Source organism: Phytophthora cinnamomi (genome assembly GCF_018691715.1).
Source record: "Phytophthora cinnamomi strain GKB4 chromosome Unknown Contig11, whole genome shotgun sequence".
NCBI classification, from domain to species: Eukaryota; Oomycota; class Peronosporomycetes; order Peronosporales; family Peronosporaceae; genus Phytophthora; species Phytophthora cinnamomi.
In genome coordinates, this window is record NW_027150944.1 from 322,150 (window position 1) to 462,059 (window position 139,910).

General features: G+C 54.0%; 22 protein-coding genes across 23 annotated transcripts; 11 read left to right on the forward strand and 11 right to left on the reverse strand.

The window, feature by feature from the left end:
* Positions 1–3,312: 3,312 nt before the first annotated feature.
* IUM83_18903 (uncharacterized protein) lies at positions 3,313–3,963 on the reverse strand (the record flags this gene model as incomplete). Its single annotated transcript, XM_067943927.1, has 1 exon — positions 3,313–3,963. The coding sequence occupies one exon, from the start codon at positions 3,961–3,963 to the stop codon at positions 3,313–3,315; it is 651 nt and encodes a 216-aa protein (XP_067798020.1).
* A 44,460-nt stretch (positions 3,964–48,423) lies between these two features.
* On the reverse strand, positions 48,424–49,674 carry IUM83_18904 (SnRNA-activating protein complex subunit 3; the record flags this gene model as incomplete). The annotated part of the gene is made up of 1 exon (XM_067943928.1): positions 48,424–49,674. One exon carries the CDS (start codon positions 49,672–49,674, stop codon positions 48,424–48,426), a length of 1,251 nt encoding a protein of 416 aa, XP_067798025.1.
* Positions 49,675–51,050: 1,376 nt separating this feature from the next.
* On the forward strand, positions 51,051–58,760 carry IUM83_18905 (Phospholipid-transporting ATPase; the record flags this gene model as incomplete). Its single annotated transcript, XM_067943929.1, has 2 exons — positions 51,051–51,384; positions 55,045–58,760. 2 exons carry the CDS (start codon positions 51,051–51,053, stop codon positions 58,758–58,760), a joined length of 4,050 nt encoding a protein of 1,349 aa, XP_067798026.1.
* A 180-nt stretch (positions 58,761–58,940) lies between these two features.
* IUM83_18906 (ATP-dependent dethiobiotin synthetase BioD) lies at positions 58,941–59,888 on the forward strand (the record flags this gene model as incomplete). Its single annotated transcript, XM_067943930.1, has 1 exon — positions 58,941–59,888. One exon carries the CDS (start codon positions 58,941–58,943, stop codon positions 59,886–59,888), a length of 948 nt encoding a protein of 315 aa, XP_067798017.1.
* Positions 59,889–60,585: 697 nt separating this feature from the next.
* IUM83_18907 (Ankyrin repeat protein) lies at positions 60,586–61,831 on the reverse strand (the record flags this gene model as incomplete). Its single annotated transcript, XM_067943931.1, has 2 exons — positions 60,586–60,624; positions 60,692–61,831. 2 exons carry the CDS (start codon positions 61,829–61,831, stop codon positions 60,586–60,588), a joined length of 1,179 nt encoding a protein of 392 aa, XP_067798024.1.
* An 861-nt stretch (positions 61,832–62,692) lies between these two features.
* On the forward strand, positions 62,693–65,356 carry IUM83_18908 (uncharacterized protein; the record flags this gene model as incomplete). 2 transcript variants are annotated; one of them, XM_067943933.1, is made up of 6 exons in its annotated part: positions 62,693–62,829; positions 62,911–63,056; positions 63,123–64,223; positions 64,310–64,476; positions 64,556–65,149; positions 65,228–65,356. In XM_067943933.1, the coding sequence occupies 6 exons, from the start codon at positions 62,693–62,695 to the stop codon at positions 65,354–65,356; spliced, it is 2,274 nt and encodes a 757-aa protein (XP_067798015.1). The 2 variants fall into 2 exon arrangements, with proteins under 2 accessions (XP_067798015.1, XP_067798016.1); XM_067943932.1 differs by lacking the exon at positions 65,228–65,356 and having other exon boundaries at positions 64,310–64,480; positions 64,556–64,638.
* A 342-nt stretch (positions 65,357–65,698) lies between these two features.
* IUM83_18909 (WD repeat-containing protein 7) lies at positions 65,699–66,693 on the forward strand (the record flags this gene model as incomplete). Its single annotated transcript, XM_067943934.1, has 2 exons — positions 65,699–66,561; positions 66,633–66,693. 2 exons carry the CDS (start codon positions 65,699–65,701, stop codon positions 66,691–66,693), a joined length of 924 nt encoding a protein of 307 aa, XP_067798018.1.
* A 3,292-nt stretch (positions 66,694–69,985) lies between these two features.
* IUM83_18910 (WD repeat-containing protein 7) lies at positions 69,986–71,110 on the forward strand (the record flags this gene model as incomplete). Its single annotated transcript, XM_067943935.1, has 1 exon — positions 69,986–71,110. One exon carries the CDS (start codon positions 69,986–69,988, stop codon positions 71,108–71,110), a length of 1,125 nt encoding a protein of 374 aa, XP_067797987.1.
* Positions 71,111–71,377: 267 nt separating this feature from the next.
* On the forward strand, positions 71,378–72,490 carry IUM83_18911 (F-box protein; the record flags this gene model as incomplete). Its single annotated transcript, XM_067943936.1, has 2 exons — positions 71,378–71,475; positions 71,545–72,490. 2 exons carry the CDS (start codon positions 71,378–71,380, stop codon positions 72,488–72,490), a joined length of 1,044 nt encoding a protein of 347 aa, XP_067797986.1.
* Positions 72,491–73,101: 611 nt separating this feature from the next.
* On the forward strand, positions 73,102–73,801 carry IUM83_18912 (PACRG protein; the record flags this gene model as incomplete). The annotated part of the gene is made up of 3 exons (XM_067943937.1): positions 73,102–73,160; positions 73,230–73,324; positions 73,386–73,801. 3 exons carry the CDS (start codon positions 73,102–73,104, stop codon positions 73,799–73,801), a joined length of 570 nt encoding a protein of 189 aa, XP_067797989.1.
* A 2,557-nt stretch (positions 73,802–76,358) lies between these two features.
* Positions 76,359–77,163, reverse strand: IUM83_18913 (uncharacterized protein; the record flags this gene model as incomplete). Its single annotated transcript, XM_067943938.1, has 2 exons — positions 76,359–76,622; positions 76,714–77,163. 2 exons carry the CDS (start codon positions 77,161–77,163, stop codon positions 76,359–76,361), a joined length of 714 nt encoding a protein of 237 aa, XP_067797988.1.
* Positions 77,164–79,537: 2,374 nt separating this feature from the next.
* On the forward strand, positions 79,538–80,273 carry IUM83_18914 (uncharacterized protein; the record flags this gene model as incomplete). The annotated part of the gene is made up of 2 exons (XM_067943939.1): positions 79,538–79,987; positions 80,079–80,273. The coding sequence occupies 2 exons, from the start codon at positions 79,538–79,540 to the stop codon at positions 80,271–80,273; spliced, it is 645 nt and encodes a 214-aa protein (XP_067797983.1).
* A 6,510-nt stretch (positions 80,274–86,783) lies between these two features.
* IUM83_18915 (Glycoprotein-N-acetylgalactosamine 3-beta-galactosyltransferase) lies at positions 86,784–87,920 on the reverse strand (the record flags this gene model as incomplete). The annotated part of the gene is made up of 1 exon (XM_067943940.1): positions 86,784–87,920. One exon carries the CDS (start codon positions 87,918–87,920, stop codon positions 86,784–86,786), a length of 1,137 nt encoding a protein of 378 aa, XP_067798010.1.
* A 1,249-nt stretch (positions 87,921–89,169) lies between these two features.
* IUM83_18916 (putative secreted RxLR effector protein) lies at positions 89,170–89,634 on the reverse strand (the record flags this gene model as incomplete). Its single annotated transcript, XM_067943941.1, has 1 exon — positions 89,170–89,634. The coding sequence occupies one exon, from the start codon at positions 89,632–89,634 to the stop codon at positions 89,170–89,172; it is 465 nt and encodes a 154-aa protein (XP_067797985.1).
* A 4,905-nt stretch (positions 89,635–94,539) lies between these two features.
* On the forward strand, positions 94,540–97,306 carry IUM83_18917 (Histone H4; the record flags this gene model as incomplete). Its single annotated transcript, XM_067943942.1, has 6 exons — positions 94,540–94,581; positions 94,662–94,795; positions 96,171–96,282; positions 96,362–96,481; positions 96,564–96,612; positions 96,834–97,306. The coding sequence occupies 6 exons, from the start codon at positions 94,540–94,542 to the stop codon at positions 97,304–97,306; spliced, it is 930 nt and encodes a 309-aa protein (XP_067797984.1).
* A 934-nt stretch (positions 97,307–98,240) lies between these two features.
* On the forward strand, positions 98,241–101,121 carry IUM83_18918 (uncharacterized protein; the record flags this gene model as incomplete). Its single annotated transcript, XM_067943943.1, has 2 exons — positions 98,241–99,270; positions 99,350–101,121. The coding sequence occupies 2 exons, from the start codon at positions 98,241–98,243 to the stop codon at positions 101,119–101,121; spliced, it is 2,802 nt and encodes a 933-aa protein (XP_067797991.1).
* Positions 101,122–107,693: 6,572 nt separating this feature from the next.
* Positions 107,694–109,148, reverse strand: IUM83_18919 (reverse transcriptase; the record flags this gene model as incomplete). The annotated part of the gene is made up of 1 exon (XM_067943944.1): positions 107,694–109,148. One exon carries the CDS (start codon positions 109,146–109,148, stop codon positions 107,694–107,696), a length of 1,455 nt encoding a protein of 484 aa, XP_067797990.1.
* A 1,579-nt stretch (positions 109,149–110,727) lies between these two features.
* Positions 110,728–111,636, reverse strand: IUM83_18920 (reverse transcriptase; the record flags this gene model as incomplete). Its single annotated transcript, XM_067943945.1, has 1 exon — positions 110,728–111,636. One exon carries the CDS (start codon positions 111,634–111,636, stop codon positions 110,728–110,730), a length of 909 nt encoding a protein of 302 aa, XP_067798011.1.
* Positions 111,637–113,221: 1,585 nt separating this feature from the next.
* On the reverse strand, positions 113,222–114,697 carry IUM83_18921 (reverse transcriptase; the record flags this gene model as incomplete). The annotated part of the gene is made up of 1 exon (XM_067943946.1): positions 113,222–114,697. One exon carries the CDS (start codon positions 114,695–114,697, stop codon positions 113,222–113,224), a length of 1,476 nt encoding a protein of 491 aa, XP_067798027.1.
* A 147-nt stretch (positions 114,698–114,844) lies between these two features.
* IUM83_18922 (Eukaryotic/viral aspartic protease) lies at positions 114,845–116,234 on the reverse strand (the record flags this gene model as incomplete). The annotated part of the gene is made up of 3 exons (XM_067943947.1): positions 114,845–115,068; positions 115,151–115,217; positions 115,428–116,234. 3 exons carry the CDS (start codon positions 116,232–116,234, stop codon positions 114,845–114,847), a joined length of 1,098 nt encoding a protein of 365 aa, XP_067798028.1.
* A 2,451-nt stretch (positions 116,235–118,685) lies between these two features.
* On the forward strand, positions 118,686–121,685 carry IUM83_18923 (uncharacterized protein; the record flags this gene model as incomplete). The annotated part of the gene is made up of 2 exons (XM_067943948.1): positions 118,686–119,086; positions 119,153–121,685. The coding sequence occupies 2 exons, from the start codon at positions 118,686–118,688 to the stop codon at positions 121,683–121,685; spliced, it is 2,934 nt and encodes a 977-aa protein (XP_067798012.1).
* A 275-nt stretch (positions 121,686–121,960) lies between these two features.
* Positions 121,961–125,572, reverse strand: IUM83_18924 (reverse transcriptase; the record flags this gene model as incomplete). The annotated part of the gene is made up of 1 exon (XM_067943949.1): positions 121,961–125,572. The coding sequence occupies one exon, from the start codon at positions 125,570–125,572 to the stop codon at positions 121,961–121,963; it is 3,612 nt and encodes a 1,203-aa protein (XP_067798007.1).
* Positions 125,573–139,910: the final 14,338 nt, after the last annotated feature.

Below are 139,910 nucleotides of genomic sequence, written 5' to 3' on the forward strand. Positions count from 1 at the left end.
ACGAGGTTGTCGTGTGACCTTGGCAATCCTTGTAGATGTCGCTTACCTCCGGTGGGACGGAATGCACCGGTTGAGTCGTTTTCAATATTAAGAGGCCTTGAGTGTAGAGCGCTTACGTTACTTCAAACAGTAAGTCTCCACGACTGGGGGGCGAAACCACAGATAAGCCGTCCGAAATAACCTTCAAATACAGAGAGTTAATATGTAAATATACAGCCGCTACTTATTCTTTTGGACCCTTGAGCGGGGGGGGGGGGGGGGGGGGGGGGTCCGTACACCAATCTACTAGAGTTTCATCCGGATCACTGGTCAAACCCGAAATCGCCCTTCACTCACGCGCACCAGCTTCTACAAGGAGATAATTAACTGCAAGCAGAAGCCTTTGAGCCAGTTCAACTCCAAAAGGAGGCCAGCCTCAGTCAAACAATATACAGTCCTATCGCCCAGTATTCAATCGATTGGATCCTGGGGTGGCTACAAGCAACCTCCTAGAAACGCAGTTAATATGAAATACGGGGTCACCAACAGGAGAAACAACAACTGGAATATGAAATAGGACAGGTCACTTCAAGGCGCGCGCCGCCCTACCACCACCTAACTTGGTCTTAGCCTTTAGGAGAGTTCCACGGCGGTAATCACGGTCACGACGCGTCCAAACGCAGGCCTCACAGCTTAGGGCCGCCGGCAGGGTTAGTTCCTCCGGGCAAGGCTTATTCCTCTCAAAGCTTGACAGCACCACTCCGCCCCTGAGGACTCCGCAGCACTTGCGATCTTCTTGGCAAATTGAACGCTGATTATCTAGTCTGTTAGGCGTTTGTACCTACAATCTCTCTAGAAGCAGTCTTTTTATCTTGAATTCACTATGGCCGGGCGCGGCGTAATCACGTCGCACGTCGGGCAGGCCATGGATCGGGCAGGAAACTGGTCGGTGCTAACATATCATGGTCGGTACATCTGGCTGGACTATACTTGAAACGTGGAAGGACTTTTTTGGTACAAATCAGGCGGCGACTGATCTCGACTGGTTGCTCTGACGGGCGATCGGCATTCGGAGCCTGGCGTTCGGAGTTTCTTCGTTTGGAGTGAGGAGACTAGGGATTCTGGAGATTACTTGTGTTCAGTATACTTCATCAGCAAGCGTTCTCGGGCAGTCCTTCCGCACTCCACCTCCACTTGCTTGGGCTCCCAGCTTGTTCGTATCCCTGCCCTCCGCCATGGTTGAGGATCTCACGGGTCGCATGCCTTTTTCTGGACCCATCGCAGGCATGGTTACCGGATAGGCGCTTGGGAAAATTCTGTGGAGCTGCTTCGTGTCATGTGATTCCTGCTCTTGAAATAATGCCGTTTCCAGTGTGTGTCGATTCGTATTGCATCGAATCATCACCGATAGTCGTGGCAGCAGCCGCATTCGTCAGTAAATCCTGGTGGCTCAGCGTCGGCGCCGAGCAACCGGCTTGAAGATCGGTGACACAACAGCAGTTGGGTATCTGCGTCAGATGCGCCAACACAGCATCCTTCTACCGCTGGAAATCGCTGGCCTTCCGGTCAAACTTCAACACCAAGAAATGCGATTTGCAATCGTAGTCTATACTCCTTGTCAGCTCTCCTCCCCAGCGCAGCCACTGTTCAAAAAGTGGGTTCAACGATTTTTGGGTTATGGGGTTCTCAAAAGACCAGCATACACATCAAATAAAAAATACGGAGTTTCAGGATTTCAAATAGATCGCGCTGTCAGCTTTTATTCAGAGGGTTCAATGAATTGAGGACATACCTCACCGGGGACCTACATCTAACTGATAAAGGGAAGTTCCGCAATGGAGCTCATTTGGGCATCGTGTACAACCCCTTTCCGTCATTCTGCGTCCCTTAGATGCCACATGCAGACTCCAATTTGCTTCACTCGTCAGTCCCGAACCTTGTCGCCGCCATACATCGGGGCCTCTGGAAGCAGCATAGACGGGAATGAAGGGTGGAGTGACAGCATCACCAGCAGCGTCTCGCACGATCAGACGCTCAGAACACAACACAGAACACAACACGAGGCGCGGTGCCTTACCAGATGGTGCGCACCAGCAAGTCCAGGCGAACTTACAGTAGATCACCCCATCACTCCCTGGTTATTTTGCCGCGTCATTCCTGGATCAGGTGGCCCCGGCCAAGGTAACCATCGCACTGCCCAATCAAGAGGTGGCCCGGCTAAGGTAACCATGGCACTGCCCAATCAAGAGGTGACCCGGCTAAGGTAACCATGGCACTGCCCAACCAAGAGACCCAGCAGGTGAGTGAACAACCACAAAATATGTTAAATACCTAAAAATCCCTGACGAGCACCATAAAAGCCTGCTCACCACAATGACAGAAACAGGCTCGCTCACAGTTGTGTAATGGAGACATGCAATCACCTAACCCTCCCTGAGTGAGAGTCCTCACCCTTCACTCATTCTTTGGTGGCGCACGATGGTGAGGACTCGCCGATGGCGGCGGCGCGCGGCTCGGACTCGGCGGTGGCAGTGGCGTGCGATGTTACGGCAGCTCTCTGCGCGGCCGCAGGTGGAGCTATTGGCAACGCCCAGCTACCCTCGGTGTCGGCGGGGTTGTCGGTCGCGTGGATACTGGTATGTATTGCTGTGTTGAGCGTACAGCTTCGTTGACGTACCAACGTTGTTATGGTCTAACGTGTGCAGACAATAAGGAAATGAAGTTTGTGCTGCAATGCTTACCCGTTGTTGTAGTTTTCAGCAAGTTGCACTACATCACAGCGCTCTATGATGGAGGGCTGCTGCTTGGTCACGTATTACAGACGATGGAGGGTACGGCCGACACTCTTCGGCCGGCCATCCCTCGATTGACAAGGATTTCGTCGCCGGTTTCGTTCACTTCGCTGCGAGACTGGTGGGCGAAGAGCAAGTGGCAGTGGTAGCCCATTTTCAAATGGTAGCGACAAGGGCAGTACCCGGTGCGCAAGTTGACTGGCCATCCAGTACGTGGCTGTCCTGCAACCTCCATACGCCCGTAGTGCACCCCAAACTGGGCTGACACCTCCATCTCCTCGCAGCGACCGGTTGAGTTCAGGGATGAAGGATCGGGCACGGGCGACGGCACGAACGTGGACAAGCTCTGGGTCAGCATCGCCGAGAAGGAAGTCGATTCTACTGCGCGTGACCACGTTCTCGTGCAGTAGACCTCGGCGGCGAAGCCCAATCGTGCGAGTTTGCAGCGTCGTCGTACATGCAGGTCTCAGCAAGAACTTCGTCAGCGCCATAGAGCGGTTGCCACAACAAACAAGAAGCTGCAGGAGGAGAAGTCCCGTGTTTAGCTGGTGTTGTCGCACTTCAGTGTCCGGTTGAACTGCTCAACCGGGTTGTTCGTCGTTGCGAACCCTGTTGGCGTGTGGTGGCACTGCCAGTTAGTAAACTTTCCTTGCAGCCACTGCGCTTCCACATACGCGCTAAACGTCGCATAATCGTCGTGCCCAGCCCACTCCCGCAGTGTTTTCCCCTTGCGATCCTTATGTTCCGCTTCACTTCCAGAAAAGTGCAGATCATAAATTCCGCGAAAGACCAGCACTGTGCGCTCCGAGCTCAAGAGGCATGACTTCTCGCGAAGCTTCGCAATCACGTGATAGAAGAACATTAGATACCTAAACTCACAGTCAGGAAAACCTTCAGCAAACGCATTGTGCTGTACCTTGTCGGCGTCGCCTAGAACGCACTTCACAATCATCTCCTTGCCATTCACGCGCGCATATATCCGTCTCAGCGCTACCAGCGCTGCCGTGAAGTGACATTGCTGTAGTTGCGACGATGTGAACAGCGCAATCAGATGAAACGCTCGTGAGGCATCCGTAATGCCGCACACGAGCACCGGGTACCCGACGCAGTTCAACGTGTATCTTGCGTCCAGGTGCAAAACGAAGGTACCCGGGCCGCGAATAGCATTGCGGAGGAGTCGTTTGGTGGACATTCCCACCAAGAATGGACGAGCATCCGAGCCGTTAACTTCCTTGGACAAACCAGTCTCGTCGTAGTCGTTAGTGAACGTGACCGCGTCATGTTCACCTTCACGTGGACTAAATGCTGAACACTGAATGGCCTCTACGATCAACTAGTGTTTGTACTTGCCGCCAAATGCGTGCACCGGTAGTGATGCACGATGTTCTGCACTGTGCGGAGAGGGGGGAGCGCAGAGGGTCGAAGCTCAAGCTTGCGTGTTAGCGCGTGCAAGATGCACTGAGGCATTAGGCTTTCGCGTGCTTGCTCTTGAATGAAGTCGCGCTGTAGCGGGGTGTCCGTGGCGTTCTTGCTCGGGAGAGGAGCTTGCCGAGCTCGAACATGTCGGAGGCACCAGCCTCTTTGTACACCAGCACTTTTAGTCGCCAAGGGCATTTCATGTACGGTACTTCCTCCGCGCAGTGCTTGCAAGCACAGCGCAAGATCTTGTAGCACATCGAATGCGGCGCGCGACCGCTGGAGGAAGTGCAGGACGTGAGTTGGCTTCTCACAATCTTCCATCGCTTCATTCTTTGCAGCAACAGCGCTGCATCTTAGCGTGAAATTCCACTGCACGGCGGGTTCCAACAGCGAGAGCTTGGAATTGCGGTGAGAGTAGGTTGGGCACGAGGTGGAGTGAGGAGTGGGGCTTCTCCAAAGTGAGCGTCTCGCAAAAGCGGCGACCCCTGCCAGTCGATGAGTTTATCCAACGCCAATATGATTGGCCGAAAAACAGGAAAAGGGGTCCTACGATTGGATGCTATTACTACTATGGTGCTAGCGCCACGGTCTCGTGTGGTCCCTTGCCGTTTCAGGTGGTCATTTTATGTATCTAAACGTCTGGCCGTGTTTTTTTGTGGCGATACCAGACGGCTTTGTGTTTGTCAGCTGCCTTGGTACTTTTCAGAGATTTTGTGTGGTTTGCATATCTTGTCGTGAACTACTGCGAGTAAAATGTCGGTGCCCCATATGCTGGGGTGCAATAGTGGAGATGACACGTTGCACACAGTGTAGGAATACGTTCTGTTGTGTGTGCGTAAACACACACATCTGCACCCGTGGTATCTACGCTACCAGCTGAACGTGTAAGCACCCTGTTTGTTTTGCAACACCACACAACCTGACAGAGGACTGACAGCACCAGCCACCAGTCCCGACTTGTACCCGATCTGCAGACGAAGACTGGTGGCTGAGACAGCTTTGACCAGTTCTTGGTGATTGTTGGCGACGATTGAAGTCGCATAATCACATGTTGTATTTGTTTTTTTTTCTGAGCCACAACATATTTTTAAAAATATTGAACATTTGAGTTTCTATGCCCAGCCCAGGTAAGAAAGCACAAGTTGTGTTTGACTGTTTTTCATCGCCAACCTCAAATTTAACAATTGCAATTCATGCCGAGCTTAGGTAATAAGGCTACAGAGTAATAACTTCAGACGATTTGTTGTGCCTATCACTGTTGTTGCACTAATGTGTAGAACAGATGTGGCCCCATTTCGGTTGAGGGCAAGGGCGGTGGGCGTTTTGGCTATCCTAAATATTCTCGATAAAAACGTGATACCAAAACTATGTAGTCGAAATTAGTTTTTTTACATTAGAGTTTAGTAATACTCAGACTCGCTATCCTGGTTGTTGTTGTTGCTGTCTCCTTCATTGCCGGTCGCAACCAGATCATCAAGTACTTTGAGTGTCTCTAGTTGGATATTCTTCAGGGTAAAGAATATAAACGCCAGATTTTCGACGTTCGCTTCTTTCAGCTATTGGTTTAATGGTAATGAATATTGTTGTTGATAAGTAATGCGGAGTGAGTAATTTAATTGGTGCTTGTCATCTCCGAAAACAAGTATACAATCCCATTAATCCAGAGATAAGGCGTTCCTGTTCTTTTCAGTGAAGATGGGCAGCTCTTATTTGCAGCGGTAAAAAAAGACGGTATATCGCTGAAGTACACCAGTAAAAAAAGTTACATACAAAACCAGAAAATATATTTAACCCCTTGAACGTGTATAGCTTTCTGCACCCCCATCGACGCAAAAGAACTGGTATGTCCGGATACGCGTTACAGTACAAAACTTAATATATTTTAGTACGGTGTATGTTGAATAGGCACATCACAAACCTACAAGATTTTTTCCGGATCTACATGTATCGTGTATTACTAACTAAACCGTTTTGCTACTGCTGGAGTATAAGTTAAGTAAGATAGGATTCCAAGTGACTTAGATTAGGTAAAATGAGAACTGTATTGTTTGTAAATTGATCTTCCTCCTAAATCTGCTAAAAACTGTTTATCATCTATGAAAGGGTTGACAGCGGCTGGCTGTCAGAGCCCCGCTAATATGCATGACTCTGATTGGTAGAAAGATGCTGCTTTCTACCAATAGGATCTTTGGGTATGTGTGGACCACTCATTGTGGTGGTCCACTTCAATGTATCCATTGGTGTGTCTTACACCAAGGTGAGGAAGTATCCAAAACTTTTAACAGATAACCTATCTGTTAAATTCACAAGTGGCTTGCAGCCACTTGTGCGTGTAACCCCGTTACACCATCCCCCCCCTCAAGGTTAGACGCGCGGGGTCTCCGCATGTCAATCTTCGGAATTGACCAGTCGTCAATTCTCCGCGTTTGGAGAAGAAATCCGCGCTCATTCAACGATGAGCGCGCCTCAGAAGAAGTCCACAAAGTCGGTGGGGAGTCATCTCTCCATCGACGACTACTTCGAACGCCAGAAGGCGAAGTACGGCGACGTCGTCGACTTCGACGACGACGATGAAGATATGGAGGGCGAGGAGGACTCGCCCCCAAAGCGCAAAGACTCAGTGTCGAGCGAGTCGTTCGACCCCCACGCTAAGAACGTTCGCCCGCGTAAAGGGGCCGAATCGGACGCTTCGACTTCGAAGCGTTCGCGAACTGAGAGTGATACCCCACTCGCTTCCGCTGGGGCTCTCAGTTCTCCGCCCGCTGCAACTGCAGCGCGTGATTCCAAAGCTCAAGGCTCTCCGCGCGCTGCAGGCGCAGCGCGCGATCCGTGGATGCCGTCCGCGTCCGAGATATCGGGCCGGTATGGGACTCGGTATCTCCGAATGAGGTGCCGCTATACATATGCAGCGCCATCAAAGATGACGCCGTGGTTGCCGAGCTGCACTTTGACGCATCAAAGGCGCGATTATTGCATCGGACTCTTCCATGAGCTCCGATGGTTTCAAAGCAAGAAGACATCTTCTTGCAGCAAAGTGCCCGAATGGCAGGCACTTTTTCAAAGTTGGAATGCTTTGTTGAGAACTTCAACAAGAAGCTGAATGCTTACCGTGATCGGATTAAGCAAGCGCGTGATCGCTTCGAGACGTACTCGAAGCGTGGAAAGTTGGAGCAACTCCACGTTGCTGCGGAGGAGGCTAATGTGCCGTGCGCTGCGCCCGAGGGCTTTCAGTGCACGAAGTGCTTTCCAGGCGCGGTCCGCTTGAGCGACCGCGACCAGAACGGGTACACGTCGTTCCGTGTGCCCGAGAGTCTCAAAGAGCTCCGTGCTAAGTTCTTAGCACGTGAGGGTTCGGGCGCTAGCGATGATCGCAGCGCTCGCACTACTTCCGCTGCGCCAGCGCGTACTGCTCCTCGTACGCCCTCACCATTTCCGGAACGTCTTGCTGGAGGACGTTCCGCGGCTCCCATGTATCTCGATGGGGAGGAAATCCTCTCCAACGAATACGAAAACGAGCCCCTTGAGGGTTCGTTTTCGGGATACTATGGTCAACAATCCGCTCAACAATCCAGCGGGTTGAGCCGCGGGCGTCACGGATCGGCGGTGGCGGGGGTGGGAACACGCCCCGGGTATGGTCAGCCCCGGGCTGATCAGTATGCGCCTCTCCACGACCTGGTGACCGCCGTGGAGCGTCTGCAGGGCGCTGAGTTCGCCGCCCTGAAACAGGAGCTGGCGAACCAGAAGGCTCACGTCGCGGCGGTCTCGCAGACCGCCTCGAATATCCAGGTCGAGCTGGGGACCCAGATGAAGGGGTTGCTCCAGCGCGTCCGCGCGCTGGAGGAGAGGCTGCTCGTTGCCGAGGCCAAGGATTCCGCTTCTGCCTCGGCCCCTGCCGAGGCTTCGGGTCAGCCTTGCTAGATGGCTCGTGCTGCAGGTATGGCTTCAGCCGTCCGACGTAAAAGGTCGGATGGAGGCGTATGCTAGACGGTATGTCTAGCGTGTAAGCGTTGCCGTGCCAACACGGTGAACGGCCCGATGAAGTGCGGAGCAAGCAAGCTTGCTCCGAAATCCGATACTGCATTGTTTACGCAGGTTTTGAGTAGCTAACAAAACCAATGAACTACTTTGAATTCATTTGTGTTGCCTCTGCCCACATTGTCTGCGTTCAGCTTCTGTTGATCAACAGAAGCTGCTATTGCATCTTGGACAAACCGAATCACGGCTTGTCTTTTGGTAAGGAAGTTGATTGCATCCGAGCTGAAGTCATTCAGCTCGCTCTCCGCTAGAGGCCCGGCCTCTGCGTGGTTCTTTGCGGTGTTTGCGCCCTGCGCAGACCCGTGGTCTTTTGCCCTTGTTGTTGGAGGAGTCTGCGTCCTGCGCAGACTCATGTGGTTTGTTCGATGTTGCAGCTGACACTGTGCAAGTGTCAGCGGTTTTCTGCGGCTGCTGTATTGCAGTCGTAGATCCTCCCCCACTTAAAGTGGGAGCCATCACTCCGAGTAAACTCGGTAGACGTGGATGCCGCATGGCATTCACGTAGAACGGTGTATGCCCGGTCGAGGCATGCACTGAGTTGTTGATGGCAAACTATGCCATCGATAAGCACTCGCTCCAGTATTGGAACGAGTGAGCGTAGCTCTTCAACATATCGACGAGCACGCGATTCACGCGCTCGGTGTGGCCGTCTGTCTGCGGATGGTCCGCAGTCGACATTGAAAGCTTGCTCCCAAGAAGTGTAAACACTTCTTGCCATAGGTGCGCTGTGAAGCGCGGGTCTCTGTCCGACACGATGTCGGTCGGCATTGCCATGGTGTTTGAACACCATGTCGACGAACAGACGGGCCGTCTGCTTCGCGGTCACCTCTGCCGGCACCGCAGCAAGATACGCCATCTTGCTGAAGCGGTCGACGAAGACCACAACACCGGTATTCCCTCCGCTGTCCGGGGGAAGACCAAAGATGAAGTCCAAAGACATGGACTTCCAACACTCCGACGGAGTCGGTAGTGATTGTAACGGAGCCTGCGCGAATGGCGCAGGCTTTACGCGTTGGCATACCTCGCAAGCACGGATGTACTTGCGCACCCACTTATACTGGTGGTGCCAGTAGAAGTCGCGCGTGAGAAGGACGTATGTCTTCTCACGTCCGAGATGTCCCGCAGTCGGGGCATCATGATATTCGTACATGATCCTGAGTCGCAGGTCATGATCGTTTGGCACGACAACGTCTGGAATAGCTATGGACTGGCCGTATTTCATTTAATGATTTAGGCAACTACGCAGCCTGCGAGATGCCACCATTTTTATTGTCGATTCAGCATATTAGTCAATCTTATCCCTGCAGATCTCACTCAAGTACGCGCTTTTTGGGGGTTGCGATAGTCACTTGATCAATTGGAAACTATTATAATGCCGGATTCTTCGGGGGAATTTGACGAGTTTGATCACGCAGACCAGCCTCATCACTTCAAGATCACCAGCCAATCACGATGCCGCGTTGTCGTCGACTGCATTGTAAAGCAGTAGTCCGTCGTGCACACGAAAGCGGTGTGCTCGCGCACGAAGGTGCTTGGGCAGCTTCTGACGGGACTTGTCAGAAGGCGCTGTGCCATAGGCCAGCAAGAGCTTCGCGTCCGCGTCGTGCGCGTACGCGGCCTTCACATCATCCAACAGAGATGATGTGGGTTTGCTCGATCGCATGGCGTCAATGGCATTGACGTCAACAGCTTCTGCATAGTCCGGCCGACGTGATAACGCGTCGGCCACCACATTCAATCTTCAGGGTTTGTATTCGACCCGGAAGTTATACTCCGCAAAGAATGAGAGCCATCTCGCCATTCTTTGTGATATGTGTGGCGACTTCACTGCGGTGCGCAGTGAAGCATGGTCGGTGTAGACCACAAATGGTCTACTCCCAAGCAAGTACACTCGGAACTTTGCGAGTGCATACTTCATGGCAAGGAGTTCCTTGTCATGCACCGGATAGTTGCGCTCAGCTGGCTTCAGCTGACGCGATTGGTAGTAGACGACACGATCACGGCCCTCGTGATCGTGCTGCATTAACGCGCATCCGATCGCGAAATCGGATGCGTCACATACGACGTGGAATGGACGATCTTGGTCAGCCACTGCCAAGATCGGCGCCTCAGTCAAGCCCCGCTTGACTGCATCGAATGCCTTCTGGCAATCGGTTGTCCAATTCCACACAGCTTCCTTCTTAAGAAGCTGTGACAGCGTAATCCTCCACGTACTTGCACAACTACGTGGTCAAGCCAAGGAACTGCCTCAGTTCCTTGCCACTTGAAGGCGTTGGCCATTCATTAATCACTCTGACCTTTTCCGGGTCAGGACGAACACCATTTTTCCCTACGAGACACCCGAGGATGGGCATCTCGCTCGCCCTGAAGATACACTTTTTCAGGTCCGCGTAGAGCTTATGCTTTCGCATAAGCTCAAGTAGTTTCTGGAGATGCACCCGGTGCATCTCAATGTCGGTCTTCCCGTCCACAGCCCGCTGTGGATGAATACATCATCGAAGTAGCTCGGTGCGAAGTCGCGGACCGAGCGCAACAAGTGCGCCGCGCACCTGTTGAAGGTCACAGGGGCGTTCTTAAGCACCTGCGGCATTACTAGCCATTCCCAGAGCATGCCGCTTGGCGTGCTCACTGCCGTGAGAGGGATATCGCTCTCACGCATTAGGATCTGATAGAATCCGTCTCGCAAGTCGAGAGCACTGTAAACGGTGCTCCCGGCCATCGAATCGATGATAACATCTTTTCGCGGTATCGGTGTCTGCACTGAGAGTGTCTTCACTCTCAGTGGTACTTCCCATGAAGAGCTGCCTCAGCTCTTCGCTCTCGCTCTCCGTTCTTTCGCTGTTCGAAAGAACGCAGACCTGCTCGATGTGTCCATCGTGCAAGTCGCGCGTGAAGCGCTTCCAGCTCATGGCTGGAAGCGAAGTCAACTCCGACGCTGTCGTCGGAGGATTAGCGAGTTCCATCTCACGATACTGGAATCCAGCATCGGTGCGTGTCAAGACGCTTAGCGTCTCGACATCCGGCGTCACCGCCTCAGTCTGCCCAGCAGACTGCTCTTGATGCGTCTCGGTCCCGGACCGAGACTTGCGCAGCGTTCTCCGCTTGCGCCATCTTCTTGTTGTGCGAAGCCCGGCTCCGCACAGTTGTTCTTCTGGTCCAGGCCCGGTCGTGGACAGTTGTTCGCCGGCGGACCCTGTCCGCGGGCGCGCGGTATCAAGCCCGGCTTGATCGCATGGCGCTTCGTCGTGCAGCCCGGCTGCACGACAGCATGCAAATTGCGTCAGTGCGGTACGTTTGCAACCGTCCGCACTGTTTACAGCGTCAACTCCCGGAGTTGACACGCCGTCGTCACCTCGAAGCCATTCATTGGCGGAGCCCCTCATGACCGAGCGTGCGTCGGCTCCCGGAGCTGATGCGTCGTTGTCGACCTGACCTCTTCGGGTCAGGGACTGTCCCTTACACGCTTGAACGTGGGTGTTGGTTCCCGGAACCAGCACATCTTTTTCTTCCGACGTCGGCAGCATTGCCGACGTTGGTCTCACTTGTGCGCGCCCTCGCGCACTTCTTGGGCACTCCGGGACAGCAGCGTTAAGCGCTGTCTCGACTGGTGAGCCGCGCGCACCTGCTGGTGCGTGCGCTGCGGTAACAGGGTCATCGCTCTCTGTTCCGCTGCCGCGGCCGAAGCGCACGAGCGTGTGCTTCTTCCAGTCTATCACCGGATCTTGCCGTGCAAGCCACGGTATGCCCATTACCACGTCGAACTTATCGTCCAGGTCCAGGACGATAAAGTGTTCGACAGACACTCGTTATTTGTACGAGAAGCGCACGTCCACGACGCGTTTCTCAGTCTTCACGATGGCACCTGTTGCCAGTCGTACCTCCAGAAGACTTCGAGGTACATTTACCTCCTCGAAGTCAAGTCTCGGCAGGCTCCGTAGTCTATCAACGTTGTTCGACGCGCCTGAATCTACCAATGCTCGAAGAGAGTCACTCGCTCTCTTCGAGTAAACCTTCAAGATGACTAGGTTTGGCCTGTCATCTTGTTTCTTGCAGTGAGAGCTGGTCTCACTGGGGGCTGCAGTCCTCAGTGTCGCGTGCCCGATGTCGGCACGCGCGACTGCATTACCAGTAGGGCGCCCGCACCTACCGGATGTTCGCGTTTTTTGTTGGTCCGCGGCGATGCCTAGCATCGCCACGACGGCCGCCTCCAGGGGGCATGGGAGCTATGCACTCCCGTGCAAAGTGACCGATCCTTCCGCAACGGAAGCATCGCACGTTACCTCCCTGCTACTGATAGCCAGCAGTCGTTGCGTTCGAGAGGTCCATTGGTTCTGGACCTCCCGTCCTCACTACCTGGCGCGGTTGCGGCCTCGGCACATTTGCATGGAGTTTAGCCTGCCGCAGGCTAAACTCTTCTTGCATGACAAGGGTGATTGCAGCTTCGAGAGTACTCGGGTACTCTCGGAAGAGATAGGTCTTCACGGGCCCATCTCTAAGTCCCTTCATGAACGTGACGACCTTGATCGCCTCGTCAATTGGATTAGTCACGATATTTGAGACCAAGTATCGCGCGCTGCGCGTAAGCATGAACGTCATGTTTACCCTGCTGAAGGTCGAGGAACTCCGCCCTCGACCGGAACTCGTTTTGCGGGGACTCAAACGCTTGTCTGAGCTCCTCTTTGAACACTTCGTACGTGCTGAAGCACGTAGGATCGGAGAGTCGGCGTCCATACGCCCAACGCCTTGCGCGTCCGCCAAGGCAGGACATGGCGAACGCCACCTTTGACAACGGGTCGACGATGCGTCGAGCCGCTATGGCTGTGTCGAGCTCGACAAGCCACCGGAGGAGAGGCTCGCCCTCTCTTCCCACGTAATTGCTTAGGCTCAATTTCAATGATTGAGCTCGCGGTGTCGCCCGTGGCGACGTCGTCACTGCGGAAGCAGCATCATGCTGCTCCTTCACGATGAATCCTAGAGCAACACCATATTGCTCCATCGGCGATAGCGCACGCAGCATCGTAGCTATCGCCACCGCCCCAATGACTGTTGACAGTCGTTGGAGGGCCTCCCACTCTGGGTCAGACAGGTGGGGGCGGTCAGCACGTGCAACATGCGTAGTAGGCGTATTGGAGCTCTCCATTGGCACCTCCGTGCTCATGTGGTTCTCGGCTCCGCGTTCGTACACCTCGTACGAACGTCAAGCCGTCGGTCGTTAGACGGATTACATATTGCTACCAGGTGTAGTGGGTCTAACTTGACTCACTACTTTTGCTTACACGTTGCGATACGTGTATGAGGAAGTGTAGGAGTTTATTAATAATTTGAATTAATTATACTTGAGTCCACAAGTATAATATAAATCAAATAAAACACCAAGTAGTTAGTTTAAGGTAAAATGAGAACTGTATTGTTTGTAAATTGATCTTCCTCCTAAATCTGCTAAAAACTGTTTATCATCTATGAAAGGGTTGACAGCGGCTGGCTGTCAGAGCCCCGCTAATATGCATGACTCTGATTGGTAGAAATATGCTGCTTTCTACCAATAGGATCTTTGGGTATGTGTGGACCACTCATTGTGGTGGCCCACTTCAATGTATCCATTGGTGTGACTTACACCAAGGTGAGGAAGTATCCAAAACTTTTAACAGATAACCTATCTGTTAAAATCACAAGTGGCTTGTAGCCACTTGTGCATGTAACCCCGTTACACCCAGAGTAGAGCTACGTGCATGACGGTGGTGATTGTCAAGGGCACGACAGCTACGCCTTCTAAGACCAGTGGGGTGGACTGCAGGACGCGGACCAACTCGATGTGGTGGCCGCCGCATCGCCGGCCCAAACGCCATCGACATTGGCGGCCGGGCTCGGAGAAAGCAAACGCCGACAACGTGGACAAGATGGCACCGACGTGCACGCGCACGGAGACGCCGAGCCGTTGACGATGGTGGAGATTGAGACGACGGTGGTGATCGCCACGGACACTACAGTGACGCTTCGCTGTCCTGAGGTGTATTGAATAACACTACGTCTCTATATCACTGTCAACGGGCTGTACTCTGGTGATCTAGCGGTCGATGTCGTCAGCACATGGCCGTGTCAGGTCCTCCTAACCAGCCTTGTCGGCCGCGGACTGAGAAAGTAGCGCAATGATCCGCGTAAAAAGGATATCACACTCCGCACACGAATACTCACCTACGTGAGCGTGAAAGCTTTCTTCTAATGCGCGGGGGTAGTCGATTTGTTGGATTGGCGTCAAGTCGGTCAAACTTCAGATAGAAGCAGAGCTTGTAACATGTTTGCGTGAGGGGCCTGGGGGGCGGGACTCTGCATCTTCTGCTCTGGTACAGCTCGCTTCCGTAGCGCTCCCAGTCACAGGGGCCTTCGTAGCATTCGTCGCAAATCATGACCAGACAGTAGCACCGTAAACCACACCGAGAAGCTAGGGACTAACGATGGACTACTGCCAGAACGGTTTATACAAACGCAGTTACGAACGACTACGACTATAACCACACAAGGTACGCACTACCTCCACGATAAATAAGCAATCCAATTGGCTAAACATTTTGAATTATATAGAGATCAGAACCGATTTCCGTAAGAGAGGAGGGTAGTCGAAGAGGTAACAACGGCTCGAAATACGTATTTAGCATCAAGCATATATGTGCAAGGACAGAGTCGGTTTAAAATGTCGTTGACGTTACAAACAAAACCTGTCCACCAAGCACAAAGTCGTGAAAAGTAAATAAGATGCTGGTAGGATTAACGATGCGACAATGTAAGTATATCAAAAGCAACGGATCCCATCGATGCAGCATTCACTTAGTCCTAATGGTCTACTACGTGCGGTCGCGCTCGCCTTTACGCTCGAGGCGCTTCTTTCTCTGCCCCACTCATGTCATCATCTCCGCTTGATTCTTTGCTTGACGATGCAGTCTCCTACTCACCAGTTTCTTCTATGCGGTTGTGCGGGCGTGCAACTTGCGCTCGCGCTCCAGCGTCGGCGGCAAGGTGCCATTCCTCCATACAAGGTGATGCATTTCAAAGCGGGTCATCGGCACGCTGTTGTACCTCTGCCTAGTGTTGTCGCAGAGCAACACTTGCCAGGCTTTTGGTAGTATCGATGTCGTCGTGAGCTTGCATTTATTGCAGTAGATCGACGCGCCCCCACCCCTTACGTTATCAGACCCCTTCAGGAACGAACACACCTTACACACGCGGGTCCACCGCTTGGGTTTTACCTGACCGCCACTCATCATTCTGAATGTTGCGAAGCCCTGTCGGCGGCGGCTTTGAGCGCGTTTCTAATGGTCGGACCTCGTCAAGATCGAGCAGTGGCACCCATGCTGTCAAACCACCATCGCGGGGTTACGCTTCCGTACTGCTGTAAACATCAACTTGAATGGTACTTGTGAGCGATACGTAGAGTATGTGTGGTCCACGAAACGAGAACTTTGTTCAAAACATAGGCACACAAAAAACCTCGAGTGGCCCTAAGGGATCTCTTGAGACTTGCCGAATGCAGTGCGCAACAGTATAACCGGAGACAACAACACACACAATAGAAGAAAACACATGATGTTGTAACAGCAGCTTCTAACGCACGTGCTTCATATTCACCGTTATATTTTCTAGGATAGTCAGTCTCCATTGCCGTCGCAGGCCACGGCTCATGGGGATCCATCCAATACCAATAAAATCTAATTATTCATAGGTCATTTCTAATGCGGGATAAACACACCCGATTAAGTAGATGAAACATTTGAGTGCACCACAAACATGGAAAATGCTGAATTAGAAGAGGAGGGCGTTTGTAATTCGCAGAACACAGAACGAGTATGGGAGATAATATATCTGATATTGACGTAATACATCAAATGTTAGTCAACACAGCGCACCTTCAACAGTTGGAGTATATAATCCACGGATCTCGGCTGAACTTGAGGAGAACACATTAGATGCAGACGCCCTTACAAAGGCGCTACCACAACAAGAATATTGCAAGCTACGTGAGCTTATAAGTGTGAAAAACGTAGAAGTTGAAAGAAGCAACGAGAGTGCACAGTAAGATAAAAAAAGCTATGTATGGGCAAGCAATAATGACTACATCATTTCTGAGTTAACAATCACGTTTGATTTGCATCCGGTTACCGATCACAAGATAAGTAAGACCGGTAAACCGTCAGACTAGGATATACGAGATGTGAATCTACAAGTACATCCTCTCGAGACGCCTGCTTAAAGGACCTATAGAGCGCTTTTTCGAGTTAATGTGCTCCTAGTGGCTGCATTTCGTTTTTGCGGAAGTATTGTAGCTGGATATAAGTTCCTACCTTTGACATTCAGATTGGAATTTCTATTCGAGTTAGAAACAGATGTATGATGGACAGGAACGTATATTTGTAAAGTGTAACAAGAATAAGAAAGTTTGCTGAGCGCCTGCGGCAACTAGGGCTAAAGAGAACACAAACGGATGAAGAACAGGAGTCGGTCTCACTATCCAATAGTCCCTCCCCCTGACGGTCAACTACACCTATAATTACGGCACCATAGCTCAGCACATCCAACACCATAATTCAGTGTAGACGAATGGAATATGCAGTACCACCAATCGACAACAACATAGAGGTCTGTCTTTACCGTAGCAGTTACCAAATTAGCGTTAGTCGATCAAATACTCGGCTTCCAGGGCTAGTACACCAGGAACAAGGTCAAGTTCGTAAATAACAAAATCCAGTGCATAGAACGTCAAATCAAATGCATAAAGTACAAGATCAGGTGCACAACCTTCCTACATAGAATTTATTGCATTTTATTCTGCTTAGCAGGTGATACAGCCGCGAGAAATCCCGTCAGCTTGACGGCGCTCCTTCAATTCCACCAATCCTGCATGCCCTATATTCCGCAGATAACTGAGCTGTTCCTTTCCCCTCGGATTCGCTCGCCTCGTGGCCTCCCACACTCGGGCCTGTGCTCACCTTACAACTTTCTTCGAGATCACCGTGCAGTATTTCTACAACCGCTACACGCTCGTTATCAAGCTCAGCATGCTAGGAGGTGGTTGGGAAGATGTGGCTGAAGCTACCTGCGTCAACACCATCCCCACTCGCTCCAAGCTACATCGTTACCCTACCAGGTCTGCGGCTTTGTGAGCTCCATCGTGTCTTGGAAAGCCTTGTCTCTATCATGTCCAAACTGTTGGTCGACCCGATGTCATGCTTCGTTAGCTCACAGACAGGATAGAACGGGCTTGCCCAATCTTGATCTGTGCGCAAACCGTGAAGAACCACCTGGACGCAAGTCTCATCACTATGAATCGGTTCCACAAAGCGTCCCAGTACGCAGAGACTGATCAAAACGAAATCAATCACAGGGACTTCCTGCAGCAACTACCGGCTAATTGAAAATCCATTATCTATACACGATACCGGTTTTAATATTTGGTTGTCCTGTGCCCCTGATTGCAGCATCCGTGGTACCCGCGCCGTCAAGAACGTACTGGCCGATGGTGACAAAACTCCGCAGATGATTGCCTGTATCGACAACGGTGGGGTCGTTCCATACGAGACGAAGCTGGGCAGCAACAAGTGCTAGCGCCCCAACGAGTTCATTCGTAACACATTCCGAAAGTTCGAGGACGTGAGCAATGTGGTGGTGTTGCCGGACAATACATCATGGCCTTCCCGCACAGATGTCGCCTTGGAGGAGACGGGTTTTGGAGGCCGAATTTCTCATAATATTTGGCCCCTACCAACCTGCGGTTAACCGAATCGAGAGTGTGTTCTCAACGCTCATATCGGCTCTGAAACGCTTCATGACAGAACGCCGGGCGAAAATCCTGGTTGTTCCGTCTGGCACAACGATGAAATCGCACAGCCAACTTTTTCGGATCGAGGATGCCGACGCTGCTTACCTCTGCCATCCGAGCGCAGGACATGCGCTCCTTGTTGCGCTTGTTCTGCGTTGTTAACTGGACCCTGTCTGCGCTGGTTCCTGGTTAGGCTGCACCCATATCGAGCGGCACAAGGCGATAACCGCTCGGGACGATTGAATCCCACTGACTGAGCTCACCAACAGCCGAGTTCTCCCTTGGAACCATTGGCTGGCCTACCGTACCATACCTGAGAGTTGGTCCGAACACGAGGCTGTCATATCCAATCCCGATAGACCCCAAGACATCTCCTCCTGCAAGCTGCACTCCACTTGTTGCTAGTGTTGGCATTCCCGGCACCAGCCCGGGCGTGGTGGCTGCTAACCCTCTCGGCTGTCCTGCGTCCGTATCGCCATGACCAGCCCAACACCATAGCCTTCCCCGTATTCACCGACCGTAGCAAGCGTCAAGTTCACGGCGTCGTTCAGCGCCGTTGACCGTTGCCCCCGAAGCAACGTCGCGCTCCAAAAATTGTCCGTACCGTCCAAGAACGCTTTGACCAACCACTCTTCGCCGACCGGGTTGATGGCCGCGATCTCACGTATCTTCTGCGCATACTCCACAAGTGGCTCACCACGTTGCTGCCGCCGCGTCCGCAGACGCGCAACGACTTCTGGTATTGAGCGCTTGACCATCTATCGATCTTTCGTTAAGCGACTTATTCACGAACGTCTCGTCCAACCTGCTAGCAAACGAATCAGCCACAGTATCGATGCAAGGCATGCTGCTGCTAACACATGAGGTCTACCCGCCATCCACTTAGTAGCGTTTATTTAGGTTCGCATACTTGCTACTTGAGGTTCGCCCTTCACTCGAGATATACCAACAATGCCCACGGAACCCCGCGCGGAGCCCGGTAGGCCACGCCAGCACAAGCTGCGCACGCGCTCGAAGTGTGCAAAAGTGTTCCGAAGCCCTGCTACGTTGCGGCGTCATCATGACAAGAAAAAGAAATGCGACAATATGTCTAAGAGGACGCAGCAGGAGGCGCGGAAGGCAGCGAGCCACCTTAGCAGTCGAGTTCACTGACTGAAGAAGAAGCTCGAGCGCGCAGGCGGGCTCACCGTTGCTTGGCAAGATCCCACCGCAGACTTGGCGTCTGCCAAATAGCTTGCGGGTCTCCTTGACCTTCCTTAATCAGTGATTAATAAATTGATGCTCCCACTGTTACACGATCATTCCATTTTGTACCTATAAGTGATACCGAGAGTTGACATTCAATCGTGTCCAATTTCCGTCTGAGTATTCACTTCCCAGCACCAGTGGGGTATCCGCCAGCTGTAATGGTCACTGTCACTTCGCTTCAAATTCACCACAATGTTTACGTAAATGTGCAATGTTAGAAATAATAAGATCAGATAACATTTCCTACTGAAAATTGAATTTCTAAATGAAGTGATGCGGATTTCCACCAGCTAAAACGAATAATATGCACTCAGACGTTGCCTTTTAATCGCTGTTTTTCGCTCTTTTGCGCTTATGTTTTTTGTTTTGGGTCAGCCGTTTTGCAGGGATATCCTATTTTCTCTGGTTCAACCAAGGCAGTCGGCACTCGTATAGTCTCATTTTGGGTGAAAAGAACGTCGGTTGGACATGGATTAAACGGAAAATTGTATGTATCGTTGTAGTGACCCAGAGCCAGTCGTTCCTTGTCGTATAGAGTGTCCAGTACGGAGCCTTCAACGATTGTTGGTTTACTGCGTGCACACACGGAAATTTGAGGTCTTCCCAGTATCCACAAGTGCACGCTCTGTCGGGTAAGTCGATGGACGTCCGGAATTGACGTGGCAACTTGGTTATGAAGCTAGAGCAGATTACCCCAGGGTGGGATATATCCGCCTCGGCTTGAAACAGTCGAGAAGCCACTCGCCCAACACTCGCAACGTCGGGGAGGATCGTCGTCTTGGGCCCTCGGGCAATTTTTCGGGAAGCTTGTCCTCCACGCGGCGCTAGAGTCGTCTCCGGGTCCGCCGAGCTGGGGAGGACGTGTCTTTTTCTCGGCAAATTGATTTCTTGTTTGTGGTTACGTTTGACTAGCTATCTTCTCCGGATCCCAGAACTGAACGGCGATGTGGTGAGCTTGCGCGTGAGCGTTATAGGCATGCTGTTGTGATGCGGTGACGTTCTGGAAGCCGACATAGTGTGCGGAGTCTGTGAGTACAAACTTGGATCCCAAAGTTTGATGGCTACACAGAGTACGATAGTGTGATGAACGCCTTGTACTCTGGGAAAACCAGCGAGGTTGCGGTGGGGGCACGGCGTCCTGGGGGAGTGTATGGTGTGCTGAAGTGTCTGCAAGTGCTTTCGGATCCCAGGGTTGCATGACGATCCCAGGGTTGTATTGGCGTGATCGCCCGGATCTCGGATTCCAGTATAGGCATGACTGCACTTCGATGGATTTCAGATCAGCTTGGTCGATTCCGGAGTTACGCGGTGATTCCAGTATTGTCGCACACATCCCAGCGTGGACCCTCGGATCCTGGAGGGCGGTGTGGGTCTGAACATGGCTTGGCGGATCTCAGATCAGCGTGGTTGATCCCAGCACCGGATGGTTGATCCCACCTGTGAGTGCCCGTCTCAGATCGCCATGCACCTATGCGACATGAATTGGGTCGTTGTTGCGGATCCCAGTGTCGATGGGCGATCCCAGGAAGCGATTTCCGAGCTCCAGGTCTCGCGGTGTGGGCCACTCTAACTTGGTGGAGATTTCGTGTGAATGGTGTCTTTGCCGAAGGAACTGTCGGTGCAGTCACTCCCAGTGAAAAGGCCAATGTGGGTACAACTCAAGTGAGGCGCACCCGGCACGATTCGATGACCTCACTACGGTCAGCCTATCAGGTCGCCGGATCTGGGTGACAGCGCTTAGCGCCAAACTCAGGTCCTGGCATTTGACCAATCCTGGGATGATGAGACGCTCGTCAGGATGAGGCGCCTAGGCTGCCCCGGCTTTCGGCCAATCCCGGGATGGGTTGAATATTGCTTTTGACCAATCCCGGGATTGATGGGAAGAGCCGGGATAGGATGCGCAGTCATTCACTTCATTTTGTAGCCATTTGATGCGGAGCGGCGCCCTGGCGCCGGTAGGTCTCCGTTTGCATGTGTTGATTATAATCAGAGTTCGATTTGCCCCCAAGGATGTAAGAGAGTGCTGCGGATTCGCAATGGTTTTAAGCGGCACAAGGACCAAGCGCGCGCCGGTGTAAATACCTACTCCGAATTAATTCAAGTTCGTCAATTAAGTTATTTTCGAGTTTATTTCGTTATTGCCTTGGTTGACATGCACCCCCATTCATCGGTTGACTAGCTTCGGTTGGGTTGCTGGTGGTGCTTCGTGTTTCGGGTCGAAGGTAATAAGCTCTGAGGTTTCGGCTGAGCCGTGCCTCGTGATAGTGGTTCGCGAGCGTTACTGGGAAATCCGTGTAGCTCGGATCCCAGGATAGTGGTTTCTGGGTCCACTTTTGTTTCGTCCAAGTCGGCGTGGTGCGCGGTTGTCCCCAGAGTGCAGACGCAGAGCTCTGGGATCGGTAGACCCGTCCCGGGTCAACCTTCTCTGGCTCCTTCGGATCAAGGAGCGAGTGGAGATCCCGTCCGCGATTCCCAGTCTGAACCGCCTGGAGGAAGTGGAGTGACTGAATCGACTCGAAGCCGGAGTCGCGGGGAAAGTGGAGGCTGTTAAGATCCGAGTCTAGGGTCTGAGAAGAAGTGGGCAAGAGTTTGTGTGAAGAGTGAAGTTTGTGTATATTAAAGGGAAAACCCCGGGGGAATTTCGGGTTCGAGCGGACACGTGCAAACTGGGATCTACGGGACCAGGGCCAAGCTTCGCTCAAGTGGATTTGGAGACTTCTGGGATCAGGCAGAATCTGGTGTGGTCGACCCACGTCTGGGCCCACAGCGTAGCTCCCGTCAAGAACCACCCAAGGGATTACAAGCGAGGGAACACACACGCCCTCCTGACGCAGTCCGAGCGTCGAGTGATTCTGGGATCGCGCACTCTGGTTCTGGAATTCCTGGGGTTTTAACCTGGGATTCTAGGTTCCTAGTTTGCGATTTCTGGAAGGCGCGTCACCACATACGCCTTAGGCTTTTCCTGCGGTGAGGGTGTCGGCGGACGGACTGGATGTGTTACTCCACGCTGAATGAGCGCTCATCCAGGGGCACATCTCAGATCCTGTGAGCCCATACTAATTGCCAGCACTGGTAGTACCAAATCTCTACACAAGCAATCACTCTCCACGTGTCACACAGCACGCCACTGGATTCCAATCCAGGGCGACCAATCGTTCTCCATCGTATTCATCCAGTTCGGCAGTCGGATGTGGCCACGGAAAAATTTCCGAGTCACACCGTGTCACGCGGAAGCCGACCAAAATGCCTTGTTGAGGTCGACGGGTATCAGCTCAGTTTGATCGCGGCGGTGGGGTTCGTAGTGACGTCCAAGAGCAGCAGCGATCCTCGCATCAAACATGGTTGTGTTCACACCGGTCTACAACGCAAACTGTACGAATTTCACCGCCTGGGTGCCCAGGAGCGTCTTGCTGCCCCCAAAAAAAAAAAAAAAAGAAAAAAAGAAAGAAAAAGAAAAAAGTATAGCCCTGTTCAGGTATACGACGATTCAGTTTTCTTAGGCTGAAACTCAAGCATGACTTGGTTATGTCGGCGCTAGCCGCTATTATTTACCAGCCATAATTCATGGGCCCAATTTTTAGGTGCCCATCCCGTATAGATAAGTTCGACTTTGCTGATACGATAGTTAGATATAGGGTACAAATCACGTGTTAGATTCCGATAATGAGGTCAGATTTGCTCAATTCGCAGCCGTTTTGTCGTTATTCAAGCTCAAACACAGAATTCCGATCACTTCGGGAGGCCCGGAAAAATCATATACTAGGGTTATCGCGGTTTTTGCATTTAAAAGGCTAATCCGACTTTTCATATGCTTTTTGTAATAGTCGCGGTGCGTAGGGTAAAATTCGGTCCGATTTCTATCTAACCTAAACAAATGCTCCCTGACGGATAAAATGTACTTATACAGGCCTTGCACGTGTCTTCATCTGAGATCTGCAACTTTAACTGCCGAATTTATCAGTTTATAAAGGTTAACCAAGATATTGCAGTTAACAAGAAAATCAGCCGTACTGGATAAACACTGCATCTCCCTTAGTGTTGTACGTTGCCCAGATCTCTGGTCACGAGCGAGCTTTGTATCCTGCAGTTTGTCGAAGTATTTTTATGCACTCACAATCATCTGCTGCTCATGCACACTGAGTTCGTGCTTTGGAGCTGGTTCCATCGAGTTGGTTGTGCTGGATAGTTGTTTTGTCCGTCTTCTTTGCTAAATGGAGAATCGTTTCTGAGGCCGTTCGTTGAAATCGGCGTAGTAGAAGTCGAGCCATAGCTGACAATAGCAAGGTGTTAATATTTTGGGGCCCATCAATTTTGGCCGGTACAATACCTCGCATCCACAAAATGCAGTAGGAGGCTTATGGTCGGGCATGACCAAGACCCAGACCTGCTCACTTCAGTATCTACTCACCGTACCTTGCAACTAGTCTCGCGTCTCCCACGCAGTAAAGGGACCCAGCCGCAGAACGACACGCTCGGCACATGTCTCTGTTGGGTGAAGCCGGGCTGACCCCGCAGTACCTCACGCGTAGTATTAGCTTCATGAGTTAGACCCTTCCCGTCTAAATGGCAACTGAGAGGTAGGCGCGCCGGACCGCATCTCCTAGCTACTTCCCCGTCGCATGCATACTAAATCCTAGACTACTGCTTGTACTTCAAGCGTTCTAATCGCCTCTGACCTGCTGCGCATCCTCCTTAGCTTTCGCAGCTGCTGGCTCCATTTGTCTCACCAGGTTTCTGTGATACTCTGCCCATCGACCCACCTGCGCCACTCCGCTCCCCTCAGTAGCTCATTCGGCGCGCGCAAGCGTTGACCCATCATCAACTCATGGGTCGTGTAGCCCGTCGTACCGTGGCGTGAGCCGTTGTGCGCATACGCCGCACACGGGACCCACTGGTCCCAGTCGTCTTGATGCTTATTAACGTACATTGCCTCCATGGTTTTCATATTCTATGAAAGCGCTCATCTTGTCCGAGAAGCATCGGTCGATACGGCACAGGGGTGGCTTGTCGAGCCTGTAGTGCCAGCACCACCCTCTTTACTAACTTGCCGTTCAACCCGGGCGCCTAATCTATGGCCAATTCACGCGGAGGCCCAAAAACCATCACCACGTGTTCTAGCAAGAACTTAGCGATTTCTCCTGTCGTACGCGCAGGCGCCGCCACTGCTACTGTATATCGACACGCACAATCGACCACCGCGATCACATACCTGTTGCCACCAGCTGTCCGTGGCAACAGTCCCGCAACATCAAAGGCCCAGTGATCCCCGATATCACCGATACCTTGACCTTGACTTCGTAAGGGCGGAATCACTGCTTTCGGCCGTGTCTTACGTGTGCCACAATCGCTGCATCTTCTTACCCAATATTTGACCTGTTCTCATATGTCTGGACACCAATACGTAGTGCTAACGTCTGGGGCGTCCGCAGATGGCCAGAGTAGATTGAATCGTGAGCTTCCCTCAATTCCGTAGCCCATGGCGGCGACGGTAGGACCCCTCGTCGGGCTACATCATCACCAAGCAGGTAGATCAGACCTTTGGCTTCGACCACCCCTGCCATGATACTTCTTGTTTTTATAGCCTTTGTACGAACTTATCCGTTTGCTGATGCTCCTGGATTCGTCTGTCAATTGCCCACTCTCGGGATCCCCAACACAAGTACTAGCTTCACTATTCTTGCTGTTGGTCGCGGCGCTGGCGGCTCGTCACCAACCGCCAATTTGTTATACACCTCGCTTCCCGGCGTCGATCGCTGTCTGTCGTTTGGGGCTGTAGCCGTTGGCTGCCGACTAGCTACTAGAACACGCACTGGTACCAAGACAACCGCTACTACATTCGTAGATCCTGCTCTGTAATGAAACACAAAATCGTATTCCTGAAGCTGTAATGGCCATCTGTGTAGTCGCCCCGTCAAATCTTTGGATCGCATCGAATAGGTTCAGGCCGAGTGGTCTGTCATCAACTCGAACCGTCGCCCGTGGAGGTAAGGTCGAAAGAGTCGTACCTCCCAGATCACCGAGGCACACTAGAGATCGGTAATTCCATACTTCGCCACAGCCGGCGAATTCGCCTTCGATGCATAGGCTACCGGCTGATCGCCGTTCCCATGGTCCTGGATGAGCGTTGCACCCAGCCCCACAGCTGATGCACCAGTCACTAACGTAAATGGCTTCGTGAAGTCTGGGTATATAAGCAGCTACCGCTCCGTCAGCTCTGCCTTCAGCTGTTCGAATGCCGCCTTATGTTTGTCTCCCCAACACCATTCCGTCTTCTTTCTGAGCAGCATAGTAATTGGTGCGGCATTCGTGCCAAAGTGCGGTACAACGCGCCGATAGTACCCTGCTAAATGAGCAAATTGTCTCACCTCGTCAGAGTCCAGAGGCACCGGAAACCTCCTGACGCTATCCACCAATTTTTCTAACGGTCTAATACACTCGAGCTGATGCCCGATGTACGCTAGCCGTTCCATCGCAAAACTTCACTTTAACGAAAGTCCGGCAGCACCCAGCCGATCCATCACTACGGCCAACACCACATGGCGCGACACCTCGCCTCCCGAGAAAATGATCACATCGTCCAGGTAGCCTAGACAACTTTTCCAAGTCAGGTCCCGGATCGCAGCATCCATCATGCACTGGAATGTGCCCGGGGCATTTGCCAGGCCAAAGGACATGCGCGCAAATCTAAATAGACATTGACGCGTAAGAAAGCCCGTATTATCTTTGTCGTCGTCAGCCACTTACACTTGCCAATAGACCGCATGCAGATCTAAACTAGTGAATCGCCGTGACAGGTGTATGCTCTCCAGCACATCGTTAATGTTCGGAAGAGGGTACTATGGTGAAGTGATTTCTCGCCCGTCGTCCAGGCTGCCTACAGTCGAAGGTCAAGTATTTCGCCGATGTTCCAACGTCGGCGAGCTCAGCTTGTGCGGTGAAGCGATCTCTGAGTCTACATCAAGGCACTTAATTCGGTGACCAGAACCAGCCCGACCCAAGTTTGTACACATGACACCGACCCGAGGAGTTTCGCCGAGGAGATCGGCGAGCTAAGGGGCCGGTCAGCGAATGGACTTGGTTTTAGTATGGGAGAGACCGTAACAGCCCATTTTCATTAGATATTCTTAGGGAGGGTCGTTGAGCCCAGCAAAGCAAACATAAATAAAGAGTGGAATTTTCGGGGTCCAACAATAGCGGCACGCGGTGACTCTTCGAGGTACGACCGTCCCCGTAGGACTAGATCATGCCCACCGCTGAGATCGGCTTACCGAAGTGACGGAAGTGATCTCGGCCACTCGGCAAGTCCAAGAAGCGTGTGTGAGTGTGTGGTGGTTTCTGGACATCTGTCCCCAGGGTAAGGAACTCGTCGAACGTACGAGCGCGGGTTTTCGGCCCGCCAGCGAATTAAGGTCGGTGCGGCTTTGCACCGACGGCCCGCCAAGGCGCCGTCCATCCTTTGGTGGAGGGAACGGGTTCAAGGAGGAGAAGGAGACGAAGGAGAAGAAGGAGAAGAAGGAGAAGAAGAGGTGGCCGAAGTAAGGGGGGCGTGCTGTGTGCTCGTGGCACGGCTCCTGGAAGGGCTTGGCAGGTGTCTGGGAAGGAGCCACTACACCGCTGTAAACGGACTGGGTGATTTTCGGATCACCCGACAAGCCTACGCTCGACGATCGTAGGTGTTGTTGGTGTGGGAGTGGGAAGCTAACGATTTTGGCACGGCTACTACACCACAGTACACTTCCTTCTTCGTGATGTTAGTCAACATTCGTAGTCAATCCAAGATCTGACAGAGCCATCTTTCTTTCTGACGAGCACCACGGGGAACCCCCAGGCGCCGGTGCCTTCTTCGATAACTCCGTTATGCGACACCTGCTTCACCTCGGCATCGTTGGTATCGTTCTCTGACAGCAAATGACGCCTCGGTCCCACTTGGATCGGTGGCTCCGATAAGACGTTGATATGATGAACCACTCCCCCTCTTCGGCTCCAACAGCGACGGATAGATTCTTAACACCCTCAACAATAACAATTTGTGGTCCGCGTTCATATCACCGATCGCCAACTCCTCTTTGTTGCTCAACGGACGCGCTCCTGGTTCAATCTCGTCTAACCACGCGCTTAGTCTGTTCCTGTCGAGCTCACCACTAAGCTCTAGAACTTTTATCCCGTCCTCTAGAGGCGTCCACGTGTCAAGTGCCTCGCGACTTGGTAACTTAGCTGTGCTACCAACCAAATCAGAATAGGTACTGTAGTCTTGCCCCCACAAACAGTACGTGGTGTCGGGGCCACTATCACATGCGCCTCCTGACGATGGTTTGAGACGAACAGCCCGACTGAACCATCCGGGCCGGGACTATCCCTTCTGCATAGCGCACAGTCTGAGTATGTACATTGACTTTGCTCAGCAGTCGTACTTTGGTGGTACGAGCCGCTCGCTGCTGGTGAGTACCCAGGCCTCTGAACCGCGCCACCATCTTGATGTCATCGGAGTACCACTTCATTTCACCACTAACGAAGTCGATCTTTTCACCGTCATCATACATCCAGTCCTCGCCGATCAAGAAGTCATCGGTATCCATCCAAGTATGGCGGGACTGGTAAGATGGTGGTGGGGAAAGTGCAGGGTTTATCGTCATCTTCTAGCAGTTCCACCACCCAGTCGGTGCGCTTTTGCTGCCCCTTCTCCATCTTTCGGAGCTATAAACACCTCGATCTCCGAAATGATGTTAGAATATAGAAAGCAGAATCGAAAGTGCCGCTAAAGTTTTCGGACTCCCAGCCGCTTCTAAATTGAGATTTCCTGCTAGACCGCTTCTGTATTTAGGATAGACATGGGATTACCGTTGGTTTTGCTCTAAGTTACGAGTTAATACCAAAAGGTGCGCAATTTTTCATACCAAAACAAAGTTATGGTTACATGGTAATACGAACATGTACGTGTTCATACGAAAATGTACGAAAATATACCTAAAGGTACGCCGAGAACGGAGGAATTTATTTCGCTGGACACAACGCATTAGAGCGTTGTCAACGATTTTGTCTGATGAATGCAGCTAGCATCGAGATGGTTAGGGTGTGTCCACCTTCATCACCACTTCGGTGATGCTTGGCGTAGTAACTGCGCATCAAACGCAATACAAGCCTTTCCAGCGCGATTTCTCGTATTCCCTCATCAAGTTTGCAAAGATTTCGAGGTCTTCGCCGAGATGCTCGGAAATGCTGTACCAGCTTCGCTTGATTCCGGCTTGATTAGGATCTGACTTCGTCCACTCAGATAGCGGCTTGAATAGATGTAATGAAGTGTCTGGAAGCGACAACATTAGGTAAAGTTGGGGCCAATCCTTAACCGCAGGGTCATAGAAAAAGCGCGTTCGTCGTTTCCTTCAGTCGTATTGGATACCAATGTAGTGAATTCATTGCGTCCAGTACCTTGCAATCTCCCCGTGTGTAAGTCCTTTAACTCCGTGATCTGGATCTCAAGCTGTCGTAGTCGTTTCAGAATGGGACCTTCTTTGACATTTTTCCTGGCTTCATACGGAGCACTCGCACACCCATGAAGATATTAGTTTTCCGGCGCCAGACAGTCCGCCAGCCCGCGTTTCTCGCTCTGAACTGTGATATCAAGTACAGACAACGACGCAGAAATCCGGTCGACAAAAAAATCCGGCATTGTACAGTGGTACTCATCTGATCTGATAGTAAAGCAAAATATGTCATTATCCAATCAAATGTCACAGCAACGAGATATTGGGCCAATCGCTAGCAAAAAATAACGACTGGTTGGGACCCAAAATCACACTACGTGCCCGCTAAATCCGCACACTATTCTGCGTCATGAGGCGCATCGAGCGGAGCTACTCCATCAAGAAGAAGCGCGAGGCGATGGCAGTGATTGACCAAGTCGGCATAAAGGCTGCCTCACGTAGCCTAAATATCGCCGGAGGCACCCTCCACGACTGGTCTAAACAAGCCGATGCGATTCGTGGCTTTACGGGTAACGCTACGTCGAAGACGCTAAAAGGTCAGGGGCGCAAGGAAATATATCCTTGCGTCTCCGAGGTTTTGATGTACATGAAGGACGTGCGGCGGCTTGAACAAGTAAGTCATCAATGGTGTTAATTGCTACGGACTGTATATTTTAAAGGTGATGTCTATTATGCAGATTCTGTCTACCGCTGGAATCATAGCGTTCACGTGAAAGATTCAGCCGGAGTGGATGACCTCCTACTCGAATGAGAAGGAGACGGGTACGCTCGCGCTCGAGCGCATGGTCCAGCGACTGGCTAATCGGTAATATACTATGATATTTGTTATATTGTTCTGTGTATTGATGTATTTAATTTTGTCTTGTAATTTATGGCTTGACAGCAACGGATTCTCGTCACAGAAGCCCCAATCTGCTAAAAAAACAAATCTTACGAGGAGCTTGAAGAAACACGTGCTGAAGTCGCTCTCTCGTTTTGGGCAAAATACGAGGCCTTCGGAGGCGGCGGTGTGCTCAACGTGGACGTAACGGCGATTCTATTCGACATGCCACCGATAAAGTCGCGAGCTCGCAAAGGAAGGAGAGATTCGGCGCGTATTTTGGGCGCTAACAAACACGCAGGCCGTATGACGGCAGTTTTGACCGTGCGGGATGACGGTAAGCTTTTCTCTATCTGTTATCATATATGCTAGTGTGTATTAATGTTATATATTCACTGTTAATTTGTATTGTTAGGAATAAAGTTGCCAATTCTGTTCATTATCCGTGGGGTTCCCGGTGGACGGCTCGCACAGGGCGAGCTCGAAGAATACCAGAGGGACACTTCTACACCGTTCAAGAAAAAGCTTGGATGGACAGCTCCGTGTGGAGATTCTATGTAGGAAAACTATTAAAGTTTGAAATATATGCACCCGCTGTCCTTCTACTTGACAACTTTGAATGCCACGTCTCGGAAGAAGGACAGCGGATCGTGGCCGAGGAAGCCAACGCTACGGTGGTCCCATTACCACCCAATAGCACCGCACTGTGTCAGCAAGCTTTTTTTTGTTTTTTTTTGTTTTTAACTCTTTTCAGACAGGTTGTGTAACGGGGTTACACACACAAGTGATAATAGTCACTTGTGCATGACAACGGTCACAAGTGACAACTGTCACTTGTGCGTGACAATAATCACTAGTGGTTCTAACAGACAGATATCTGTTAGAAGATAGATACTTCCTCACCTTGGTGTAAGTCACACCAATGGATACATTGAAGTGGACCACCACAATGAGTGGTCCACACATACCCAAAGATCCTATTGGTAGAAAGCAGCATCTTTCTACCAATCAGAGTCATGCATATTAGCGGGGCTCTGACAGCCAGCCACTGTCAACCCTTTCATAGATGATAAACAGTTTTTAGCAGATTTTAGAGGAAGATCAATTTACAAGCAATACAGTTCTCATTTTACCTAATCTAAGTCACTTGGAATCCTATCTTACTTAACTTATATTTGTGTATTTAGGTATAATTAACCTAAGTAATTACTAAGTACTTACGCTTCCTCATACACGTATCGCAACGTGTAAGCAAAAGTAGTGAGTCAAGTTAGACCCACTACACCTGGTAGCAATATGTAATCCGTCTAACGACCGACGGTTTGACGTTCGTACGAGGTGTACGAACGCGGAGCCGAGAACCACATGAGCACGGAGGTGCCCATGGAGAGCTCCAATACGCCTGCTACGCATGTTGCACGTACTGACCGCCCCCACCTGTCTGACCCAGAGTGGGAGGCCCTCCAACGACTGTCAACAGTCATTGGGGCGGCGGCGATAGCTACGATGCTGCGTGCGCTATCGTCGACGGAGCAATATGGTGTTGCTCTAGGATTCACCATGAAGGACCAGCATGATGCTGCTTCCTCAGTGACGACGTCGTCACGGGCGACACCGCGAGCTCAATCATTGAAATTGAGCCTAAGCAATTACGTGGGAAGAGAGGGCGAGCCTCTCCTCCGGTGGCTTGTCGAGCTCGACACAGCCATAGCGGCTCGACGCATCGTCGACCCGCTGTCGAAGGTCGCGTTCGCCATGTCCTGCCTTGGCGGACGCGCAAGGCGTTGGGCGTATGGACGCCGACTCTCCGATCCTACGTGCTTCAGCACGTACGAAGTGTTCAAAGAGGAGCTCAAACAAGCGTTTGAGTCCCCGCAAAACGAGTTCCGGTCGAGGGCGGAGTTCCTCGACCTTCAGCAGGGTAAGCATGACGTTCATGCTTATGCGCAGCGCGCACGATATTTGGTATCAAATATCGTGACTAATCCAATTGACGAGGCGACCAAGGTCGTCACGTTCATGAAGGGTCATAGAGATGGGCCTGTGAAGACCTATCTCTTCCGAGAGTACCCGAGTACTCTCGAAGCTGCGATTACTCTTGCCATGCAAGAAGAGTTTAGCCTGCGGCAGGCTAAACTGCATGTGAACGTGCCGAGGCCGCAACCGCGCCCGGTAGCGAGGCCGGGAGGTCCGGAACCAATGGACCTCTCGAACGCAACAACTGCTGGTTACCAGCAGCAGGGAGGTAACGTGCGATGCTTCCGTTGCGGAAGGATCGGTCACTTTGCACGGGAGTGTACAGCTCCCATGCCCCCTAGAGGTGGCCGTCGTGGCGATGCTAGGCATCGCCGCGGACCAACCAAAAAACGAACGTCCAGTAGGCGCGGGGCGCCCTACTGGTAATGCAGTCACGCGTGCCGACATCGGGCACGCGACACTGAGGACTGCAGCCCCCAGTGAGACTAGCTCTCGCTACAAGAAACAAGATGACAGGCCGAACCTAGTCATCTTGAAGGTTTACTCGAAGAGAGCGAGTGACTCTCTTCGAGTTTTGGTAGATTCAGGCGCGTCGAACAACTTTGTTCGACTACGGAGCCTGCCGAGTCTTGACATCGAGGAGGTAAATGTACCTCGAAGTCTTCTGGAAGTGCGACTGGGAACAGGTGCCATCGTGAAGACAGAGAAGCGCGTCGTGAACATGCGCTTCTCGTACAAACAACGAGTGTTTGTCGAACACTTTATCGTCCTGGACCTGGACGATAAGTTCGACGTGGTAACGGGCATGCCGTGGCTTGCACGGCATGATCCGGTAATAGACTGGAAGAAGCGCACGCTCGTGTGCTTCGGCCGCGACAGCGGAACAGAGAGCGATGGCCCTGTTACCGCAGCGCACGCACCAACAGGTGCGCGCGGCTCACCAGTCGAGACAGCGCTTAACGCTGCTGTCCCGGAGTGCCCAAGGAGTGCGCGAGGGCGCGCACAAGTGAAACCCACGTCGGCAAAATGCTGCCGACGTCGGAAGAAAAAGATGTGCTGGTTCCGGGAACCAACACCCACGTTCAAGCGTGTAAGGGACAGTCCCTGACCCGAAGAGGTCAGGTCGACAACGACGCATCAGCTCCGGGAGCCGACGCACCCTCGGTCATGAGGGGCTCCGCCAATGAATGGCTTCGAGGTGACGACGGCGTGTCAACTCCGGGAGTTGACGCTGCAAACCGTGCGGACGGTTGCAAGCGTACCGCACTTACGCAATTTGCATGCTGTCGTGCAGCCGGGCTGCACGACGAAGCGCAATGCGATCAAGCCGGGCTTGATATCGCGCGCCCGCAGACAGGGTCCGCCGGCGAACAACTGTCCACGGCCGGGCCTGGACCAGAAGAACAACTGTGCGGAGCCGGGCTCCGCACAACAAGAAGACGGCGCAAGCGGAGAACGCTGCGCAAGTCTCGGTCCGGGACCGAGACGCAACAAGAACAGTCTGCTGGGCAGACTGAGGCGGTGACGCCGGACGTCGAGACGCTAAGCGTCTTGACGCGCACCGATACTGGATTCCAGTATCGCGAGATGGAACTCGCTAGTCCTCCGACGACTACGTCGGAGTTGACTTCGCTTCCAGCCATGAGCTGGAAGCGCTTCACACGCGACTTGCACGATGGACGCATCGAGCAGGTCTGCGTTCTTTCGAACAGCGAAAGAACGGAGAGCGAGAGCGAAGAGCTGAGGCAGCTCTTCATGGGAAGTACCACTGAGAGTGAAGACACTCTCAGTGCGAAGACGAAGCGAGAGCGCTTCGAAGAACAAGGTTGGGACTCGCTGAAGTCGAGTCCCTATTACGAATTGTTGAGGGAGTACAAAGACGTACTCCCGGAAGAGATTCCTGCGGAGCTTCCGCAGGATAAGGGCATTCAGCACGAGATTGATCTCGTGCCGGGCACGAAGTACTGTGTCACGCGGCAGTGGCCACTGCCGCGAGAGCAAGTAAAAGCAATCGAGGACTTCTTTGAAAGTCGTCGCAAAGCAGGGCAAGAGCGGGAATCAAAGTCCCCGCACAGTGCTCCGACGTTCTGTGTCAAAAAGCCACAGGGCGGATGGCGCATCGTTCATGCCTACAACAAGCTGAACGATGCGACGGTGGCGCAAACGCCGATACCGCGAAAAGATGTCATCATCGATTCGATGGCCGGGAGCACCGTTTACAGTGCTCTCGACTTGCGAGATGGATTCTATCAGATCTTAATGCGTGAGAGCGATATCCCTCTCACGGCAGTGAGCACGCCAAGCGGCATGCTCTGGGAGTGGCTAGTGATGCCACAGGGGCTTAAGAACGCCCCTGCGACTTTCAACAGGTGCGTGACGCACTTGTTGCGCTCGGTGCGCGACTTCGCACCGAGCTATTTCGATGATACGTTCATCCACAGCCGAGCTGTGGACGGGAAGACCGACATAGAGATGCACAGGGTGCATCTCCGGAAGCTACTTGAGCTTATGCGAAAGCATAAGCTCTACGCGAACCTGAAGAAGTGCATCTTCGGGACGAGCGAGATACCCGTCCTCGGGTGTCTCGTAGGGAAAAATGGTGTTCGTCCTGACCCGGAAAAGGTCAGAGTGATTAATGAATGGCCAACGCCTTCAAGTGTCAAGGAACTGAGGCAGTTCCTTGGCTTGGCCACGTACTTGTGCAAGTACGTGGAGGATTATGCGGACAAGATCCGCCCGCTGTCACAACTTCTTAAGCAAGAAGCTGTGTGAAAGTGGACACCCGATTGCCAAGAGGCGTTCGATGCAGTCAAGTGGGGCTTGACTGAGGCGCCGATCTTGGTAGTGGCTGATCAAGATCGCTCATTTCACGTAGTGTGTGACGCATCCGACTTCGCGATCGGATGCGCGTTGATGCAACATGATCACGAGGGCCGTGATCGTGTCGTCTACTACCAATCGCGTCAGCTGAAGCCAGCTGAGCGCAACCATCCGGTGCATGACAAGGAACTCCTTGCCATGAAGTATGCACTCGCAAAGTTCCGAGTGTATTTGCTTGGAAGTTGACCGTTTGTGGTCTACACCGACCATGCATCACTGCGCACTGCAGTGAAGTCACCACACATATCACAAAGAATGGCGAGATGGCTCTCATTCTTTGCGGAGTATAACTTTCGGGTTGAATTCAAACCCGGAAGATTAAATGTGGTGGCCGACGCGTTATCACGTCGGCCGGACAACACAGAAGCTGCTGACGTCAATGCCATTGACGTCATGCGATCGAGCAAACCGACATCGTCTCTGTTGGACGACGTGAAGGCCACGTACGCGCACGACGCGAACACGAAGCTCTTGCTGGCCTATGGCACAGCGCCTTCTGACAAATCCCGTCAGAAGCTGCCCAAGCACCTTCGTGCGCGTGCACACCGTTTTCGAGTGCACGACGGAATACTGCCTTGCAATGCAGTCGACGACAACGCAGATCGCGTTGTCGTGCCGAATGACCATGACCTGCGACTCAGGATCATGTACGAATATCATGATGCCCCGACTGCGGGACATCTCGGACGTGAGAAGACATACGTCCTTCTCACGCGCGACTTCTACTGGCACCACCAGTATAAGTGGGTGCGCAAGTACATCCGTGCTTGCGAGGTATGCCAACGCGTAAAGCCTGCGTGAATGGCGCAGGCTCCGTTACAATCACTACCGACTCCGTCGGAGTGTTGGAAGTCCATGTCTTTGGACTTCATCTTTGGTCTTCCCCCGGATAGCGGAGGGAACACCGGTGTTGTGGTCTTCGTCGACCGCTTCAGCAAGATGGTACATCTTGCTGCGGTGCCAGCAGAGGTGACCGCGAAGCAGACGACCCGTCTCTTCGTCGACATGGTGTTCAAACACCATGGCATGCCGACCGACATCGTGTCGGACAGAGACCCGCGCTTCACAGCGCACCTGTGGCAAGAAGTGTTTACACTTCTTGGGAGCCAGCTTTCAATGTCGACTGCGGACCATCCGCAGACAGACGGCCACACCGAGCGCGTGAATCGCGTGCTCGTCGATATGTTGAAGAGCTACGCTCACTCGTTCCAATACTGGAGCGAGTGCTTATCGATGGCATAGTTTGCCATCAACAACTCAGTGCATGCCTCGACCGGGCATACACCGTTCTACGTGAATGCCATGCGGCATCCACGTCTAACGAGTTTACTCGGAGTGATGGCTCCCACTTTAAGTGGGGGAGGATCTACGACTGCAATACAGCAGCCGCAGAAAACCGCTGACACTTGCACAGTGTCAGCTGCAACAACGAACAAACAACATGAGTCTGCGCAGGGCGCAGACTCCCCCAACAACAAGGACAAAGACCACGGGTCTGCGCAGGGCGCAGACACCGCGAAGAACCACGCAGAGGCCGGGCCTCTAGCGGAGAGCGAGCTGAATGACTTCAGCTCGGATGCAATCAACTTCCTTACCAAAAGACAAGCCGTGATTCGGTTTGTCCAAGATGCAATAGCAGCTTCTGTTGATCAACAGAAGCTGAACGCAGACAATGTGGGCAGAGGCAACACAAATGAATTCAAAGTAGTTCATTGGTTTTGTTAGCTACTCAAAACCTGCCTAAACAATGCAGTATCGGATTTCGGAGCAAGCTTGCTTGCTCCGCACTTCATCGGGCCGTTCACCGTGTTGGCACGGCAACGCTTACACGCTAGACATACCGTCTAGCATGCGCCTCCATCCGACCTTTTACGTCGGACGGCTGAAGCCATACCTGCAGCACGAGCCATCTAGCTCGGCTGACCCGAAGCCTCGGCAGGGGCCGAGGCAGAAGCGGAAGCCTTGGCCTCGGCAACGAGCAGCCTCTCCTCCAGCGCGCGGACGCGCTGGAGCAACCCCTTCATCTGGGTCCCCAGCTCGACCTGGATATTCGAGGCGGTCTGCGACCATAGTATCCCGAAAACGAACCCTCAAGGGGCTCGTTTTCGTATTCGTTGGAGAGGATTTCCTCCCCATCAAGACACATGGGAGCCGCGGAATGTCTTGCTGGAGGACGTTCCGGAAATGGTGAGGGCGTACGAGGAGCAGTACGCGTTGGCGCAGCGGAAGTAGTGCGAGCGCTGCGATCATCGCTAGCGCCCGAACCCTCACGTGCTAAGAATTTAGCACGGAGCTCTTTGAGACTCTCGGGCACACGGAACGACGTGTACCCGTTCAGGTCGCGGTCGCTCAAGCGGACCGCGCCTGGGAAGCACTTCGCGCACTGAAAGCCCTCGGGCGCAGCGCACGGCACATTAGCCTCCTCCGCAGCAACGTGGAGTTGCTCCAACTTTCCACGCTTCGAGTACGTCTCGAAGCGATCACGCGCTTGCTTTATCCGATCACGGTAAGCACTCGGTTTCTTGTTGAAGTTTTCAACAAAGCATTCCAACTTTGAAAAAGTGCCTGCCATTCGGGCACTTTGCTGCAAGAAGATGTCTTCTTGCTTTGAAACCATCGGAGCTCATGGAAGAGTCCGATGCAATAATCGCGCCTTTGATGCGTCAAAGTGCAGCTCGGCAACCACGGCGTCATCTTTGATGGCGCTGCATATGTATAGCGGCACCTCATTCGGAGGTACCGAGTCCCATACCGGCCCGATATCTCGGACGCGGACGGCATCCACGGATCGCGCGCTGCAGGCGCAGCGCGCGGAGAGCCTTGAGCTTTGGAATCACGCGCTGCAGTTGCAGCGGGTGGAGAACTGAGAGCCCCAGCGGAAGCGAGTGGGGTATCACTCTCAGTTCGCGAACGCTTCGAAGTCGAAGCGTCCGATTCGGCCCCTTTACGCGGGCGAACGTTCTTAGCGTGGGGGTCAAACGACTCGCTCGACACTGAGTCTTTACGCTTTGAGGACGAGTCCTTCTCGTCCTCCATATCTTCATCGTCGTCGTCCAAGTCGACGACGTCGCCATACTTCGCCTTCTGGTGCTCGAAGTAGTCATCGATGGAGAGATGACTCTCCATCGCCTTCGGGTTCTTCTCTTGGGGCGCGCTCATCGTTGAATGAGCGCGGGCTTATTCTTCAAACTCGGAGAATTGACGACTGGTCAATTCCGAAGATTGACATGCGGAGACCCCGCGCGTCTAACCTTGAGGGGGGGGATGCTGTAACGGGGTTACACGCACAAGTCGCTACAAGTCACTTGTGATTATAACAGATAAGATATCTGTTAAAAGTTTTAGATACTTCCTCACCTTGGTGTAAGACACACCAATGGATACATTGAAGTGGGCCACCACAATGAGTGGTCCACACCTACCCAAAGATCCTATTGGTAGAAAGCAGCATCTTTCTACCAATTAGAGACGTGCATATTGGCGGGGCTCTGACAGCCAGCCGCTGTCAACCCCTTTCATAGGTGATAAACAGTTTTAACAGATTTCAGAAGGAAGATCAATTTACAAATAAATACAGTTCTCATTTTACCTAATCTAAGTCACTTGGAGTCTTATCTGATTTAACTTATATTTGTGTATTCAAATATAATTAACCTAAGTAATTACTAAGTACTTACGCTTCCTCATACACGTAGCGCAACGTGTAAGCAAAAGTAGTGAGTCAAGTTAGACCCACTACAGGAGGTACTGCTAAGGAAAAGCGTATTCGCGTGATTAACTCAACTATTGCTGTATGGGAGTCTATTACAGCAAGAACTGTAATCCGTAACTTCGAAAAGACTATTCCGAGGTATCCGGAGGTAACCTTTTGAAATTGAATACCTATTTTGAAATTAATATGCATTTATGAACGGTCTCTGTACAATTGACCCACGTTTTGACAAATGACATTTCCTGCCGGATTTTTTTGTCGGGCACAGTGTTCGTCTATTTACTATGGAGGATGGCATTAAATGATGCCGGATTTCTGCGTCGTTGTCTGTATATACGTCACTAGTGTTTCCGTTGACTCTGAAATGCTCCATCCCGCCCACCATTTGATCATACGTAACGACCATCGGTGAGCCGGCTTCCCGTACATGAAACGATACTGAGCTCCAGTACGTCGGAAGGCATGCCAAGTGAACCAACTATTGTGCCAGTGATTCGCAACATAATCAGATACAGAGCTGTTATTGCAGTTTAAAGCGCGCACAATGCAGTTGAGCAAGTGATGAATCTCCGCTCCGACATTTCCTCGCCCCACCCAATCGCAGCGTCGTCATCACTTTTGAGAGTCATTTTGATCAAATCAGGTGACGCAGGAAAAACGTAGTCATCACCGCTCCATTTGTGCCCTCGCTTCTTGGTCGCATAGTCCACCGGATTGCAAAGGTGTACGTACCATGAATAGTCGATTGGACCATCTTCGGAGGGAAGGTTGTTCACGTTGTACGACTGGCCTTCTGTTACCTCAGTTTTCCGATTGAACAATGTGTACGTCCCGAACTCTATTGTATTACCCGGGGAGCTGACACTTGGTCGACACAGGTACAGCGTGACAGCCATCCACTTCAGCGTTAGCACCCCGTCAATTCGGCACATATCATAAAAGGCAAACGACGGTACAGCTTTGAATCAAATGGTGCAGTCATCACTGAAGCTTTCCGAAAAACGCGGAGATTCCAGAAAATAATGTAGCACATCAATCATATGCAAAGGTATCTGGACTGTCTTTGCTTGCGCATACTCAGTTGCCTTTCTCTTCTTGTGACCACGATTGAACTCAAATGGGTCCCGAGTTGGATTACCATACCCACGCTTACAGCCTTGCTCATCTTCACGCACACTCCACTTATTCACGTCCGTGCCATCTCTATTGTCGTGAGACGAAACGAAGCTAGCGACCACAGATCTTGCTTTCTCCACTGTTTGCAATGATACCGAAATAGACACGGAGATGCTTTGCAGGTACGCCACTAACACAACCTGTAACTCGCGGTGGTGCTCCTTATGTGGTTCTGGATATCCATTGGCAATGCAGAACTCGGCAAACTTATTTAAATTTGCATCGTAGACGGTTTGCGTTGCCTTCTTGATCACTTCCTTCGCAGTTTGCTGGCCTTCTATAGCTAGCTCTTGTAGGCAACCTCAATCGTTGAAGCAATTATGTCACCACAAAATCAGCGAATTGTTGCTGTTGAATTCTCGCTTCTGCAGCCGTGGCGCCGATGTTTGCCCTGGAATTACTCGACAGCTCTGGTGTAACGGGGTTACACGCACAAGTGGCTGCAAGCCACTTGTGAATTTAACAGATAGGTTATCTGTTAAAAGTTTTGGATACTTCCTCACCTTGGTGTAAGACACACCAATGGATACATTGAAGTGGACCACCACAATGAGTGGTCCACACATACCCAAAGATCCTATTGGTAGAAAGCAGCATCTTTCTACCAATCAGAGTCATGCATATTAGCGGGGCTCTGACAGCCAGCCACTGTCAACCCTTTCATAGATGATAAACAGTTTTTAGCAGATTTTAGAGGAAGATCAATTTACAAGCAATACAGTTCTCATTTTACCTAATCTAAGTCACTTGGAATCCTATCTTACTTAACTTATATTTGTGTATTCAAATATAATTAACCTAAGTAATTACTAAGTACTTACGCTTCCTCATACACGTATCGCAACGTGTAAGCTAAAGTAGTGAGTCAAGTTAGACCCACTACACCTGGTAGCACTTTGTAGTCCGTCCAACGACCGACTGCTTGACGTTCGTACAGGGTGTACGAACGCGGAGCCGAGAACCCCATGAGCACGGAGGTGCCCATGGAGAGCTCCAATACGCCTGCTACGCATGTTGCACGTACTGACCGCCCCCACCTGTCTGACCCAGAGTGGGAGGCCCTCCAACGACTGTCAACAGTCATTGGGGCGGCGGCGATAGCTACGATGCTGCGTGCGCTATCGTCGACGGAGCAATATGGTGTTGCTCTAGGATTCATCATGAAGGACCAGCATGATGCTGCTTCTTCAGTGACGACGTCGTCACGGGCGACACCGCGAGCTCAATCATTGAAATTGAGCCTAAGCAATTACGTGGGAAGAGAGGGCGAGCCTCTCCTCCGGTGGCTTGTCGAGCTCGACACAGCCATAGCGGCTCGACGCATCGTCGACCCGCTGTCGAAGGTCGCGTTCGCCATGTCCTGCCTTGGCGGACGCGCAAGGCGTTGGGCGTATGGACGCCGACTCTCCGATCCTACGTGCTTCAGCACGTACGAAGTGTTCAAAGAGGAGCTCAAACAAGCGTTTGAGTCCCCGCAAAACGAGTTCCGGTCGAGGGCGGAGTTCCTCGACCTTCAGCAGGGTAAGCATGACGTTCATGCTTATGCGCAGCGCGCACGATATTTGGTATCAAATATCGTGACTAATCCAATTGACGAGGCGACCAAGGTCGTCACGTTCATGAAGGGGCTTAGAGATGGGCCTGTGAAGACCTATCTCTTCCGAGAGTACCCGAGTACTCTCGAAGCTGCGATTACTCTTGCCATGCAAGAAGAGTTTAGCCTGCGGCAGGCTAAACTGCATGTGAACGTGCCGAGGCCGCAACCGCGCCCGGTAGCGAGGCCGGGAGGTCCGGAACCAATGGACCTCTCGAACGCAACAACTGCTGGTTACCAGCAGCAGGGAGGTAACGTGCGATGCTTCCGTTGCGGAAGGATCGGTCACTTTGCACGGGAGTGTACAGCTCCCATGCCCCCTAGAGGTGGCCGTCGTGGCGATGCTAGGCATCGCCGCGGACCAACAAAAAAACGAACGTCCAGTAGGCGCGGGGCGCCCTACTGGTAATGCAGTCACGCGTGCCGACATCGGGCACGCGACACTGAGGACTGCAGCCCCCAGTGAGACTAGCTCTCGCTACAAGAAACAAGATGACAGGCCGAACCTAGTCATCTTGAAGGTTTACTCGAAGAGAGCGAGTGACTCTCTTCGAGTTTTGGTAGATTCAGGCGCGTCGAACAACTTTGTTCGACTACGGAGCCTGCCGAGTCTTGACATCGAGGAGGTAAATGTACCTCGAAGTCTTCTGGAAGTGCGACTGGCAACAGGTGCCATCGTGAAGACAGAGAAGCGCGTCGTGAACATGCGCTTCTCGTACAAACAACGAGTGTTTGTCGAACACTTTATCGTCCTGGACCTGGACGATAAGTTCGACGTGGTAACGGGCATGCCGTGGCTTGCACGGCATGATCCGGTAATAGACTGGAAGAAGCGCACGCTCGTGTGCTTCGGCCGCGACAGCGGAACAGAGAGCGATGGCCCTGTTACCGCAGCGCACGCACCAACAGGTGCGCGCGGCTCGCCAGTCGAGACAGCGCTTAACGCTGCTGTCCCGGAGTGCCCAAGGAGTGCGCGAGGGCGCGCACAAGTGAAACCCACGTCGGCAATGCTGCCGACGTCGGAAGAAAAAGATGTGCTGGTTCCGGGAACCAACACCCACGTTCAAGCGTGTAAGGGACAGTCCCTGACCCGAAGAGGTCAGGTCGACAACGACGCATCAGCTCCGGGAGCCGACGCACCCTCGGTCATGAGGGGCTCCGCCAATGAATGGCTTCGAGGTGACGACGGCGTGTCAACTCCGGGAGTTGACGCTGCAAACAGTGGGGACGGTTGCAAGCGTACCGCACTGACGCAATTTGCATGCTGTCGTGCAGCCGGGCTGCACGACGAAGCGCAATGCGATCAAGCCGGGCTTGATATCGCGCGCCCGCAGACAGGGTCTGCCGGCGAAAGGACACATTACCGTGCAGCCGGGCTGCACGAAGGAACATGCGGTCAAGCCGGGCTTGATACCGCGCGCCCGCAGACAGGGTCCGCCGGCGAACAACTGTCCACGGCCGGGCCTGGACCAGAAGAACAACTGTGCGGAGCCGGGCTCCGCACAACAAGAAGACGGCGCAAGCGGAGAACGCTGCGTAAGTCTCGGTCCGGGACCGAGACGCAACAAGAACAGTCTGCTGGGCAGACTGAGGCGGTGACGCCGGACGTCGAGACGCTAAGCGTCTTGACGCGCACCGATACTGGATTCCAGTATCGCGAGATGGAACTCGCTAGTCCTCCGACGACTACGTCGGAGTTGACTTCGCTTCCAGCCATGAGCTGGAAGCGCTTCACACGCGACTTGCACGATGGACGCATCGAGCAGGTCTGCGTTCTTTCGAACAGCGAAAGAACGGAGAGCGAGAGCGAAGAGCTGAGGCAGCTCTTCATGGGAAGTACCACTGAGAGTGAAGACACTCTCAGTGCGAAGACGAAGCGAGAGCTCTTCGAAGAACAAGGTTGGGACTCGCTGAAGTCGAGTCCCTATTACGAATTGTTGAGGGAGTACAAAGACGTACTCCCGGAAGAGATTCCTGCGGAGCTTCCGCAGGATAAGGGCATTCAGCACGAGATTGATCTCGTGCCGGGCACGAAGTACTGTGTCACGCGGCAGTGGCCACTGCCGCGAGAGCAAGTAAAAGCAATCGAGGACTTCTTTGAAAGTCGTCGCAAAGCAGGGCAAGAGCGGGAATCAAAGTCCCCGCACAGTGCTCCGACGTTCTGTGTCAAAAAGCCACAGGGCGGATGGCGCATCGTTCATGCCTACAACAAGCTGAACGATGCGACGGTACCGGCGCAAACGCCGATACCGCGAAAAGATGTCATCATCGATTCGATGGCCGGGAGCACCGTTTACAGTGCTCTCGACTTGCGAGATGGATTTTATCAAATCCTAATGCGTGAGAGCGATATCCCTCTCACGGCAGTGAGCACGCCAAGCGGCATGCTCTGGGAATGGCTAGTAATGCCGCAGGGGCTTAAGAACGCCCCTGCGACTTTCAACAGGTGCGTGACGCACTTGTTGCGCTCGGTGCGCGACTTCGCACCGAGCTACTTCGACGATGTGTTCATCCACAGCCGGGCTGTGGACGGGAAGACCGACGTAGAGATGCACAGGGTGCATCTCCGGAAGCTACTTGAGCTTATGCGAAAGCATAGGCTCTACGCGAACCTGAAGAAGTGCATCTTCGGGGTGAATGAGATACCCGTCCTCGGGTGTCTCGTAGGAAAGAATGGCGTTCGCCCTGACCCGGAATAGGTCAGAGTGAATAACGATTTGCCAACGCCTTCAAGTGTCAAGGAACTGAGGCAGTTCCTTGGCTCGGCCACGTACTTGTGCAAGTACGTGGAGGATTATGCGGACAAGATCCGCCCGCTGTCACAACTTCTTAAGCAAGAAGCTGTGTGAAAGTGGACACCCGATTGCCAAGAGGCGTTCGATGCAGTCAAGTGGGGCTTGACTGAGGCGCCGATCTTGGCAGTGGCTGACCAAGATCGCTCATTTCACGTAGTGTGTGACGCATCCGACTTCGCGATCGGATGCGCGTTGATGCAACATGATCACGAGGGCCGTGATCGTGTCGTCTACTACCAATCGCGTCAGCTGAAGCCAGCTGAGCGCAACCATCCGATGCATGACAAGGAACTCCTTGCCATGAAATATGCACTCGCAAAGTTCCGAGTGTACCTACTTGGAAGTAGACCATTTGTGGTCTACACCGACCATGCATCACTGCGCACTGCAGTGAAGTCACCACACATATCACAAAGAATGGCGAGATGGCTCTCATTCTTTGCGGAGTATAACTTTCGGGTTGAATTCAAACCCGGAAGATTAAATGTGGTGGCCGACGCGTTATCACGTCGGCCGGACAACACAGAAGCTGCTGACGTCAATGCCATTGACGTCATGCGATCGAGCAAACCGACATCGTCTCTGTTGGACGACGTGAAGGCCACGTACGCGCACGACGCGAACACGAAGCTCTTGCTGGCCTATGGCACAGCGCCTTCTGACAAATCCCGTCAGAAGCTGCCCAAGCACCTTCGTGCGCGTGCACACCGTTTTCGAGTGCACGACGGAATACTGCCTTACAATGCAGTCGACGACAACGCAGATCGCGTTGTCGTGCCGAATGACCATGACCTGCGACTCAGGATCATGTACGAATATCATGATGCCCCGACTGCGGGACATCTCGGACGTGAGAAGACATACGTCCTTCTCACGCGCGACTTCTACTGGCACCACCAGTATAAGTGGGTGCGCAAGTACATCCGTGCTTGCGAGGTATGCCAACGCGTAAAGCCTGCGTGAATGGCGCAGGCTCCGTTACAATCACTACCGACTCCGTCGGAGTGTTGGAAGTCCATGTCTTTGGACTTCATCTTTGGTCTTCCCCCGGACAGCGGAGGGAATACCGGTGTTGTGGTCTTCGTCGACCGCTTCAGCAAGATGGCATATCTTGCTGCGGTGCTGGCAGAGGTGACCGCGAAGCAGACGGCCCGTCTGTTCGTCGACATGGTGTTCAAACACCATGGCAATGCCGACCGACATTGTGTCGGACAGAGACCCGCGCTTCACAGCGCACCTGTGGCAAGAAGTGTTTACACTTCTTGGGAGCCAGCTTTCAATGTCGACTGCGGACCATCCGCAGACAGACGGCCACACCGAGCGCGTGAATCGCGTGCTCGTCGATATGTTGAAGAGCTACGCTCACTCGTTCCAATACTGGAGCGAGTGCTTATCGATGGCATAGTTTGCCATCAACAACTCAGTGCATGCCTCGACCGGGCATACACCGTTCTACGTGAATGCCATGCGGCATCCACGTCTACCGAGTTTACTCGGAGTGATGGCTCCCACTTTAAGTGGGGGAGGATCTACGACTGCAATACAGCAGCCGCAGAAAACCGCTAACACTTGCACAGTGTCAGCTGCAACAACGAACAAACAACATGAGTCTGCGCAGGGCGCAGACTCCCCCAACAACAAGGACAAAGACCACGGGTCTGCGCAGGGCGCAGACACCGCGAAGAACCACGCAGAGGCCGGGCCTCTAGCGGAGAGCGAGCTGAATGACTTCAGCTCGGATGCAATCAACTTCCTTACCAAAAGACAAGCCGTGATTCGGTTTGTCCAAGATGCAATAGCAGCTTCTGTTGATCAACAGAAGCTGAACGCAGACAATGTGGGCAGAGGCAACACAAATGAATTCAAAGTAGTTCATTGGTTTTGTTAGCTACTCAAAACCTGCCTAAACAATGCAGTATCAGATTTCGGAGCAAGCTTGCTTGCTCCGCACTTCATCGGGCCGTTCACCGTGTTGGCACGGCAACGCTTACACGCTAGACATACCGTCTAGCATGCGCCTCCATCCGACCTTTTACGTCGGACGGCTGAAGCCATACCTGCAGCACGAGCCATCTAGCTCGGCTGACCCGAAGCCTCGGCAGGGGCCGAGGCAGAAGCGGAAGCCTTGGCCTCGGCAACGAGCAGCCTCTCCTCCAGCGCGCGGACGCGCTGGAGCAACCCCTTCATCTGGGTCCCCAGCTCGACCTGGATATTCGAGGCGGTCTGCGAGACCGCCGCGACGTGAGCCTTCTGGTTCGCCAGCTCCTGTTTCAGGGCGGCGAACTCAGCGCCCTGCAGACGCTCCACGGCGGTCACCCGGTCGTGGAGAGGCGCATACTGATCAGCCCGGGGCTGACCATACCCGGGGCGTGTTCCCACCCCCGCCACCGCCGATCCGTGACGCCCGCGGCTCAACCCGCTGGATTGTTGAGCGGATTGTTGACCATAGTATCCCGAAAACGAACCCTCAAGGGGCTCGTTTTCGTATTCGTTGGAGAGGATTTCCTCCCCATCAAGACACATGGGAGCCGCGGAATGGCTTGCTGGAGGACGTTCCGGAAATGGTGAGGGCGTACGAGGAGCAGTACGCGTTGGCGCAGCGGAAGTAGTGCGAGCGCTGCGATCGTCGCTAGCCCCCGAACCCTCACGTGCTAAGAATTTAGCACGGAGCTCTTTGAGACTCTCGGGCACACGGAACGACGTGTACCCGTTCAGGTCGCGGTCGCTCAAGCGGACCGCGCCTGGGAAGCACTTCGCGCACTGAAAGCCCTCGGGCGCAGCGCACGGCACATTAGCCTCCTCCGCAGCAACGTGGAGTTGCTCCAACTTTCCACGCTTCGAGTACGTCTCGAAGCGATCACGCGCTTGCTTAATCCGATCACGGTAAGCATTCGGCTTCTTGTTGAAGTTCTCAACAAAATCATTCCAACTTTGACAAAGTGCCTGCCACTCGGGCACTTTGCTGCGAGAAGATGTCTTCTTGCTTTGAAACCATCGGAGCTCATGAAAGAGTCCGATGCAATAATCGCGCCTTTGATGCGTCAAAGTGCAGCTCGGCAACCACGGCGTCATCTTTGATGGCGCTGCATATGTATAGCGGCACCTCATTCGGAGGTACCGAGTCCCATACCGGCCCGATATCTCGGACGCGGACGGCATCCACGGATCGCGCGCTGCAGGCGCAGCGCGCGGAGAGCCTTGAGCTTTGGAATCACGCGCTGCAGTTGCAGCGGGCGGAGAACTGAGAGCCCCAGCGGAAGCGAGTGGGGTATCACTCTCAGTTCGCGAACGCTTCGAAGTCGAAGCGTCCGATTCGGCCCCTTTACGCGGGCGAACGTTCTTAGCGTGGGGGTCGAACGACTCGCTCGACACTGAGTCTTTACGCTTTGAGGACGAGTCCTTCTCGTCCTCCATATCTTCATCGTCGTCGTCCAAGTCGACGACGTCGCCATACTTCGCCTTCTGGTGCTCGAAGTAGTCATCGATGGAGAGACGACTCTCTATCGCCTTCGGGTTCTTCTCTTGGGGCGCGCTCATCGTTGAATGAGCGCGGGCTTATTCTTCAAACTCGGAGAATTGACGACTGGTCAATTCCGAAGATTGACATGCGGAGACCCCGCGCGTCTAACCTTGAGGGGGGGGGATGGTGTAACGGGGTTACACGCACAAGTGGCTGCAAGCCACTTGTGAATTTAACAGATAGGTTATCTGTTAAAAGTTTTGGATACTTCCTCACCTTGGTGTAAGACACACCAATGGATACATTGAAGTGGACCACCAAAATGAGTGGTCCACACATACCCAAAGATCCTATTGGTAGAAAGCAGCATCTTTCTACCAATCAGAGTCATGCATATTAGCGGGGCTCTGACAGCCAGCCGCTGTCAACCCTTTCATAGATGATAAACATTTTTAGCACATTTTAGAGGAAGATCAATTTACAAGCAATACAGTTCTCATTTTACCTAATCTAAGTCACTTGGAATCCTATCTTACTTAACTTATATTTGTGTATTCAAATATAATTAACCTAAGTAATTACTAAGTGCTTACGCTTCCTCATACACACTGCGCAACGTGTAAGCAAAAGTAGTGAGTCAAGTTAGACCCACTACATCTGGAAACGACTGCAGACGAATTTGCGTGTTGATGCTGTTTTACTTCGCGCGCACCTCTTGAGCTGCCATCCACCCTGCGTTTGAAGCATGTCACAGCAGAAAATTCTTCATAGGGACTACTGAAATCGGAGAATGATCTCGCCAAGCTTTTCGCGTTGGTTTGGGCTTCTTATAATAGAATGGTTGCGTCCACGCAATTGTAAGGGCTTCTAACATTAGATCAAATCGTATGTTAGCCAGGAATTGGAAGCTTTCTTTGTGTTAATAAATAGCTATCGAACGAAACCAAATGCTCGAAAATCATTTTATTTGTTACGCATTCTTTCTGTGAGGTACGGTAAACTGATCAAAAGGTTTTATATGGGTTTTGGAAGGCACCCACTACGCGAACTGCCCAACCCAGCAATAAATAAACGGTGTTTATTTACTTCATTGTGTGCTGGGCCCACTTCTGTGGTATGCACTACCAACTTGGTCGACCCCAACTACGTTTCTAACAGAAGCTTCGAGACTCGATGTTCGAGCCACACAACACCACTATCACAATATGCTTACATATAAAATAGCCAACAAGAGTCGATGGCCGACCTACGTCATAAGTTCGTGAGTTGAGAGCGACTCTGAGGTCCGGTGCAGCACGCTCACGTCTCGAGAGCACAACCTCGTGGGTTCTTTCTTTCCAGTATCGCTGCCAAAAATCCGCGCGAATAAGCCCCCTTCGACCTTCCGAGCCTTACTGTTGCTACGAGGCAAACGTGACGGCTTGCGCTGCAACACCATGGCGTACTGGTTCTTCTGGCAGCGTCTCGGGCCGTCACCTTCGTGCCGTCGCGGATTGCAACTCCATACGTTGTCCTCCATGATGCTGGACAAGTACTCCACAATCTCCTGGTGCTTCATCTTGGCCGCCCCCTTACGCGCCTGGAACAGACATCCCCTGGTCGAATATCTGCACAGCAGTTTCACACACTCGAGGTGCCCGTTCTTGGCGGCATCCTCCAGCGCACGAGGGTGGGGTCCTTCCACCCGATGCTTGCCCAGGAACTCGACCACCTCAGTATGTCCAAACCCTGCTGCACACCCCATAGCCACTGTGGTGCATCCCTCCGTGCGGTTGTCATGCAAGAAGCGTACAACATCGATGTGGCCATTAGACGCCGCCATGTCCATGGCTTCATACGTGCACCCCTCCGTCCGATGGTCGTGCAGATACTGCACGACCTCCAAATGCCCCGCAATCGCCGCCGCGTCCATCACTCCAGCTGAAAACCCGTCGTAGTCATGTTCATGCAGCCACCGAACGGCCGTGAGGTTGCCCCTCGACGCCGCGAAGCACAGCTGCCACGGACGCACGTGCACGAACTGGCGGGGCACGTGGTCGTGCAGCCAGTCCATGACGGCCACGTTCCCACTATAGTGGATTGCATAGTTGAGCAAGTTGCCCTCGAACTGGTAGTGCGCCAGGTCGCAGTGCTGCCCGATCCACTGCAGCGCGTCCAGTCGGTTGAACATGACGGCGCACCGAACGACCTCGGAGAACTCGAGTCGAGCGTTGCGTCGGTGCTCCGGCTGCTGGGAGACCTGGTGCAGCAGCGCCAGCATCTCCAGCTCGTCGCGGATGATTGCCAGTTGGGGCAAGTAGCCGCGCGGCTGCGGGTACAGCGCAGTGACCGGCGTGAGCTGCTGGCGGCGCTCGAGCTTGGCCCGCCGCGCCTCTCGGACCGCGAACGCCCCCACGGCGAACGGGACGCCGCGCATGAAGCCGCCGATGTGCTGCAGCAGCTCGCCCTGCGTCAGCACCAGCAGCGCCGGCGAGTTGCCGCGAGGGAAGAGCGCCATCAAGTCGATTAAGTTGACGGACGTGTGGTGTGGTGCCTGCACGTCTAGTTGATGTTTGATGTGGGTGTGACATGCAGCGTGGGATCATTTAAGGGTTTGGTACATGTACCTGTGTTATGGTACAGGTGTGTGCGTAAACGCGAACTTGAAGTTGTTGGAGATGATCACTCCAGCAACCCCCATGCTGTGCATTGTTGGATAAACCCGAGTATGCACTAATGGACGTGGAGAATGGGGAAGAATTGGTGGGTGCGGACAGCGGGAGGTTTGGGGCCGCACCGTTTTACGCTCCGAGTTCAGTGACGCCTTTCAGATGATCGAGTCCGACGCAGCAACACACGCGGACGTTGGTTTTGCATACTGTATACTGGGCTGCATGAAGCCGAATGGGGTATCTGCAAGTTTAATGTCGATGGTTAAGAAATGTATGTGGGTGGCTGTCCTGCGGTTCGAAGTTGGAACTTGTAAGCCGTGGGTTTGAGGACAACGGCACGACATGGTTGTCTACCTTTAGTCGTCAGCTGCCGCGATTTGCTCGAGGAAGTAAGGGTGGCTTCAATGCTGTACTGTAGTGTCAATCTTCGGAAACGAAAGTAAAAACTACTAACGTGCAGTCGCTGTACTACTAAAGGGTTTGTCAAGGTCGTATTGTCAACCTGGATAAATGTGCGAGGCTGTCTGTCGGCCTGCTACCATGGATTGTTTCTCATAAAACACGCCGGCGGTATCAATATCTAGTGCTCATTGCGGAGGTGTATACATAGGTTGTCGTAGGGCGTTTCGAAAATGCTGCTGAAGACGGTAAAAATACTCAGCACGGTGGTCGTCCTGGTGTCGAGTTCATGGTCGTTTTGCTGTTGTGCGCCTCTCTGAATAGCGTTTGCATCGCAGAAACAGACGCCGACTGCAACCTCTGCTTGCATTGAAATCGGGGTGCCGGCCTTTTCGTTCCGACGGGGGAGTGCGACTCCATCTCGATACCTGTCGACGGAGCGGGGCCTCGTCGCTGACTTCCGTGTCTTGTTGGGTTTATGCATGAGCGCGGCGTCAAGCCTGCTCTCCCGGCCGGCCCTCCAGCAAGCAGTATGGCGTCTTCGCTGCATCCGCAAGCCTTCCGGTCGGGCATCAGCAGTTTTCCGTCACCGATGAGCGATGTGACCTTGATCTCGCAGAAAGTCGATGCCACCTCCAGCCCAAACGCTGTCACCCCTACCACGAGTAAGAAACCTCACGAAAAACCCAATTTGTTCAGCAGGTTGTTTCGCCGGAACAGAGTGGGTGATCACTCTGGAGGAGGTTGCGGCGGAGAGGGTTGCGAGAACTCACAGGATCCCGGCAAGAGCCGCTTACTTTTTGTAAACGATGTGAGCCGTACCATGGAGTATGCAGCCTATATGCAAAAGTATCACCACGGAGACCCGTACTGGACGAATACGGTGCGCTCGTCCAAGTACACAACTCTTAATTTCCTGCCAAAGTCACTGTTCGAGCAGTTCCGTCGCGTGGCGAATTTCTACTTCCTCATCATTTCTCTTCTACAGCTGTGTACAAACTTGTCGCCTACCAACGAGTACTCGACTATCGGGCCTTTGATGCTAGTATTAACCGCAACGATGATCAAGGAGGGTATTGAGGACAGAGCAAGGCATCAGCAAGACTGGATTGTGAACCACGGCAAGGTTGAGACGATGAACGGAGAGCTGGATGCAGGTGGGGGCAAGAACAAGGCGGCAGATGAGTTTTCTCGCACTCTCCAGCTCGGCGACTTTCAGGCAATCTTCTGGAAAAATTTACGGGTTGGTCACCTAGTCAAAATCCACGATCAAGAACAGGTACCTGCTGATATTGTTATCTTGTTTTCGAGCCAAGACAATGGCGAGGCAATGTGCGAAACTTCGAGTCTTGACGGAGAGTCCAATCTCAAAGTTCGTCACTGTGTAAAATGGAATCAAATCGTTCCTCGTGCCCCGAAAGACTTTGCTGACGCTGTCCATGGTGAAATCCTTTGCGAAGCACCAAACAAAAGGTTGTACAGCTTTGACGGCGTGATGCGAATTTCCCACTCGAAAATGCAGGCAGCCGGTGAGCCTCCGCTGGCGACGATGCCGTCGCGAACTGTAAAGGAACAGGAAGGCCAAGGCTTAACTCCAAATGCGGAGGAAATTCCCATCACGGTTGAAAATGTGCTCTTGCGTGGAATGAAGCTTTGCAATACCAAGTGGGTTGTTGGTGTTGTCGTTGGCGGGGGCAACGATACCAAGCTCGTTCAAAACATGAAAAGTATTCCATCAAAGTTCAGTCGTCTGGATCGTATTGCAAACCGCTGTATCTTCCTCATCTTCTCGGTACTTTTCGGTGTCTGCTGTTTCAGCTCCGTCCAGGCAGTGCTATTCGCTATAAAAGTACACGACAAACCAGGTTACGCCGCTGCATTTCCCTATATTGATAAGTTTCATCCGGCATACTTTTTTGAGGCGTGGGTCACGTATTTGATTCTCTACAACAACATGGTGCCGATTTCGCTGTATATTAGTTTGGAGGTTGTGAAGTGGTATCAAGCTAGGCGAATCGAGAATGACCCGAAGATGTATTGCTCGGTCACGGGTCGTGGTGTGACGGCGCGCACGTCAAACGTGAATGAAGATCTAGGCCAGATCAAGTACATCTTCAGCGATAAAACGGGGACGTTGACGAAGAATCAAATGCTCTTTAAAGTTTGCAGTATTGGCGGTATTATCTTTGATGGGTCCAACATGCATCTTCGTCGGGCGGCCCAAGCTGGTAGTGAAGATCTTTCTGGTGGCAGCGACATGATGATCAAGCTTGGTTCAGCATCGGCAGTGCGAGGGGGTAGTGCCAGCCGAGATGGGGATGGAAGACGTAAGTCGAAACATGTATCGGTGACAGAAAAGGATGTTCGATCGTACACGCAGATGATCAAGTTCGTGAGAGACCCTTCCCGTTTTTCTGGCAAAGAGATGCATGCTGTTGAGCTTGCACGCCCATTTTTCCGGTGCCTGTTACTTTGCCATTCAGCCTCAGTCGCAGTGGAAGAGAATGCAGCGACTGCAGACCAGTCTGGTGATGCTCGAAGTGCCACCGGGCGCACTCGGAGTGAGAGCGCAGATGGAAGTATGCGAGCAGAAAGTCGGCGCCACAGCGGTGTCAACTCTTTCACAAGTAACCATGCAACTGGGGAGGCATCGGATGCCTTCCCCTCCCTCAAGGGGGACCGGAAATTTTTTGGCTCCTCACCTGATGAAGTTGCATTGCTCAACGCTGCCTTGGAATTCGATTGTGTTTACGAACGGCGAGACGGTGATATTATTCACATTCGTTTGTTCGGCAAGTCTGAATCGTACCAGCTCCTGGCCTTGAACGAGTTTGACAGTACACGAAAATGTATGTCCGTAGTGGTCAAGAAGCTGAGCCGGGATGAATCCGAGGGGAGGCGTCAAGACCTAAAACTTGCACGAGTTCAAGATAGTCTGGGGGAATTGGAACATTCTTTGGAAAGTGAACTCGACGGATTGAGCTGTGACTCTGACTCAGAAGATCACGAGATCATTGTGTTCTCCAAAGGGGCTGACACCGTTATGTTTGGTAACGCTTGCAAGGATCAGGATATTAGCAAACTGGCACTGCACGTTCACTACTTTGCAGCGATGGCGCTGCGTACGCTGCTTTTCGGCTATCGCACGCTGTCAATGACGGAGTATCTGGAGTGGAAATGTGATTTCGACGCGGCAAAGAAGGCGTTAACCAACCGCGAGCAACTGTGTGTTGAAGTGGCCAAACAAATTGAGAAATCTACTAGACTTTTAGGCGCTACTGGGGTCGAGGATTTACTTCAGGATGGCGTTCGAGAGTGCATTTCTCAATTGTCTCTCGGTGGAATAAATATCTGGATGCTTACAGGCGACAAAGATGAAACCGCAATATCTGTAGCTCATATGTGTGGACTCATCGGCCCCAAGAGCAAGATAATAATTATCAAGGGGAAAACTAAGCAAGACTGCCTTGACGAAATAGCAAAAGCTCGCCGGAAATTGAAAAGAGAAGGCGTTTGGGTTCCAGGCGTGGCCTCGCAAGACATTTCGTTGGTGATTAACGGTGAGGCGCTCGAGCATCTCCTAGTAGATGCATTGACGTCGAGTGCAGTCAAAACGCAAATTTCATTCGTCAATTCGAACCAAGTGGCTCCTCATTCGAGTAATACGAGCCATTCGGACCCTACTTTCCATCCCAGTGCTACCTCGGATTTATTACGAAGCGAGCGAGATGCTCAAGGGGGGCGGTTGAGCGGTTCGATGTCCTCAAAATCGCTGGGAAACCTTCCTTTCCAAGCCGCTCAGATGGTGCAGAATTCACGACATCGTTCAAGCTCAAGACCTGGAACAACCCGCTCCTCGATAACGGATGTCAACAGTGGTGCTCAATTGGCACACGAGTTGTTCCTCGAACTCGCTTCTCAATGCAGAACAGTAGTTGCCTGTCGCTTGAGCCCCATGCAGAAGGCTCAGGTGGTGAGTTTGATGAAATCTGCACCAGGTACTCCACTCACGTTGGCAGTAGGGGATGGAGGCAACGATGTCAGTATGATCCAGGAAGCACACGTTGGCATTGGCATTTACGGGCATGAAGGAATGCAGGCTGTACGCGCTGCAGATTTCGCTATTGTCACCTTCCGGGACTTGTCTCGACTTTTACTCGTGCATGGTCGCTGGAATCACCGCCGCGTAGCGCGGGTCATTTTGTTCTCATTCTACAAGAATATGGCGCTAATTATGACGCTGTTCCTCTACTCATTTTTCAACGGGTACTCGGGCCAAACCTTGTACGAGTCATACTTGATGGTTGGTTGGAACGTGTTGTATACGCTACTGCCCATTTTCGTACTTGGAATCACCGATGAGGACATACGAGATAGCGCCGTAATGCGTTTTCCCTTTGTATACCGAAGTTCTCTGAGAAAAAGTGAGTTGAGTATACGAGGGCTGACCTTCTGGATTCTGAATGCACTGTTTCACTCGCTACTGGTCTTTATTTTCGTTAAAAATGCGATGGGTATGGTATCGTCCAGATACAGTCATGCGAACGGTCTCTTCCCTGATGGAACTGCAGTCTACGGCGCTCTCATTATCACCGTAACTCTTAAGGCGTCACTTCACATGCAGTGCTTGTATCGCTGGACTCGAGCACATTACATTTCCTTGTTTGGAGGGTTTGTCGTGTACGTTTTGTTCGTCGCTGCGTACTCGCAAGCCTATCGAATGTTCCCCACTTTCGACGTATTTCGCGATTTCTCAGGTCTCGCGCAGATCCTTTTCTCGGAAATGCTGTTTTGGGTCCTCCTATTTTTCACATCAGTGACATGCATTTGCTTCGACTTGACCATCATGTACTTGAGGAAGATGTACTTGCCATCAAGCAACGATATTATTCTCGAGATTGACAGTGGACTGGGTGACCTTCCTACTCTGCCTGTCCGTAATGCTGATGGATCCATCGACAACGTTCGAGCAGCGAAGCTGATCTATAGTTCGTCTGGCCGCTCAGACGAGGGAAGCTACGCTGGTGGCAGTGGTGGGGTAACAATAGGAGGAAGTGCTCGGTCGGAAAAGGGGGAGCTGATACCGACCCTTCTCGAAGGCGAGTGGAGCCAACAGTTCCGTGATTTTGATCTTCCCACAGAGCACGATGAACTATCGAAGCAGCTCGTCTCGATACAACGGGAGCTCGCTCAGGAAATCGGACACCCCGACCCTCTCAGTCAGGAAGATGATTCGCACAGCTCTCGAGCGTTGCGAGTGCAACCCCCAGTCCACCCTCTTACCCTTGAGTTTATGGGTGAGGAGCACCAACGTCTGGAGGAGGAGTATGAATTTACATTTGCATTCCGTGAGCGGAGTCGTGTCGTCCTGTGTCTCAAGGTCATGGCGTTTATGATCCCCCTCTACGCAGTTTACGAGGTGTATTGGGAGCGTGAAACTAACTTTATTTGGATTCGCGTGGGCTACTTCGTGTGCGACTTACTCTTCGTGCGCTTCGCCCGCACAAGATTCTTTGTACAAAACTATCAACTCTCCATCCTGCTGCCGTACTGCATGGTCGGCATGGCACTTACCTTGACAATATCAGACACAGGCAAATTCGCTGCAGCGCTCTACCCAGTCGGTCTCTTCGTGGTCATCCGTGTCAAATTTCTCTACGCGCTGATGTTGTCGATTTACAACTTCGCATTTTATATGCTGGCAGACAGACTACACTCGCTTGACTTCGAGGACGCCGTTGATGTATCCGATCTCATGCTCTTTGCCCTCTACTTGGTGCTTGTCATCACCTTTGGATCTTACGCGTGCTACTCGCTCCAGATTACCATGCGACGAGACTTCCTCCAGAGTCGTTCATTACTCATCGAACAGAAGAGGTCGACTCAAATCCTGAAGAACATGCTCCCTGAACACGTCGTCCAACGTATGCAGAAGGGAGACACTTCGATCAGCGAAGACGAACAAGATGTAACGATCCTCTTTTGTGACATCGCCGACTTTGCATCCTTCGTAAACCGGTTCAGCCCCACAGAGGTGGTCTCTCTTCTCGATAGAGTGTACTCGCTTTTTGACCAAATCTGCCAGAAGCACGGCGTTCGCAAGATGGAAACTGTCGGCAAGACATACATGGCGTGCGCTGGTTTGCAAGGCAAAGACCAGGGGCGAGAGGCAGCACTGCGCGCTGTGTCCATGGCATTGGATATGCTAGCCTGCCTTGAAAAATGTCGAGCTTCAAATGGCAACGGCATAAAACTGCGAATTGGAGTCCATTCTGGTCGCGTTGTCAGTGGACTAGTGGGCATGAAGAAGCAGCAGTTCTCGCTATTCGGTGACACAGTTAACACAGCATCACGTATGCAATCCACTGGCATCACGGGGCGTTGTCAAATTTCTCAAGTCACGTACAAGAAGCTCGCAGGGCATTTCACCTTCGAAGAACGGCAGATTGACGTGAAAGGCAAGGGAAGTATGACTACCTATCTGGTAGGCGGACCGCTTACAGATGTGGCTCAAATGGCATGTCTTGGACAACTCGAATTCAGTACAAAACGTGACTCTGTCCTTATGTCGCAGTCGGTGGTTAATGTCCGCCGGGCGTTCGAGCAGGACTTCTTGGTCGCGACACGAAACAGGATATTGCACTCTGCTAGACAGCGATGGAAGAAGTACGATCCAATCCGCATGCTGCTCGGCACACCACCTGACTTGACATCGTTCGGAAGAAACGATACGAGTGAAAGTGTCGAGCAGCACATGTTGACGGAGATCCGGTTGGTGAATATGTGCTTCCGAGACGAGGAGATGGAGAACAAGTATCTTGAAAGCACTCTTTCGGATCGTGTCGAAGGCGCGCGCACCACACTCCTCGCTCTGGCAGTGTACGCATCGTTTACTTGCATGCGTGATCTGCTGGTGGAAATCTTCTCCGTTGTCAGTTCTAATGCGCCGCAAAAGGAAATCTCAGCGACGATGTACGTCATTTTGCTGTTCATCCGGAGTCCATTTGCTATTGTGGCGATACTGGTCGCGCGTCGTGTGCGTGACGAGTTCGTTTTCTACTCGGAAGTCAAACTCCGCAATGTGCTGCTTGGATTCTACCTCATTGGGTTGTTCGTATTTACGATCACTGAGGCGCTGCTTTGGGGTCACAACTACAAGGCAGACATCGACACCTCTCCAAGATACGTGAATTTGTGTTTGGATACGGTGCTGGCGATGTTTGTTGTCTCCAATGGGCGATCGATTTTGTACCGGCACGTAGTGGTGTTCAATGGCTTGGCGCTGGTGATGGTGTCCATAACCACAATGGTATCGCTTCAGTCGTATCACCAGGACGCCGCAAAGTTTAACTCCAAGTTCAAAACAGGCTACCCAGTTGTTCTCACGTACTTCTCGGTCGTGGCTAACATTATCGCGTCACAGAGCGTGGAATTCTTCACGCGGCGACAGATCTGGCTCAAGACTCGAACGCAGCTCGAGACGATGAACGCTGACCGACTACTGTACCAAATGCTGCCAGCCGCTGTGGTTATGAGGCTGAAAGAGGGAGAAATGGTGTGTGATCAGCATCAGCAAGTGGGTATCCTCTTCTCCGACATCAAGGGCTTCACCTCAATTGCGTCGCAAGCTGCCACAGCGCAAGTCGTGAATATCCTTGCATCACTATTCTGTGCTTTCGACAAGCTGACCGAAAAACACGGCGTGTTTAAGATGCAAACGATCGGCGACGCGTACGTGATCGTGTCGGGCCTTCCGTACGTGGATATGAGTCTGGGCCCTGGCTTGGTCACAAGTTCCGCCAGCACCGCCGACATGTCGATCGCAGATGCAAGCATGTCGGTCGCACCGACTAGCACTGGCATTCCGGCGGGTATAGCGTCAACCTTGGCACGATTGTCGAGCAACCGCGTGCTACCATTAGAGCGTAAAAGTGAGATCGTAGGGGGTGACGGCAACCCGCGAGGTTCCGGTGCCAAATTACGGTCTCACTTGTTGCGACGGAGTACGCTGAAGCACAAACACCAAATGCACCTACGCAACCACATCCACGATCTGCTGGTGATGGCGCGCGATATGCACAAGGAGGTGCGTAAGGTGCAGGATCCGAACACAGGCGAGCGACTGCAGATGCGAATCGGAATCCACGTCGGAAGCATCATCGGCGGCGTGATCGGTACTACGACACTCCGCTACGACATGTGGGGACCCGACGCACTCACCGCCAATGAGCTCGAATCCAACGGCGTCCCGGAGAAAATCCTCGTGAGCCCCATCGTCCAGGAGGTGGTGAAGGACATGATCGACATCCGCTGCACGTTCCACCGCAAGATCAACTTCACGAACGTCCCCATGATGGACACGTATCTCGTGGAATTCATCGAGCCTGATGGCAGTGGTGGCAAAGGTAGTGTGTCAGGCAGCGGCGGCAGGAAAAACAGCGGAAAACTGACCGAGCCCATTGGACCCGCACCCGGTTGTGTTGGCCCTGATGACGGCAAGACCCACGCTGGTGGGGGATTAGAGTCCGCGTGAATCAAGCAGCACGTGTACCAACTAGTTAGATAGCTCTCTAAATTTCTTATTATTCTAGCAAACAAACATTTTGCCAATCAGTGCATGTTGAAGTTGATTTCAACGGAGACTTTCGTGTGCAGTACACACCTTCCATGAAAAATATGGTGCGCATTTTTCCAGCAGCAAACGTCTCGCCAAATGACAATGTCGACTACGCATCCGGACGCTGCGTTCGCTGTATTGACTGATGCCGGGTTATTGCGGCTCATCACGAGCTTCCAGGGAGGTCTGCCCTACCTGGTCGGCCAAGTCGATGCCAGTCTCCAGGGTCTCACCAAACTCGGCAGCTTCCGTGGAAAACTACCTCAATTCGCCATCCGACGACGCGACCAGAAGATGCTGGAGCTGCTGCTCAGAGCCACGCAGAACCCCAATTTGCAAAAGCTGCCGCAAATGCAATTCAGCGGGGTGCGCCGTTGTGCCATCGAGTGCAATAGTTTACAACTTTTGAAGTGGCTGTATGCCACGCGGGACAAGTCCCCGACACTGTCGGACGAGCGGAGGCTGCTGGGGGTGGCGGTGACCAGCTATTTCGACAACACCGAGCTGATGGAGTGGCTGCACAGTGCAGTGGATGGTCCGCACGAATCGGTTCAGGCGGTCACGGAGGTCGAAGTGTGCCGTGCAGCGGGGCTGGGCAACGTTCGAGCAATTCGCTGGCTGCACGAGCATGGAAGCACGGCCTTCTCGTCGCTAGTGGTGGACACGGCCGCTGTGCACGGACACTTGGAGATTGTGCAGTTTCTTCATGAGAACCGAAGTGAAGGGTGCACGGCACGTGCTATGCATGGCGCAGCGCTGAACGGGTATCATGAGGTGGTGACGTATCTTGCTCTGAATCAACTGACACGTCCAGAGGAACGTACATTGGCGATGGCGGCATCGGCAGGGCACCTGCGTTGTGTCGAAGCTCTTTGTCAACTTGCACGACCACCTCTTGGTAGTGGAGTATGGCAATTTGCGGAGGCGCGTCAGTGCGCACTAAAGGCAGGCCACAAGGATGTAGCACGATTCCTCGTCCACCAGGAAAGCAAACATGAAGCGGGCATCAACGAGAACAGGCACCGCTGGTTCGGGCTCTTTTGAAGCCTCAGAAATCTACAATATGTACGTGTTATATCGATTTTACGTTGCTACAGCCATCGGAACCACCAAAACCAGCCTGAGGGCTTCTCTACATTCGATGGCTTCTCTGCGCTTGATGATTTCTCTATTTTCACGATGGTGGGGGCCTTGATCGGAGCTGCTTCGATCCGTTTTATCTGCTGTGATGGCCGCTGACACCATCGAGGGCCTGAGCGCACGTGATAGTTTTGCGATGAACAGAAGCGGATTGCTGGGTTCATCCACGCTGATAATAAGGCGGCTACGCGAGTATGGCCGGCTTGAAGCGCAACGCGGCGAGCTTCAAAAAGGCAGCCGCACATCGAGCAACGAATTAACGCATCTACGCAGTCTACGTGTCCCTGTGCGGCAGTACGCTCGAGAGCGAACTCGTGCGGACCTTCGTGTCGGTGCTCCCCGAGGAATAGCACCACATCTGTGTGTCCGTTGATCGCTGCGTTTGTCATCGCGTCCTTCGTGCAACCTTCCACGCGATTTTCCTGTAAAAAGCGCACGATCTCCAAGTGACCGCCACTAGCAGCGCTGTCCATGGCTGCGGTCGTGCACGTTACAGCCCGTTGATCATGGAGGAAGCGCACAATCTCCAGGTAGCCATTTTGACAGGCAGTATCCATAGCTTTCGTGGTGCAGCCTTCCGAGCGGTGGGTCATCAGGTACTTTACAACATCGAGGTGTCCTCGCCACGCAGCGCCATCAACTGCTCTCGTGGTGCACCCTTCCTTTCGGTTTTCGTGCAAAAATCTAATCACTGGCAGACGCCCAACCAGAGCAGCGCCGTCCATAGCATCTGTGGTGCAGCCTTCGCTGCGACGAAGATGCAAGAACTTCACCACGTCCAAATGGCCGCTGCGGGCCGCTCCATTCATGGCCTTCGTCGTGCATCCTTCCCTTCGGTGCTCGTGCAAGAAGCGCACGAGCTCCAGAAACCCTCCGGCAGCAGCGCCGTCCATCGCAGCAGTCGTACACCCCTCCGTCCGGTTCGCATGCAAGAACTGCACCATGTCGAGGTGTCCATTGCGCGCAGCTCCATCCATAGCAGCAGCGGTGCACCCCTCCGCTCTCTGCGAATGCAAGAACTGCACCACCTCCATGTGTCCATTGCGGGCAGCTCCGTCCATGGCCGCCACCGTGCAGCCCTCCGTCCTCTGCGCGTGCAGATACCGCACAATCTCCAAGTGTCCGTTCGCCGCCGCGCCATCCATCGCGTCCGCCGTGCACGTCGCCGCGCCGCCTTCCTCCAAGAGCCTCAGCGTCTGCATCTTGCCCATCGTGGCCACGAGGTCCACGAGCCTTGGGTCCTCCAGCCCGCTCGTTGCCAGCCTCCGCTCCGCCAGGAACCGCAGCACGGGGACGCCGGCGCGACTCAAGTCCTCGGCCTTCACGTCCCTCAGCGCCGAGCGCGAGTACTTGTTCGCCACCCACTGCACGATCTCCAGCTTGAGCGGCGACCTGAGCGTCTCCGAGTAGCGGACGGCCCAGCCCAGCAGCGTGGCCCCCACCGTCCTGCTGCTGGCGGCGAGGCTCTCGGCGCTGTCGCTGTCGCCGAGCAGCATCCCCGTGGCCGCCAGGTACTGGAGCACCTGCAGCTGGCCGGACTGGACGGCGCAGCGCGTGGCCCCGTCGAGCGCCAGCTCCGGCCGCGCCTGGAACCGCCTGAAGGTCGACAGCCGCCGCAGGTGGCGCAGCGTGTCCACGTCCCCGCGCTGGATGGCGGCGCGCGGCAGGGCGCCCGAGGCGGACCAGGGGACGCCGCGGTGCGCGCGCTGGAAGTCCTCGGCCAGCGACACGACGCGGCCCGGCACGCCGTCCACGAAGTCCATGACCAGGCGGAACAGCGCGCGGTTCGTCAGCACCAGCGTCGCGGCGCTCGGCGGTGCAGTGGCCCCAGCGGCTCGAGGCGCCATGACAAATGATAACGGAGCTGCTCGAAAGTTGAAATGGCCCCGCGTTGTTATGTACTAGTATAAGTAAGTATAGGGGTGGGGGTGAAGTTATCGCTTCAATCTGCGGTGCCGACTTGGCTGGCGAAATGGACGCTTGAGGACGCTCTTCTCATAGATGGTCTCTACGAGCACTCCAACAAGCAGGCTGCTTTCAAGCGTGCCGCAATCGATCTCTCGCAGAGAAGCGCTGTCGCCCAAATTATCTATCTGCAGGATGGCCCAAACGTAAGCCGGCCGCGCACTGCCTGTCAAGAAGCGCGCTCCTGAAAAGGTTGATCCGTTAGTTGCCACGTTTTAGATCGTGCATGGAGAAATGCAGAAGTCTTAGTGACACGGTTGCAGCCTGCAATTTGCAGCGCCATGCTTCGTGGTAAAACTCCACTTACGTCGGAAAACGACGAGCATCAACGGTGTTCAATTTGGCAGAGCCCGAAAGCCACCGACCCACTGCTGCAGTATTGCCGAGGTCGCGTCGAACCAAACTGCAACGTTGTCGACGGCAGTGCCCATGGAGGACAAGGCAAGCCGGATTGCTGGACGCTCGACGAGCTTGGGCTCATAATCACTCAGCGCGAATGATCAGCATTAATTCCTGCCCTAAATCCCAAGACGCAGCTCCATTATGCGACATGTCCTGACGGTGTCCGAATATCCGGCGCTAAGTTGCTGCAAGGTCAGAATCAGTTGTTCTGTGGGTGACACACACCGATTTGCATCGGGCAATAACGACAGCACATGTGGCCAGCTGCGGCACCACACTTGCAATCGCCCACTGCCGCCGCCGCAGCAGCCACTGAGAGCACGCCGCTTCGCTCCGCCGCCATGGACGCCAGCCTCATGGCCAACGAGGTGGCGCTCAGCAGCTACCGCAGCCCGTCGCAGCTGCCCACGCACGAGGAGGAGCCGCCGCTGCTGGCCGCCGACGCGCAGGACGGACCCGAGCAGTTCGACTTCCACCAGTCCGTTGGGCGCTAGAGAGAGACATAAAGAGAGACTGAGGACCTTCACTCACACTGACGCTGCTGCTCTGTTGGCCGCAGGTCCTTCGGGTTCATGACGGGCCGCCGCCTGCAGCGCCGCTACCGGGGCGTGTACCAGAAGTACTCGTTCGTGACGCAGCTCGTGACGTGGCTCATCGTCATCTACGTCATCATCGTGTTCGCCGTGCTTGCCGCCAACGACTCAGGTGCGCTACGGTCTCCTGCTAGGCTGCTAGTGGCGGCTATTTGCTGATGGCTGTGGCGTTCTGCAGACAGCACGGACACCAAGGCGTCGGTGTCGGACGGAGCGTTCTACTTCGCCATTATCGTGCTGAGCCTGTATATCCTGGTGAAGCTGGCGCTGATCGTGCGGTGGATCATCTACTGGATCATCATCGCTGAGCTGCTGACGTATGCGATCACGAACAACTTGTACGTGCTCTTCTGGATCGACGATGACGAGGTGACGGACACGGACCGCCAAGTGCGCCATGTGATGATTATAGTGTTGATTTCGGTCGAGATCATCACGGTGTTCGCGTACTGGTTCACGCACTACGCGTACCCGTGGCTGGTACTGCACCAGAAGTTCAATTTGGTGGAATGGTGGAACATCAAGCCCGGAGTGGAAACGAACTCCATCACGTACCGCTCGAAAGCGCGCTTCTACACGCGAAAGCGCAATGTGATCAAGTACTGCGGTGGTTTGAATGCACAGGGGCAGCCGCACGGCTTCGGTATGTGGACAGACACAGCGTATCATGGGGAACGGCTGACGGGTCAATGGGAGGACGGCGTCCCTGTTGGCCCATTCCGCAGTTTTGAGTACGGAAGCGGCTACTCGTTTGTGAATATTCGTATTGGGTTTTGCCATAACCGCGGAGAGAAGGGCCCGACGGAGATTTTCTTCTTCCCGAAGCACTCGGACAACGGGTTGAACTGGGGTGTCGCTAGTGTGGAGTGCTCGGTGTCAGGCGGATTTTTCAAGTACTTGCCTACAGTGTCACATTTGACGCCGTCGTACGTGGATGAGAGTCCCCAGAGCGCAGCAGAATGCCTTCCAGCACTGCGGACCCCCACGGATGGCGTTGTTTTCAACCACAAGGAGGAGGAAGCTGTACACAGACAGCCGCATCGAGAGCGTGTTCAGCGGAGGCATCTTTACCGTGAAGAATCTGCCCCTGTCCTGGATCTGCCTAGCGGCGATGCTGATGACGGAAAAGAAGCACTCGTACTGCTGCACGGCTACAACTGTTCTTTGGACTACGGCATGAACCGTCTAGCGCAGCTGCTTGCACTTGGAGATTTCCCGTCGTATATTCATCCGTTTGTGTTCAGCTGGCCCAGTGGTGGTGTGCTCGCATATTTCCAAGGTGAGCGCTTCATTTTGCTTGGGTATACGGTTTATTTGGCTAACCTCACCACTGTTTTATTTTTCTCGTTTGTTTGTTTTGTGTAGCGAAACAAGTTGGCAGTGAGAGTGAACGCACTGCGGACGACTTCATTCTGTTTTTGAAAAGCCTGATTGATGCGGGATACACGAAGCTGAACGTTATCGCACACTCGATGGGAGCACGTGTGTTCTTCAGCACCCTGAACAAGGGACTTTTTGAAGAGGTCTTTTTGGTACGTGTCCTTATGCGCTCGTGCTCATTTTGCGGCTAGAGCCAATCTAACGAGCTGCACTTTGTGCCCTGTGCTTCAGCCTACGGGGAGCCACGCCAACGTGGGTGCTGCAACGAGAAAACTGGAGCTTTCCACGCTAACGTTTTGCAACCCCGACTATGATCGAAACGATTTCGTCAAATACGGTGGAGGATACGACCGCGCCCGGCATTTCTGTAGCCACATCACGCTGTATGCGGACAGCTTGGACGGCGCGCTGTTTTACCTGGAGTATCTCTCGAAGAAGTCGGTCACGGGACCGCTAAACTACTCGCTCGGTCGACGTGGACACATGATCCATCGCGACCCCGAAGAAGACGACGTGGCCGGACGCTCCGACACGCAGTTCCTCAACTGGCAGAACAAGAACCTGTCCGCACCGCAAGATTTGGACCTGGCATACGCTGCCGTGAACCAGCGCGCGAACTACCCGGGCGTGGCTTCGTTCGCGTACAACCGCAGTCGGACGCACCCTACCAACGACGAGTCAGCGCCTTACGGTACGACGCGAGGCGGCAACACTGATGAAGACGCTCCGCTCCACTATCTCGACATGGACGTCATCGACACCACCTGGATGGACAACAATGTGCACGCGATCCGCCACAACTACTTCAACCTCAACCCAACAATTGTAAGTCCCCGCTATGGCATTTGAACTGATCTCATTCTCATCGTTAACCACCACGTACGCCTCTGTGTGTCTGTGCAGGTGGACGACCTCCGCCACCTGATCGTGCTCAAGAAGCGGGCGAGCTCCCGCCCCGGCCTGCTGAAAACCACGTCGGCCGAGAACGTCTACATCTTCCTCGTAGCGCCGTCGCACGTCAAGAACAAGTAAACGACGAACAAACTGGCGAAATACACTGAAGTTACCCGTCTCACCCAAAGCGTCCTCCAGCGTCCACCTCCAATTGCTCATACCACAACATGAACTTCGTACTTAAGCGCATTTGAGCCCCCGATCGAAGAGCCAAAAGTGAGTCCGCGGCCGGCGTCGCTTCAAGCAGCTCGAGGGCCGATCGACGCCGCCTCCACTGCGCCCCCCGCGCGTTGTCTGCCCGCTTTCTCGACTGCAGCGTGTTCGCTCGCGTCTCCTCTATTCGTCGCTGCGTGTTGCACTCTCCACTTTGCCCTGTAGGCTCCAGGACCCGCGTTCTGCCGTCCCCCGTCCCCCGTCCTCATGGTGCGCAAAACAGCATCATGGAGGACGCTTGTGGACACCCAGAGCGTCCGCCAACAGCACCGCGCGTCGGGGAAGGACGTGGTCGTCCCCCTGGTGCTCTGGAACGAGCCGCCGCAGGTGGAGGTGTCCTCCTTGCACGTCCTGCAGCTGCCGGCCTCGCAGCCGAGCCAGAACTCGTCCACCTTGGCCACCGAGGAGGACAGAGAGGTGAACAACGAGGAGGACACGCTGGAGGACACCCGCACCCAGCTGTGCGTCTTCGCCGGCACGCTGGACGGCGTCGTGCTCTACTGGCGCTTCGAGCAGGACGGCGCCGTGGCGCAGGTCAACATGCTGCTCTTCCCTGGCGACGAGGGCTGCGGCCAGCCCGTCGTGGGCGTTGTCAGCGGCACGGACGAGTGGGGGCAGAGCACGCTCATCTCCGCCACGCGTGACGGCGCGCTCGCCCGCTGGCAGCTGCCCAACGGCGCCTGCGCCGAGGCCAACGCGTCGCTGGCCAAGGAGCTGGCGCCGCTGCTTGGGCTCGAGATGCTGTGCAACAGGAGGTTCGCCGTCGTGGTGAGCGAGGAGTCGAGGCTCATGGTGCTGGACACGTGGAGGATGCAGCTACTCTACTGCATGGACACGGCCCAGGAGCAGATTCGACGCAGCATCGCAGTGGGGGAGCTGCAGATGCCGCGGCCCAAGTCCCCCAGGCCGAAATTGGTCAGGTCAAGCAGCGGGTCAGGGATTGATACGGGCTATGGACCGCCGGGCGAGCTGGTACTTGACAACCCGTTGGCCAGCGGACGGATATCCCCCTCCAGATCGTCGCTTGCTAGCGGATCGCCGGAATCGAGGCGGGTTGCTACTTTCCTCCCGTCGAATGTTGCTGACCAGCATCAGCAACGGTGGGATGCAGTGGTGCTTTCTCTGGGTGCTGAAGGATTAGTGAAGTGCTTTTTGTGGACACAACCCCGAGGTTCGACGAGTGGAACGCCATTTGGCGTTAGTGAGGGTGGTGGATCGGCTAGCGTGGCTTGGGGATTTCGGTGGGTGCAGCGAAGCAGTTGGGTCATTTCATGGGCTGACCAGGCAGAAGATATTACGTGTTCGCAAAGCACGTCGCTGAAAGATGGAGATAATATGAACCCGCAGACCGCACTCATGGGTTCTATCAAGAGCAGCTACTTCCCGCTATCAGTGCATGTATCACCAGACTCGTCGCTCGTGCTACTCATTTGGAAAACCAAGTTTGTAATACTCAAACGGAAATGGCTTTGCCCATTAGAAATACGCAGCGACGGCCAGCCAAGTAATGAATCATTTTCAAAGACAAGACCAATTGCAAGTGTTGGAAGCTGCCGGATCTCGCCGGTGGAGTTTGTGCGCCAGGCAGCTATTACTTATGGCAGCAAATATCTTACCTCTTGCAGCACTGGTGTTGGCTGTGGAACGGTATGTTGGGAGAACGGCGAGTTCTCTGAAGACGGGAATGTCACTTTGTGGACCAATACAGGCCATGTTTTCCAGTTCATGGCAAGCGAATCGTCCACGGAAACTACAGGGAAGTTTTTCATATTTACGAAGGACCAAGACCAGTTAGTGCCGCGGTCTGATTCAAAAGCACTGCGCGTTATCGACAAGGCGATGTATATCACATCAATGGATCGATGTAAATGCTGTGGTCTCCTGGTGCACAAGGATAACTGCCTGCAAACCAAACCCCGCCGTTCAAGTATTTCACGACCAGGTCGAAGGCAACAGGCTGGGTTCACATCGTGCATAAAGGCAGCGTCATCGATTTCTGAGGCCACACTGCACGTTGTGCATATGTGCCATCGTGGCTCCCTAGGACTTTGGACAATGCCAGCCGTTCGAGTGTCTTCACCAACTCGAACGATTCAAAACAAAGGGAATATCGTCGCACCAAGAATGCCACGGTCGGAGCGTGTACGATTTCACTCTCTAACAGACGGGTTTGAAGCTGCAGAGAAAGCTGCTCTGGGCGAAACCGTAAGAGATGAAGCGCGTTCTATGCCACACCGTCGAGGTTGTTTGACACACTTGATACTTGGACGGGATGACACTCAGTCGTCTTCAACTTACGAAGAGGTCCGAAGAGCTGGATTGCGCCGGAAACGTCGCCAAGAACTTAACGATGCGTTGACAAGTTCAGCCGGAAGTGGAACATCTATTACGAGTACTGCAAGCAGTGTGCTAGCCACTGCGTTGGCACCTGTAACTGGACGTGGCGGACCACCAGGCGCTGGTGAACCTACACATCCAGAGGCTGACGACAGCGAACGAGGGCGATCCGAGCTTGCAGGCTATCGTTACTTGTTGGATATTCCGATTGTTGCTAAAGGGTACTCTGATGGACTTCTTTGTATAGGATTACTGACCCAGGAACACTTGCCAAATGGAGCTGCAAAGGATTCAGATACGCGATTATCCTGCCATTCAGGACGAGTAACCGCTCTTGCTCATTGTTTTTGGGGTTTCGGGACTACCTCAATGGTTATATCTTCTGGAGCTTCGTCAGCAGATGCAAGTTTCCCGAACGTTGAGGATACGAACTTTGCTACAGAGAAAAATCCTTTCTACAGGTCCCGTTTTCCTGACCCCTCCCCGACGAAAAATATTGGTAATCGTCAACTCAGAATTAACATGGATGACCCTGCTGATCGCAACGCACCGATTCCCAATGAAAACGAGGGAAGTGACAAACCAACCGAAGAGACTACCGGCCATTTTCAACCTTCAATCAGATTTATGGTATTTAGCGGAGGAACTGACGGCGTATTACGCGTTATCGAGCTTGTGCTTTATCGTTCAGCGACTTCAGACACTCTGGTTCACCACGAGGTCAAGATAATACAAAGGTTTCGTAGCCACCGAGGTGCAATCCAGCAAATCAGTATATCGCCGCTCCAGAGGGGTGGTGTTGCCGCTGATGAAGGTGACTTGGAACCATTTTACCCTGAAAGACTGGTTGGAACTGTTGGAATAGACAACAAAATTGTCCTCTATGCGCCCAGGTACACTCGTCACCCATTAAGCGGAACCTCTTTTGTTCGTGATCCCCTAATGGGGCATAGTGGTGGTCACTGTGGTGTTGAATGGGAATGTGTACTAGAGCTCGCGGAACATGGCGACAGAATTTGCAACCTGGATTGGCATATGGAGCGTGGCTTACTTTACGTGGAATGCGATGATCGCATGGTGTATGTTTGGAGCACTGACACCGGGATCCTAGAACGTACGATGCCGTGTGCGCTATTATATGGAGGTGGCAATGCGTCAGGGGATAAAGTTGCTGAAGCCTCAAGCTCTGCTGGGTGCTCTTTTGTTGAGAATTCTACACTATTTATTGGCAACGCAGTCGTGCAGCTTATCGAGTTTGGCGTACTCCGAAGCGCAGAGAAACTGAAGAAAAATTGGAGCAGCTACTACTCATCTTCTATATCCCAGAGCGTTGGTACAGCCGCCACTCCTGTTGACAGCCTTCAGGCAGCATCAGCGTCTGTATACGCGACATGCTCTATGGAGCTGTTCATGCTATCCTTGCTGCTGTCATGGGGTGCTACCCCTGCTATTGACCAGTCCTGCCAAGACATCTTGGGAATTGAACCAGCCCACGCATTATACTCTTGTGCATTGCAAGACTTCGTTTCGGGGGCGCTGACTATTCCAGTTCCGTGGGCGACACCGATTGTATCTCCGTTAGTTCCGAGTGATTCAACTGGGAATGATTTTATGAACTCGGAAGTACCAGTCGTACCTGCTTTCGCGCGGAATTGGCAGCACTCTTCTGCTTTGTCAGCGAGTATAGCTCTTGGTGTGGTCTCACTTTGCATGAGCTGCATGGAGTACAAGTACCCCAGATCTGGCAATGGTAGCACATCTCCCACAAACAAGGAAGAATTTCAAGTTCTTTGGAGCCAGCTGATTACCCAGCACTCGATTGTACTTCCAGAGTGCGTTGCTCAATTCAGGGAACCAGCCTTAGAAGAGTTGGCAGCGTTTGGGTTCGATTCCTGTGAATACACACAGCTAGCGGCACGCACGCTGTTAAGCGGGGTCATCAAACGTCTTCCACCCACCGAACGAAGTACGTTGTCAGCCGAGTACTCTGCGAAACTCCATTGGGAAATGGTGCGCTTGGAAACGGAGACTGGTAGCTCTTTCCTCGGGACGGTGGGTGGGGTGGGTACAAGTGGCGGTGCGAGTTCTACCTCTCAAGCGGGTAACAGTGGTGCCACAAGTGGAAGCAGCAACAGCGTTGGTAGCGAATCAAGTGTGATGTCGTTTTCCTTGGTGGTGGAGCGACTTGGCTCGCTTGTGCTACTAATGAGCATGATCGGCACATATTTCCCTGGTGAGATTTCGCCGGCAGGCGCGCGCGAAGTGTGTGATGTGTTGGTGTACTTGCTGAAAGCGCCAGAAAGGTTTGTGGCGTCCGTGTCTGCCGAGCTGCTTACGAAGGGTCTGATGCTGTTTAGACCGCATCTTGTGGACTTGTCGTCACTTATCATCCAGCTCTTGCTGATTGACACGCGAGAGAAGTTGCGCAGTGCGCAGAGCGAAGGTGGCGATGAGGTTCCGACTGGTCCGGGAGGTTCTCTCGCCAACTTCAACGAGGGTGGAACTGGCGGGAGCAACGCGGCGATGAGCTTGCTGGTCGAGGTTGGCGCGTGCGAGTCCGCGTTCGTACTAGGTCTGCTACAGCAGGAGATGCACAACCACGACCGTCCTGCCGGCTTCCACGAGAGCATTCTGCTGTACATGATGGAGCTCATCAACACGCACTACCTGCTCATGTGTCGTCACCTCCCGGCCTTCGTGGACACGATCATGGCGTGCTTGGACCCGACGAAGCCCGATCGCCGTCGGCGTTGCCTGCCCCTGAGCACACGCTGTCTGCACAGTTTGGTGCGGCGATTCCCCATGGTGGACTTCCACAAGGAGACGCAGCGCTTGGCGCTGGGCACGATGGAGGCGGTGATCGTGATCTACGACCTGCGCACCGCGACCAAATGGCGCGTGCTGGACGGCCACGCCTCGGCCGTCTCGGCCGTGCGGTTCCGGTCCGACGGCCAAGTGCTGGTGTCGTACGCCGCGCGCGACGGCAGCGTGCGGTGGTGGAACAGCGGCAACGCCGGGCTGTTCGGCGGCATGCTCAAGATGCACCAGTCCTGCCTCAAGGAGCACAAGCTGGCGGCGCTCAAGGAGAGCGCGAACGGCGGCGCGCCGGCGTCCACGGGCGGGGCGAGCGCGGGCCTCAAGCAGATCATCCAGACGTGCCGCTTTCACTTCCTCACGCGCAAGGACAGCGCCGGCGACGCCGCCAGCGCGCACTCGGACCAGCCCAAGCACATCCTGCGGCTCACGCGCGAAGACGCCAGCCAGGTGCAGTTCCTACTCTAAAAGCCTCCGATCGCTACTCTAAAAGCCTCCGAAAAAAAAGGCAACAACCACTTCAACTTGTGGCGACCACTTCAACTTGCGCGTGAACGTCTTCCGTTCAGTATCAACTACTTTCGGCCAATGACCTCCCAGACAAACCCAACCGCCAGCCAATCCGAGTCCGTTAAACCACACGGAAGCGTGCGCGAATGTTCGCTGCGTATCAGCTTTCGCGGGTTCGGAGAGTCGCCGACCTACTCCGACGAGCTCAGACTCAGATCAGAGTTCATGGCGCCGCACCGGGAGGAGGACGCCGCCGTCAAGGGCTCGGCCCACCGCGACGCGGACGAGGAGGCGCTGCAGGCGGCGCTGCAGGAGTCGCTGGAGTAAATCACCGCGTCTAGAGCTAATTCCCCGCGTAATCCGGCGTCTAAAACCGCGTCGTGCTGCCGCAGACCGGACTTCCTGGCCGAGATCCTGCAGTCCGAGGACCAGCAGCGCCGGCAGCAGGCTGCGCACGTGCAGTCGGCTCCGTTGCAGCTCGAGAGCAAGCCATCGGCGCAGAAGGAGGAGCAGCAGGTGCAGGCGGACGACAGCGCGGACGACGACGAAGACGACGAGCCCCTTGCGGCCGTCTCCAGCGCGCTGGAAGCGCCGCCACAGGCCGCGGAAGAGGCCGCAGAGCAGCAGCAGGAGGACCCCAACGAGCACCACCTGATGCTCAACCTGGCCGACATTCTGCTCGTCGACGTCCTCAAGTGGCTGGACGAAGACACCGTCGGCGCCTGCGCGTGCACGTGCCGGCGGCTGCTGCAACTGGCGCGCTCCGAGGTGCTGTTCGAGGCGCTGTGCCGCCGCATCTTCCCCGCACAGAACCCGCGCGCGGCGGCGGCGGCCGCACACAACAAGTTCGCGCTGCGGCGCTTCCCGACGTGGTTCGCCATGTTCCTGGACCGCCCGCGCGTGCGCTACAACGGCTTCTACTGGCTCAAGGTGTCGTACTACAAGAAGCCCGAGCTCAGCATGTGGACGGACATCGTGCCGGGCACCATCCTCAAGTGCACGTACTACCGCTACTTCTCCTTCCAGCGGGACGGCTCCGTGCTCTACGGCATGCTGTTCAAGCCCCCACACGAGGTCGAGCCGCACCTCCGCAACGGGCGCAAGGGCGTCTACAGGGGGCGCTTTTACGTGGACAAGGACGAGCTCGCGGTCTCCGTGCCCACGAACTGCAACGAAGTGAACTTCCGGCTCAAGATCACGCAGCGAGAGCGCGGCAGGAACGTCAAGCTGATACTGAAGGAGCACTCCGCCAACTCGGAGCCCGACGGCAGCGGCTGGATCAACTACTATGACACAGCGGACGAGGAGTTCTACTACTACCGCTCGTGGAACCTGTGACGGGAGCTTTCACTGGATAGAGACTCCGTTGCTTACATCTCTGTGTGTGTGAATATGAAAATAGACGGCTTGTTTCCGCTGTCAAGGCGAGCGTTGGTGCTGCTGAGGTGAGATGGAGGGTGTTGAGGAACTTGTCCTTGGTGTGATTCGCTATGAATAGGTGAAGTGTCCATGGGATCGCGGGTGGTGGCGTGGCTACCCACTCTTCCTTTCCACCTTTCGATATACCTTCCACAGCGCAGTCCATCAGACGCTCACCAGACAAGCAAACAAAAATGGCACCGATCGTAGCTGCGAAGTCGGAGGTTGATCGTGGCAACAATTCCAAGATCGACAAAAAGGAAATCGGCGGCAACAATGACAGCACCGGTAGTCGCAGCAACAGCAGGAGCAGCAGTCGCTCAAGCCAAACCCGAACGACCAGCTCCCGAGAGAAATCGAGGTCGTCCACCACACCACCCACTGTTGGGTCCAACCAGAAGAAGACGGAGCCCCTCAAGCGCACCAAGACGCCAACTTCTGCCAAATCGTCGACAAGGCCATCTGCAGAGTCTCCAGCGACCGAGCAGCCTGCAAGGAAAACTGTGATTGCTCACCCGCTGCCGTCGTCGATGCTACACAAGCACAAACAGGCCTCAGTCTTCACATCTGGCAAAAAGAAGCACAAAACGTACGTGGCCGCGGCAGCATTTGCTGAGGGTGGAGTCGCACTAAGCTTAATGTTTTCTGGTTGTAACAGCAACTTCTCAAGTGCTTACGACTCTGGATCCATTCCATGCCGGATCAACCACGGAAGTATCCGCAATGCATTGCAGTGGACCAAAGACCCAAACAGTGAGTCGTGCATCGTGCCCTGATGGATATCATTTGAGGCTAACATTCTCTCTACCTACAGGTCTGTCCTACGACCCATTGCTGATCACATGCGTCGAGGGGTTCCTGGAAACCGAGCACCCTTTTGTATTCCTCGCTCGCGCTACTTTCCGCGAACTGATGCGGCTGGAGGACGCTCGTGACAAGACGGTGCCTATTCTCGCTCAGGTTATCGTGCCGCTCCGCGGAGCGCTGATGGCCAAGGATGATGACACGTTTCTTATGGCGCTGGAAGCAACACGTATGCTGTCCGATCTGGTCGAGGGTGAGATGAACATCTACCTGCCTAAGCTCACCCAGCAGATCCACCGCAAACTGCTGACCAAACAATTGCGTGCCGACGTTGAAGATACCCTCGCAGTACTCGAGAGTAACGGTGGCAAGGAGGCCTTCGCTATCATACGCTCGAAGATCCCTACGTACGTCTCCATTCGCTAGATGCGAGTCGCCTAAAATTTCAGAAAACCACGGTCTCTTTGCTAGCTAACTCTGTCAAGCAAAAGTTGAATCGCCTCCATCGTCCCGTGGTCGTCAGGCTCGCTGCTAATGCTACTCGTGGGTTCTTACTGAACCGTGATTAGTGGTTTAGTGCGAGCATCGAGCAACGCAATAAACATTAGTGGCCCCTTGGCGATCAACACTTTTGGTTGTACCCACAGTATTACTGCTGTACACTTGATGTGAGTCACGCAGTCAGACTGAAGATGATATTGGCACAACACGTTCGCCGCAGCGCAGACTGGAAGACTAGCGAATTCTGCAGTTGGGCGTCGATACAGATCGTGCCGGTGTTGCTTTCGTCCGAACGGTGCAGGCAGCGTGCACCGCGGCCTTCAAGCTTGGCTCCGGTCGATTGACGGACAGCCTCTATGGAGACGAAGCTATCACACGGTTCATGGACCGAATCGCTAGTAACGATGATAATAGAGCGGTGCAACCCAGCTCGCATGCACGAACGCCGCTTGACAGAACGCGGTTCATGTTGCACGTCGATTTTGTTGAATGACTCATTGCCCCACGATTCAAGCACGCATTTCTCTGCTGCTCTGAGGTTTCGCTTGTCCGATATGCAGCTGCTTTCCACCAAATTGAGGCGAGGAATCGCCCGCGAGTGGCAAGCCTACGAGTACCGGAAGCAGTAGCTTTGGACGATGCAGTGACGACCTTGGTATCAGTCAAATGGATTGGTTTTTCTATTACGTATAGTATGTAAGGTAAAGGGTTTTGTGGAGTACGGTACCTTCAGCTTCAACTTGCACATGACTGAGTTCAGATCTGCCATCTCGGGTGAGATCTGTCCTTTTGTGCTGGACTGCTGCCTCGGACTGCCCTTGCCTGTCTGCATGCTGCTGATTCCCTTCAGTATCTCTCTTGGCACGCAGCGCATGTGAGCGAGCCCAAATCTCCTTCCCCGACCCACCAAGCTGCAGCTCTCACGCCCATATTCACACAAATTCACTCTTCTCCGTCGGACATGAGGTCCGGCCTGCTATGGGCGCTGCAGAGCGCCAACATCACGATCAACACCCAGATCAGCAGACACGCGTGGGTCAGCTGGGTCTTCGTGTATCTCGCAGAGCTCATCTTCTTCACGGCCTACCGGTTGAGCGACCTCGAAGACCTGGTTGAGACATCGATGGCACCCGATGAAGACTCAACAGCTGCTCGGGTGTTCGGCATTCTGCTCGGTGTCGTGCAGGACTTGGTCGTGATCAGTGTCCTCATTGTGCTTCTCTCAGGCTTCGACGCGAGTATCAATCGGACTTCCTGCTGCAACGACACAGCACCGAATGGATGCCTCGACTGCTTTACGCGAGGCATACCGTTCTTATCACGAATCAAGCTCCTGCTCAAGCGTTTGCTGCGGTTTTCGGTCATTTACGTGGTTTGTTTACTGTCGGTGGCGCTGTTTTCGTTGGATGTGGTGACTGTGCGGGCGTACCGCCGACGATACGAGTTCGGTTGGGACTCAAGCAGTAAAGATCTTGTAGTGTCGAGTGATGAAGAGAAGAGAATCGTCACCCACGTATTGGTTTTGGTTCTGGTTACTCAGGGAATCATCGCGGTAGTGACTATGGTGTGGTTCGACCTCGCAAGGTGGACACCTCTCAGTTTTGCGGAGAAATGGAAGAGCAGGCACGACCTGGATCTACCTACAGTGACGAATTCTCGACCCTCAGCCAATTATATTGTTATGGATCCGGACGATTTCTTCGACTCGAGTGACAATGAAAATCTGAGCTCGTTCTTTGACTCCAACAATCGGCCAATTCGCGGCACTCAGCCACCACAACCCCGTGCTATCCTCTCTGATGACAGACGAGATTTACCGACTCCGAAGTGGAAGTTTGCAGTTTTTGGTCTGGGCCTGGCGCTCGTGATGTTTATCGCAGTGCCACTTCTCGTGCTACTTATCACAAGTTACTGTCCTGCGACCGTGGCAAACATTGCACTCAATTCTAACCTTAACGAACCGATTCGTGTCATCACCACGCGTTCATTTGCTAGTTGAATGATGCTGGATTTTGACGCTACCAGCTCGAAGTCGCATCTGTACTCTAGAATATTTAAATTAAAATTAAATACAATACAACATACAGCAGGACACTATGTAAATCAACGACTACCCGCTGATATCAACGGCTGATAAATGTGATCAATGCACATGTATAACTGGTTCATGAACAGCTAAAAGTTACCACTCAGTAACTAACTTTGGTTTGAAGTTCCCTACTATTCAACAAGAAAACTTCAGGATAAACGAATATATTGGTATTTAGGACGAGCGCGCAATACGAGTAGAAGTGAACAAGGCTGGCAAACATCAATTACTGGTGCGTGTACTCGAAACACAACCTTCGTGCTTGATCACCTGCGGATCACTGTCCTCCACCGGCAGTGGCTTGGACGCCGAAGCCACCAAACTGCCCAGACGCCCCAAAGCGGCCTTGAGCCCCGAAGCTTCCTAGTCCTCCCGCTCCGAATCCTGCGCCGTTCACGCCACCAAGACCACCAAGCCCAGCAGCACCAGCGCCGCCGAAGCGTCCACCGAACCCGCCGATGCCTGCTCCCATTTGACCGCTAGCGCCACCGACTCCGCCAAAGCCTCCAAGACCCGCAGCTCCTCCAAGACCCGCAGCTCCTCCGAGACCGGCAGTCCCTCCGAGACCAGCAGCTCCTCCCAGGCCAGCAGCCCCTCCCAGGCCAGCAGCCCCTCCGAGTGCCGCAGCGTTTCCTCCCAAACCTCCAGCGCCAGCAGCTGCACCCGAACCAACCGCACCGCGAGCAGCAGCACCCCCATTGCGGGACGTCAGGCCAGCGCCGCCTGGTGTCGTCGGGGCAGGCGTCACAGGACCCCCGTTGCCGAGACCGCCATTGCCCGTTCCCGGGACGCCTCCCATTCCTCCAGCACTGGCGGGCCCAGCACCAGTCATGAACCCGTTCGTGGTCGTGCCAGCCTGGCCTAGTGCGGCACCGGCGCCCGCAGCTCCGAATCCACGACCGAGCGCAGTGCTGCTGCCGAATGCACCGCCGAGTTGTCCGAGGCCGCCGGCGCCTCCAGTTCCACCGAATTGACCGAGACCGGCAGCCGCCCCGACGCCGCCAAGTCCTGCGCCGAGACCTCCTACACCGAATCCGTTGCTGGCGCCGCTGTTGGGACTGCCGCCGAGGCGGTTGCCGAATTGTTCCCAGTCACGACCCATGGGGCCCCTGCGTGCCGGCCCACGCGGGCCCTGCGCGAGAGCGCTGGCGTTGAAGCAGGTCAGCACCGCAAGTGCGAGAGTGAGTCGAGACGCCATGGTGATCAGCGAGGTGGTGAAGTGGTGAGAGTTCGGTCTATCGCCAGGAAGCACTCGAGGTGACGCGTGGAAGTTGGAAAGTGAGAGCCTCGGTGGCGGGTGCTCGGAGCATTGGGTAGAAGCTATCGCCGGTCGGGACAACTTTCAATCCGATCTGTTGATGGGGTTACCAAGTCGCTCAATCCAACCCAGGTGTGGTCAACTTTAGTATGAGAGACGCTGACTGTGTGATCTCGGAGTCGATTTTTAGCGACTACCTCACCTATCTACTGCGCTCTACGGCTGCTCGCGAATTCACTGCAGTATTCGTTTCGCCTCCTTCGGACACGGACACGGACACGGACACGGACACGGACACGGACACGGACACGGACACCACACTACAACCAACCAGTCAACTGAACCACCCACGACGACCAACTCGAGCTTCAAGATGCACTCCAAGTGTAACGGAGATCGCAGTCCGTTGCTGGAGGATCCAGCGAAGAGCGCCCGTCCTCGATCGCATGGGTGCGTCCGTTGCTGCGTGAGTTTCATTAGAGCGCTGCACAGCAGAGAGTAGAGCAGCGTAGGAAGTCGTAGTTTGCCTATTTCATTCATTACAGTCTTCAATTCGCCTCCTAGCACACAGCTAGACAAGACTCAAGGCCAAGCAACCACTAAGGGCAAGACACCAAGCTCCTCGCCGTGCTCAGCCTGTGCGTCGCCGCATTTATGGATCCCGCACGCAGTTGACGCCGATGCTGCTCGGGGCTGGTAAGGACGATAACCACGGTGACTACGAGCGGAAGGAACACAAGGGTCGTGGCTACGGCGACAAGAACTATGGTGGCGACTGTGAGAACCACGGCAAGAGGCGCTCCAACTGCGGTTATGGGGATGACTGATACGGCAAGGACATCTACGGCTATGGCTACTACCCGGTCTACTCGTACGGATACGACTACTACCCGGACTATTGGTATGGCAACGAGATCCATTATCCGTTTTGAGTTTTAAAATCTTGTGTTCCGGCACCATCCAGAATTACAAAGCTGAAGGTTTAACGGCCGAATGATCTCAAGGAAGCATCTATTGGAAACATCTATTGGCGTTGTATCACTACCGCCGCTAGTTTTTGACGACGCAACGTTATTCACTGCATAATATGCATGCGCCCACCGACTACTTCACATGCGCTTCGTCTGTTGTCCTCTCACTTGCCTTTCGACTTGTCTTTCGTCTTGCCCGCGGCCGCCTCCTTCGACAACATCTCGCTCTCCGTCTCCATCGGTTTGAAATAGTCGACCACACTCATACGCTCAGTGCTAGACTCCATCTGGGCAGCCTCACCTCCCGTCGTCGCAGACTCGTAGCCGTAGCCACAAACCAGGATAACCATAGTAATAGCCGTAGCCGTAGAAGTTGTTAAGGTAGCCGTAGAATCCATCGTACGACGAGAAGACCGTGTGGTAGTCGTATCCGTACGAGTAGACCGGGTAGTAGCCATAGCCGTAGATGTCCTTGCCGTATCAGTCATCCCCATAACCGCAGTTGGAGCGCCTCTTGCCGTGGTTCTCACAGTCGCCACCATAGTTCTTGTCGCCGTAGCCACGACCCTTGTGTTCCTTCCGCTCGTAGTCACCGTGGTTATCGTCCTTACCAGCCCCGAGCAGCATCGGCGTCAACTGCGTGCGGGATCCATAAATGCGGCGACGCACAGGCTGAGCACGGCGAGGAGCTTGGTGTCTTGCCCTTAGTGGTTGCTTGGCCTTGAGTCTTGTCTAGCTGTGTGCTAGGAGGCGAATTGAAGACTGTAATGAATGAAATAGGCAAACTACGACTTCCTACGCTGCTCTACTCTCTGCTGTGCAGCGCTCTAATGAAACTCACGCAGCAACGGACGCACCCATGCGATCGAGGACGGGCGCTCTTCGCTGGATCCTCCAGCAACGGACTGCGATCTCCGTTACACTTGGAGTGCATCTTGAAGCTCGAGTTGGTCGTCGTGGGTGGTTCAGTTGACTGGTTGGTTGTAGTGTGGTGTCCGTGTCCGTGTCCGTGTCCGTGTCCGAAGGAGGCGAAACGAATACTGCAGTGAATTCGCGAGCAGCCGTAGAGCGCAGTAGATAGGTGAGGTAGTCGCTAAAAATCGACTCCGAGATCACACAGTCAGCGTCTCTCATACTAAAGTTGACCACACCTGGGTTGGATTGAGCGACTTGGTAACCCCATCAACAGATCGGATTGAAAGTTGTCCCGACCGGCGATAGCTTCTACCCAATGCTCCGAGCACCCGCCACCGAGGCTCTCACTTTCCAACTTCCACGCGTCACCTCGAGTGCTTCCTGGCGATAGACCGAACTCTCACCACTTCACCACCTCGCTGATCACCATGGCGTCTCGACTCACTCTCGCACTTGCGGTGCTGACCTGCTTCAACGCCAGCGCTCTCGCGCAGGGCCCGCGTGGGCCGGCACGCAGGGGCCCCATGGGTCGTGACTGGGAACAATTCGGCAACCGCCTCGGCGGCAGTCCCAACAGCGGCGCCAGCAACGGATTCGGTGTAGGAGGTCTCGGCGCAGGACTTGGCGGCGTCGGGGCGGCTGCCGGTCTCGGTCAATTCGGTGGAACTGGAGGCGCCGGCGGCCTCGGACAACTCGGCGGTGCATTCGGCAGCAGCACTGCGCTCGGTCGTGGATTCGGAGCTGCGGGCGCCGGTGCCGCACTAGGCCAGGCTGGCACGACCACGAACGGGTTCATGACTGGTGCTGGGCCCGCCAGTGCTGGAGGAATGGGAGGCGTCCCGGGAACGGGCAATGGCGGTCTCGGCAACGGGGGTCCTGTGACGCCTGCCCCGACGACACCAGGCGGCGCTGGCCTGACGTCCCGCAATGGGGGTGCTGCTGCTCGCGGTGCGGTTGGTTCGGGTGCAGCTGCTGGCGCTGGAGGTTTGGGAGGAAACGCTGCGGCACTCGGAGGGGCTGCTGGCCTGGGAGGAGCTGCTGGCCTGGGAGGAGCTGCTGGCCTGGGAGGAGCTGCTGGCCTGGGAGGAGCTGCTGGTCTCGGAGGGACTGCCGGTCTCGGAGGCTTTGGCGGAGTCGGTGGCGCTAGCGGTCAAATGGGAGTAGGCATCGGCGGGTTCGGTGGGCGCTTCGGCGGCGCTGGTGCTGCTGGGCTTGGTGGTCTTGGTGGCGTGAACGGCGCAGGATTCGGAGCGGGAGGACTAGGAAGCTTCGGGGCTCAAGGCCGCTTTGGGGCGTCTGGGCAGTTTGGTGGCTTCGGCGTCCAAGCCACTGCCGGTGGAGCGGGCGCGGGCAACAGTGATCTGTAGGAGATCGAACGTGAAGGTTTTGTTTTGTTTTTGGCGAGGTACACGCACAAGTAATCGATGTTGAGAATAGTAAATCTCAATACTTTTTTCAATTTAGTCGGAGCTCTAAACTCGAGCGAAAGTGGCGAGCATATCGATTCGACGAAGTCACAAGTGGCGATAAACACGCCGCTTGTTCACTGAAGTACTGTTGTTTAGCGGAATCCAGCTGTGGCGATAATTTCGTTCTTTCGTTTCTGCAGTAGATTCGAGCGATGATCCCGATAAAGTACTTTTCATTATACCACAAGCTTTCCACGGACACAGATCTCATCGTAAAAGTGTTTAGCGGTGTCACATCTCCAATGAAGCACGCGGACCAAGTCACCGCCACCTCGTCTCGAGAATCTCAATCGAATCCAGAATCCAGAAATAAAGTAAAATAAAATGCGCAGGTACGATACTTTTCTAAGCTCATGGCAAGATGTCGCCCCCAACACAGCGTGCAGTAGCTTAAAATTGGCCAATTCAAGTATATTATCCTAAGTTCGATATCTTGCACCTTTGCGCGGCACAGATAGAGACTATTGTCGATGTGGCGCATTAATTGTGGCGAGATGTTGTGGAACGCCACGCTGTCAGGTGCAGGCCGCTCCAGCATGGTGTGAACGCCACCCACGTGTTGATGATACGCCTGCAGCCAGTAATCTGGACCAATGAAATCTTGCCCTGGGCTGACAGCATGCCAGCGGTCATGCCCATTGTCATCTCGAGTACTCCACGGGTACACTCCATCTCACGTCATACAAAAAGCAATCGCCAAGTCAGCCAGTATGGTAGTATCCGGTAAACACGTTGCGTTTGGCAAGCTCTGTACCAATCGTTCCAGCAGAGGTCCGCCAATACAGTATGATATTGAATTGGATCCACCGGCTGCCACTAATAAAAACTGCAATTTCAAGCTAAACAATAATAAAAATTCCTGCAATTTATATCGTATTGGTACATAAATGGTACAACTTATATCACTTTACAGAGGGATACAGCAGTTAAGATCGCAATTTTCAAGAGAGTAGACTCAATCTATTGGTGCTAGCTGGGAGTTGAACGTCGCCATCAACAGGTTCAGGGAACCCCAGGCGGCGCAAATTGTCCGGATCCCGTCACTATTAAGATTAAACTCGGTTGATCGGCGATAGAGGTGCTGGTAGTGGTGCCAAATGAGCAGCTCAAACGGGGAATCTATGGGCTGATCGCACGCACACGTGGAAATAAATATCGTTCCGGAGACGCATGGCTGTGTGGATGCGCCATAGAAGGTGCGAGATGCTCGGTCGCACTCGCAGCACTTCGTCTATCTGGAACAGGTAGTAGCGAGATGGCCGAGCGTCGAGTAGTAGAAACAAGTGTGCAATTCGAGAGAAAACTGATTGTGTTATTGTTGTTTAAGTGTTGTTGTAGGGGAAAACACCTCGAGCCACAAACCCCCCGTTGACTATTCTTGACTACACCGGCCGCAGCCTTAGAAGAAGTCTGCACGCATGCAGAAGCAGTTCCCAGAAACCCGCAGGTCTTATCCGGCAGAACACTCTTAATTCTATCATAGTCACAGGCATCATGGTCAAAGACCTCAACCACCACTCTCTACTTCAACAAGTACACTAGTCGGTACTCAACCAACTTCACCTTTCAAACATGCTGTAGTAACCAGAGTGACCACGGAACGCACTCAGCGTCTCGCAGAAGGGTCTCACGAAGATGGCGCCATTCGTCATGGACATCGCGGTCGTACGGGAAGATCAGCAGCTTCCACCCCAGGGAGCATCGAAAATCTGGAGCCCATGGTTCTGCCACAACACCTGGACGGGGTCACACTCGAAGAAGCAATGAGTAGCAGCCTCTATGGCAGCCAGGACGCACACAGTGTTGCGCCAGCGGTGATACTGCACTCAAGTGACCCTGGCCTAGAGACTGGAGGTTTATTGGCTAGACTTTCGGTATTTGCCAGTGGGGGCACTTTTTACAAATTTATTGCCAATAATTGGGTCAATTTTATATTGTATTGAGGGTAGTGTAGTCCAGTAATAAAATTTATATTGAAAAAACTGATTATTTATTGTATTGCACTATTTTTTTCCGACCTCTGTAGTTCCAGTGGGTACCTCACTACCCCGATGTTTGTAGCCGAGAAACTGTTGCAAACGACTGGACAGCGGGCTACCCAACGCCGAGATGACAGTTCGTAAAACACCAGGCAAGACGCAGGCGTGAGGGAGCGAAAAAATGTACCGTTCAAGGTCCTCCTGTTGCCCAAGTCTCGCTGTATTCCTGCTGCTCTCACTATTCGTCGCGTATTCGCGCCTCGGCTCCTCCTCGCAGCTCTTCTCGACAGCCTCGACCTCTGATGTCTGCGCGATCGCTCTCGAGGAATCGCGGGTCATCGTGGATTTTGAGGAAATCGCTGCAGACAGATCCCTCCCTCAAGGTTCGACACCAAACAACGCGTATCCACGCGTGCTGTGCATGGTGAACACCGTCTCAACGCACCACAAGACTCAGGCTCAAGCCGTTGCCGAGACTTGGGGGCGACGTTGCACCAATTTGTTGTTTTTCAGCAATGTGAGCGATTTGATCGTTGTGGCGGCCGGTACGAGCGCCGAACGCAGGTTCAATGTGCTCTCGATGGACGTTCCGGCAGCTAAGGATGGTTCGTGGCAGATCCAAAACGTCTGGATTGAATATGTCTACACCCACTTTCGTGATCAGTTCGACTGGTTTTACCAGGCCGACGATGATGCGTTCGTGATCATGGAGAACCTGTACTCAAAAGACCCGAGATCCTGCACAAAGTGTTGGAAGAGCCAATGCAGCTAGGACATCGCTTCAGTCTACCGGATGAATTCCTCCAGTTCTACATCCGGAACGACACTTTGACATCACTTTGGCTGTCGAAATGGGATCACCTTATCTACACCACTAGTGGACCGGGGTACGCCATCAACGCGCTATACCTGGAACGCAGAGGTCGGAAAAAAATAGTGCAACACAATAAATAATCAGATTTTTCAATATAAATGTTTATTACTGGACCTTACGGCCTCCACTACAATTTAATATTGACCCAATTATTGACAATAAATATCGTAAAAGTGCCACTGGCTGAACCCCGCAATTGTGTCATCGATGGCATCGCGGGATGACGTCAAAACTGAGGTCAACCACACCACACTAGTGTCAGCAACAAACGACTGGCTTCGGGACGCGTTTGGTCGATTTCGCTGACACAAACTACGGGCCCCTTAGCATCCCAGCCAACAACTCATGCCCCTCTGGCAGCACTCCGACTTGAAGCCCAGTCAACACATTGGTGCTGCCCAACTTTAGTTGTGGAGGAACACGAGACATCATCGGAAGATGACACCTCTGATTTCGGCGAGGGTCCAAATTTATTTACAGTAGATGTTATTTACGCGAAAAAAACTAACCCGGCAGGTGACGCGTACTACTTTGTGGGCTGGGTGGGCTACGCAGAATTAACTTGGCAGCCAGCAGCTGACCTGCCGCAAGACCTCATTAATGAGTTTGAACGCGACGAGCTTGGTGTACGTTGGCCGGTGGATTACCGAGTTGAAATTCCGACAGGCGTACCTACTGGTACTAGAGGCAGAGGTAGAGTAGGAAGGCGCTCAATATAAATTGCAATATATATTGCGGGAATTTTTAGTATTGTTTGCTAGTAAATTGCAGTTTTTATTAGTGGTAGTTGCTGGCCCCAATTCAATATGATACTGGGCTCACCGGCAAAACAAGCCCGCTGTTTAGAACGTACCAAATTTAGAAATGGCAACCTACAGTGTGACACCCACAGTTGTGTACATGTTATGTAGACTACAGTTCCGCAAGATACGCCCACGTTTGTCGCGTAAACGCAGATTTGAACGATTTTTACTACTTACGTTTTGTATACTTTTGAAAAACAAGCCCACCACTCACCGCCAGCCATAGCCTGCAGCCAGTAGCCAGTTTCTTCGGACTTAAGCTCACACAACCCAAGTTTCTTCATCGCACTCACAGGGAGGCCGCCCCTACAACATGGACACCCCTTCCAGTACCACATCGAGGATGAAGGCCCCTCTGAGCTTTGGGTTCGTCCTCGCCCACGTCATGAAAGTGGACATGGCGACGAAGAGACTTGCGTCCTCTGGTGCATGGAGGTGGGTCTCATCGACAGATCGAAACTCTGCCCACTTTGCGGGGCCGACATGAAGCCATCGGTTGCCCGCAAGCGCTGGAGGTGCTGACCTCAAACCGTCAAACGTGCGGGCACCAGGAGGGTAAAGAGGTGTCTCGTGTTGATGCTTACGAGCTCACAAAAGTTTTAAACGAGACCATAGCGTTGAAGTTGCAGGGCACCATGCGGACGTGCGTGGTTGGCGGACGACTATTTGGCAAGCCACTTGCGCCCAAGCGCAAAATCGTGCATGCGGCTGTCTCAAGTCCAGGCTTCTGAACTAGCGAACGTTTGTGAGCGTACCGTGCGCGACTGGTACGCGTATTGCCGGTCTACGTGCTCCAAGGAACTACTGAAGGCAGAGTTCAAGGTATTGTAGCTATTCTGTTGCTCCATGAAACTTAATGTTGCGCTAATGTTGCACTAATGTTGCGGTATATCGATCCATAGATCGGAGGCGAGGGACATATAGTGGAGATCGACGAAACTAGCCTGGCAAAGAAGCGTAAATACAACCGAGGCCGTTGTTACCAGGGGTTCTGTCTGTTCTGAAAAGCTACGACTCCTACCTTGACGAGTATATGTCGGCGTTCCTGGTACCTCCTAAGGCCAGCATAGGCCAGTACCTAGGTGGACTAGTTGTAGCTATAATCAGAAATGAATAATTTTAGGTTGCCATTTCTAAATTTGGTACGTTCTAAACAGTGGGCTTGTTTTGCCGGTGAGCCGACACCTCAGCATGTTTACCCGGATAATTCAAATATTTGTTGTTGCCAGACGTCATACGTTGTTGATATTGGAAATATTGTCAGCGCATGCCTCCTATTATGGATACTATGGATATTATGGATATTATGGAGGCATGCGCTATCAATATTTCCAATATCAACAACATTTGACGTCTGGCAACAAAAAAATCGAATTATCCGGGTGAAACAAGCTGAGGTGTAAAAAAAATCATTCGGGTAAACAAGCTTTTATATTATAAAAGCTACTACGTAGTACTTACTGGCCAAACTTCGACAAAAGTATTGGTTCGATTGCATTTTGCTTTGTACGCACATTTCCTTTCAGCACGTGGGAATATGGTGAAATGGCGTGCGCTCACGCGCGGCCAACCAGTCCTGTCCTGAGAAATCCAAAATCGTTTAAATACCCGGAGGGTCCTACGAACGCTAGCCCCGCCGTATTTGTCTGAATAAATCGTACCATCCGGTATCACGATACAACTATTCGATCTCTTTGCTGTCGTCGTTTTTGGTCACGTTAGAAGTAGCGGTTGGTCTGTCACAGGGCTCCGTGTGCTTGTGCCACACGTGGGCGTGATCTGCTGCCACACTTAATACCGCTACCACGCGTTGGCTCCGTGGGCATTATATAGATGACTCGCTGACACTACTGAAGAAGAAAGTTTGTCATGGTTGTTTCCGCCACAGCATGAACTGTGTAGAGTGATGTGCATTTGTGCCGACAGAATGCAGACGTTGTGAAGCGGAGCTCGTACCAGGATGGCTCGTGCTTTCGTCAGCTTTGATAAAACAACAACAGCAGACTAATATTCGCTCCCCACTACGACTAATATGAAGCATGTATGTTGCAATTGTGCTTTCGATGGCATTTTAGGGGGAGGCCAAGCACTGCTGCTGAGTGATAGACAACATGAATCAACGGACTGTAATACATGGGTGGGCACAGTGAGAGGACGTGCTTTTCCTTCCAGATCTAGGGTCGTACTTCGTACGAAGTAAAATATTTTGTTTGTTGGGTACTGGCAGCTCGGCGTTTGCCTGTAACACTAGGAAACAAAGTGTAAAATTTGTACGACCGCAAATTGACGCCTACTCCGAACTGGTACTACGACAACTGAGCGTCTAGATCGTGACCGGAGAGAGGGAGGCTCTGGACTCCGTCAAGAAATTCAACGGGCCCGGAAGGAACTGCGTTTTTACAAACAAGAAACTCATAGCAGTCGTTGTACTACGAACAAATAGCAAATACCCCTCCGTGGAAGCACGAGGGGGTGCGATCTCTGTATTGTTGACTGCCTTGTGACGCATTTGCAAAGAATAGGTGAGTTTTCACTTGTACTTCATACGATTACACTGCCATCACCTTATCTCCAATAGCAAGCCCGAACTCCTCGTTAAAGGAAGAAATGTGATCGTGCTCGGATCGACAGAAATAGAGGCTGCGCTCGAGATGGTACATCAGTGGTGGCTTGACGTAGTGGAAGGCCACACTGTCCGGAGCAACACTCTCAAACTTCGAGCGCACGCCCCCGACCGTCTTGTGATACATGATGTACCAATCTTTGGGGTTCCACGTAACGAAGACTGAACCAGGACTAAGGGCGTGCCACCGTTCTCGCCCGTGGTGGTCTCGAGTATCCCACGGGTAAACGTCGTTCCACATCATGCAAAACGACACCGCTGCATCCTCCGGCATGGTTCCGCTAGCCTCGTCCGGTAAGCATGTAAAATCTTGTAGCGATTCCACGATCTTGTCCAAGTAGAGTCTGTTCATCACGTAGCCGGCACCTCCTGAATTGTACACCAGGCGGTCCCAACGCGAGTGCCAAAGCGCATTCAGCGTCTTATCTCTGATGTAGAAGTTGAACGTGTCGTTGGGCATGCTGAAGCGATGGCCCATTTGCATCGGTTCCCGGTTGAACCGCTGCACGATCTCGGGTCTTTTCAAGTACTTCCTCATGTTTTCGATGATCGCGTACGTGTCGTCGTCGCATTTGTAGAACCAGTCGTAGTCGTGGCGGAAGTATGTGTGCAGATACTTCAGTGCTGCTCGGGTGCGCAGCCACAAATGGGCGTGGTCTGCGATGATGTCCAGCTGCACGACTTGGTAGCGGCGTTCGGCGGGGGTTCCGGCGCCCACTATGATGGTGTCACTCATGTTGCTGAAGAAGAGCAGCTGGTCGCAACGCTGGCCCCACGTTTCAGCCACGGCTCGAACCCGCGTCTGGTGCTGCGCCGAGTAGCTCACGGCGAAGCACAAGATGCGAGGGTAGAGCCCCTGCTCACTGTCGTTGTGCGACGGTGCTGGTTCGGGTGTCACTTCCAGCATGTCAAGGACTCGGAGGGAACTTTCGACGTCCTGCGCGCACAGTTCCGCCTTGGACATTGACGCGGTTGACGAGTCGGCTGAGGCCGAGGCGAGCGCGGTGAAGAGCGCGATCGCCAGCAGCAGTACGGCGAGCTTGTCGTGAGCGAAGAGGGCCATACCTCGGGAGGGGTTCTGCCTTGGGGAGAGTTTTGATGAATGGTCACGCTGAACCTATCTATTTGCTGCTTGCAGCGCTGTCTCGTGGGTGAACACCCAGAAACGTCTGCGCGTGGGCCCGGATAGTGTAGGGAATCCCTAGTAGGTAGAGATTCGTGCATGTAAGGTGGCGTATGCCAGCCTGTCCTGTGGTGATGGGATCTCCTGGGCACGAAATGGGGCTTGTTACCTGGAGAAACGGCTCGATAGGAAGGATCGAACGATCGTGACTGTCGGAGTTCGTCAAGACACAGGGCACGGTGTCTGCTCTGAGGCACCCAAGCAGCAGATCCTTACCCTTCATGCAGAATTGAACTCGGATCACAGCAGAAATATCATCAGCATCAGCGACAAGCGATATTTCTTACTTCCCCGCGTCGCGAGCCCAAGCAAAAACCTGAGCGATAAGCAACGAGTTTAGGACTTAGCGTGATGCTACTACAGACTGTTTACCTATGAGCCAATGGGCGAGGTATCCAATTTCGCGCTGGTGGGAGCCGTGTGCGCGCCTCGACCGGTTCTGGGAACCCCAGTAGGTGCAGTACTGTTTCAATATTGTCCCCGTCAAGGCAGAGCTCGTGCGAACGCTGGCTGAGAAACTGACTGTGCTAGCGGAAAGAAACAGCTCACTTGGAGGGAGTACTTTCACGTTGTGAAAGTGGATATCGTTACAGTCACCAGATACCATGGAACACTATGGATGTGTGGATTCGCCACAAGACAAGTAGGGGTTTCCGATAACTCCACCTGGATGAATATCCTCCGCCGTAGGAAGTAGGAGAAGCTGCCACCCTAGTGGGCCCTGAACGAGGGCGACCAAGGCTCCCAGAGCCAAAGCCTAAACGACACTTTAGTCATCTTCGCCAAAAATCGAAAGGATGGCGGCACGAAAGTCGAAGCATACGCGTAGAGCTCTCAGTTGATGCGTTGAGAGGAGCCTAAGCTTGGGGGTAAGCTGAACCGAGAGATAAGGGAGAAGCATATCACAGAGGGAAAGCTTGTGTTGAGGGCATGAACCATATGACGCGTTTTAGCTAGATGAGGAAGTAAAATGAGTGAAGCTCGAGAAAGCTCGATGTCGGCGAGATAAATGGCATGCACTGAGTGGTGAATGCATTTTTGGCAAATATATCCTCGAAGAACAACACCCGCATTTGTCGTAGGGGTGTACCGATAGTTATTCAGGGAGAACGGCCCGCGCATCTCGCAACTAGCTGTACTTGCCAACCCAGTCGGGGTACTTGAGCTTGTATTTTTCCGCATAAAGTTCCCAGAGCCGTCGCTCGTGCCCATTGTTGCCATTACGAAGGTTCAGCCATTTGTACACCTTGTCGGGATTGATGAAGCTTTTTTTGAGGAAGGCATCCGAGGTTTTTCCTATATTCATGGCAGCGGACTTAAAGTTCACGTATAATTTGTGGTAGGTGTTCTTGGGCCACTTGGCCGTTGATTTGCCCAGCTTCGTGACAGCATCCATGATTCCCCTCTCTTCGTTTCCAGCGGTCTTGTCCGTCTTCGCAGCAGTTCGCAGCAGCAATCGTCCCTGGGTGGTCTCCAGCTCGTCAGCTTCGGTTGATTGAATTAGGTTCTGGGACACATGGAGGTTGGCAGCAGACCCCGAGACAACGCTGAAGAGAGCGACCACTGCCAGGAGCAGAACAAGGTAGACTCGCATGTCTGGATAGCGTCTCCGTTCGACAGTGCTCGTTCTTGCCGTCGGAATGGTGAGTGGGTTGTGCAAATTCGGGAGTAAACTTCACTACCTCGCCTCTTCCCATGAAGAGGTGATGCCGCCGAACCTCTTGGGATCTGTTGGGGGACGCAGATGGCTCGCATCAAAACGGCTGCGATCGCTTCGCAGCACAGTTCTCCGAATCTCGTTGAGTCGAACCACTCAGGAACAGACCTCTCAAAATTAGGCAGGAATGCCTACCTACCTAATTTGACCTCAAATAGGCATTCTGGAAAAGTCTGATTAGGTAGTTCGCTCAAAATCCAAATTAGGCATGCACGACGTATACTTTATTCAAGTGAATTGTCTTAGCTACGTGCATTCCTAGCGACGCGTTCAGCTAGATCGAGCAAACTGAAGTACTGTAGCGACTGGAGTTGACCTTCCATTGCATGGTTAGTTAGAACTGTTCTCTGCGGGTTCTTGACTTACTTCAAGGCGCTAAACTCACTCAAAAACAAAACAAAATAGAGTCTACCGGTCGACCTCCACGTCATCCGGCGCATACAGCAGCTTCAGCTACCAGGCAGCTCATCCGAACGACCTGCTCGCTCGCATGGTGGAGCTGAGCCACGTGACCGAGTCCACAAACAAGTCGACGCAGCATAATGGTATCTACCCCTCGCAGCATGTACGGGCGAGGGGAGGACGTAGGCAGTAGCATATCATTTAGTTATTAGCTGTAGCATGTCCCACTAAAGCGAAATACATGGACACTCCAATTGTTACATGTATCGCAGGCAGGACGTGCTTCTGCTCACGCCGGAACCAGCAGCGCTTTGCCGGCGGTAACGGCGGGCCCAAACGATGCAGTGCAACGTCTTTAGCTGGTGCAATTTCGCGGCCAATCGCTTGACAGAATTCGCATCATGCCTCGGTAATTTCTCCATCGACTTGAACTCAAAGGCTGAAGGCCAAGCTCAGCCTCGTGTTTGGGGGTCCATTTTTGTGGCTGCTCCAGAGGGGTGGTTTTAGTTTGCACAAGGGCAGTGTTAAGAAGAAGAAAAATGAAGTCTGATTAACTGGGAGGTAGACTTGTCGTAGTGATGGCAAAGTGAAAACTAAATCAAATCTAAGGCTGAGGTATCCACACACGCGTAATTGCGAGTTGAACGTCGTCACCAACTAGTTCAGGGAACCCCAGGCGGCGCAAAACTGTCCTGATCTCGTCACTATCAAGATTGAACGCGGTTGATTGGCGATAGAGGTGCAGGTAGTGTTGCTGAAACGAGCAGCTCAAACGGAGAATGTTTGGGCTGATCGCACGTACATTGTGGAAATAGATATCGCTCCGGAGACACCATAGCGTGTCGAACACAGTTGCTGTGTGGATACGCCATAAAATGAGAATAACTTCACGAAAATGGCGCCATTCATCTTGGACATCGCGGTCGGACGGGAAATCAACAGCCTCCAACCCAGGGAGCATCGAAAAACTGGGGCCCATGATTCCCATATCGTCCGCCATAACCCCTGGACGGGGTCACACTCGAAGAAGCAATGCGTAGCCGTCTCGATAGCCCGAAAGGGCAGTGTTATCATAGCGATTTGCACGGTGACTTTAGCCTGTGATGCGTCCACGAGCACCATTCTTAGACCCTCGCCTTGATCCTTTTGTCATTCCCATTCGTTCTAGGAGGTGTAGAGCGCCAAAAGGTGGAGTGAACAGGCAGCGACACGGATAGACTGCGAGCTGGGGTGGTTTTAGGCCGATCCGGAATTAGACATTTTGGAAAATCAGGATTAGGCATTCTGCACTATCCCTTCACACACTGCCTAATTTTGAGAGGCCTGCTCAGGAGGGCCATGTTAATTAACAGAGGGATTTTCGTATACACTGTACTGGTATCGCGGAGCTATTACTGTACTTAGTGCATTCAGTAAGCACACCGTAATCGTCGCTGAGAGAGCCAGGAATTGCATAGCCAGGCTTGAGGTACAACATGTATGGATCATTAGGTACTACAGCTGGCTATATATGTACTGGTATTCACGAGTTGTGATCCATTTTCATCCTGATGCATAGCCAGGCTTTGGTAGCAATTGGTAGCAGTGATAGTATCACTGGTACCTGATACCGTATCACGAGATATCTCGAAGTAGCATGAAAAGGTAGAATAATACATAATAAGAACCTCGTGAACGTTTGTGGGCCCCACAAATTCACGGAGGCAAAGTATGGTCGCTTGAGCACAAGGAGGGGAAGTTGTTTGAATTACGGTGGAAAGTAGTGCCCCCGCGATACTCGCCTATTTCTTGCATAATTGGACCTCGGGGTATCACGGTGATATCGATCTACCTTTGTTAATAACGCCATTCAACAAGTATGCGGCAATTTTGTAATATGTCGTTGCCTTGATCAATACCAGTACGATTTAGCGGCGCGCTCCGTTCTTCCTTTTCCACCGGATACCTGTACGTACAGTCTGTACTACAGAACGTGGCGCCTAAGTTAGAGGGACGGCACATAACTGCAGATCGAAGTCATGAGAGGCAAATTTGCCCGCTCGAGAGCCCCCCTCCTGCTGAAATTCCAACGCTTTTATTTTAAAAGGGCCAACAATGCCATGCACGCACACCACTACTGTACTTCGAGGGCTCTATTAATAAGGGTAAACATCCCCGCTGTCCGCTATCCCATCCTGGACCCAATCGCAGCTTGTACAGAAAAGCATTCATGCAGTACATACAGTACACCCTTCACGATAACCCTGACAATGATTGCGTGGCATAGGTAAGGGCGTGTTCGACTTCTACACGTCAAATGCAGCTACAGTATTATCGGCGGACTGGTTGAATGGAAATACAGAACGTGCAACTGCAAATCCGGTCGCCTCATCATAAATCTATCCTATTTTATTAAAGAGAGGTATAAATCCTCGAGGGAGTAGCATTTTGCAAAACCGCAATGGACGGTGATGACGACGACGATTTGTGGTATGGTGCAGGCTATCGCTGCCTTGCTGCAGCAAAGTCAAGGTGGCGCGCTACAGCTGCTGCCGTTACCACAAGCAGTACTTCGCTAAACTACAGTAGTACTGAAGAAGTAGATTCTCCTCTACCTAGGTCCAAGAGCACCTCATCTCCTTTTCTGCTTGTTCCCCTCTGTGCAAGATGATACAGTATTCCCCGGCAAATCTGGAAAGGCCGGACCAATAGAGACTGCGAGGTAGCAAAGCTTGCACAGTTGTGAACAATATGCAAACGTACTGAATTACTCGATTAGTGGCTAAGAACGTCTCATGTCGGAAGTTGGCGAGGAAGGCGGTCTATTAAGGCGTCAAGGCTTCTTGTAGGAGTAGTTTTCCTTCACCAACTCGAAGAGCTTGTCTTGGTTGCGGAGCACCGTGTAGACCGCAGCCTGCAACGGGTCCTTAGGCAGGTCGAACGCCCGTACTGCCCTGTCTATTTGCTTGTGTCGCGTGTACACTCTTTTCGATGGCGATCGCATGGTGGATTTTGATGAATAGAGCCTGTCACCATGTTCCCATCTTGCTACTGCAAATATGTAATGTTCACTATGAACCTTTCATTTACCCCTGCAAACTAGCCACTTGCACTTGCATGTAGCTTCCGTCCAGGAGACATTTTCCCTCCACGTTTCACCAAACTCAGTACATACCCAGGAAGCTCAAATCTCGAATGCATGACTGTACTATCTCTGCGAGGTAGATTAGACGACGCAATTCCAGATTTGCCGGGGAATACTGGTTGCTATTGGTAGGAGATTGAAATGACTGATTTGAAAAACCTAGGGCTGTTTTTCAGTCATTTAGGGATAAAGTAGCTCTGCGCATATCTGTGTCCGACTTGGTTGAATTGCGATTTTGCTGCTGAAGCAGCTGGTTACACCCCATCCTGTTATTATCTGCACAAGTCGAACACGGCTAAGTTTGTGAACAATGATTACAGCGCCTTCACCGTTATCAAATCAAGGAGGATGTTTGACGCACACTGTACTGTTTTGAAAGCCCAGAGCCACCAGGCGAAGCACAGCGATGGCCACATTCCCATATCATGGCCCCCGCCGCCGACGCCACCAGCTAGACCAGAGTAGCAGCAGGGGCAGTAGCTGGAGCGGTGCCGATCTACGCCTTCGCATCGGCTTGTCATCAGCGAGACCACTGCTGCAACTATGCCAGGGGAAAATCCAAAAATAGGGGGCAATCCATCTGGTAGTTCAAAAATAGGGGGTAAGTCTCTGCGGCAGCTCAAGAATATGGGTTTACTGTAAGTGGATTGTGGAGCAAAGTCTGGAGAAGTGAGTGTGTGTGAGGGGGGGGGGGGGGGGGGGGGGGGGGCGGGGTGATGCGGTTTAATAATGATTACATATATTGGGTGGTGTGCGCTGTTGCGGCAGCAACACCTGCTCTGGCCTAGGCCTTCCGAATAAATAATTGTCTTGAAAATATACGTTCGGAATAATACATGAGAGTGAGTGCTGCACCCAACTGAAGGGGTAGGTTAAAATTATTTTGCGACATCGGCGTATAGTGTATACTTTCCTCCCCCCCTTCCTTCTCGCCACCCATTTCGGAAATCAGCGGGGAATGGCCCGGGACCTGCGCGTTAAAGCGGCGGTGAGTGGGCCACCGCGCGGCGCAGCCAGCCACGAACGGGCAGCAATCGGCGGGGAGGCCAGCGATGCTTCCTACCTCTCCTCCCTCCTCGACCGTTGACAGAGACGAAGAATGGGAAGATTCGGCTAGCATGGCGAGCAGCCAGGCGTCGCAACCGAAGTAAGGCCGGACTCAAGCCCCAGCCCATCCTCGAACGACGCGCGACAACGAAGCCCAGCCAGACGTTGCCCCCTCCCCCGAGAAGCGTCAGCTCGGCTCTTGGACAGCGTTGGACGAGTACCTGGGTGAGTACATGGCCAATACGTACCAGGTATGTTACTTGTGCACAACCATTTCATACGCGATAATGTTGGTTAATTTATGCGGTATTATTGCTTTGCTGTTTACTAGCGTTTTCGAGTTCGTATCAACAACAAGGTGGCCGCGCGCAACAAGAAAATTCGAGAGGCAGGCTTGACACAGCCGCTTGTGCAGGACGAGTGGGTGCATTACGGCAAGACCTTCGTCTGCACACACGCGGGGAGGTACAAGTCACGTGGACAAGGCTAGCGGAAGCGACAGCAGTCACGCGCATTGGACTGCGAAGCACAGGTTCGTCACCTGGGGCTCAGGTGTATATGTTGGTCGTCGTTGGCTCGGTTGGGAATGGTTGGGTATGATTTGGTACTAATTGGGTTTTGTTTTGTTGTCGTAGATAAATGCCTGTGTTCAAGTTGTTGACGTCAGCGTTCTGTCGTGTAGGAACACGCGCTAGATTATATATGGCACACTTTCCCCACCAACAACACCCACCGAGTCACCGAAGATTCAATGGGCTTGTTAGGGTTAGAACCTGAAGGCCCATGAACTTTCCCTTGCACCGGGTTGATGTTTCCCCTGTGTACCGAGCTTCCGCTAGTCGACCGACGGAAGACTCAGCGTCACTAGCCACGAGCAAAGGCTAGCACGCTCTCACACACAAAATATACCTCGCAGGCCCTCAGAAGGAAGGGTCCCGGCCTTTTACGGCGTGATACGAGGGTGCCGGAGCTATACTCCGGCGGGAAGAAATAAATGGAGTGCACTCTCGCTCCTCCAGTTCCTGGCGACGACTCGTCGCTACCAATACACCGGCCACTAACTCGTGGCCCTGCCAGGGATGAACACACGCTACACTAGTAGATGTGCCCACCGACAGTCATAATCCTACCTACCAGGTTTACCTTGAGCTGAAGGTCGTTCACTGCAGGCACCGGTGTCGCCCTTGCGTGGTTGGGAGGAAAAGCTGTTCTGTTATTGTTGCCCGAAGGCTTATCTGGTCTTCTCGTAAGTTTCCTATCGATCAATATAAATATCAAGTATAAACGCGTCCGTTTTTGGACCGCCAGTTTGTAACTCACGACTCGCCGGCGCTTTGTCTGCGATGTGGCGGCGTTACCGACGACTCAAACGGCCGCTGAAACGCCACCGACGACTGGGGACAGGCGCCGACGACTCATAAGTTCGGATCTTGCCAGTAGGTTCGCACCGTACTTAGCTAGGTGCAACCGCCCGCGCTTGACTTGGGACCGTCGACGAGTCATCGTCACCGACCAATTTAGGCCAATCAGCTATCGGGGGGGGGGTTGGTCCAATGACTGGCGATGGGTTGTGACTTGCCAGTTGGCATTGACGCCTCGAATCTTGTCTCGGCTTCATTTCTCGACACCACAACTGCCACTACCGTGATGCGAGCCGCGTGCTGGTGAGCGTCGAGGTGTTCTTGTCGTCATGGTCGGTGACTCGCGCGCTGCTCGGGCTGCCTTGGACTCCGCGTTCAAGCGTCGTGGTCTCCCTCGGTCGTCGAACTCAGTAAAATGGTTATCGTCTTCTCACGTCTCGTATCCATTGCTGACGGTGGTCTTGCTGGCTTCCTTCCAGCCTTAGTCCGGCTCGTAGAGCGCGCTGGGACGTGTTGTACTGCTCCAAGCGCTTTCGGTCAGCGGCGTCTGGAGGTGGCAGCGTTGCAGAGTCGTCTGGCAGCTCGTCCACGGTATGTCGTCGTCACTTTCTGCTCTGGCCGTTCCCGCGTGCAGCGCTAACGCTGGTATGTTCTTGCTGTGGCGTTGCAGGTTGGTTTGTCGTCTCCTGGGTTGAATTCACCTGCTGGTGTTGCCCCAGCAGCCAAGCTTCACTGGCGACGTCTGCTAGGCTTGTCTGCGTCACCGACTGCCACTTGTGATGCTTCGCTGGTACGTCCCGTCGACTCGCTTCACTGGATTCAGCTTCTTGTGCTCATGCTCACTGTCGTTGTCTTCCTCTTTGGGCTTGCAGGCTGTTCCATCTGTTGATATTCCCGTTGGAGATGCCGTCGGCGACGCAGGTGCAAACCAGTTGTCGCCTGCTGTGACTGCGTGTTCCGCTTCGAATGTGGGTACTGGTCCACCCGCCACCGACGACTCACAGGCTTCTGGCGATGCGGTATCGTGTGATTCTTTCGGGCTGCTCGTCATGGAGGCTTGCGCTGAGTCGTCGGAGCGCGTGATAGCAGTGCTGGATCCTCGGTTAGAATCTCTCGGACGACTCACCGTCCGACTGCACCAGGACCTAACATCCACGGGGATCGTCACATTGATTGCCGTTTGGCCGCCGCTCACTCGCTGGATGACGTGGCAGCGGCGACCACTCCCGACATGAGCGTGCACGGCGACGTGATGCTGGACATAGACGAGATGCGGGGACAACTGCACGCCACCGAGTCCACGCGCGCTGCGGCTGACATCGCTATGAGGAGAGAGTTATACTCGCACGGGGATGCTCTGACCTTCCTTAAGCAGGCGTGCGCGGAGTTCGGGCAGCCCAAGATGGAGATCAAGGGCCTGCGCCTCCTGGAGGTTCGCTACCTCGAAGAGGTGGAAGGCCTCCGAAGGGTGGTCGACGCGCACACGGAGACGCCATCCCGACTGGAGAATCGGGTGAAGGCTGGCGACGCTGAGTGTCTGGTGTGGCGAAGTGGCTCCGCGAAATTTGCAGATCGCGGGGTTCCTCTTGCACACGGCGCCCGAACTACCGACTAACGGAGGGGGTACTCCGATCTTCCGTGAAGTGCTGATCCTCACCTTGTGTACCCGTCGGTGGGCTGGATCGCTCTTCGGGTGATCTCGGAAGACGCGCTTGCGGCCGAGACTTGGACTGTCTGGCGGACAGCGGGAACTTGTGGCAGCAGCGGGGATACTTCTACGCGCTGCGCCGGTATGGGTTCGAGTCGTTGATCTTGGGTTACTTGGATCGAGACTCGTAGGCCGATGTTGATCTTGGCCTGGGGTTGCCTTGTGGTCGGTGTGTGACCTTGTCTTGCCTTTCCTTGCTTGCCGCTTCCTCTAGCGGTGGGTTGAAACGAGGGTTGACGGACGCTGGGCCAAGCAATCCTGGCGTCCGGGGTGATTCGATCTTGGTGGCGTCGCTGACTTGGCGGAACGTCGGGTGGGCCAAAGTATATCCCGTGCCCGGTAGCGCGAAGGCGAAGACCACTTGTGATGAAGAAGGAAAAATCAACTCTGTTTAATGTGTTACCATGTCCTAGTACTGACCCTGCTTGTTCTCCTACACCACTAATCTTGGCGCGTTATTACTGGCTCCTTGGACCTCGCTGACTCTCTCTATGGTGTTTGCGTCATCAGTGGGACTGAGATTCGGTGTCTATCTTCAAGATCAGCGTCATCCCTTTCGAGATCGATATCGTCGATTCTGATCAAATATGCCAGGTATTGGTCTCCGGCTTCCGTGGCATCTCTCTTGTGACCTTGACACTCTTCCGAGGTATTACATCCCTTGCCCTTGATCGATGGGTTGAGATCGCGGCATAATTTAATTCCCCGCTCCACCACAATCGTCCCCTGCACGAGAGAACACCGCGCAACGGTATTCGCTCGCTGCATCGTCTCTCAGTCGCAGTATCCTCTCCCATTCGCGCGCTTCGTGTCCTTGCTGGCGATGGATCGCAGTGATACCATGCCCAGCGGCCAGCGCACTCCAGATCGAGGTATTCCAGATCAAGGCTCCGGGGATCAACCTCCGTCGTCTTCCGCAGATCGCGTGCCTCCTTCCAGCTCCAGATCGTCGTCGACAGGCTTGGGCTTGCTTGTGGTGGCAGCTGCTGTGGGCTCCGAGGCTGCTGGCGGCACTTCCGACGAGCACCCGTCACCGGAAGACCCGCCACCATGTCCTGTATGCGCCCAGGCTGCTTGCGCACCGACCGTGCATGTAGACCGACCCCCTCTTGACCTCGCTGAAATCCGGATCTCCGTCCAAGCTATCCAAGCTTCGATCCGGCGCGTGGAAGACGCCGTGGCACGAGACGCGCTATCCCGCGAACTTCAGGATGAACACGCCGATCTCCAGCGCGCCCACACGACCTCGCTTCGTCACTCAGCCGAGCTGCACCGCCGCCTTGATTCAGCAGAAGCCAGCGCCCATTCATTCATTCGGTTTTGCCAAGATCGCCATGACGCGCTGATTCAAGAGCTCGAGTTGGCGAACTCGTTATTGGTTTCGCGCACGGCGGATGTAGACGCCCTTGGTGAGCAGATTGAACGCGTGGACAAGCGCCGGGGTGAGCTGGAGCAGCGGCAATCCGAATCTGATGATACCACCCAGCACCTGCGCGACCATGTTCGTGATCTTGAAGCCCAGATCACGGCAGTGACGAATCACCCCGACATAGGTCCGGTCCCACCTCCAGCTCTGGCGCGCCGACTGCAGGCCCAAGATCGAGAGCTGCAAGACCTTGCTACCGCCCTCACCACGGCGCGGCAACGTTGTCAGGCGCTCGAGGAGTTCGAGATCGCCTTAGTCGAGGCTGCCACCAGGCTTCGATCACAAACCGAGTCTCTCAGCCGCCGAGTATCTCGCCTTCGGGAGGAGAGGGACAGCCTTCAAGATGGACTGACGGATGCTTTACGCCAGCGTGATCGGGCGGAGGACATGCGCAAGATGGAGTCCGAGCGGGTGCTCAGGCGACGGGCTGATCTGCAGGCGCAAGGTTCGTTTTCGCCCAGCGGTACATTGATCTATCTCGACATTCATGCTCACCCTGATCTTCCTGTTGTCTTCGTCTTCAGAGGCGCATGTCACCTCAATGAGGGCTTCTATTGCTCGACTGGAGCAGCAGATGGCGCAGTGGCGTGGTACCAGCATTGAAAACGGGCGACTTCGAGATGTCGCGCAGCAGGAGGCCGACCTACATTGCCAGGATCGCGATGCCGCGGTCCAGGATCGTGACGCTGCCACCCAAGATCGCAATGCCGTTGTCGCCGACTACTATTCGCTCCAGACCGACTACCTCGATGCCTATAACCGCTTCTCAGTTGTGGCGGCTGTCATGGGCATGGATGCTGGTCTCCCGGACCCTTCCCCATTCACACATCATGATTTGCACACGCACATTGGGAGGGCCCGAAAAATTCCACGCACAGGTGTGTCCCCCGCGGCACTTCGAAATGTGTCCACTTCACGATCTCGATCGCCTACGCGGAAGACTTCTACCAGCGTCAGATCTCCCACAGGAGCTAATCTCGACGCTGCAAGTGATGACGCCGTCACCGAAGTCGCGGGACCTGCGAGTCGAAGGCCCGAAGATCGGCACCGTTCGGGATCGAGCCAGGATGAAGAGATCGAGGTCACGGACGAATTCTCCGATGATGTAATACCGGAAATCGAGGGCGAGAGAAGCACCGCCCGCGACGAGCAGCAGGACACGGACACCGTCGGCCCGGGGAGTGTCAGAGAGGAGGAAGAGCCTGACGAAGAGGTTGATGATGAAGTTTTGGCCGCCTTGTCTCGCTCCCGCTCCTCCGACTGTCGCCGTAGCTCATCGTCCTCTGGTCCGGGGTCTGCCAGCCAACCTATCGATGTGGGTGGCGCTGGTGGAACGCCTGACAGTCCTTCGGGCAGCTCCTCGGGCAATTCCGGCAGCGCTGATCCCGGCGATGATGTACCTCCTGCTTCTGCTCCTGGCGAGACCGTAGGTGGACCTGGCGCAGCGAGACAACCAGCTCCCAGGCAAGATCAAGCGACAGAGTTTGATGTAGGTGCCGAGCGTGATCTGACGGAAGCTACTCGCGAGATCGGTGGAGTTGATGATGCGACCTTACCACCCACTGTGGTGCCCCGAAGATTGTGGATTCCGGGGTTTCGTCGGGAGCGACTGTTCCGAGCATCAGACGTTACGCCCTGGGATGTTGATCTCGTGAGTCACCTGCATGTGGCCCAGATCGACCTCCGTGTTTTGAATACGCTTTTGGTGAACGTTTCCGAGTGGCTATTTCCAGAGATCGATCCTGAGTCTCATCCTTCCCCACGTACATACGAACCACTGATAACTGGAGCAACTGTGACCGCGCTGATGGATACTCCTTCCCCACCGTGGGCGGACCTGGACAACAACGAGGCTCCATTGACTTTCATCCCCCATCTCTTTGGTCGACCGCTGCCTCCTGATTTCGCCCAAGCATATCTGGAGCTTGAAGAACGGCATCTGCAGTCATATTGGGAATCGACACACTTCCTGCCGATCACGGACACAATGTGCGAGACTGATTCGATCTTGGCAGCTTATCACGAGCAGCGGCGTCAGAGGCGAAGCAGGGCGGGTGCTGCCTGGCGCAGATTTCTCTTGAAACATGTCATACCAGCTTTGCGACAGCGCCAGTGTGACCTCGACATTCTGCTCGATCCCCTCTTTTTGCACTTCCCGAAGTCGCGCGTCCCGAAGCACTGGTTCCCGCAATTTGCTGATGGGGTGTCAACGCTCGTTGACGCGCTCAAGATCGTAGATCTCGCCGAACGATGGCGACTCCGATACCGGCAGAGCCCGCAGAATATCCAGCCATGAGAATCGCCCGTCTTCGTGACATGTTCCTCGACCCTCGACATGCTCAGGGCACTGCTGTCGTCGATCTTTAATTAACAATCTCCATTCCACTAGTCCGATGCGATCGACTTGCGTTCTTCCCCATAGTAATACACATATTCTTTGCATCAACTCCCTTCGTAGGCAACCGTAGTCGTCACGTCGATCTTAGGTGACACCCAGATTGACCATATACAAACATACACATACACCACCGGTCCAACTGACTTGCAGCCCTCCTACAAGCCCTTCATCCCAACTACATTCGCGCAATGACCGACTCATCCACGATTTCACGCCTAGTGATCTTCATGTGACTGCATAACCTCAAATCGATGCCGGTTGGCCTGCTCTCGCAGGTAGTCATGTAGCAACGCTCCGCAATTCAAATCAGCTTCATCAACCCAGGTAGGTTCGTCATACCCTTTCCAGTACACCAAAAATTCTCTCAACGTGCGTCCATAGCGGGTCCGCCGCCCAGATCGCATATCGGCTATACGCTCCACCTCATATTCGTCGTCAGCCAAAGCAGCATCCCAGCTATCTTCTGGGAGTAATCCTTCGTCGAAATCGAGTCGATCTTGGTCTTCAGTCGTGAGGCGAATACTTGGGCGGTCTGGGAAGCTGCGGACCGGCTTTAGCTTGCAACATGTACAATGAGAAACAGCCGATACTCGGTACCAGCAATCTCGAGACGCACAGCGTAGGTATTGATCACTTCAGTCACTCTGAACGGCCCATGCCACATGTGTGCCAACTTGCGCGCGTAACCCTCCTTGACTCTGTCGAGATACAGCCACACCTGCATACTGGCTTCGATTTCATGGGGACGAACTGACTCATTATGTCTATCTGCGCGACTTTGGATCGCTTCACGTATGCGCCCATTGACTTCTTCTCGGGCCTGTTGATAGTGCCGCTGGACGTGATATCGCCAACGGCGCGGCTCGCAATCTCGTCGGCGTGTTGATCCCAGGGGAATCATCGCTTCCAACGTAGTCCGTGAGTCCCACCTATGCACCAAATAAAAGGGTGTATCGCCGCGTATTCGATCTTGAGCCGTATTGAGCGCGAACGTCAACCGCTCCGCATATTCACCCCAGTCTCGTTGATTGACATCGGAGACGTACATCTTTACAGACCGAGTTAACGTCTGTACCATACGCCCAGCTGTACCATTCGCCTGTGGCCGGTAGGCCATCGTCGCACGTTGCTTCTGACCGACGACCTTGTTGAACGATCTGAAAAAATCCGCCATGAACCCAGGTTCTTTGTCGTGACGTATTGCTTCGCTGGCGCCAAATCGACGAAACACACATTCTTCGTAACTCTCAGCGATGGTTTGAGCGGTTCGAGACGCGCTTGCCTTGGCTATCACATAACCGGTGAAAAGATCGTCCCAGATCAACAACTCGGTATTGCCTTTATAGGACTTCGGCAAGGACGGAATGTGATCCATGGCAATGATCTGGAATGGATAAGTGGCCTGTAGATTGCCAGGTGACTCTCCTTCCATGGTCGGTCTGCCTTTTCCCGTTTCACAATCCACACACTGACCAACATAGCGTTGTACGCTCTTATAGAGCCCTCGCCAATGAAAATGAGCTCTGATACGCTGGTACGTTCTTCCAATGCCTTGATGTCCACCCTCGAGACTCACATGATAGTGGTGAAGGAAATCTTTCTGCAGGGTTTCGGGGATCACCAGCTTGGCCACGAGATCGCGATCTTCGGAGGACTGCTTAGATGGGGGGCAATAGAATAATAATCACGCCTCGTCTACTTCATAGTCTTCTGCGATCTTGGCGCATGACTTGGCGTCTGCTGCGGAGAGTTCCTGCACGTCCCCAGCGAGATACTTCTTTAGATCGACGATCCATTTTTCTTCGTCCTGTGCTCGGCATATCCGCTCCGTTCCCATTCGTTGCACCAGTGGCTCCTGCAATACTTCTGGGCTTCGTCGTCGTCGTGATCGCGCTACAGTCGCGATCTGGACTATTGACGCCTGAGATCGCGGGACCAACAATTCGTTGAGCCGGTTGAGCGTTACCAAATTACTGCGTTCAGATTCCGAAGTAACCACCACACCCGCTTCCCGTTGCAAAGTTGCACTTGCCAGTCGATCTGCGCTCTGATTCCAATCTCGCTTCATATGTAGGAACTCGTGATTAGGCCAATGTCGTAGTCGCTCCATGGCTGTTTGGCGTAATATCTTTAAGGCCGGGGCTTTGCATTCGATTTCTCCTCGCATCTGCCTGATAACCAGATTGGAATCACCGCAGATTATCAGTCGTCCTCGGTCTACATGTAGATCAGCCAGCAGATCGAAACACAAGAGCAGACCGTGATATTCTGCCTCATTCACCGTGAGATCAGTCTTATACTCCGAGGCGGCCGAAATTACTTGCCACCCGGGTAGACTCCACACAATCGCGCTGAAGGCTCCGCCGTCACGTTTCACCCGGGCTGACCCATCAAAACTAACCACTAGCAGTTCCTCATCAGGTTCCACCGTGGGTGGGGGCATCGAGATGATCTGGCGAGGCTGCTTCCTGGGTGCTATCGAGGTCAGGATCGAATCGACTTTCTCTCGGGGCGTGATGCTTGTAGCCATCACACCCAAAATCTCATCTTCGCCTTGTGTACATTTCACAATCGCCAACGTCCAGCTCGACAGCAATGCCGCCCATCTACCTAACCGGCCTTGCAACCCTGCAGAATTCATCAGCCACGCCAACGTCGAGTGACGTGTCAACACCTTGATTGATCATGTCACGAGTTGCGTGCAGCAAATATCCAACATTCTGAGCAGTGCCAACACTTCCTTATCCACAATACCGTAGTTAATCTCGTTTACCTTGAGCGTGCGGCTGGTGAAGGTCACCGGGTAATAAATGCCATCATGTTCTTGCACCAATGCAGCCGAGATCGCCCACTTGCTAGCATACACTATCACCACCGGTTCTCGATCGGGATCGAAATGTCGCAGGATGGGTGCGTTGATGATCTTGCTCTTCAGAACCGCGAATGCTTCGGTTGCTCGGACTCACTTATCTTGCTCCTCGTCATCGTCCCCTGTCGGGTTGACTGCGGTATTGATCTGAGACACCTTACTCGCTTCGAAAAAGTCAGCCTCCCGGAGTTCGTACAAGATTGACGCGTAGATCGCGAAATCTTCGATGAACCTGCTATAGTAGTTGATGCTACCCAGGAATGATTGCATCGATCTCAGAGTCGTTGGGAAGGGCAAGCCAGCAAGGGACGACAAGTCTTTAGGCTGAGCCTCCATCCCTTTCGCAGAGACCTTATGTCCCAGGTAATCAACTTTCCTCAACCCCCAAAAGCTCTTCACCACACTAATAGACAGATTCCACTCCTCACAGGCATCCAGAAGTTTGTCCACTCGGTTACACAGTGCATCCCACGACCCTGCCGTGACCAAGATATCGTCGATATAAGATCGACGACCTAGTACTGAGGTCTTCTTCCCCACGTCGGGTTCACCTTCGCGAAAAAGATCTACCGGGTTGGGTTGGTCCTGATCTCCCAAGTCTTGGGTCTGTTGATCTTGGCCGTTTGTGATCTTCAAGAAGCCATACAGCGCGTTATCAAGTAGTCGCTGATAGATTTGAGGTGCATTCTTCAATCCAAAGGGCATTCGGCTCCATTCGAACAGTCCAAATGGTGTGATAAATGCTGATATCGCACGGGCTCGATCTGTCATAGATACGACCCAGAACCCGCTTGCCATATCCAGTGAGCAATACCATAGTACTTTGTCGAGATCGTCGAGTAGGTCATTGATCAATGGCATGGGATAGATCATCAGGCGTGCCAAGCTGTTGACCACGCGATAATCGATGCAAAGTCTGATGTCGATCCCATTCTTCTTGATGATCACCACAATAGGTGATGCCCATGGTGAAGTAGAATGCTTGGTGATCTTGGCTGACAAAAGACCCTTGATCAATTGAAAGAGCTTCTCGCGAAACTGCGGTGCGACTTTCCTGACCCGTTGAGCGATAGGCTTGGCGTTCCCCACATCTATGTCGCAGATCGCCCCTTTTGCGGCTGGTGGTAAGGCGTTGCCTTTGCCTATCAGCAAATGCCGCCGGCGCCAGATGATGCTCCGTAGCTGGTCGATCTCTTCCTGAGTGTTGTCTCTTGAGTCTCCCACCTGAAGATCTTCAATCTTGACATCTTCTGTTGTGGGTGTGACTTCCGGAAGTACCGCTAGGTGCCCTTCGACATCTTCCGCGTAGAGATCGCCGCCTTCCTTGATGCAGACTTGTTCGTCCAAATGTTCGGTGGGTGCTGAATGTTTGTTCAGATCGTAATCATCGGTGGGTGCACGTTTACGCCCCTCTGAACCGTCGGCCGATTTTTTTGCGCGACACGCGGTGTCACATACCGGATGGGCAGCACCGCACACTTGCGATATCAGTGCTCGAGCGCACTTCTTGTTCGTCGGCGTGGCGTAATCACCTTTCCGCGTGTCGGTGCCATGGAAATCGCTTGCGGTGGAGTCATTAATTATATCGTCTGGGGTAACGATCGCCACCTCTCCAGATCGACTCGGTGGGCGCTTCAAAATCGCGGTTGGTAACTTGTACAGTGGACGATCCACGGCCGATCCGTGCACAACTTCTAGATCTGGGGTGGCGCCATTTGCGTCGGTAGTCGCCTGGTAGGCCAAGTTCTGCCACTCAGCGTAACGTCGCGACCCGACCGAGATATATCCAGGTATGCGGGGTATGCGATCCCCAGTTAGCCACATTGCGATCCTTGTATCCCGCTGGAGCGCTAGCTTGCGGTCACTCACATTAACTATTTGCAGGTAGCAGATCTTACCGGGACCAGCAGCGATAGTAGGCACCCAGCGATCTCCACGAGTGACCCATAGTTTCCGGCGATCCGACGGCACGATATGTAGCTTCACCTCTGTTGATCCGCCACCATCGATCTCACAGTGTCTACCCAAGGTTACTTGTTCCACTTTGTCCCCATACAGAGGACGTCGTCCAGCGAGTTGAATTCGGACTTCATCTGGCAGACAAACCGATCCATCCACCAAATCGAGACGGATACCGGCCGGAACCATGAAGTCCATGCCTAAGATCAGGTCTTGGCCGCCGGTCGGGGGACCCACCCACGCATCGAAAAAGTAAACTAACGATCCAGCAAGCGTGATCTTGAGACACGCACGTCCTTCAGCCATGTACGGCGATTTTCCCACTCCCTCCCATTCCAATGTTCGACTATTGTCCACGTAGCACCCCACCTTACGAGCAAAGGTGGCATCTAGAATAGACACCTCGGCACCACTATCAAACAACAAAGTCGCTTTCTCATTGTTGATCTTCCCCATGGCTTTGACCTGCTTGAACTTCTTGTCAGGCACATGGTATTTCCAATATCCTCGTGATTCTCCGTGCGCGATATCCAGCGCCATTTTCACGTTTGATCTGGAGTATTCATCGATCATGTGAAGGCTTGCCATCGCAGCAGTAGATTTCCCATGAAGTTCACATGTATTGTCGATCACCTCATTTACCGTCGCTTCCGACTGCCTCTCGACATATGCATAGATGCAGAACTTAGAACGCTCGGCTCGTACCGGATTCCAACCCGGCGAGCGTCCTAGTTTAACATCTTTTCCGCCGACTCCGGCAGCATTCCCCCGTGTTTGGTAGGATTATACCAGTGACGGATCAAGTTGTAAAATTCTTCCATTGGGCATTCGCCGGCTTCGTGAATCTCACCACACGCCTTGCATACGAATAGACATCGGTCTGATGGATGGCCTCTCTTCCCACATTTGTCACAGGTCAGTCGTTTCCAACATCCGAGATCGTCATGTTTCCTTGATCCACAATGCGAACACCGCGGAGGCGGCGTCCCCTCGTCCGTCGATCTAATGTTCCGTTCCGTCCGACGATCTTGCTTTAATGGATCTTGGGCTTGGTCACGTAGACGTTGATCGTGTGATCTTTCTTGTTGCGTAGTCGCCGCCAGATATACTCGGTGCAAGTTCTCGTCCGCCGATTCACCTGACTCTTCGTCAGAATCGCTGCTGTCACTGGGTACGTGGATCGCTCGTACCGCCCGCGTACCAGCGGCTGCAGCTGCGGTCTTCTGGCGGGGCTTGATCGATCCATACACGATCTTACTCTGTCTGGCTTTCGCGCGCTGGCGAGATCGCAAGACTTCTTCCAGCGTGTCGGCGTCAGGGATTCGCAGCAGGGCTAACTGGTCGGCCAGGTCGCGGTCGTCGAGCGTTTCGATGAAATGCTCGACGTGCTCGCGCCTGACATCGGGCGAACCATCCTTGACTTGCAGACGAGCACGAAGGCCAGCGACGTTAAGGCGGTGCAGATACTCCAGGGGCGACTCATCGGATCGTTTTCGGGCATGGTAGTATTGTCGTGCCACCGAGACTCCTCGACCACAATATTGGATCTGAAAGCTTTTATGTAGATCCTTCCACGAGCTACGGGTGGTGCGGCTCAGCTGGCGGTACCAGTTTCGTGCTAGCCCCGTGAGAAGATTTCCGATTACCAGGCATTTTCTTCATCTGGTGCTTGGTCGCGGACAAATGCCGATTTTACCTTGCTTATCCAAGATCGGGCTCGATCTTCATCGCCGTCTTTCCCAGAAAACTCATTCTGTTCGAACATCGCTGACACTCGAATACGTGGTGTGGACAGTGTCTGTCCGCTTGTAGTGGTCGTCGCAGTAGCGACTGCCGCTCGGGCTGGTTGGCTGAGATCAAGGTCGTCGGGGTTGTATTCCCCGTACGAGGCGGGTTGGTTTGGTGACCCAACCGACTCCATTTCGACATCTTGATCCCCTGTCGATCTTGACTTCGGCTGCCCGTGGGACACACGCTGTTCCTTCAGGAACCTTTCCATTGCTGCCTGGAAGAACGACTCCAGTTTCTCTGGCGAGTAACGATCTGAATTTGTCGATGCCTTCCTGAGTGTTCTGTTGGGAGTAGGCGTCGCTCGGTCTGCACGGTCAGCCAGATCTCGTAGCATGGCTGCACCAGAAGGTCCTAGTGTCATGCGCGGCGAGTCTTCCGAATTGTCTGACTCGATATCTTCGGTGGCGGACACGTAAGGCGATGACGTTGCGGTCCGTTCCCCGGGTGTAACCGGGGTCGATTTTGCAGGCCTCAGCACTACTTCGGTTGTAATCTGCTTTGACCGGGCCGATTGCTCCTGCGGTCGCTTTGCTTCTCCCACTAGAGGTGTCAGCAGGGTGAACAGACTCTGCATGGTGTGTTCGATCTCGCTGAGTTCCAAATCGAATAGATCTTCCGCTGCGAATGAACCGGCAACTATTCCACCTTCTTTTAGGAGATGCATCAGTGCCTTGGCTGCCGTAAGCTTGTTCGATCCAGGCACTGGTAGTGACACGGGTCCTCGGAGCTCGCCAAGAATCTTCGGTCGAAGGACACGCATCACGGTGTCCTGGATCAAGAAGCCATGCAGTTCCTTCTTGTAGTACGCGGCCGCCAACTGATCCTCGGACACGATCGACGTGAGATCACCACGGTCTTCTGGTTCCGAGTCTGGTGCCTTGATCTTCTTCCGCGAGGACTTCGGTCTTGCGGTCTTCTTCTTTGCTGTCGATTTCGCACTAGGTGGTTGGGTGGACGATCGTACTCCGGCTTTCGCCGGTGGACTTTCGTCCGGCGGGTCTAGATGTGAGTCTAGGCCCGCAGGGGTCCCCGAGGGGACCTGGGGAGGAGGTTGAGGTTTGTCTTCGAGGTCTGTAGCGGGACCTCCCTCTGTTCCGTCGGTAGAGCTCCTCCCAAAACTCTGCCGCTCCGCGGATCGATCTTGATTCAGCGGTGTCGTCGGTGATCCGATCTCCGTCGACACCTCATTCCCTTGTCCAAATTCGCCTTGCACATCCTCTTGAGGGGACTCACGGTGAAATCCCGAGTCACCCAAAGATCCGGGCACGCACACCGTTGTGGCGAAGTGGCTCCGCGAAATTTGCAGATCGCGGGGTTCCTCTTGCACACGGCGCCCGAACTGCCGACTAACGGAGGGGGTACTCCGATCTTCCGTGAAGTGCTGATCCTCACCTTGTGTACCCGTCGGTGGGCTGGATCGCTCTTCGGGTGATCTCGGAAGACGCGCTTGCGGCCGAGACTTGGACTGTCTGGCGGACAGCGGGAACTTGTGGCAGCAGCGGGGATACTTCTACGCGCTGCGCCGGTATGGGTTCGAGTCGTTGATCTTGGGTTACTTGGATCGAGACTCGTAGGCCGATGTTGATCTTGGCCTGGGGTTGCCTTGTGGTCGGTGTGTGACCTTGTCTTGCCTTTCCTTGCTTGCCGCTTCCTCTAGCGGTGGGTTGAAACGAGGGTTGACGGACGCTGGGCCAAGCAATCCTGGCGTCCGGGGTGATTCGATCTTGGTGGCGTCGCTGACTTGGCGGAACGTCGGGTGGGCCAAAGTATATCCCGTGCCCGGTAGCGCGAAGGCGAAGACCACTTGTGATGAAGAAGGAAAAATCAACTCTGTTTAATGTGTTACCATGTCCTAGTACTGACCCTGCTTGTTCTCCTACACCACTAATCTTGGCGCGTTATTACTGGCTCCTTGGACCTCGCTGACTCTCTCTATGGTGTTTGCGTCATCAGTGGGACTGAGATTCGGTGTCTATCTTCAAGATCAGCGTCATCCCTTTCGAGATCGATATCGTCGATTCTGATCAAATATGCCAGGTATTGGTCTCCGGCTTCCGTGGCATCTCTCTTGTGACCTTGACACTCTTCCGAGGTATTACATCCCTTGCCCTTGATCGATGGGTTGAGATCGCGGCATAATTTAATTCCCCGCTCCACCACACTGGCCTATCAGCTTCTTCGTAAGCAGGCGGGGTTCAAGGCTGCGGTGACGGCGTCGACTGCGCAGGATGGATCGCCAAATTTGGTGATACCCGTGTTCGTCCTGCTGCGTCCGAGACTTCGCTGAATGCTGCGTCTGCTCCGGAAGGACAAGCTTCGGGTGCTGCTGGTGGATCCGACGACTCGGGTCTGCTTAGTGTCCTGGCCCGGGCAGCGGTTGCCTTCGATCCTGAGTGAGTTGAAGTTGAGTTCAAGCGAGTCGTCGGCAGCGTCTTCTATCCATTGGCTTTCATTTCCAATCTCGCTTCTGAGTTGTCGTTGAGTTAGTTGTCCGTCTTGGTAGCGTTTTAATTTTTTAAATGCAAAAGATAATGCCGCAGTAGCTGTTTTCGTCTGTGGTCTTGGTCTGCGTTGCCCCAAGTACAGGTCATCATGGCGGTGACTCATAGCCACCTAGTCTTCGTTGGCGACTTGAACCATCTGCAGGCGCTGTTCACTTCGTTTTCGCCGTAGGTAATCATAGAGGAGCCCTCCGCAAGAAAGGTTAGCGGCTGGCTCCCACGTTGGTTCATCGTAGCCGACCCATTTGACTCTAAACTCGCGCACTGCTCTTTCAGTTCCCGTGAACAACGGCACACGGTCGTCGAGGATGACTTCAACTTCATATTCCCCTGCCACGTGATCTGGCTCCCAACTATCTTCAGGGAGCAGTTCTTCGTCAAAGTCTAGCCGCGTGTCGTCGACAAGTCCGGCGCGAAACGAGTCTTCGGTCGATCTCCAAACTCATCAACCAGCTTTAGTCGGGAGATATGGACGACTGGGTAGAATCGGTATCCACTGCGGTCCGGTAACTCGAGTTCGAAGGCATAGTCTTCGATCCTCTTTTTGATCCGGAAGGGTCCATGGCACCGATGTGCCAGTTTCTTGGTGAGGCCGGGCTTGACTCTCTCCATGTACAACCAGACCCTGCTGCCGACATCAAACGGGACCGGCAGCATTGATTTCCGACCTGCAATCGACTCAATTCCGCAAGTCTTCGGTGGATCCACCCTGTCCCGCAAACGGTTGGTTTGGGGCACTAGCCGACGACTCGCGAGTCGTCGGTGGCTCATGCGTACTTGGTTTGAGCGACAGGTCACTTGGGACGAGGGTGTCGTGTCCCGTAGACGGTTGGTCTTGTGCCGCCGCGACTCGGAATCCCGAGTCTTCGCCAGTATCGTCTTCTCTTTCCTGCTGAGTTTGGCGTTGTGTTCCTGTGCTCTGCGAGTCTTCGCGGTGGCTTGGTATTCCCTGATCATCTCCATAGCAATCTGCTGTTGTCTGTTGACCTCGCGGCGCCACGCCAGTGCGTCTGACTGCTTCGGCGTGTCGTGTCGGAGCGAGGATGACATGGCTTTCAGCGTTGACTGGGCATCCCACCCGTGCACCAAGTAGAATGGTGTTTCCTTCCGAGTCGTGTCTTGTGAATGGTTGATGGCGAAGACTAAGCGCTCCACGATCTCGTCCCAGTCTTGTTGGAGCGGGTCTTCGGCGTATACCGTGACGGATTGCATTAGAGTTTTGACTGACCGTTCTTGCTGTCCGTTGGCTTGCGGCCGGTAACTCAACGTTGCTCGGGACCTTGACTGCATCATTTCTGCAAACGCTTGGAACACTTCGCTCATGAACCGTGGGTCGCGGTCATGGCGGATGAGTGATGGCGCACCGAATCGTCCGGTTTATGCATTCTTCGAATGCTTGTGCCACCTTGAGTGCGCTCGTATCCGCCATGGCTTTCGCAATGATGAAACCCGTAAAAGAACATTGAAAGAGCAGCAGGGCTGTGTTGCCCTTCCGAGTCTTCGGCAGTGGTATCACAAAATCCACAGACACTATCTGGAAAGGCCGTTCCGCCAGCACGTTGCCAGGAGAGTATCCTTTCAGTTGGGGGCGGCTCTTGCTGGTGCTGCAATCGGGGCACGGTCTCACGTGCTTCTCCACGTCGGTGTAGAGTCACAACCAGTAGTAATCTCGTTTGACTCGCTGGTAGGTTCTCACCACACCCTGGTGGCCACCTTCCAGCGAGTCATGACAATTTTGGAGTACTTCTTGAATCATCGTGGTGGGTACCACCAGACGTAACGAGATCTCCTCTTGCGACTCAGCGTCATGCCGACGCCTTGTTCCCATGTACTGTAGCAAATTGTCCTCCAACAACACGAACTTATCTGCGATTTTCCATGCATCTCTGGCGGCTCGGTATCCAAGTTTCTCGACATCTCCTCGTAACAAGGTCTTCAGGTTAGCCCATCGCAATTCTTCGTCTTGTGCAGCAGCTATGCGCCGTCGTCTCTCTTCTTGGACTTCCACAGGATCAATGTCTTGTGCGTTAGGAGCTGCTGGTGGAGCTTGAGTTGGTTCTGGAGGTCGAATCTCGGGAGGTCTCCGGTTAGGGTGAGTCTTCGGCGGTGGCTTCGGCTTGTCGTGTGTGAATCGGACATGTTTTTCTTGCTCCTGGTCTGCGCCCGAGTCATCGCCAGTAGCATTCCAGGTTCTGGACGTACGAAATCAGCAAATGTTTTGCGTTTCACGGTTGTGACGCCGTTCAGAATTTGAATAGAGCCTCCTGGAGCCAGGTTTTGTGCTTCTGATCCTTGCGGCGGCGACTCGTAGATCACTTCATGTATCCGATTAAGTCCGGCCAACTCTGCTTTCCGGTTTTCACTCAGAATGACCTTGGAAACCTTTGACTCCAAGGCTTCTGTTGCCAACGAGTCCGCGGCAGCATTGTATTCGCGTACCACATGCAGGTATTTGACTGACCGCAACCGTGCCGTGATCTCCTTGTGATGATTCAGATGTGCCATCAGTGATTCCTTCCGGCAAGCTATCACCCCTAGGGATTGCTGAATCGCGAGTCTCGAGTCTCCCACGACCTCTAAGTCTTCGGCGCCGTGTTCGATCGCGGCGAGAACACCGTTGTTCATGCCGGTGTACTCGGCGATGTTGACCGTGGTTTTGTCGAGGTAAGCGTTCGCTGCAATAACTATTTTCCACTCCGCAAGGCTCCACACGATCCATGAACAACTGTCGTAACCACCGTACTTCTCAGTCTTCGCTGACCCATCGAAAGAGACCACGAAGCCTGTATGAGTCGTCGGTAGGCGTGCATAGAGCAAGTTTGGGTCCATGCGACTCGTCGGTGAGCCTTTAGTCGGCGGGGCAACCAGTTCCAGTGAGTCATCGAGCGAGATCCACGAAGTGGGTCATCGTCGACTGGAGCAGCTGGGTGAAGGCACAGTCCTTCTCCTTGACTCGTTGGACGATCAGGTGCCACGGGGAGAGCAATACCGCGAATTGTACAGCTCTCTCAAAGAGTGACTTCGACTTGGTAATCCATTCCAGTGTGGAGAAGCGAGTGTAGACTCGTATTGTCCGTCCCGCCAACTGGGTGTAGCAGGTCTTCAGTAGTAGCAACAACGCTAGCACCTCTTTCTCCGCCGCATGATAGTTCATCTCGGCCTCCTTCAATACACGTCCGCAGAAGCGAACAGGGTGCAACTTGTCATCATGCAACTGCAGCAGCGTGGAGCTCAATGCCCACTCATTTGCGAACAGCATTACGTGCAGTTCCTTGGTGCGGTCGAAGTGGCGGAGTATCGGCGCTGCCACAACCTTGTCTTGGAGAGCTTGGAAACTACGGCGGGCAACTGTGAGGTCACCCCCTGGGGCGAAATCGTCTTCTTTGAGCTGGTACAGCGCCGCGCCGTAGACAGCGAAGTCTTGGATGAAGCGGATGTAGTAATTCAGCGCACCTAGGAAAGACTGCATTCCCTTCTTCGTTCGTGGGAAAGACAGCTTAGTGATCGCGTCCAGCTTCTTCGGATCGGGCCGAATGCCGTCTTTTGACACTTCATGGGACAGGAATTCAACGCGTCCTTGCACGAAAATACTCTTGGTAAAGCTGACGCTGATCCGACACTCTTTAAAACGACTGAGGAGCCGATCCAGCGTCGCCAAACAACTGTCGAAGGCTTCGCCACCGAAACAGATATCGTCCACGAAGGATCGCCGGTCGAACACAGGCACCAGCGACGACTCGTCGGCTTCGTTGGTCGTAAACATATCGCCCTCTGGGCAGTTAACGAGCCAAGTAATGGGTTCGGTCGTCTCCGAGTCATCACGGGCGGCTGCAAACTTGGTTCGAGTCGTCGCTGTAGCGCCTGGTAGGCGAGGTGGCGACTCGAGTCGTCGGCAGTGCTCTGCCGAGTCTTCGGCGGCCTTCATCTTTGCTGCAAAGGCGTTCCAGCCGCCCTTCGGTTGCACAAATCCCCATAGCGCGTTGTCTATCATCCGTTGGTAGATCATCGGCGCATTCTTAAGGCCGAAAGGCATTCGTAGCCACTCGAAGTGCCCCAGAGGACACACAAATACCGAAATCTTGCGCGCACGTAGAGTCATCAGGATGGTCCAGAATCCGCTGGCCGCGTCGAGCGAGCTGTACCAAAGGTAAGGCTCCAGGTCTGTGAGCAATTCGTCGACGAGCGGCATGGCGTACTCCAGGATTGCCGTTACCGCGTTGACCATCTTGTAGTCTATGCAGAGGCGGATGTCTTGGCCATTCTTCTTGAGGACAATGACGATTGGCGAGGCCCACGGGCTGTCCGAGAACGCGATGAGTCCTGCCTTGAGCAGTCCTTTGTGGAGTTCGTACAATTTCTTGAGATGCTTGAATGGGATCCGTCGGGCCCGTTGATTGATCGGCGCGCTCCTCTGCACATCTATGTCGCAGACAACGCGATACGCTGACTGTGGGAGTGCATTCCCGCTTGCAATCATGATACTTTCATGGCGTCGGAGTACTTAGATCAGGCTCCCTTGTTGGTCTGCCGACAACTCGGGATTCTTGACGTTCGCCGCCGAGTAGTTGAGTGTAGTCGGCTCCGGCTCCGATAAATCGGGGAGGAACGCTAATTCATGCGCGTAGCCCTCCAGTTCGATGTCCGCCGCCGGGTGCTCAGTCGTCTCGTCGTCTCTGTGGACGGTACCTTCAGTGGCCAGTACGCGCATTACTGCTATGAACACGTCTGGTCGAGAATCGTTGAGATGTCTCCGGCATCTCGACTGGATGCAGTGTGAGTCATCGGTGGACGCCCCTGCGGATTGTACTCCAGTCCTTGGTCTTCGTCGCGGCGTACCGTCGACTCAGCGGTCTCCAGTCCTGGTCCAGCTGCCTCTGGAGTCATGGCGTCATCGTCAGTCGTCGTCACCCCCGTCGAGTCGCCGGCAGTAGCGTCGAGTCGTCGGTGATGTTCCTCCGCTATCCATTCTGAGTCATCCGTCACCGAAGAGTCGTCGGCACTGTCACGTTCACTGTTGATGGATAGTTTCTCGTCCGAGTCTTCGTCAAGTCACTGCAGGATACCTTTGGCGTCGGGTAACTCACTCGTTCCACCGCTGGAGGCTGCTTGGCCAACCATTGTTGGTAGAGTTCAGCCTCCCACTTGAGTAGTGTCTTGTCTCGTGCGGCAGCGTATGCGAGTACCTGCCACTCTTTGTACTTTGCGGAATCTAGCCGCACGTAGCCTTCCGTCTTCGGCAGCGACCCAATCGGAACCCAGACTATCACCGGGAAGTGTACCGGACAACTCGCCAGCCTATCCGTGGCGTTGGTAAGTCGAATCCTGACCGGACGTCCCTTGTAGAACCTGGTGACAGTCGGCATGAACGTCTCCGTTCGGCGAATCCAAGGCACGTGAGTCGTCGGCTCGGGTTGTCGCCGCTGTGGTTTGAACTCGTCCCATTCGTGGCCCGGTATTTGCATTGGTTCCGTCGGACCGTACACGACGAGGCTTCCTTCGGCCTCGTCCATCATGTTTTGTGTCTTGATCAGCGGGATCATTACCTCGTCCGGAAGCTTGGCCGTCGCGTTTAGGAGGTCTCGCCGGCTACCGGCCGGGATCATAAAGTCGGTGCCAAGCACCACTTCTACCCCGGCGCAGTGATCCATTATCCAGACTTCAAAGACATAAACGCGCTCCCATCCAAGGGTGACATTCACCTTCGCTCGGCGAGTCGTCATCATCTTGCCCTTGGTGTTCCCTTGTACATCCATGCAACGTCCATGCCCCACTACTTCGCGGAGTTTCAGTCGCTTGGCAAGTTTCTCCGAGATGACACTGACGTTTGCCCCAGTGTCCAGCAATATCCTCGTGCGCGAGTCGTCCACGGCTCCGTTCACCAGTGTCCGCATCCTTACGCGCTTGTCAATTTCTGCGCCGACCTCCATCCCATCCGTTCTCTAGCTAAGCGTCGTACTTCCAGAGCGAGTCGTCGGCGCGAGTCCTCTTCTACTGCGCTTGTCAGCCAGTCTTCGGCAGTATCTCCAACCTCTTCGTTATCGTCTTTTTCACACCATACATACACCTCCACCGAGGCAGTCGCCTATCTCCTTTCCAATTCCGTCATTATCATGTCATTATCTTGCTCAGTCTTCGTCCATTCGCACTCGCCCACAATGCAAAGATGCACTCAGCTTCAATTGCGGGCTCGGCTAACTGTGGCAGCCCGATTGGGACCAACCCAGTCGTAGTTGGCGGGCTGCCCAGTTTAAATGGTCCGAAAACAGTAGTTCTTGGAGCTCGGGTGTGTGGTCTTTCTTGTCCACCTTGGACTTGACGATCTTAGTGATTTCTTGGAATACTTCAGATTTTCCGGCGTCGTGCACTTGTTTGCACAGCTTGCACCGACGTCGGCAGTAGTGCGCCGAGTGATAGAGTCATCCGCAGGTTGCGCACGGCCCATACTGGCGAGGTTTCTCGTCGCGGTAACCGCGGTTCTGGAATCGATTGTCCCGGCCTTGGCTGCGGCCCGCTGAGTCACCCATGGGTTGTCGGTTGGCAGACCGGGCGTACGTGCCTTCAGCGGCAACTCGGCGTTCGTTGTCATTGGCTGCCGCAAGGTAGTGGTCGCTTCCGCCTGACGAATATGTGGCGAGGCGGGTGAGCGCCTTTTGCCGCCCAGGCGTATAGCACGATGCCACGGGGCCGCCCGTCCGGAGAATTACTCCTCCTTACGGATTTTCCCAATGGGGTCAGACTCCGATAGCAGCACTAGGTGCTCCCAACGGAGGTGGCGTGTGACCTTGTGAATCCCTGTAGGTGTCGTTTATCTTCGATAGAACGAACTTCACCTGATGAGTTGTCTTCACAATGATAAGGTCTTGGGTGTAGAGCGCTTACGTTACTTCAAACGTAGGTCTCCACGACTGGGGTTGAGATCACAAGCAGATCCTTCCAGCCAAACCTTCAAAATCAGAGAGTTAATATGCAAATATACAAATATACAGCCGCTACTTATTCTTTGGGGGGCCCTTGAGCGGGGGGCCCGTACACCGGTCTACTGGAGTTTCTTCCGGACCACCGGTCGAGTCCGAAAGCACCCTTCACTCACGCGCACCAGCTCCCGCAAGGAGATAATTAGCTCCAGGCGGAAGACTTTCTAAATGTTCAACTCCAAAAAAGGAGAACAACCTCCGGTCAGACAATATACAATCCTATCACACAGTAGTCAATCAATCGGATCTAGGGGTGACTACACACAACCTCCTAGAAACGCAGTTAATATGAAATGGGACCTCCGAATGGAGGACCAACAACTGGAATATGAAATAGGACAGATCACCTCGGAGCGCGCGTCGCCCGATCACCGCCTAACTTGGTCTTAGCCTTTGGGAGAGTTCCACGGCGGTATCGCGGTCACGACGCGTCCAAAGGCAGGTCTTGTAGCTTAGGGCCGCCGGCAGGGTTAATCCCTCCGGTCGAGGCTTGTTCCTTTCGCTTACTTGACAGCACACCTCGTCCCTGGGGACGGGGAAGCACTTGCACCCTTCTTGGCAAATTGAACTCTCTGATTATCTTTTCTTAGGCTTCTGTATCCACTGTTCTCTCTGGAATCAGCTCTTTTATCTTGGTTTCACTATAGTCGGGGCGTGGCGTAATCACGTCGCATGTCGAGCAGGTCATGGATAGGGCAGGAATCTGGTCAGTGCATAACATATCATGGTCGGTCGTCTTGGTCGGTCGTTAACATCTTGGTCGGAGTATACTTGAAACTTGGAAGGCCTTTCTGGGTACAAATCAGGCTGGGACAGGGCGCGACCGGTCGCCCATCGAAGATCTTCGTCCGGAGCCTGGTGTCTGGAATCCTGCGCCCGGGGTCCGGAGACCAATGAGTCTGGAGTTTGACTTGACTTTACTATGGCGGGAGTCTGGACGATCTTGAGCAATCTTCTTCGGCTCTCTGTCTGGACTTGCTTGAGTCTTCTTTCTCGCTTGTGTCTTCGCTCTTCTCTTGTGCTCTTCCGTCGCGTGTCTTACGGGCCTGTCGCTGGCCGGGTCACTGAGCAGAGACTTGGGCAAATTTTCTGGAGCCGCTTCGTGTCAACCGTCCCTCTCATCCCAATCTCTCATAGAGGAATTTACTCCCGAACTGATAGGTTGCGATGAGACTACGCGTAGCAAGGCGGACGAAAATGTCCAAACGTCGGAGTGGTCCGGAGGGCGGCAAGGTAGCCCAGCTCGCAGAGGTGGCCTCCCTTCTTTGTCCCATGTCGCGTCAGCCAATCGGGTCGCAAAACATCAATCGGAAACTTCTTTCGTCGAAACGCAGCCAAATCGCGATTTCCCATCAACCAAACAAGACGATGGTGGTCGCGCCTGCAACGAGCGCCGCGAGTAGCGCCCCGGCCGGGGCTGGCTCCGCCACATCAGGCGTAGGCGATGGACCTCGTCCGAGCGCCTCTCGTAGCTCGAGCGATGAGAGCGAGGCGGAGGAAGAGGAGGAGGAGGAGGAGACGGAGTGGCAGCCGCCCGCCCCGAAAGGGGGGACTCCGGCCTCCGGATCCAAGAACAAGACGCCCACGCCTCCACCCAGCATAAGAGCCTCGAGCCCGGCGACTCAGCCACAAGGGTCAGGTGCCGCGGTCCTCAAGAGCCTTCAAACGCTCGACACAGAGCAAGCGAAGGTTCTCCAAGCGCAGGGTCGGCTTTCGTCCGGGCAGGGCTCCACGCCTAGTCAGCCTGCGGCGTTTGACATCGCGCCAGGGTAGGCCCCAGACACCACCGTCCGGGTTGTCGGGATTCCGGCGACCGAGAGACACAACGACGGCAGGACCTTCCTGCGAGATGGCTTCGGCGGTCTGGAGGCATTGGTCCAGATGGAGAGTCTGGGGGCTACTGAGTTGGCCCACCTCTACGTCTTTTTCGAGGAAGACGATGTCATCAGCGACTTCATCCTGACTCCGCGTGAGGATCCGCTTTCGGAGCCCGAGCTCACGGCCCAACTCAAGAGCTTCCGGGTCAAGCGCGAGCTGGCGAGCATCCTGTCTCAGTTCGACACCAAGCAACTGGCCTATCGCACATTCGGAACGGTATCCCTCCTTCGGAAGGTGACAGCCAAGTACGACATGATCAAGCGTCGACTGGGACAGGACGCAGCAGTGAAGTCGGAGGTCGAACTTCAGGAGGAAGTTCTTCGGCTCAAGCGCGCGCAGCAGTTCCAAGCGGACTACTGGGTTTCCAAAGTGGCGGGGCTCCAGAAAGAGAAGAACGCGGCCATGGCTCAAGCGCGTGCTGACTTCCTACTTCTGATGGAGGAGCGTGAGAGCGACGTCCGGGGCTTGCGCGCTCAAGTCAAGACTTTGGAAGCGGAGTTGAAGGTCGCGCGGGCGTCTCGACCGCCCCTGGCTCCACGGTCCCAAGGACCGCGTCTCCGAACGGCTCATGTGATGAATTTTCTCCACGCGCACGCGGCAGTCATGATGAATTGGCCTAGGCTCCGGGACCTCCTGGATCATCTGGAGTCTGGAACCCCAGTCCCTCCAGAGTGGCAGACTGGCATTACGGTCATGGCCAACGACAACCTGGGTTTCCAGGCACCAAGCTTCGTCCGGCTGGACCCGCCTGCGGACGAGGACGAGGAGACCAAGGAGAGTGAGCCGCCTCCGCCGGGTCCTGTCATCGACTTGTCGCAGGGTTCACCGTCCAAGGCGTCCGGGTCCAAGCGCAAGCGTTCGAGTCAAGCGGAGTCCCTTCCCAAGTCGAAGTCCAAGTCGAGCAAGGTGGCTCCGGACCAAGCGCAGGAGTTCCCAACAGACTGGGTTCCGGACTCGAACTCTCGGTGCCGTCCAGAGGAGTCGCCTCTGCCTTTGTCGAGCGCGAAGGCCCGGGCGCACTTGGCGGGCTATCCGGTCGTCTGGAAGGACTTGCGTCCAGATCTCCAGCTCCTGATGAAGGATGGTCTGGAATTCCCGGATGCACTGGACTTGATCAATCAGGACAAGTGCCTCCACTCGAGGTTCCCCCTGTATCACCTAGTGGCCATGCTTGTGTCGATGATGCGCTGGCACCGTCTGGATACTGCGCTGTGGACTAAGCATCTACCGCGTCGTTACCTGTCAGTCGCCTCGGTTGCTCTGGACAGTCTGCGCAAGGTCGACGACGATGTTCCAGAGTGGGATGGCTCACTCCCGAGTCTCAATCCCGACGCAGCCGAGCTCGAAGATGACGAGGACGACGATGATGACGAGGCTGAAGACAAGGACGAAGAATACGACCCTCAGCAAGATCCGGACGACGGTGTCGACGACGAATATGACGGAGGCAACGGGGATGATGACGCAGGCGAAGTATCCGACCACGGTGAGGCAGACGATGATGATGATGGCTCTCCGGATGGCATCCCTCCTAGCATTGCTAAGCGAGCCTCCAAGCGTCGACGTCTGAGTCAATCCTCAGCTGAATCGGGCACGCCCAAGAAGCTCAAGCCGGAGACCAAGTCCAAGTCGTCGTCCAGGAAGAAGTCCAGATCCGGGATCAAGGCGGAGGCCAAGTCTGGAAAGTCGAAACGTCGCAGCTCTGGAGGCCCGACTGCACTCGCGGCCAAGCGTCCGGCCAAACTGACGGCGAAAGAGCGACGACTGATTGAGTCACCTGGCCCGAATGAAGTGTCCTGGATGTATTTTGGCGTCCGTATGAAACCTGGTAGTCCGACCGCACATGCACCGTTCCAGACGCTGGGTTTTCCGGATTTCGAGCCAAATCGACATGATCTGGACATCTTGAAAGACCGTTGTCAACCCGACGAGCTCAAGGAATTCCTGGCTACACGCCCCTGGGTCAAGATGTCCGGCGAGCGCCGAGCGGAGTTCTTCTTCCACCGGCGTTCCAGTCTCAGCACAAGTGCGATCAAGGCAATCGAAGATTGGATCGATTTCATGGAAGACAATGCAGAGGCGTTTTGGCATGCGCTCCATTGGATCGTGCTGGATCGGGACTGCGACTCCAAGTTTGTCCGGAAACTCAGCCTCCGGCGTGGCAAGAACCATGAGAGCGTCAGGAAACGGGCTGCCACCAAAGAGAAGCACATTGACAAGGTCGTCCCGGCTTCCATCTGGAACGAGCCGGGCATCTGGAAGTTTCCCAAGCGTGTCGGCTACTGGATCCTGATGAGTCGGGACCACACCAAGCTTGGAACTGATGTCCGCTACACTCTGAAGGAACAGATGGAGCTTCTGGATGCTCGCGAACCGGCTCGTACGGAATGGGGACTCTGCTCTTCGGACGACGAGCGCATCGCCCATCTGCCGGAAGATGTTCGCCGCACTCTGATTCAAGCCGGACAGCGTGACTCGATCGAAGATTAATCTCCGGACCAAGTCGCAGGCGTAGCGTCCGCACTCATTATGCGCAATTCCTCTTGAATACATCTTCTCCGTTTTCCTCATTCTTATCTCTTTGTCACCTTAGTCCTGAAACTCCAAACTTCTCAAACTCCAAGCTTCGTCTTTCCGAAACTCTCCACTCGTTCTCCACTTGACACTCCGAAATATCATATCTGAACTCACAACGCAAATCTATCGATTCAAAGCACATTCCGTCGAGGGGCACATCCGCGCAGTCGATCCAGTTCAGACATGTGCTAGGCTCTGGGGTGATCGTCCCCAGCCTGCATCGTCTGGAACCGGGCTCGTGCACGTGCACCTTGATTGAACGCGTACAGCAATGCTCCACAACTGAGCTGAGACACGGGCAACCATTCGGGGTCGTCGTACCCTTTCCACTTAACGAGGTACTCTCGAGTGCGTCTAGACGTTCGGGTCTGTTTAGACCACCGGAGGTCCAGAATATTCTCCACTTCATACTCGTCACGCTCTGAGTCTGGCTCCCAGCTGTCCTCCGGAAGTAAGGCCGCGTCGAAGTCATCGTCTCCGGACACTTCGACCTCTCCGACTGGACGCTTCGGGAAGAGGACACGTGGCTTAAGTCGACTGACATGGACCCAGGGATTAACCCGGTACCCCGTGTCACCAATCTTGAGCTTGACTCGGAAGTCGTCGTGCATCTCTTCAATCCGGAAGGGGCCATGCCACATGTGGGCAAGTTTACGGCTGAGACCCGGCTGGACTTTCGGAATGTATAGCCAGACCGAATCTCCCTTCTCGAACCCAGACTTCAGTCGTGCGGACCGCTCTCTCCACCTTTGCGTCTGGACCTCAGAACGCTGGTGTTTCGCCTTCTTCTGCAGATCCTCGGCACATGCTTGCGCATAGCTATATTGCCGCTGAAGCTTCCGACGCCACTCATAGGCAGTCCGCTCCGGAACGCTAGAGGGTTTCGGACCTAACATTGCAGACAGCGTCCCTTGAGCGTCCCAACCATGCACCAGGTAGAAGGGTGTATCCAGACGCGTGGCATAGAACGACGTGTTCAGAGCGAACATGAGCCTCTCCGCGTGGTCGTCCCAGTCACTTTGGTCCGCCTCAGCAATGTACGCTCGGATACTTCGAACGACAGTCTGGACGGACCGCTCCTGTTGACCATTAGCTTGCGGACGATAAGCGAGAGTGGCTCGCTGCTTGCTTCCCAGAAGTTCTCTGAACCGTGTGAAGACCTCACTCATGAAGCGGGGGTCCTGATCATGTCGGACCATGGAGCTCGCTCCGAACCTCCGGAACACACATTCTTCGTAGACCTCGGCGACGTCTTGAGCAGTAGTCGACCGCATGGGCTTGCACATCACGAATCCGGAAAACGCATCCTGGAACAACAGCAGAAAGGTGTTTCCACGTTCGGACTCCGGCATGTGAGTGACAAAGTCCATCGAGACAACTTCGAACGGACGTCTGGGCTCAATATTTCCGGGCGACGGTCCTTCATTGGGCGGTCGTCCCTTGCCACTCGCACAGTCGACACACTCCTTGACACAGCGCTCAACATCAGCGTACATCCCTGGCCAGTAGAATTCCGAACGAAGTCTCTCGTACGTCCGGGAGATGCCTTGGTGACCACCTTGGAAATCCTCGTGTGCGTAGTGTAGCATGTCTGGCCGCAGGGATTCCGGGATCACCAGTCTCGGCTCATCTACAAAGTCGCGAGGGCGGTCTCGAGTCGATCGGGCCAGACGGTATAACACGTTCCGAGCATCTAACGCAAACAAGTCCGCCACCTTAGCAATCTTGCGGAGCCTTCTCGGCGAGAATCTGTCGATATCCCCTTTCAGGAACGACTTGATTTCGGACAAGTAGGCATCCTGATCCTTGTGCGTCCTGATACGTCTCCACCGTTCGGCCTGATACTCGAGGGGACCCATGGGTCGCTGAGGTTCACCATCACCAGGAGGAGCAATGTCCTCAACTCCCGGATCCGGATGTACGGCGTCCCTGGCCCTCGACCTCGTCAACGCAGCGAATACTCTTGCCGCACGAGAGAGCGGCGCGGACTGTGAATCTGCAGCCACTGCGTCACTTTCCATCCGGGCCGAAGTCTCAGGACGCGGAGATGGGTCTCCGTCCAGATGGACCACCTTTGCCTTCATCAGCTTCTCCGCAATCTTCGACACTCTTTCCAGGTGTGTCCGCTCTTCGGAATCCTGAACAATCCAGGACTCTCCGAGTGCCAGCGTCTTCGACGTCAGGTAGTCGGCAGCTTGATTGTACTCGCGCTTAACATGGACCAGTCGCAACGTCCGGAACTTATCCCTGTGGACTTCACACTCAGCCAAGTGTTTCTGGAGGTTCGGCTGGTGACAGTTGATGAGACCTTGGACTTGTTGAATCACGATCCGAGAGTCTCCCACAACCACCAAGTCTTCGACCTGACGGTCGAGCGCCATCTGGACTCCTTTCAGGAATCCATGATACTCCGCATCGTTGACTGTCACGTCGTCCAAAACGAAACCTCGGGCTTCGAGCACCTTCCAGCCGGGGAGCTGCCAGAGAATACACCCGCAGCTTCCTCGCCGAGTCGACGTCTTGGCCGCACCATCGAAACTCAGGACGACGCCCTGATAGGTATCGTCGAGCATCTCCACACTGAGAACTGGGGGCTTCTGAACGCGTCCCTTGGCAGGTATCAGTGCTTCTGCGACTTCGTCCAAATGCTCACGCGGGGTCATCCCAGCTCCCATGATAGCCGCCAGACCGTCTTCATCCTTCTGGACCTTCCGGACGGTGATGTCCCAGTGTGAGAGCATAACCCCCCACGGAACACAGCGTCCGTCAGCAGACTTCGACTGGAGTATCCACTTGAAGACTGAGTGCCGAGTGTAGACTTCCAGGTGACAACCCTCGAGAAGTGTTCGGAAGACTTGAAGGACTCTTAGCACAGCAATCACCTCCTTTTCAGCTATGTGATAACGGAGCTCAGCATCATTCAGAACTCGTCCAGTAAACCGCACCGGTTGGATTTTTCCATCGTATTCCTGACCGAGGACCGCGCAAGCAGCCCAACGGTTGGCACGTGGGATGATCACGAACGGCTTTGTCCGGTCTGGATGCCGGAGCAGTGGGGTTGAAACGATCTTCTTCTTGAGAATCTCGAACGCAGCCTTGGCCCTGGTGAGATCTCGTCCGGCTTGCACTTGGTCGTCCGAAAGCTCGTACAAGACTGCAGCCACTACCGGAAAGTCTTCAATAAACTTGTGATAATAGTTCAGACTTCCAAGGAAGGACTGCACTCCTTTCAGAGTCTTCGGGAATGGCAGGTCTTGAACTCCCTTAGCGATTTTCGGAACTGCCCGAATCCCCTCTGCACTAATTTCGTGCGACAGGTATGGAATCGACAGCTTCCCAAACTCACTTTTCGGGAGACTCACAGAAATATTCCAGTAGCGCAAGCGGAATAGAAGGGCATTCAAATCCTCACAAAGCTTGTCCCAGGTGGGCGCGCCATGTGCGATGTCATCAATGTACGAGCTCCGTCCCAAAACCGGACCCATGCTGTCTGGAGCAGGGATGTTCCTCTGGAACACCGTCGCTGTATCCGTCAGTACCAACACTTGGTCTTCGGAGTCACTCCTGGACGGGTCCAAGCTCAGGAAGGCCAGAACATCTTGGTCCACCTCCAATTCTTCTTCCGGGGACAGTCTCACGAAACCCCACAGGCAGTTATTAATCACTGCCTGGTAGACGAGAGGGGCATTCTTGAGTCCAAACGGCATCCGAACCCACTGGAAGTGCCCGAACAGACAGACGAAGGCCGAGATCAGCTTCGCACGCTCAGTCATCCGGATGGCCCAGAATCCACTCGCCATGTCCAGACTCATAAACCACATTGCACTTTCAAAGCCAATCAATAGATCGTCGATCAAAGGCAGAGGATAATTGGACAGTTGAATGAATCCATTCACCACTCGGTAGTCGATACACATCCGGATGTCCACGCCGTTCTTCTTCAGGACGATGACGATCGGGGAAGCCCCCAGCGATTTGGAGTGTTCTATCAGCCCTGTCTCTAAGATCTTCTTCAGCAACTCGTAGACCTTGATCGCTAAGTGTGGGGCGATTGACCTCGGACGCTGAGCAACTGGTTTAGCATCACCGACATCTAGATCACACCACACTCCACGAGCCGGCGCGGGGGCAGCATTCCCGTCTCCCAAGAATATCTTGTGGTGATACCTTAGGCGCATTCGAAGTTTCTCCTCTTCGGCCGAAGTAGTTCGTCCAGGTTCTCCAACGTCGGCCTTCTCGATATCACACCTTGGACTCAACTCTTGGAGTTCCGGAAGCATGGCCAGTTCGTCGCGCAGCTGAGCCAGCAACTCACTACCTTCGTGGATGTACACGGCTGGTTCCAGGTTCAGTTCTTCCGCACTCATCTGCATGCATCGTTCGTACTCCACTTCGAGCCTTCGGACCGGAATAGACGATCGTTCAGGGCTCCGTTCAACATTCGACTCGACTCCAACGGGGATTTCCGGAAAGCACTCGGTCAGACACTCATCGTCAAAACTGATCGCGTCATAAAACTCGTCCAAGTCCGAACCGGAGTCCTCATCCGGGTTCCTATCAGGATCTTCGATCGTTACCAGCTGGACCTTCGCAACTTCAGACACCGAGCTCGCATTCTCAACATTCTCGCCTGGTCCGGGTACCTCACCTGGAGCAGCCTCAGGAACCGTGCATCCTCTTTCGGACGCTCCGGATCTCTCGGTTTCCGAAAGGCGAGGAGTCTGATCCGGGCAACGACCTTCCGCCTTCACGCCAGTTTTAGGCTGCAGGCGCACCATGTGCACCTTCGCCGAGTCAGCCGGTGACCGAGTGAGTAACTTCGTGGGCCACGGGTAATCGGGAGTCTGGACACACGGCGGTTCGGAACTCTGCTGCGCTCGAGCGAGCCGTTCCTCACGCTCTCTGAGCTCCCTCGAGTTGGTACTTTCATAAATCATCACTTGCCATTCTCGATACCTCCGTAATCCTGGACGGACAAACCTTCCGGCTGTCGGAAAAAAATCCAAACTCCACAACCCGGGCCACCGCCGTTCGAGGGTCAATCCAGACTGTCTTGTCCGAAATGTTGACCACCTTCACAGCAACTGGCCAGGACTTCGCAGCATAGATAATCTGCGTAACCCAGCGGTCACCTCGACCAGCCCAAATGACTTCGCGTTGCGGATTGCTCTGACCGTAGTCAATTCGGACGACGGCCGCCTCACCTGGGGCTAAGTACAGACTCTCTTTCGGAGTGACGGCCAGGTCCAGGCCACGTCCCATGTGGTCCGCAGTCCGGCCAGCTAACAGTACCGTCTCTTCGTCCGGCAGCTTGACCAACCCTTCCTGAGCACACAATCGAACCCCAGCCGAGTACATGAAGTTCATACCGAGAAGCACATCCACACCTTCGCCAATGTTCGCGACCCATAGTTCCATAATGTAGACCACGCGAGGTCCTAAGGTAATCTTCACCTCGGTAGTAGCCGTGATAATCGTCGGGACACCACCCAGTCCAGACACCCGGAGCTGTTTGCAAAACTTAAGCCGGAGTTTGAGCCTACGCGCAAGGTCCAAACTCACCATGCTAACAGATGCTCCGGAGTCCAGGAGGATATCCGTTCGATAATTGTTCACAGCACCATGCACCATCGCCACTTTCTTGGTGTCCTCAGGGTTGTGCTCTTTCCACCATCCGTACCTTTGGCCGGGCCCCAGTCGGAATTCGGGAGGATCGTCTGAATTATTATCCCCCAGACGACCTTCTTCCAACCGAGACCGCTCCAAACGCTGTTGATCGGATAGGTACTTGTCGTTTTCCTATGAAATCACAGTCATGCATTGATGGTTATCTTGGTGCTTGTTCCTCAACTCTGGTCCAATATACACTAGGACACACAATTCCGGGGTAGTCTTGAGCCCGACGCGTTCTGGATCCCCATCCAGCGGGCTTGTTAGTTTAACTGTTGTTCCCCAGAATCGATGTCCCCATCCAGTAGTTGATTCCGGATAGCGGACGGAAGGTCCAGTGTACCTTGACGAGCGAGAGTCTTCACAGCTTGGAACTTCTTCCACTCTTCACATTGGTCTTCATGAAACTTCTTGCAGAATAGGCAGGGTCGAACTCTGCACAGGCGGGCAGGGTGCCCTTTCCGGCCGCAGCGATCACACTTGAGGTCGGTCCAGCAGCTCTCCGTAGAATGTCCAAAATCATTGCAGCGCTCACAGAACTTGGCGCGGTTCGCAGTGTCAAAACGAGGGGACCGAGGTGGTGTTCGGAAATCTCCGCTCAAAGGAGGTCTCCAACCTGAGTTTTCCATAATCCGGAAGACAGTGCTTGAAATATCTTGCACGCGATCTTCGTCTCGCCTGGAATCACCTCCGGTTGGCGCACTTCCAACAGCCGAGCTTGCCGTCGACGGAGTGGCAGGAACTTCTTCCACCGCATCTTGGAACCGCACTTCCCGATCATCTTCACCTTCATCCGACACATCTTCGTCCTGAACCATATACGCGCGGCCGGCACGCTTCGACTGGAACCGTCCGTGCGGAACATTGTCCGCCCGGAAGTCTCGCTTGGCCTGAGGAGCATCGTAGTCGTCGCCTTGGGTCATCTCTTCGTGCTGCTTTAGGACGTACTCCAAGTCACGTAGTCTCCGGATGCGTTGGCCTTGCAACGTCGATCGAAGGCGCGAGTCCAAGAGCTTCTTCGTGAATACCTTCAGATGACGTTCCCGCTGCTTGGACGACGAGTCGAAATCGATACCCGCCTTATCTGCCACCTTGTTCAGGCGATAATAAAACTCTAGCGGGCTTTTTGACTTCCTTTGAACCATCGTGTAGTAGCGTTCGGAGTCTGAGGTCTTTGCTTTGCAATACATCTCACGGAACTCCTTCAGGAACTTCTTCCAGTCTCGTCTCACCTTCGGACGAAGGTTCGCGCGCCAGTTCCGGACAGCGGCGGACAACTTGAGCTTCATCTCGTATATCTTGACCTTGTCCGTCCATCCGCCCTGAGCCGCAATGCTTTGGAATCTCTCCAGCCACCTTGTCCGGACCGCCAGCGACGCCTTCTCATCGAAATCCTCCAGGCTGTTCGCATTCACATATGGCCGGAACGTGAATAGAGTTCCTCCGGGCCCTGCAACAGTCGGCATGTTCGGGGCGACATCTTCAAACGACGAGCTATCGGAGCTGTCGGAGTCCGAAGAATTCCCGTCGGGGCTTGAGCCAGAATCGGAACTATCCGGATCACCACGGTGCTTGGGGGTTTCTTCGATTTCTCTCCACGGGACGAGGCGTCCCTTCCCCCTCGCTCTGTCGACTTGCCACTCGCAGACTTCCCCCGTCTCGCCGAGCCAGCTTGTGCCTTGCGCTGTGGCACGCCCTCCGCCTGCGCCTTTCGTTCAGGGCGCGCGTCGGCGTGTCCTCGTGCGGAGGCGTCGGGGGCGCTCTCGGTCTTGGCGCGCGTCGGCGCGGCGTCGGCCTTGGTGGCGGCGCTGAGAGTCGCCCGAAGCTGGGCCGCCAGGAATTCGTCGAGGTTCGTCGAGGTCCGTGTGACATCTCCTCTGATTACGTCATCACTGATTACGCCACTGGATTCTGGACGCCTGACCTGACGACTGGTCGCCACTGGATTTTCCGTTGTCACATGAGGGTCCCGAGTTGCCGAATCAGGTCTGAATGCGAATGGTCGCGGCTGCGTCTGGGCGGATGTTGCACGAAGGTCGCGCAACTGTCCAGTCAGAAACTTCTGGACATTCTTGGCCGCCTCTCGCTCCTGGGCCCGCCCCGCGCGCATGTCTTCTAGCTCGCGCTGCAAGGACTCCATCATGGCTGCCACGCGCTGCGCTTCTTCGGCCTGACATGCCTCCGTCTGGGCACGATACTGTGCCAGGAGTGCGCTCGCTCGCTCACGTTCCAGACGCGCGTCTTCCAGTCGAGCGGCTTCCCGGGTCTCCGCCTCGCGGCGTGTCCAAGTGTCGTCGGCCGGGCTCTGGGTGAACTCCACCTTCGCAGGTGGGTCCCGAGCCGGGGGTCCGAACCTCCGAGCGACTTCCAAGTCCAGCTTGGTGTTCAGCTTCTCGAGCGCGGAGTCCTGGTGCCTCTCCATCCGGGCGACCGCCTCCTGCACCTGGAACATGGCGTTCAAGGCGACTTGCGTGCTTCCAGAACTGGCTGAATCATGTGATCGTCCCGAGCGGCACGAACGTTCCGACTGGGAGCGTCGGCTGGACCTGCGGCGGCGGCTATCATCGTCGCTGCTGGAACTTTCGGATGGCGACGGACTTCAACGCTTGGAGCGACGCCGGAATGCCTTCGACCCCCGTCTCCGGGTGTGCGATCGTTCGGACTCCGACATAACGACATCGTCCTGATTCACGCGCACCGGGTTCGGGGGGAGAGCTTCCTGGGTGACGTACATGGCCATCGCGGATTCGACCGGAGCCACTCCACCAAGCGTCTGGGCAGTCATCGCCATCGGAACGGCCGGCATGTGCGATCCAGCGTCTTGACCCCAGCTCAGTCCCGAAAAACCGGACGAGCTGTCCCTCGAGGTTCGCGATCCTGACGTGGCGCTAGCAAGCGACTCGTCCGAGCCACCTGACGTTCCGAAGAGACTTGACGATGCTCGAGATTCCGACTTGACCGAGGCATCCAGACCGGACGCCACACTGCCAGGTCGAGCGCCTTCCAGACTTCGGAAAGCAGACGACGACACAGACTGCGGGGACTCAGGCGTCGGGATGGACGACGGAGGTGCGAGCGCCGGCACACGTTGGACGCGCTTGGGTCCAGGCTCACTCACCGCGGGGCTCCTCGGACTTCGCGGCGTCTGAAGTCCAGACACCTTGAGCATCTGGATGTAGCCGCGTCCCAGCAACTCGACTTCGTGGTCGGTCATCTCCGCGTCAAGCTCCGGTGCAGCCAAGTCTGGACGCGATCGTTCGGGGCGAGCCGTCTGCGCTTGGACTTCGGTCGCCTTGGTCATCAGCTGCTTCAGCTCGGCCATCTCGATGGACAGCAACAGGAGCATCTCTTCGACGACGTGGCGGACCAAGTCCGGGTGCGCCTTGTTAGCTCGTGTCCGGAACCAGCCAGGAACCAAGTTCAGAAAACTGAAGCCGGACTCGAACAATTGCGTCTGAAGGACCGCAACACACTCGCGTGGGGAGAAGTGTCCGACCGGAATTGTCGCAGCCGTCCAGTCTCGGGTGACCCCAAACGTCCGACGTGTCAGTTCCATCTCGGCGATCCAAGCGTCCGCCTCCACGGCCATCGACGTCCGCTTCCGTAAGTACTCAGATGTAGTCAGGATAGCAGACATGTAAGCCGTTGAATCCAAATGAGCTTGAGGCCATTCATACTTGATGTTCGGAGGAACACTTCTTTCGGAGACGTCCCTCTCCCATCGTCGCACTTGGTCAGCCACATACGCCTTCACTTGATCTTCCGATGGAGACACCGGTGTCGGTCGGACTTGAGTCGGCATTCGGGCAGAAGCCGTTGCGGAGGACTTCGGCGAAGACACTTCTGTGTCCTCGAGCACTTGGTCTTCCTGAACCGTAGACAGGTGAGCTTCCTTCTTGACCGCCGGTTCGATCTTCACCAGCTGCACTTCGTCGTCCGGCTCGGAGTCGACTTCGACAATTTCGACGTCGTCAGCCGGACCTTCCAAAGGCTTCTTCGTTCCAACGTATTGGACTTCGTCGTCGACGTCCGAAGCCTCGACCTCATGTTCCGGTTGGGGGGAGTCCGAAACTCGACCACCCACCGGGGGCTCAACCACATCGGCGCCTCCCGCAGACGCCTTAGCGGACATGTCCGGAGCGGACTTGTCCTCGTCGTCCGGACCTAGCTTCGAGTCCGCCGACATGGAAGTGTCAGCATCTTCCAGAGCCGTCTCTTGGTCGCCGTTCTTGGACACTTGGTGCGCGTCTGGAACAGCGGGTCCAGAAGTCGTCTCGCTTGGAGCTGACGCTTCCTTCGCTTCCTTGGCAGCCTTGCGTTTTGCCGCGTTGGCCTTCCGGGCGTCACGTTCGACGTCTTCCAGAGGTCGATGCGGCTCGACTCCCAAGTTCGCAACTCGGCACGACTGCCGGCTTGGTTCAGACTCCGCCGACTGCCGTCGCCCTTCCTTCTTCCTGCTTCCACTTCCAGCCATATCAATCACGGTTAGAAGATCGTTAGCAGTCAACACCCTAGATCTCAATCAATATAATATAAAAACAACTCGGTGAAATTCCACGGACTACCAAATCCGGGCACGCGCACCAGCTGTGGCGAGGCGGGTGAGCGCCTTTTGCCGCCCAGGTGTATAGCACGATGCCACGGGGCCGCCCGTCCGGAGAATTACTCCTCCTTACGGATTTTCCCAATGGGGTCAGACTCCGATAGCAGCACTAGGTGCTCCCAACGGAGGTGGCGTGTGACCTTGTGAATCCCTGTAGGTGTCGTTTATCTTCGATAGAACGAACTTCACCTGATGAGTTGTCTTCACAATGATAAGGTCTTGGGTGTAGAGCGCTTACGTTACTTCAAACGTAGGTCTCCACGACTGGGGTTGAGATCACAAGCAGATCCTTCCAGCCAAACCTTCAAAATCAGAGAGTTAATATGCAAATATACAAATATACAGCCGCTACTTATTCTTTGGGGGGCCCTTGAGCGGGGGGCCCGTACACCGGTCTACTGGAGTTTCTTCCGGACCACCGGTCGAGTCCGAAAGCACCCTTCACTCACGCGCACCAGCTCCCGCAAGGAGATAATTAGCTCCAAGCGGAAGACTTTCTAAATGTTCAACTCCAAAAAAGGAGAACAACCTCCGGTCAGACAATATACAATCCTATCACACAGTAGTCAATCAATCGGATCTAGGGGTGACTACACACAACCTCCTAGAAACGCAGTTAATATGAAATGGGACCTCCGAATGGAGGACCAACAACTGGAATATGAAATAGGACAGATCACCTCGGAGCGCGCGTCGCCCGATCACCGCCTAACTTGGTCTTAGCCTTTGGGAGAGTTCCACGGCGGTATCGCGGTCACGACGCGTCCAAAGGCAGGTCTTGTAGCTTAGGGCCGCCGGCAGGGTTAATCCCTCCGGTCGAGGCTTGTTCCTTTCGCTTACTTGACAGCACACCTCGTCCCTGGGGACGGGGAAGCACTTGCGCCCTTCTTGGCAAATTGAACTCTCTGATTATCTTTTCTTAGGCTTCTGTATCCACTGTTCTCTCTGGAATCAGCTCTTTTATCTTGGTTTCACTATAGTCGGGGCGTGGCGTAATCACGTCGCATGTCGAGCAGGTCATGGATAGGGCAGGAATCTGGTCAGTGCATAACATATCATGGTCGGTCGTCTTGGTCGGTCGTTAACATCTTGGTCGGAGTATACTTGAAACTTGGAAGGCCTTTCTGGGTACAAATCAGGCTGGGACAGGGCGCGACCGGTCGCCCATCGAAGATCTTCGTCCGGAGCCTGGTGTCTGGAATCCTGCGCCCGGGGTCCGGAGACCAATGAGTCTGGAGTTTGACTTGACTTTACTATGGCGGGAGTCTGGACGATCTTGAGCAATCTTCTTCGGCTCTCTGTCTGGACTTGCTTGAGTCTTCTTTCTCGCTTGTGTCTTCGCTCTTCTCTTGTGCTCTTCCGTCGCGTGTCTTACGGGCCTGTCGCTGGCCGGGTCACTGAGCAGAGACTTGGGCAAATTTTCTGGAGCCGCTTCGTGTCAAATAGCTATCACACCAGGCTTCGCCGCAACGCTGTGAGTCGTCGTTGCCGTGTTCACTTCCATTTTCGCTGTTGCTGTCGCCATTATATCTATGGCGTTGTTGCTGCAGCTCGCTCCGAGTGTCCCGCGTGTCCCGTTCACGAAGTTCGGCGACGATGTCGGCGACAGATGCTTCAGCTAAGTTCACGCGAGGCATGTCGCGTGAGTCTTCGCGACGACGCTCATAATCTCGTTCGCGTCGGTCGCGGCGGTAGTAAGCATCTCGCGAGTCGTCGCGACGGCGGTCATCACGTCGGCCGGTGTCTTCCGAGCGCTCGTGGCGGCACGAGTCATCGCGACGGCTGTCATCACGTCGTCGGGAGGCATCCCGAGCTCGAGAGTGATGCAGCGGCGACTCGCGGGACGAATTGTGCTCGTCAATCTTCAATATCTCTTGGATCATCTCTTCCAACTCATGTATATCTGAGATGCGTAGGTGGAACAGGCGCCGTTCGAGCCCTCGGTCGGCGCAAGTCTCGAGGAACTGCTTGACGTGGTCGCGTGCTTTGCGGTCGTTGCTCTCAAACCGAATTCCGGCGTTCCTGGCATAGCCATTGAGCCGGTGTCGTCGCAAACATGTTCCTTGTCTTCGCGCTTGGCTGAGTAGTAGCGGGTCTCGGCTGACTGGCTGAACTGGGAGCAATAGTAGTTGATGGAGGCTTCGCTTAAGAGGCTCCACGTTCGCTTGGTCTTCTTGGGCAGTTGTCGGTACCAATGTAGAGCGCCGCCCCGAAGACTCAGCTCGAAAGGCATGCACCATTCGTTGGGCGATGCTCGTGTTCCTTTCATCTCGTAGACAAAGGCGCGAAGCCATTGCATCGCGTTCTCGCTCTTGTTCCTGGTGCCAGAGAGCGCCTTGATCTGCCCCAGTGGGCGATGCGTTGCCACCTCGATCCTCGGAGTCGCGTTAAGCAACTCGGATTCGGTCACCTCACGGATTTGGTGCAGGTATTCGCCCATCTGCGCTCCTCCATCACCGGTAAAGTCCCCTTCTTCGTCCGACGAGTCGTCGGTGGGCTCGTAGCGGCGGCCCCTGCTCCGTCCTGAACTGCTTTTCGTGCTCCTGGCCGATTTTGAGTCATCGGTGACGTGTCCAGCGCGGTCTGAGTAGCCCGTAGCTGGTGGAGTCACCATGCGGGATTCTTGAAAGTACGGGAATCGCTCCCCTGACGCGCTAAACACCCCTCCGGTGGGTTTTCGGCTGGGGTTTTCGCGGATCACCCTCTTTGGAGTCGTCAGCAGCGGTACGCTGGCCGGGTCGACCACTTCGCGAGCCGCACGAGTCTTCCGCGAGTCGTCCAGAGTGAACGAGTTCACGCCGAAGGCTGTGCGAAGTCGCTTCTTCCATTTACAGAGCTCCGCGCCTGCTTCGGCCGGTACCCAGCACTCCAGAGTCGACGGCGAAGGGTACTCCAGAGGCCAAAGACCTAATGCTTTCCGAAATCGTTCGGTTTCCTTCACCACTGGTTCGATTATTACGGAACTCACTGGGCGAGCCAACTCGTGACACAAATCGGCTCAAACTGTTTGGCGAGTCATCGTTGGCTCTAATAGCTCACCCCAGTCGCTCTTCTTCATCTCTTCGTAAAGTCGACCGAGAACCTTGTTGGCCGCCGGCGTGTCACCGTTGAGTGGCGGCCGGTTGCCGGAGGTTTGCTCGGTCACTTGAGTCGTCAGGACCGGCGACCTCGAGTCGTCGGCGGCGTCTTCAAAGTCTTCCAAGTCGTCATACGCTGGCCCTGGGCCATCCACATCATCCAGTTCATCCGCGAGGTTGCGCGTCACGGAGCGCGTGTCATCGTCAAGCTCAACCGCGAGGTTTCGCGACAGCAAACGCGTGCCCGCGCTGCGTCCCGCAGACAGCACTGCATCTTCCAGAGTCTCGGGTGTCACCACCACTGGCGCAGGCGCCTTCTCCTCCAGGTAATCGTCGTAGGCTTCATCCATTTCTTCGTCCTTGGCGTCGGATCCAGTCATCGAGTCGTCGAAGCGGACGGTCCGCTCAGCAATCGAGTCGAGGTGCGGCGTGATCAGGGCCGCCGTCGAGTCGTCGCCACGCGTTCCGCCAGTCTTCATCGGAGTTGCTGGTACCGCTGAACGTGATCCTTTCGCCATTTTCTTCTTTCTTCGTCTTTTTTTTCTTTTTCTTGTTCTTCTTCTTCTTCTTGGTTGCTCGTAAAGTCGATCGACCTGCCGTTGCACGAATCACAGAAGGTCACACCAATCCCGGGTCGCGGCACCAGTTGTCGTGTAGGAACACGCGCTAAATTATATATGGCACACTTTCCCCACCAACAACGCCCACCGAGTCACCGAAGACTCAATGGGCTTGTTAGGGTTAGAACCTGAAGGCCCAGGAACTTTCCCTTGCACCGGGTTGATGTTTCCCCTGTGTACCGAGCTTCCGCTAGTCGACCGACGGAAGACTCAGCGTCACTAGCCACGAGCAAAGGTTAGCACGCTCTCACACACAAAATATACCTCGCAGGCCCTCAGAAGGAAGGGTCCCGGCCTTTTACGGTGTGATACGAGGGTGCCGGAGCTATACTCCGGCGGGAAGAAATAATTGGAGTGCGCTCTCGCTCCTCCAGTTCCTGGCAACGACTCGTCGCTACCAATACACCGGCCACTAACTCGTGGCCCTGCCAGGGATGAACACACGCTACACTAGTAGATGTGCCCACCGACAGTCATAATCCTACCTACCAGGTTTACCTTGAGCTGCAGGTCGTTCACTGCAGGCACCGGTGTCGCCCTTGCGTGGTTGGGAGGAAAAGCTGTTCTGTTATTGTTGCCCGAAGGCTTATCTGGTCTTCTCTTAAGTTTCCTATCGATCAATACAAATATCAAGTATAAACGCGTCTATTTTTGGACCGCCAGTTGTAACTCACGACTCTTCGGCGCTTTCTCTGCGACGTGGCGGCGTTACCGACGACTCAAACGGCCGCTGAAACGCCACCGACGACTCGGGACAGGCGCCGACGACTCATAGGTTCGGATCTTGCCAGTAGGTTCGCACCGTACTTAGCTAGGTGCAACCGCCCGCGCTTGACTTGGGACCGTCGACGAGTCATCGTCACTGACCAATTTAGGCCAATCAGCTATCGGGGGGGGGGGGGGGGTGATCCAATGACTGGCGGTGAGTTGTGACTTGCCAGTTGGCATTGACGCCTCGAATCTTGTCTCAGCTTCATTTCTCGACACCACAGTTCCTACATTTGCAGTGCGGTTCACGACGTGGCGTCTGTTTCACAACCACGCGCTAAGTGAGCACACGTTTCGGAAGTACCCGCACAACCGAAACGCACTGGAGGCGCAGATTGTATTGTTTGTAAATTGATCTTCCTTCTAAAAACTGCTAAGGGGACTCGGTGAACACGCTTCAGAAGGCTGGGGCACCCAAGAATCGAATTCTGCTGTACATCCACGAGAACTGGGTTTTCAACCCTACCAATCAGGACGTGCATAACCTCGTGAGACGGCTCAAGAAGCAGGATCATGCTGTAGTGGGTCTAACTTGACTCACTACTTTTGCTTACACGTTGCGCTACGTGTATGAGGAAGCGTAAGTACTTAGTAATTACTTGAATTAATTATATTTGAATACACAAATATAATTTAAATCCGATAAGACTCCAAGTGACTGAGAATAGGTAAAATGAGAACTGTATTGTTTGTAAATCGATCATCCTTCTAAAACTGCTAAAACTGTTTATCATCTATGAAAGGGGTTAACAGCGGCTGGCTGTCAAAGCCACGCCAATCATTGTGGTGGCCCACTTCAATGTATCCATTGGTGTGACTTACACCAAGGTGAGGAAGTATCTAAAACTTTTAACAGATATCTTATCTGTTAAAACCACAAATGGCTTGTAGCCACTTGTACGTGTACCCCGTTACACCATCCCCCCTTAAGGCTAGACGCGCGGGGTCCCCGCACGTTAATTCTCCGCGTTTTGAAAAGAAACCCGCGCTCATTCAACGATGAGCACGCCCCAAGAGAAGAAGAACCCGAAGTCGGTGGAGAGTCATCTCTCCATCGATGACTACTTCGAGCGCCAGAAGGCGAAGTATGGCGACGTCGTCGACTTCGACGACGATGATGAAGACATGGAGGACGAGAAGGACTCGTCCTCAAAGCGCAAAGACTCAGTGTCGAGCGAATCACTCGACCCCCACGCTAAGAACGTTCGCCCGCGTGAAGGGGACGAATCGGACGCTTCGGGTTCGAAGCGTTCGCGAACTGAGCGTGATACCCCACTCGCTTCCGCTGGGGCTCTCAGTTCTCCGCGCGCTGTGCCTGCAGCGCGCGATCCGTGGATGCCGTCCGCGTCTGAGATCTCGGACTGGTATGGGAACTCGGTACCTCCGAATGAGGTGCCGCTATACGTATGCAGCGCCATCAAGGATGACGCCGTGACTGCCGAGCTGCACTTTGATGCGGAAACGCATCAAAGGCGCGATTATTACATCGGACTCTTCCATGAGCTCCGATGGTTTCAAAGCAAGAAGACATCTTCTCGCGGCAAAGTGCCCGAGTGGCAGGCACTTTGTCAAAGTAGGAATGCTTTTGTTGAGAACTTCAACAAGAGGCCGAGTGCTTAGCGTGATCGGATTAAGCAAGCGCGTGATCGCTTCGAGACGTACTCGAAGCGTGGAAAGTTGGAGCAACTCCACGTTGCTGCGGAGGAGGCTAATGTGCCGTGCGCTGTGCCCGAGGGCTTTCAGTGCACGAAGTGCTTCCCAGGCGCGGTCCGCTTGAGCGACCGCGACCTGAACGGGTACACGTCATTCCGTGTGCCCGAGAGTCTCAAAGAGCTCCGTGCTAAATTCATATCCAGGCCGAGTTGGGGACCCGGGTGAAGGAGTTGCTCCAGCGCGTCCGCGCGCTGGAGGAGAGGCTGCTCGTCGCCGAGGCCGAGGCCAAGGCTTCCGCTTCTGCCTCGGCTGCTGCCGAGGCTTCGGGTCAGCCGAGCTAGATGGCTCGTGCTGCAGGTATGACTTCAGCCGTCCAACGTAAAAGGTCGGATGGAGGCGCATGCTAGACGGTATGTCTAGCGTGTAAGCGTTGCCGTGCCGTGTGACAAGTAGCGGCCCCAGATTTTCGCTGACGACGAACCGTCACTGGTTTGACTTGGAGTCTATATTGAGTTGTGATTGGTGGAGAGAGAGGATGCGGCGCGGCCGTACCCGTGTGACATGAGTGGCGACAGTGATGGGGCGTGTTCTTGTGGAAGAAATCCCGCGCCTGACCGTAGATGGGCCCAACCGGCTGGAAGTGTGAAATCCTGGGCGTGCACACCCAGGATTCAACAAGTGCATTCAGTCCAGCCACCGGACTTTCCCTTACGACGAGTGCCTAAAGGCTGGTGGAAAGTGTCTCTGGAGAATGTATCCCAGAGTAAACCTCGTCTTGCTGTGGTCCAGAGCGACAAGATGGATCAAGTACCAAGAAACACCCACTACCACCACCATGATCACGCGCTGGAAGCCGTACGAGTTGATGTTTGTGGAGATACACGCTAGTCTGTGATGAAGAAGAGTTTGCACCCAGAGTGCAGCACGGAAACCCAAGATTCACTTGTGTGAAGACAAGTGCCCAGGATTTCAAGATGGAATCCTGGGATTGGACCGTGAACCCAGACGCCCTATACTAAAACCAAGTATTTCCCAAGCCGACATCCAAGATTCACCAAGTTACGCCAAGATTCACCAAGTTACGCCAAGATTCACCAAGTTACGCCAAGATTCACCAAGTTACGCCAAGATTCCAAGAATCACCCAAGATACCAAGTGGAATCCTGAGTGTGAATGCGAAGCAAGTTTGGAGCCAGTTTGAGGCCAGTTTGCAATCAAGTGATGTGTGGCTTGAAGAACAGTCGAGAATCCACTAAGACCTGTCGACTCGACTTTTTCGAAGAGAAGAGGGAGAGTGCTCACACTATACTGTAACCAAGACAACGGACTCGCTGCATGGTGAAACCAAGTCATTTGTTAACCCACGACGAAGGTGCGACGACCAAGTCGTCACTAAGCAGAACCTCTGAACCCAAGGTATACTGAAGCCAAGATATTCGACCCGAAGCATAGTTAACCGAAGACATTTGCCCGCAGAAGAGTGCAGAAGAGAGAAGTGATAGTGTAGTCGATAACCAAAACAGAGTTCAATTTTCCCTGTCACGCGCAAGTGACTTCGGCCAAGCCTGCCGACGGAAATCCGGAGGACCCGAGACTATGACCGCAGGACATTAAGGGCACATCGACTACAAGGACGAGTCGACTGTGTGAGCTCCACCTACTCTAAGTCCAGTTAGGTGGTGACCAGAGACGCCTTGTGCTTCCTGGGGTGATCCATCTATTTCATATCCTAGTTGGGTCACTTGCT